The sequence below is a fragment of the Pseudophryne corroboree genome, chromosome 5 (genome assembly GCF_028390025.1).
Source record: "Pseudophryne corroboree isolate aPseCor3 chromosome 5, aPseCor3.hap2, whole genome shotgun sequence".
NCBI classification, from domain to species: Eukaryota; Metazoa; Chordata; class Amphibia; order Anura; family Myobatrachidae; genus Pseudophryne; species Pseudophryne corroboree.
The window spans coordinates 816,220,366-816,364,544 of NC_086448.1; the positions used below are offsets into that span (position 1 = coordinate 816,220,366).

A 144,179-nucleotide genomic window follows, 5' to 3' on the forward strand; every position below is an offset into this window, starting at 1 on the left:
CTGTGTGTATTCCGTACTCACAGCGCAGCGTGTGTACGTAACTTACGTACCACATGCGAGGTCTTTGTACGCAAATAGCGTACGAAGTGCGTAGCACGTGCACGAGGGACAGCGGCCATTACGGCTTCACGATATTAGTAAATAGCTTGTGTTCTAAGGTAAATCATCCGGCTTTATCAATTGGGGCCTCGTCCATCCTCCACATATCCGCACTAGCGAACACAGACTTTATCTACCAGCAAAGGGCGGGAAAGTAGTATCCCTTCGTATCCGTATTAGTGGTGAGGGATACAGTAGTGCTGGCTAGATAAGCGTCTTTCGCTACGCTGTAGGAGTGCTGGTGGAATCCGGAACCGAAAGGTAAGAACAGTACGCTATTATCTTTTATAACTGTTTATTTCTGTTTTGCGTACGCACACACGCACGCACGCACCTGCATTGTTGCATCTCACTCTCTTGTTGCCATTAGAATCGATTATTAGAGACGTGCTGAGGAAATCTGGTGCTATTTAGTTGAGATTATAAAGGATAATTTTTAAGGGAATAATTGTAAAGGACACGCACACAGCATAGCAAATACTGTGTGGTGTACGGTAAGCGATTACAGTTGAACATCATTTACATTTATAGAAGCGTGTAGTTGCGTTGCTGTGGGTATATCTGGACTTTGTGCATACGTGTCTCGGGCAACGTGCAAGATTACGTACGCAACACAAAGGCATACGCACGTGGCGTGTTTACGCAACGGAGTGTACGGATACGCCCACCGAAACTCAAATCACACGATAACATTGTTTTAGTGGGGCCGGTATAGTATAGCCACCTGATAATAGCACAGGTTTGTTCAGTTTCCAAAAAAGCTTAGTTAAAAGAGAACTTTTTTCTATTGCAAAACCCAGGGATTGGACTACTGCCTGTATGAAAGGAATTTCTGTACATAAAAATCAGTGTGCATATGAGTGAATAGGAGTGAGTGTGGAAATAAAGGTATTATTTTATGAACCCAGAAATCGGGATCCCGTCGGAGACCACATCAGGTGAGTGGACACTTGGTGGCGTGGGACTGGCTTGCCCGCGTTAACATTATACAAGGTAAAAGGAGCAAGTAGTATCCGCAGACAAAAGGACTGCGAAGGTTTAAGCACAGCCCGGGGGGTTTTGCGTAGTACCCATATAGTGAGCTCCGGCTGAAGGTTTCGCAGCCTAAACAACCGATTCCGTTGGTCGTACAGCGTATAAATATTAAGTTACTTATGCGCAGTGCGACTGGACCGCACGTAATTGTGTGCATTAGTTTGTTACCTTGATACCCATTAAAATTTACTGTGGGATCATAAACGCTATTTGTACATTCTAACGTGATTTGTGTAGGTTTTTGTTATTTTAAGGGAGTTTCGCTGTTCACTCAGGAAATCTCCAACAACCAATACTTACTGGGGAGGGTAGCATACTCCCACACGCCCCAGTAAATAGAGGTTACAAAAAGATCCCGCAAATTGGGTACGTCCAGTGGTGGGCACATTGCTGGAACTCGTATTGGCCAATTGGGGCGTAAAGTGAGTGAAGGCACTAGTTGAACTTTCACCGTCGCCTTACCGCGGGCAACTTGGTTTGTTTGTAAGAATTCGCTGAGACAGCAATATCTGCAAACAATGGGGGCCAGTTGTTCAAAGAAGGGACGTCCAACAAGGGTTCACGTTGGTATTTGTTGGCCCAAAGGGTCAGCACGGTATATAATGTGTGAAAAATACGGATCACACACACAGGTATTTTGCAAAGAATGGGAACGAATGACAGAGGATGATGGGGAGCAGTTTCCCCAGGTAGGCAGTTTGAACCCTGAGGTATTGCAGAATCTAAGAAAAAGGATAGGTCTAGTAAAATCTGCAAAGCAGAGGATTAGACATTATGATTGTTTACAGGTATGGCAACAGGAAAGTGAAATACAACAGGAATTAGCTCAGAAAGCAAATTCAAATCCTGGTAGGAGTCTGATAGCAACGGCACCACCACCGTATATAGTAGGGGAAAAAGTGGCTGCAGAGAATGACATGCGGGTGTACGATAAGGGTGCACTTAACCAATGTAGTAGTGATAAGAATAAAATGAAAGTTAATGCAAATGTTGATACTAACGCTAACCCATGCAAGTTGTATCCCATTTTAAACTTCCCCCAGGAATACGACCAGGAAGATGAGCCCACTACGATTTCAGCTCTCTCTCTAGCGGCCACCATGAACGATACTCCAGTGGGCACCGCCCAACCAGTAAGAGTGGTATCAAAGGCCCATAGTTCAGGGACAGGTGAGGTTGTATCTAGGGGTAAGTACGGCACTGTACAATATGCTGAAACTGTTGCACCACACACTGTAGAATCAACCCAGAGTGAAGTAATTAATCTTAATCCTCTTAGAGTGATAGCAGTCCCCAACGGGAAGACCGACACAAATGGGGTCACACCCATCAGGAATATTGCAATGCACTGTCCCTGGTCCCGAGCAGAATTAAGAACAATTTTGTCTGAATTTCCTGATCCCAGAAAAGATTTAGCCGCATGTCAGAGGTTCATTAAGGACCTGGGTAACTCCACTGAACCTAACAACAAAGATTGGCGGACACTACTGAGGGCATGTCTGCCCTCTAGTATTGACCCTGTGAAATTTATAGCTGACTGTAAATTAGACGAAGAGGTACCCCTTACGGATGAGTATAATCAAGATAATGTAACCAGAATCAATCTGCAGCTGGGAGTATACTTCCCAGCTGTGGTAAAATGGAACAAAATTTTCTCCATCAAACAAATGGAAGGAGAAACTGCCTCTGACTATTTCCACCGGGCACTGGAGGAAATGGCTAAATATACTGGGATCGTGGACATTGAGGCAAATATACACCATAGAGAGGTAGCGGTGTCCGTCTTGATGGACGGTTTAAAGGAGGTATTAAGGAATAGGGTACAAACCACTCAACCTAACTGGAGAGGTATGTCGGTGGCCGCCTTAAGAGAGACTGCTGTTGGGCACGACAGGAACATCACAAGACGCAGGGAGTCACAGGGTGATAAACTGATGGCAATAAGTATCCAAGCCCTTACAACAAGGCCGCCTCAGTCTAAATCTAAGATCCCCTGGTGGTAAGCCGCATATGGTAAAATGTTACAATTGTAACAGGGAAGGTAATTTTGCACGTAACTTCACCAGTAACCCACACAATGGATATAAAAACCCTAGACAACGACATGACATACAAGATTGGGATCAAGGACCGCAGAGACGGAGTTATGAGCCACACGCAGGGGAAACAAAAAGGTATCCCCCAAGAAGAGACTGGCAAGTCTATGATAGTTCCCATTTACCCCCTTCACAGGTAATAGCTGCCAGCGCAATACAGGGAGGTCACCACATACAATAGGGGTGTAATCTACAGCCAGTGAAATTAATTGCGAGCCTTGGAAGTGAACCCGAGGTCACAATTGATGTAGCTGGTAAATCTCTAAATTTCCTTGTAGATACGGGGGCGGCCAAGTCAGTGATAAATTCGACCGTGGGCATGAGAACCACTGGTAAAACAATTCAGCCATGGGAGTAACAGGAGTAGTACAGCACTACCCTTTAAGCAAACCTGCAGAGATTACGATAGGGCCTTTGCATACCAAGCATTATTTTCTGCTGGCTGCATCGGCTCCGACTAATCTCCTAGGGAGAGATTTACTGTGCAAGATGGGATGTGTCATATATTGTACTCCTGAAGGTGTGTTCTTGGACATACCCGAAAACCACGCTCAGGAAGCGCAGGATATGCTAGACTCCCCAACAAGATTAATGTCACACACTGTTGTTGTAAATAGGTGTCCGTCCAAGGTAGAAGAAATGACTTCCCAGATACCGGAGTCACTTTGGACCAAGGACGGACAAGACACTGGCAAACGTAGCCCCAGTAGTTGTGCAAGTAAAAGATGGTAGGATAGCTCCAAAAATCCCACAATACCCTCTGAAGCCAGAGGTGGAGTAAGGAGTTTACCCTGTAATAGAGCGCTTGCTACAACAGGGCATTCTTGTAAGGACGTCCAGCACTGCCAATAGTCCCATCTTCCCTGTTAAAAAGAGTGGGGGGAGGGGTTACAGATTAGTGCAGGATCTAAGGGGGATCAACAAAATAGTTGAGTCAATTCCCTGTAGTGCCAAATCCAGCTGTTATCCTTATGCAAATCCCTCCCACTGCCAAATTTTTCACTGTGATTGACCTCTGCTCCGCCTTCTTCTCGGTACCTCTGCACCCTGACAGTCAATACTTATTCGCATTTACATACAGAGGAGTTCAGTACACCTGGACTCGCTTACCACAAGGTTTCATTGACAGCCCAAGTATTTTCTCTCAGGCCTTGCATGATTGTTTACAGTCTTTCCAACTGAGAGTGGATCAATATTGATACAGTATGTGGATGATTTACTGCTGTGTTCAGATTCACTGGAAGCGTCCCTGAGAGATACGAAACAACTCCTGTTTCATCTTTCAGACACAGGACACAAGGTTTCCAAGGACAAGTTACAATTATGCCAGACCCGTGTGAGGTATTTGGGACACTGTTTAACACAAGGACTGAGACACCTCACCGCTGATAGAATTCAAGCAATTCGTGACATGACCCTGCCACAAACCCAGCAACAGATTAGAACGTTTTTAGGAATATGTGGGTATTGCCGTAACTGGATCCCAGGTTTTTCCATACTGGCCTTGCCTTTACAGGAGATGGTCTCATCAAGCAAACCTGATCGGATTTCGCACACAGACGAATCCGAGATGGCATTTGAGAGACTTAAACAGTGCCTAACGCATGCACCAGCATTAGGTATGCCAGACTATGGGAAAACCTTTGAGCTGTACGGAACAGAGAGTGCTGGGTGCGCGGCAGGTGTCTTAACCCAGAAACATGGTGATGCCAGCAGGCCGGTAGCCTACTATAGTGCTCAGCTAGATACGATAGCGCGATCCCTCCCTACATGCTTGTGAAGTGTTGCAGCAATAGCATTGCTAGTCACAAAGAGCGAAGATGTAGTGCTAGGACACAACCTCACAATTCATACGCCACATGCAGTGTCAGCCTTGCTGAATTCTGCCCAAACCAGACACGCCTCATCGGCATGGTTTACAAGGTGGGAATTGGCATTAATGGCCCCGGTAAACATTACAATAAAGAGATGCAGTACACTAAATCCTGCAACATATCTCCCAGGTGTGCCTGGACAGCCACAAAGGGTGGAGGATGAGAGTGATGGGGAAGGAGGATTTAGTAAGGACAGCGACCCACATGATTGTATGGAATACTTGACCCAAAATTTCACGGCAAGGCCTGACATCAGTGACAACCCACTGGAAGATGTAGATTTTACTTTCTACACTGACGGTAGTTGTCACAGACAGACGGACTCGGGAGACTTGTGTACTGGATACGCAGTCGTAGATGACCAAAGTACCATAGAAGCAGAACCGTTAGGCCCACCACACTCAGCACAAGTTGCTGAACTGGTTGCCCTAACCAGAGCATGCGAATTGGCTAAGGGCAAGTCAGCCAATATTTACACAGATTCTAGGTACGCCTTCGGAGTAGTCCATGATTTCGGGGCCCTATGGCGCCTCAGAAATTTCATGACGGCAGCTGGCACACCCGTAGCGCATGCAGCCCACATCAAAAGACTTCTAACAGCAATACAGGAACCCGACAGAGTGGCTGTTATCAAGTGTAAAGCTCACACATATAGCCAAGACCCGGTATCACTTGGTAAAAGCCGAGCAGACGAAGCTGCTAAATCAGCAGCCGGTAACCCCATACAAACAGACAGTACACAACTAATGGTATTTAATACTGTAAACACACAGAAATTATGTGAAATGCAAAACTTGTGTTCCCCACAGGAAAAGGCAGTTTGGAGGTCAAAAGGATATGGCCAGGAGTCCTCAGGACTCTGGACAGATGGACAGGGTAAGCCAGTGGCACCCAGAGCATACCTTCCAAGTCTAGCGGAAGCGGCACATGGGCTGACTCATCTAGGCAAAGAAGGAATGTGTAAGTTGGTAAGAGCTTATTGGTGCGCCCCAGGATTTTCTTCCCATGCGGGTAAAAGAGCGATGACATGTCTCACCTGCTTGAGGAAGAATATCGGAAAGGCAATACCAACAGAGCCAGGGCCGGTGCTAGGGTGTTCGGCGGCCCCCTGCAAACTATAAATTTGCGCCCTCCCTCTCATACCGTAGTTAATAAAATGAGAGCGTGCGTCGGAGGCCGCAAAAAAGGATTATGGTTTCCCACGGGGTGTGACCACACAACAGTACCCCCAATTCAAATTATGTCACACAGTAGCACAATCTTATTCACATTTTACCGCACATAGAATGAGACGAAATTCACATTATAACACACAGAATGAGCCGAAATTCACATTATAGCACACGGTAGGACCCGAAATTCACATTATACCACACGGTATGAGCTGAAATTCACATTATAGCACACAGAATGAGCCAAAATTCCCAGTATACCACACGGTATGAGACGAAATTCAAATAATAGCACATAGAATGAGCCTAAATTCACATTATAGCACACAGAATGAGCCGAAATTCAAATGATGCCATATAGAGACAAAATTCAGGGAGAGTGACAGCAGGGACAGGGAAAGAGAGAGGGAAAGTGACAGCAGGGACATAGGGACAGGAAGAGGGAAAGTGACAGCAGGGACATAGGGAAAGGGAGCATGACTGAGAGAGGGATAGTAAGGGCATACAATAGGGACTAGGGAGAGAGAAAGGCAGCAGGGTAAGATTACCTATTTAGCAGCGGCTGTGCTGAGGATGCTGTGGTCTGCGGTGCGGTGTATTAGGAGGCTGTGGTCGGCATGGTACTGAAGTGCAGAGAAGGACTGAGGGCGGCGGTGTAGCAGAGGAGGAGGCAGAGGGCTGTGCAAGGAGGAAGCTGTGGTTGGCGGCACTGCGGCTCCTATGACCACAGCACCACTATTTCAAATCCGCCGTGGACCTGCAGCCAATCCGGAGGGGGCAGGATAAGATCAGTGGTGAGGAGCAGGAGGGGACAGGATGGGAGCAGGAGGGGCATATTAGCAAATGCAGGTGAAAGATGACTATTATTATCTATCATGTCATCATCCATCTGTGTACTAACAGGCCACAGCAAAACCAGACATGATTCAACTATTTAGCCCAATTGGCAAACTGAGCCGAGTTTAGACAAGTGGCTGTATCAGCCGATGTGTGACATTGTAAGGTACATCTATACAGATTCTTCCCTCACTCTGCTTATGTTTACCAGTAACTGGTAAATACTGCATGAGTAAGGGATTGTAAGCGCTTGCAGCTTGATACCAACTTGTGGTGGAGGTGTCCTGCACCCTGTTCTCTGCATTATAAGCAGACTTTATACAGTAGGGATTTATTGATTTATACGAAGTTTGTTGTTTATACCACCTGGATGCTGGATAGGCCGAAAATAGAGGCGTTCATTCATCATGCAGTGAGTTTAGACATCAACTTGTTTATAGGGCGGAATCGGAGTTGTATGATAATCCTGCTGCAACTGCAACCCCATACTCAGGTAAAGTGCTAAAATGCTAGTTTAAGTTTCCCCCACATGTACAAGCGTGAAATGGACTGTGTAATACGTGAAACACGTACTTTACTTATCTGAGCTCTGTGCAGATCCCTCAGCTGGCCCATGCACTCCCCCAGGCTGCAGAAGTGAAACTTATACACACACACAAACACATATACATACATACACACATACATATACACATACATACACACATATACATATATACAGACAGTACATACACACACTTTCTCTCACCTTTTTTATATCCACTTACAGACAGTATCACAGGCTGGTTGGAGGGAAGGGATCTGCCTCAGCTTGGGGATCCCGTTTAGCCCCGCCCCTTTTCGTTCGTGTAACCCCGCCCCTTTAGTCCGTGTAGCTCCGCCCACCTTCCATCCGCTCATCATGCCTCTGTAGGGAAGGAGGGAGGGCTTTAAACGGACGGCGCTGCTGCCTGTCAGTTTGCATTTGCAGGCGGCAGCAGCAGGGGGTCAGGCCAGGCTCAGGGCAGCGCAGCACAGGAATGCAGAGCAGGAAGGCGCCTCTCCAATCAGGCGCCTACCTGCTTTGCGTCCCTTTGCTGAGCGGGTAGCGCCGGGCCTGAACAGAGCCATCCCATATCCCTCCGACAGATGGCCCTTTTCAGGTAATACAAATTGATTTCATACAATTGCCACCTTGTAGAAATTTAAAGTATGTATTGGTCTGTATTGATGTGTTCTCAAATTGGGTTGAAGCATTTCCCGCGGCCACAAATACCGCTGTGTTTACTGCAAAGAAAATTGTGCAGGAATGTGTGTGTAGGTACGGTATCCCTAGAATAATTGAAAGCGATAGGGGTACCCATTTTACAGGTGAAGTCTTTCAAACAATGTGTAAGTTGATGGGAATTAATAGTAAGCTGCACACTCCGTACCGCCCCCACGCGAGTGCGAAGGTGGAAAGAGTAAACAGCACTATTAAAAATAAATTGAGCAAGGTAATGACTGAAACAGGACTGTTATGGCCTGAAGCTTTGCCAATCGTATTATACAGCATCAGAACCACTCCCAGGTCCCCTCTTAATCTGTCTCCTTTTGAAATTCTGTTTGGTCGACAACCTCATGTTATGATTAACCCCCAGGATGATTTGAAATGTAACAATGAAGTAACCGTAAAGTACTTGGTTAAGATGAGTAAGCAATTGAGGAATCAGAATGATAATCTAAAGTTGGTGATTCCTGATTTGCCAGACAGTAATTGTCATGACATTGAACCTGGGGATTATGTAATGATACGGAATTTTCTACGCTCAGGTTGCCTTGTTGACAGATGGGAAGGACCATATCAAGTCTTATTGACCAGCACAACTGCATTGAAGGTTGCCGAGAGGGAGACTTGGGTCCATTCGTCTCATTGTAAAAAGGTTGCTGACCCAGAGAGGTCTCGTGATAAAGAACAGACGGTAGAGGTTGTATCACTAGAGTGTCTGTTCAGGGAGGATTGAGACGACACCTGAGCACTGAGAATAATAAGACCAGAGGCGGTTGTCAAGCCAGATTTCTTTTTCCCATTTGTTATTTTCTCCAGTTCCCATCTCCCTCCTATTTCCCTTCCCCCTTCTTATTTTTCTCCTTTTACTCCTCTAAGATGGACTTGCCCCAAGAGACTGTGATCCGGATTTTCCTGTTGACCCTGTTGTTGACCAGAGCAGTCTGTTTCGGTGAGAGTACCATGGAGGTCGAGAAAGGATCTGGAATGGGTTCTGATGACCAGGATGGAGGCGTAAATTTCCAAGAACAACATAATCACCGAGTAAAGGCGAGTATCAGAAAACGATCTGGTAGCATTGACAATAGAAGGAATTGTGAAGGATTGTTAGCTGAGGAGAACTGCATCAGTAGGCATTGTGACAGCATAGTTGAGGATGGGTGCATCAAGAAATGTCAGTCCAGTTCTAATATCCACATGGACCAGCATCCATTGAGTGACTATCACTCCTTAGTGGGTAAAGTGTTAAACCAGACAGACTGTTGGGTATGCTGTCAAGTACCTCAAGGTCATAGCAAATCAGGACTAGTACCATTCCCTTTAACTGTAGGAGAGGTACTTGAGCTAAGTGGTGGGAGGCCGGTGGACAAGAGGTTTAATATCTCTAGTCCTCCTAGTTTGAAGCTCCACCAATATCATGTGGATAGGTCCTTAGTATGCTTTAACATTTCCAATCCCCGAAAGCCAGGAAATTGGGAAGTGTCATGGAGTAATCAAACCATGACCTTTTCATACAGAGCCGACAGAATGCCCATAGACACAGAACTTATACGCCAGGCAGTGCCACTGGGGTATAGCCGATTCCAGATTGCCTGAACCCTGCACAGCTCCGTTTTATCCAGCCGCCAGATCCACGGACCGCCGCACACTGCCGTGACGTGACACCTGCTACCCAGCGCTCCATCAAAAATACAGAGACTTCATCTCTTACACGTATCCGATAGACTGCTCGACTCCGTGGACACATCACGGGAGACTGCCCGGCCCTGTGGACACATCGTGGTGCACAATCTCAGCACGCGCTGGACTCCATACTTTACACTTTACTCTGCCTGCTACCAGTGACTGAACATTTTCCTCATCCCGGGTAATATCCGTATAATCATATTTTATCTCTCACTGGCATCAACTCCTATGTCCATTATATATATATTGCCTCATAATATTGATTTACATTAAGTTTATCACTATAATAGTCCTTTTTGATTCTAAAATAGACTTGTCAATTTTAGGCTTTTGATATATAGCGGCTTGTTATCTTATGATATATAACATTGTGGAGCTAATAGAGTATCAGAGCCCTGGTCAGTTATAAAATCTGACATATTCATTCTTATATCGCAGAATCTCTTTTCTTCCCTCCCCCCCTCTTTCTGTTTCCCAATATCTATTAGGAGAGACTGGTTATAGTAGCATTGTCTGTTCCAGATATTTTACCCATGTTTGCAGCTTTGATATTATTGTAACAAGAAAGCAACCAACTTTATTTTGTTGCCATTAATTAGCTACCTTGTTACATCTCTCCACATAGGATATCTCTTTGGGAGACACATGATATCAATTTGCCAGGATGTTTCTAATGATCTAAAATTACATCTTTGTTTCATGTACAATGAGCCTCCTTTGGCACTCAGTATCAATACCATTATAGATACTTTATGTATCCATAATTTAAAGGTATATCCAATTACAGTCACTGTTTTGGAATATTATTCATTGTACCGTGAGCTTATTGACCTATAATAATTTCATCACAAATTAGCTTTTGTGTCCCCTACTCTTTTGTTGTCTCTGGCTTTCCCTATTTTCAGGACTCTCACCATTGATTCAGGGGTATTTATCCCTGTCTAACATTGGCAGCAGATCCCCTATTTTCCTCTTCAATCTACATCTACCTTTCCCTTCCCCATTCGTGAACTCTCATCAGTGATTCCAGAGCTTTTGATATTGAATATTCCTTCTACTTTCATACCACACTGGCAACGCCCGAATCCTTCCGATCTTGGAAGCTAAGCAGTGTTGGGCTGGGTTAGTACTCAAGTGGGTGACTCTTGAGGAATACTCAGTTCAGTAGAAGCCTTTGGACGGATATGCTCAGCGTCTAACACTGACAGCAGATTCATCTTGCTCATTCAGCCTTCTCTATTGTCACTTATTCCTTTCTCAAGTCTTTCTCATAAGAGATACATTATCTACCTTAATTAGGCAGTAATTGACATATATACCTATGTAGGACATATAGCGTGCTTTTCAGGCTTATAGTTGAATATATAGCATTTTCAAGCCTACAATTGATAATAATCGGCATTTTTAAACCCAGGCAGCCTAGAACTATCATTCAGTATTCATACTGTTAACATCTGTTCTATGTTCCCCCACCCTTCCCCCCATTCTTTCTTTCTTTCGATTGACAAAATATCCTACTACTATTTTATTGTTGTTGCAAATAAAAACTATATCTTTTAAACATTCTCGTTTCTTTTGAGACGGCCATACATACATATACAAGAGTGCGCCCACAAAAGAGTCTTCCTTTCTCTCCTTATTTGTGGTATGCTTTGTTGCTGACTCAGGGTGCACCACCAATCTTAAGATTACTAGAAAACATTGGTTTTCTTTTTTCATTTATCACATCTTGGTTAAGATACTATCTATATTATATATGCTAAATACTCTCCAGTGCGGTATAACCCCAATACATGAATGTATAGTCACAGCCCACCTGTTCAAACCAACCTATGACCTTTTGTTATAATGCGGAGAGACATTCCTGTGTCCAATGAACAATAAGATTGTAGGGCCCTTTGGAGTACACTGAATGTTGTGTATATAAGGGTCACTGTCCCCAGACCGGCCAGTACTCTCTCTCTTCAACATTTATCTCTGATAATTGGAGGACTGGATCTGGTTGCGCTAGCGAGTGTTCCCCCGTATGGTATGTTTCTCTGTGGCCACTTTGTTACCCGTTTAATGTAAGCCATTCATTCTTAGTCTATGTATTTGTGTTTGCGATCGTTCGCTGTTGTGTATATTTCTGTTTAGATATTCTGTTAGTTATTAATGTTAGCCTGTAGTGTATAAGCTGTTATTGTATCTTTTTTTCCTTTTACTTACTTACATCATTTTAGTAAAGGTGTTGGAACCTTAGCAAGGAGTGTGTTTCACCATTTGTTATTAAGGGTTGCTGAGCATCTCAATCGCTCAAACAGCTAGCTTACAGACCAAGGTTAAACAGTATTATATCATTGCAGTATCTCAACACTAGGAATTACAGTATAAGCATACTCTGTGTAAGGTTTAAAAGGTTATTATTTGTGTGTACGCTCGCTGTGTGTATTCCGTACTCACAGCGCAGCGTGTGTACGTAACTTGCGTACCACGTGCGAGGTCTTTGTATGCAAATAGCGTACGAAGTGCGTAGCACGTGCACGAGGGACAGCGGCCATTACGGCTTCACGATATTAGTAAATAGCTTGTGTTCTAAGGTAAATCATCCGGATTTATCAATTGGGGCCTCGTCCGTCCTACACATATCCGCACTAGCGAACACAGACTTTATCTACCAGCAAAGGGCGGGAAAGTAGTATCCCTTCGTATCCGTATTAGTGGTGAGGGATACAGTAGTGCTGGCTAGATAAGCGTCTGTTTCGCTACGCTGTAGGAGTGCTGGTGGAATCCGGAACCGGAAGGTAAGAACAGTACGCTATTATCTTTTATAACTTTATTTCTGTTTTGCGTACGCACACACGCACGCACACACCTGCATTGTTGCATCTCACTCTCTTGTTGCCATTAGAATCGATTATTAGAGACGTGCTGAGGAAATCTGGTGCTATTTAGTTGAGATTATAAAGGATAATTTTTAAGGGAATAATTGTAAAGGACACGCACACAGCATAGCAAATACTGTGTGGTGTACGGTAAGCGATTACAGTTGAACATCGTTTACATTTATAGAAGCGTGTTAGTTGCATTGCTGTGGGCATATCTGGACTTTGTGCATACGTGTCTCGGGCAACGTGCGAGATTACGTACGCAACACAAAGGCATACGCACGTGGCGTGTTTACGCAACGGAGCGTACGGATACGCCCACCGAAACTCAAATCACACGATAACATTGTTTTAGTGGGGCCGGTATAGTATAGCCACCTGATAATAGCACAGGTTTGTTCAGTTTCCAAAAAAGCTTAGTTAAAAGAGAACTTTTTTCTATTGCAAAACCCAGGGATTGGACTACTGCCTGTATGAAAGGAATTTCTGTACATAAAAATCAGTGTGCATATGAGTGAATAGGAGTGAGTGTGGAAATAAAGGTATTATTTTATGAACCCAGAAATCGGGATCCCGTCGGAGACCACATCAGGTGAGTGGACACTTGGTGGCGTGGGACTGGCTTGCCCGCGTTAACATTATACAAGGTAAAAGGAGCAAGTAGTATCCACAGACAAAAGGACTGCGAAGGTTTAAGCACAGCCCGGGGGGTTTTGCGTAGTACCCATATAGTGAGCTCCGGCTGAAGGTTTCGCAGCCTAAACAACCGATTCCGTTGGTCGTACAGCGTATAAATATTAAGTTACTTATGCGCAGTGCGACTGGACCGCACGTAATTGTGTGCATTAGTTTGTTACCTTGATACCCATTAAAATTTACTGTGGGATCATAAACGCTATTTGTACATTCTAACGTGATTTGTGTAGGTTTTTGTTATTTTAAGGGAGTTTCGCTGTTCACTCAGGAAATCTCCAACAACCAATACTTACTGGGGAGGGTAGCATACTCCCACATGCCCCAGTAAATAGAGGTTACAAAAAGATCCCGCAAATTGGGTACGTCCAGTGGTGGGCACATTGCTGGAACTCGTATTGGCCAATTGGGGCGTAAAGTGAGTGAAGGCACTAGTTGAACTTTCACCGTCGCCTTACCGTGGGCAACTTGGTTTGTTTGTAAGAATTCGCTGAGACAGCAATATCTGCAAATGATGGGGGCCAGTTGTTCAAAGAAGGGACGTCCAACAAGGGTTCACGTTGGTATTTGTTGGCCCAAAGGGTCAGCACGGTATATAATGTGTGAAAAATACGGATCACACACACAGGTATTTTGCAAAGAATGGGAACGAATGACAGAGGATGATGGGGAGCAGTTTCCCCAGGTAGGCAGTTTGAACCCTGAGGTATTGCAGAATCTAAGAAAAAGGATAGGTCTAGTAAAATCTGCAAAGCAGAGGATTAGACATTTTGATTGTTTACAGGTATGGCAACAGGAAAGTGAAATACAACAGGAATTAGCTCAGAAAGCAAATTCAAATCCTGGTAGGAGTCTGATAGCAACGGCACCACCACCGTATATAGTAGGGGAAAAAGTGGCTGCAGAGAATGACATGCGGGTGTACGATAAGGGTGCACTTAACCAATGTAGTAGAGATAAGAATAAAATGAAAGTTAATGCAAATGTTGATACTAACGCTAACCCATGCAAGTTGTATCCCATTTTAAACTTCCCCCAGGAATACGACCAGGAAGATGAGCCCACTACGATTTCAGCTCTCTCTCTAGCGGCCACCATAAACGATACTCCAGTGGGCACCGCCCAACCAGTAAGAGTGGTATCAAAGGCCCATAGTTCAGGGACAGGTGAGGTTGTATCTAGAGGTAAGTACGGCACTGTACAATATGCTGAAACTGTTGCACCACACACTGTAGAATCAACCCAGAGTGAAGTAATTAATCTTAATCCTGTTAGAGTGATAGCGGTCCCCAATGGGAAGACCGACACAAATGGGGTCACACCCATCAGGAATATTGCAATGCACTGTCCCTGGTCCCGAGCAGAATTAAGAACAATTTTGTCTGAATTTCCTGATCCCAGAAAAGATTTAGCCGCATGTCAGAGGTTCATTAAGGACCTGGGTAACTCCACTGAACCTAACAACAAAGATTGGCGGACACTACTGAGGGCATGTCTGCCCTCTAGTATTGACCCTGTGAAATTTATAGCTGACTGTAAATTAGACGAAGAGGTACCCCTTACGGATGAGTATAATCAAGATAATGTAACCAGAATCAATCTGCAGCTGGGAGTATACTTCCCAGCTGTGGTAAAATGGAACAAAATTTTCTCCATCAAACAAATGGAAGGAGAAACTGCCTCTGACTATTTCCACCGGGCACTGGAGGAAATGGCTAAATATACTGGGATCGTGGACATTGAGGCAAATATACACCATAGAGAGGTAGCGGTGTCCGTCTTGATGGACGGTTTAAAGGAGGTATTAAGGAATAGGGTACAAACCACTCAACCTAACTGGAGAGGTATGTCGGTGGCTGCCTTAAGAGAGACTGCTGTTGGGCACGACAGGAACATCACAAGACGCAGGGAGTCACAGGGTGATAAACTGATGGCGATAAGTATCCAAGCCCTTACAACAAGGCCGCCTCAGTCTAAATCTCAGACCCCTGGTGGTAAGCCGCATATGGTAAAATGTTACAATTGTAACAGGGAAGGACATTTTGCACGTAACTGCACCAGTAACCCACACAATGCATATAAAAACCCTAGACAACGACATGACATACGAGATTGGGATCAAGGACCGCAGAGACAAAGTTATGAGCCACACGCAGGGGAAACAAAAAGGTATCCCCCAAGAAGAGACTGGCAAGTCTCTGATAGTTCCCATTTACCCCCTTCACAGGTAATAGCTGCCAGCGCAATACAGGGAGGTCACCACATACAATAGGGGTGGGGCCACACCTGTAATCTGCAGCCAGTGAAATTAATTGCGAGCCTTGGAAGTGAACCCGAGGTCACAATTGATGTAGCTGGTAAATCTCTAAATTTCCTTGTAGATACGGGGGCGGCCAAGTCAGTGATAAATTCGACCGTGGGCATGAGAACCACTGGTAAAACAATTCCAGCCATGGTAGTAACAGGAGTAGTACAGCACTACCCTTTAAGCAAACCTGCAGAGATTACGATAGGGCCTTTGCATACCAAGCATTCTTTTCTGCTGGCTGCATCGGCTCCGACTAATCTCCTAGGGAGAGATTTACTGTGCAAAATGGGATGTGTCATATATTGTACTCCTGAAGGTGTGTACTTGGACATACCCGAAAACCACGCTCAGGAAGCGCAGGATATGCTAGACTCCCCAACAAGATTAATGTCACACACTGTTGTTGTAAATAGGTGTCCGTCCAAGGTAGAAGAAATGACTTCCCAGATACCGGAGTCACTTTGGACCAAGGATGGACAAGACACTGGATTAATGGCAAACGTAGCCCCAGTAGTTGTGCAAGTAAAAGATGGTAGGATAGATCCAAAAATCCCACAATACCCTCTGAAGCCAGAGGTGGAGTTAGGAGTTTACCCTGTAATAAAGCGCTTGCTACAACAGGGCATTCTGGTAAGGATGTCCAGCACTGCCAATAGTCCCATCTTCCCTGTTAAAAAGAGTGGGGGGAGGGGTTACAGATTAGTGCAGGATCTAAGGGGGGATCAACAAAATAGTTGAGAGTCAATTCCCTGTAGTGCCAAATCCAGCTGTTATCCTTATGCAAATCCCTCCCACTGCCAAATTTTTCACTGTGATTGACCTCTGCTCCGCTTTCTTCTCGGTACCTCTGCACCCTGACAGTCAATACTTATTCGCATTCACATACAGAGGAGTTCAGTACACCTGGACTCGCTTACCACAAGGTTTCATTGACAGCCCAAGTATTTTCTCTCAGGCCTTGCATGATTGTTTACAGTCTTTCCAACCTGAGAGTGGATCAATATTGATACAGTATGTGGATGATTTACTGCTGTGTTCAGATTCACTGGAAGCGTCCCTGAGAGATACGAAACAAATCCTGTTTCATCTTTCAGACACAGGACACAAGGTTTCCAAGGACAAGTTACAATTATGCCAGACCCGTGTGAGGTATTTGGGACACTGTTTAACACAAGGACAGAGACACCTCACCGCTGATAGAATTCAAGCAATTCGTGACATGACCCTGCCACAAACCCAGCAACAGATTAGAACGTTTTTAGGAATGTGTGGGTATTGCCGTAACTGGATCCCAGGTTTTTCCATACTGGCCTTGCCTTTACAGGAGATGGTCTCATCAAGCAAACCTGATCGGATTTCGCACACAGACGAATCCGAGATGGCATTTGAGAGACTTAAACAGTGCCTAACGCAGGCACCAGCATTAGGTATGCCAGACTATGGGAAACCCTTTGAGCTGTACGGAACAGAGAGTGCTGGGTGCGCGGCAGGTGTCTTAACCCAGAAACATGGTGATGCCAGCAGGCCGGTAGCCTACTATAGCACTCAGCTAGATACGGTAGCGCGATCCCTCCCCACATGCTTGCGAAGTGTTGCAGCAATAGCATTGCTAGTCACAAAGAGCGAAGATGTAGTGCTAGGACACAACCTCACAATTCATACGCCACATGCAGTGTCAGCCTTGCTGAATTCTGCCCAAACCAGACACGTCTCATCGGCACGGTTTACAAGGTGGGAATTGGCATTAATGGCCCCGGTAAACATTACAATAAAGAGATGCAGTACACTAAATCCTGCAACATATCTCCCAGGTGTGCCTGGACAGCCACAAAGGGTGGAGGATGAGAGTGATGGGGAAGGAGGATTTAGTAAGGACAGCGACACACATGATTGTATGGAATACTTGATCCAAAATTTCACGGCAAGGCCTGACATCAGTGACAACCCACTGGAAGATGTAGATTTTACTTTCTACACTGACGGTAGTTGTCACAGACAGATGGACTCGGGAGACTTGTGTACTGGATACGCAGTCGTAGATGACCAAAGTACCATAGAAGCAGAACCGTTAGGCCCACCACACTCAGCACAAGTTGCTGAACTGGTTGCCCTAACCAGAGCATGCGAATTGGCTAAGGGCAAGTCAGCCAATATTTACACAGATTCTAGGTACGCCTTCGGAGTAGTCCATGATTTCGGGGCCCTATGGCGCCTCAGAAATTTCATGACGGCAGCTGGCACACCCGTAGCGCATGCAGCCCACATCAAAAGACTTCTAACAGCAATACAGGAACCCGACAGAGTGGCTGTTATCAAGTGTAAAGCTCACACATATAGCCAAGACCCGATATCACTTGGTAACAGCCGAGCAGACGAAGCTGCTAAATCAGCAGCCGGTAACCCCATACAAACAGACAGTACACAACTAATGGTATTTAATACTGTAAACACACAGAAATTATGTGAAATGCAAAACTTGTGTTCCCCACAGGAAAAGGCAGTTTGGAGGTCAAAAGGATATGGCCAGGAGTCCTCAGGACTCTGGACAGATGGACAGGGTAAGCCAGTGGCACCCAGAGCATACCTTCCAAGTCTAGCGGAAGCGGCACATGGGCTGACTCATCTAGGCAAAGAAGGAATGTGTAAGTTGGTAAGAGCTTATTGGTGCGCCCCAGGATTTTCTTCCCATGCGGGTAAAAGAGCGATGACATGTCTCACCTGCTTGAGGAAGAATATCGGAAAGGCAATACCAACAGAGCCATCCCATATCCCTCCGACAGATGGCCCTTTTCAGGTAATACAAATTGATTTCATACAATTACCACCTTGTAGAAATTTAAAGTACGTATTGGTCTGTATTGATGTGTTCTCAAATTGGGTTGAAGCATTTCCCGCGGCCACAAATACCGCTGTGTTTACTGCAAAGAAAATTGTGCAGGAATTTGTGTGTAGGTACGGTATCCCTAGAATAATTGAAAGCGATAGGGGTACCCATTTTACAGGTGAAGTCTTTCAAACAATGTGTAAGTTGATGGGAATTAATAGTAAGCTGCACACTCCGTACCGCCCCCAGGCGAGTGCGAAGGTGGAAAGAGTAAACAGCACTATTAAAAATAAATTGAGCAAGGTAATGACTGAAACAGGACTGTTATGGCCTGAAGCTTTGCCAATCGTATTATGCAGCATCAGAACCACTCCCAGGTCCCCTCTTAATCTGTCTCCTTTTGAAATTCTGTTTGGTCGACAACCCCATGTTATGATTAACCCCCAGGATGATTTGAAATGTAACAATGAAGTAACCGTAAAGTACTTGGTTAAGATGAGTAAGCAATTGAGGAATCAGAATGATAATCTAAAGTTGGTGATTCCTGATTTGCCAGACAGTAATTGTCATGACATTGAGCCTGGGGATTATGTAATGATACGGAATTTTCTACGCTCAGGTTGCCTTGTTGACAGATGGGAAGGACCATATCAAGTCTTATTGACCAGCACAACTGCATTGAAGGTTGCCGAGAGGGAGACTTGGGTCCATTCGTCTCATTGTAAAAAGGTTGCTGACCCAGAGAGGTCTCGTGATAAAGAACAGACGGTAGAGGTTGTATCACTAGAGTGTCTGTTCAGGGAGGATTGAGACGACACCTGAGCACTGAGAATAATAAGACCAGAGGCAGTTGTCGAGCCAGATTTCTTTTTCCCATTTGTTATTTTCTCCAGTTCCCATCTCCCTCCTATTTCCCTTCCCCCTTCTTATTTTTCTCCTTTTACTCCTCTAAGATGGACTTGCCCCAAGAGACTGTGATCCGGATTTTCCTGTTGACCCTGTTGTTGACCAGAGCAGTCTGTTTCGGTGAGAGTACCATGGAGGTCGAGAAAGGATCTGGAATGGTTTCTAATGACCAGGATGGAGGCGTAAATTTCCAAGAACAACATAATCACCGAGTAAAGGCGAGTATCAGAAAACGATCTGGTAGCATTGACAATAGAAGGAATTGTGAAGGATTGTTAGCTGAGGAGAACTGCATCTGTAGGCATTGTGACAGCATAGTTGAGGATGGGTGCATCAAGAAATGTCAGTCCAGTTCTAATATCCACATGGACCGGCATCCATTGAGTGACTATCACTCCTTAGTGGGTAAAGTGTTAAACCAGACAGACTGTTGGGTATGCTCTCAAGTACCTCAAGGTCATAGCAAATCAGGACTAGTACCATTCCCTTTAACTGTAGGAGAGGTACTTGAGCTAAGTGGTGGGAGGCCGGTGGACAAGAGGTTTAATATCTCTAGTCCTCCTAGTTTGAAGCTCCACCAATATCATGTGGATAGGTCCTTAGTATGCTTTAACATTTCCAATCCCCGAAAGCCAGGAAATTGGGAAGTGTCATGGAGTAATCAAACCATGACCTTTTCATACAGAGCCGACAGAATGCCCATAGACACAGAACTTATACGCCAGATAGCCGACCATGGAAGATTTTTCCAGTATAGGTACACTCTAGGAAGTAGGACCATGCGAGTTGGAGAAGTATCACCAGGATACTGTGCACATATCGTACAAACAGATACGTGTACTAAACAGATGGGAGAATTAGGGTTAGGAGATTTCACATGGAAAATTTGTAACATGGTTATGTCATACTCCGTCCCATATGTTCTCCCCGATGATGCATATTTCATATGCGGGAGGAAGGCGTATAAGTGGCTTGCCCCAAACTCAGAGGGATTGTGTTATATTGGAAAAGTACTGCCTGAAGTAATGACTGTATCCCATAACAAAATGAAAGATATTCACCGCAGTGCCCAAGCTCCTTATACTCACACTCATTACGAGCAAGTCGTTAAACGGCACCTGATAGAGAGGACAGAGCATCCAGCCTCTGATCTGATCCATGAATCCACCGGGATTCAATTCCTACTCGCGTTAGATATCACTCGTACCGCTTGCAAATTTATTAGACAATATCACCGAAATGTATGACGACACATTCAGGTATACTGGGAAAGAGTTACAAGCCTACAAAACAGAACTTTGTTCAGCATAGGATGATTCTCAATTACCTCACAGCTGTGACAGGTGGGTATTGTGTTACCCTAGCAACTCAATATTGAATAAAGTGCTGCACGTACATTACAAACAGCACAGAGGACCCAGCCGAGGTCATAGATCAAAAGATGGATGACATTTTACAATTAAAATGGGAGTTCCGAAGGAAACACATTCTCACACTCGCTGCTGTGGGTAATGAGCTGACCAGTTGGGTGTCATGGTTGAACCCACGAAATTGGTTCTCGGGCTTAGGAGAATGGGCCCAAGGTATTATTATGGATGTAGGGAAATTTCTTTTGTGTATTCTGGGAGTCGTCATATTGGTTGGCCTGATATTTAGATGCGTTCGGACTTTAACGAAGTGTAAAGGTAATACCAGAGTGATGAGTCTGAGGAGCGAGGACACTGTAATAACAACAACTAATTTGATTTATGACCCAACGATAGAGACAATGTTGTGATGAAAATGTGATTCCACGGTCCGTTTCTTTCACCCGTTTCTCCTTTGTTTTCCTCCAAGGTACAAAGACATCCGCTTGGAAGAAGAATTTGACAACCTCTTTTATACAGACCATTGATGAACTATGCTACAAGCCCCCAATTTCCCTAGTGACTTTAACTTTTACGATAGCCCAATACTTTAGAGACTGCAACTTTATGGACAATGGAAAAGCTCTTGCTCGCTATTTATAGCAAAAGCACCGAGAGACATCAGACAACATGTACATCAAGACAAGACATCAGACAAGACCTCAATCGGCGACTGTTTATTTAAACTCACATAGTTTATGACTGCATTTATAATAATTGCTTCTTATCTTCACCTCTACAACCTTTAGGTAATGACACACATAGTCGATAGGGAATATAGACACATATATCAGCACTCACATATCCCCCCATTCATGTATCAACTAAATGTGCTCCCCCATTTGTTGCAACCAAAAGCCGAAAAGAGCTCGGTAAAGTTTGACAGCCCATCCACAGACCCGTAATACGGGATAAGAAGGATTCAAATGTATACTTCGCAATACCTCGAAGCTTGATTTAAAACACGTACGGCACGATGATACATGACCCCTCAAACATGGATTCATACACACATGCTTCTACTATCTCACTAGGTCATACCTTTTTCCCACCTGCTCCTCTCCTCCCTTTTCCCAATCATAAAATGGTATTTACATGATGACATATATTTTTCTTTCTTTTTAATTGTTTTAGGAAGTGGCAGTTATTGATGACTGCCAAAGGGTGGACTGTCAAAGTCGAAAAAATATCATACTACACGTTGCCATATTCACCCCATACGCTTGCCCGCTGCACGTGCACATTCTCTCCCGTGCGTGCGGATACTCGCAGCTGCGTGATGGCGCCTCCTCGGCCATGCGCTCGAGCGCATGGTATGTGCATTTACGGTAGAGTTTGTGTGCGTCTAGCGGGCGACTCAATCGTTACATAGTAAAACCAAATAGTATGTTTTATAGGTAATGTTCCCCTTAATAATAACTGTAAGTCTGTTTATTGTAACTGGTCGCTGGACAGAGGAATTCCTCTTTGCATGATACGAAGGGTCAGACAGGGTTTGAGCAGTGGTGTTTGGTACCTAACTAAAGAACATTTTATTAGAAACAATCCGGTGCTGGTTAGGTAAAGATTAATCGCTCCTGCGTATAGTTATGTCTATTAGTAGTTTCTGGACATTTACTATATTTGCGGTTCATTATCCATGCGGCGGGAATCTTGAGATTCCCTCCCACCTGAGCAGTTTGATATAGTCACAGCCCACCTGTTCAAACCAACCTATGACCTTTTGTTATAATGCGGAGAGACATTCCTGTGTCCAATGAACAATAAGATTGTAGGGCCCTTTGTAGTACACTGAATGTTGTGTATATAAGGGTCACTGTCCCCAGACCGGCCAGTACTCTCTCTCTTCAACATTTATCTCTGATAATTGGAGGACTGGATCCGGTTGCGCTAGCGAGTGTTCCCCCGTATGGTATGTTTCTCTGTGGCCACTTTGTTACCCGTTTAATGTAAGCCATTCATTCTTAGTCTATGTATTTGTGTTTGCGATCGTTCGCTGTTGTGTATATTTCTGTTTAAATATTCTGTTAGTTATTAATGTTAGCCTGTAGTGTATAAGCTGTTATTGTATCTTTTTTTCCTTTTACTTACTTACATCATTTTAGTAAAGGTGTTGTGTCACAACTGAGGGCCTGAGCTGACGGGAGGCAGCCTCAGTTGTAGGGGCTGAGATGTACCGGAACCTGGGAGGTTGTATCAGACCCCTGGACATGTAAGTAACATAAATAATAACTGCCCGAAGGCGTGACCACGACAACTTGGATAAAAGTCAATGATGTTTATTATGACAACTCCGCAACACAGCAGCAGTAAAAGAAAACGTAAAAGTCAGCAAAGAATAAATACAGTTCCTGGGTACTACAGGATGGCAGGAGCCACAGGGCACTGGTAGTGTGAGATAGTTCTTATAATCTTCTAGATGGAAAGTCCTTACCAGGCCCAACTGTAGCAACGGAGATAACCCAGGATTGTACCAGCTGGTGTTCCAGGAAAAGCTGGGTTGCTGAAGATAAAACGGCTGCTGTGGATACTGGCTGGAACCAGACTGTTGTTAGCACGGAGTGGATACTGGCTGGAACCAGTTAAATAATAAATGAACTTGGGAGCGATGAAATATGAGCTGAAATGTAGAACTTGAGAGCGGAGAAATAATAATACCGGTGGAGAGTGGTAAAGTGTAGAAAGGACACCGGCCCTTTAAGAGAAGCTGTATTCTGCTGGTAGCTGGGCTGGAAGCAGGTGATGTTGTAGCTGGAAACAGATGAATCCACAATGGATTGGAGAGTCAGGCTACACCGCAGGTGGAATGCTGGTGCGGGTCTCTATGGTGGAAGTCTTGAGATAGGAGCTGGAACCTGGAAGACAATCACAGGAGAGAGACAAACAGGAACTAGGTTTGACAACCAAAGCACTGACGCCTTCCTTGCTCAGGCACAGTGTATTTATACCTGCAGCAAGGAAGGGATTGGCTAGGCAATTATGCAGATTAACAATACTGACAACAGTTTGGAGGAAATGATCAGCTGACAGAATCCAAGATGGCTGCGCCCATGCAGACACTTGGAGGGAAGTTTGGTTTGTAATCCATGTGGTAATGAAAACAGTAATGGCGGCGCCGGCCACTGGAGACAGGAGACGCCAGGCTGACAAGTGCACATCCAACCACGCGGACACAGCGGAGGCCGCGGCTGACGTAATCGCCACTCTGACACTCTGCATGCAGAAGCTCAGGGACGGCGGCGGAGGCCGCGGGAGACGCCATGCCAGATGTAATAAGGCGTTACTGTGACAGCGTCTCAGAGAGACAGGAGAGGATGCAGGAATGTGAACATTAGGATAACAGATGGGATCCGGTCCTGGAGCGCTGAGCCAGCCTTAGGAGGCATCTGATGGGTAAGAAATGGCGTCCAGATACCCGGATCGTGACAGCACCCCCCCCTTTAGGAGTGGCCCCAGGACACTTCTTTGGCTTTTGAGGAAACTTGGAATGGAATCTCCGGACCAAGGCAGGAGCATGGACATCAGAAGCATTGGTCCATGAACGTTCCTCAGGGCCGTAACCCTTCCAGTCAATAAGATACTGTAGTTGACCGTAACGGTGACGTGAGTCCAGGATCTTGGCCACTTCATACTCAACGCCTCGTTGAGTTTGGACTTTCGGAGTTGGAGGAAGTGAGGAATGAAACCGATTCAAGATCAGCGGTTTCAACAGGGAAACATGGAATGTCCTGGGTATTTTTAAGAAGGGAGGCAACTGAAGTCTGTAAGCAACAGGATTGATGACTTGTTCAATCTTGAAAGGACCGATATAGCGAGGTGCAAACTTCATACTGGGAACTCTTAACCTCAAATTCTTCGTGGATAACCATACCCGATCACCCACCTTGAGAGCAGGAACTGCTCGTCGCTTCTTATCCGCAAACTTCTTGTACCTGAACGATGCCTTGAGCAGAGCTGATCGTACGCTCTTCCAGATATTGGCAAACTGATGCAAGGTGATATCCACTGCGGGAACAGAAGTTGCTGGAAGCGGTTGGAACTCAGGGACTTTAGGGTGGAATCCAAAGTTAGTGAAGAATGGTGTTGAAGCAGATGAAGAATGATACTGGTTGTTATGACAGAACTCGGCCCAGGGAAGTAATTGAACCCAGTCATCTTGAGAGGAGGACACATAGATGCGGAGGAAGGCCTCCAAGTCCTGATTCACCCTCTCGGTTTGACCATTGGTCTGAGGATGGTAAGCCGTGGAAAACTTTAGCTTGACTTGAAGGACTTGACATAAACTTCGCCAGAATTTGGCTGTGAATTGAACTCCTCGATCTGAGATAATTTCTTCAGGAAGACCGTGGAGTCGGAAGATCTCTTGTATGAATACTTGAGCCAACTTGGAAGCTGACGGAAGACCGGTGAGAGGAATGAAGTGTGCCATCTTGGTGAACCGGTCAACTACCACCCAGATGGTATTGAACTTGTTGGACATGGGTAAATCTGTAATAAAATCCATCGACAAATGGGTCCAAGGTCGACGGGGAACAGATAGTGGAACCAGTTGCCCCGCAGGCGACTGGCGGGATACCTTATGTTGAGCACACTTTGGGCAAGATGCAATAAACTCCAAGACGTCCTTTTTCAGAGTTGGTCACCAATAGGACCTAGAGATAAACTCCAGGGTTTTTTGGATACCTGTATGTCCGGCAAAACGGGAAGCATGGGCCCAATGCATGAGCTTCTTCCTTAGCATCGGTTTCACAAAACCCTGATGGGGGCGTAGAGTCCATCCCTACCGTGGAGAATGCCAACGGATTTATAATAGGATGCTTATCTGAAGACTCTGACTCATTTTCTTGCTCCCATGAGCGGGAAAGGGCATCGGCCTTGCGATTCTGAGAGCCCGGACAGAACTGGAGTTTAAAGTCGAACCTGGAAAAGAAAAGTGCCCATCTGGCCTGACGAGGGTTGAGACATTGTGCGCCTTTCAGATATAAAAGGTTCTTGTGGTCTGTAAGTATGGTGATTGAATGAGAAGCTCCCTCCAACAGATACCTCCACTCTTCTAGAGCGAGCTTGATGGCTAGCAACTCCTGGTCGCCAATGGCATAGTTGCGCTCAGCTGGGGAGAACTTCCGGGAGAAGAAACTGCAAGGGTGTAAATGGCCATCTTTAGCCCTCTGAGATAACACCGCTCCTACTCCAACGGAGGAGGCATCCACCTCTAAGATGAAAGGAGAGTCGATGTCAGGCTGTTTCAGAACAGGCGCAGAGATGAACCTTTGTTTTATAAGATGAAATGCTTGCATGGCTTCTTCAGACCACTTGGACGGGTTAGCACCCTTCTTAGTGAAAGCAGTAATAGGCACCACAATGGTGGAAAAGTCTCGTATAAACTTTCGGTAATAGTTGGCGAACCCCAAGAACCTCTGGACCCCTTTGAGGGTTAAGGGTATCGGCCAATTTTGGATTGCTTGTAGTTTCTCAGGATCCATCTCTAGTCCGGAACCGGACACAATGTACCCTAGAAACGGAATGGACTTGACTTCAAAGACGCATTTCTCTAATTTGCAATAGAGATGATTGACACGGAGACGGGACAGAACCTCTTTAACCCAAAAACGATGTTCCTCTAAATCGTTGGCAAAAATGAGGATATCGTCTAGATAGACCACGACATGACGGTATAGAATGTCTCTGAAGATCTCATTGACAAAATGCTGGAAGACAGCTGGAGCATTACTCAATCCGAAGGGCATGATGAGGTACTCATAATGTCCGTCACGGGTGTTAAAGGCGGTCTTCCACTCGTCACCCTCACGGATCCGGATGAGATTGTATGCACCTCTCAAGTCCAGCTTTGTAAAGATGGTAGCTCCGCTAACTCTGTCAAAGAGCTCAGTAATCAGGGGTAAAGGATAACGGTTCTTGATGGTAATGTCGTTCAAACCTCTGTAGTCGATGCACGGCCGCAGGCCACCATCTTTCTTTTTTACAAAAAAGAAGCCTGCGCCGGCTGGGGAAGAAGAAGGTCGAATGAACCCCTTTGCTAGGTTCTCTTTAATGTATTCCTCCATAGAATGCGTCTCAGGCATGTCACGATCCGGGTATCTGGACGCCATTTCTTACCCATCAGATGCCTCCTAAGGCTGGCTCAGCGCTCCAAGACCGGATCCCATCTGTTATCCTGATGTGTACATTCCTGTATCCTCTCCTGTCTCTCTGAGACGCTGTCACAGTAACGCCATATTACATCTGGCATGGCGTCTCCCGCGGCCTCCGCCGCCGTCCCTGAGCTTCTGCAAGCAGAGTGTCAGAGTGGCGATTACGTCAGCCGCGGCCTCCGCTGTGTCCGCGTGGTTGGATGTGCACTTGTCAGCCTGGCGTCTCCTGTCTCCAGTGGCCGGCGCCGCCATTACTGTTTTCATTACCACATGGATTACAAACCAAACTTCCCTCCAAGTGTCTGCATGGGCGCAGCCATCTTGGATTCTGTCAGCTGATCATTTCCTCCAATCTGTTGTCAGTATTGTTAATCTGCATAATTGCCTAGCCAATCCCTTCCTTGCTGCAGGTATAAATACACTGTGCCTGAGCAAGGAAGGCGTCAGTGCTTTGGTTGTCAAACCTAGTTCCTGTTTGTCTCTCTCCTGTGATTGTCTTCCAGGTTCCAGCTCCTGTCTCAAGACTTCCACCATAGAGACCCGCACCAGCATTCCACCTGCGGTGTAGCCTGACTCTCCAATCCATTGTGGATTCACCTGTTTCCAGCTACAACATTACCTGCTTCCAGCTCAGCTTTCAGCAGAGTACAGCTTCCCTTAAAGGGCCGGTGTCCTTTCTACACTTTACCACTCTCCACCGGTATTATTATTTCTCCGCTCTCAAGTTCTACATTTCAGTTCATATTTCATCGCTCCCAAGTTCATTTATTATTTAACTGGTTCCAGCCAGTATCCACTCCGTGCTAACAACAGTCTGGTTCCAGCCAGTATCCACAGCAGCTGTTTTACCTTCAGCAACCCAGCTTTTCCTGGAACACCAGCTGGCACAATCCTGGGTTATCTCCATTGCTACAGTCGGGCCTGGTAAGGACTTTCCATCTAGAAGATCATAAGAACTATCTCACACTACCAGTGCCCTGTGGCTCCTGCCATCCTGTAGTACCCAGGAACTGTATTTATTATTTGCTGACTTTTACGTTTTCTTTTACTGCTGCTGTGTTGCGGAGTTGTCATAATAAACATCATTGACTTTTATCCAAGTTGTCGTGGTCACGCCTTCGGGCAGTTATTATTCATGTTACTTACATGTCCAGGGGTCTGATACAACCTCCCAGGTTCCGGTACATCTCAGCCCCTACAACTGAGGCTGCCTCCCGCCAGCTCAGGCCCTCAGTTGTGACAAGGCAGAGACAACGGATAAGTTCGGCCTCGAGGTGGAACCTTCCCTGGAACGAGATCAATCGGGCAGTCCCATTCTCTATGAGGAGGAAGGATATCAGCAGAAGCTTTACTGAACACATCCGTGAAATCTTGATATGGAGGAGGTGGAACATCAGACGACCTGGGGGAGGAAGAACAGACAGGCAATACTTTAAACAAACATGTCTCAGCACAGGAGGAACCCCATGCCAGGATTTGCGTAGTCGTCCAATCAATTGTAGGATTGTGAAGACGGAGCCATGGAAGGCCCAGGACCACAGGATGTGTGGCTCTTGGAATCACTAAAAAAGAAATAAGTTCGGAATAAAGAACTCCCACTCTCAGACGAACTGGTAGAGTCCTTAAAGAAATAACTGCATCAAAAATTTTGCTGCCATCCACGGCAGTTAAAGAAATGGACGAAGGAAGTCTCTCGGTGGGTAGGGACCACCGTTTAACATAGGCTTCGGTAATAAAGTTCCCAGCTGCTCCGGAATCAAGGAGGGCAATGACGTTCCGATAACGTTGAGCAACTTGAAGCGAGACTGGCAGATTACAATCTTGAGGAGATGGAGAGGAGATCATTACTCCTAGCCGGCCCTCTCCTTGGCGAGCTAGGATTTGGAGTTTCCCGGACGTTTGGGACAGGCATTAATGGTGTGAGACGGAGCTGCACAATAGAGACAGAGAGACTCGGAGAGACGTCTTCGGCGCTCAGCAGGAGTTAAACGGGAACGGCCAAGTTGCATGGGCTCATCTTTAGATGGTGACAGTTGACGAGGAGGAGGAGCAGAAGATTTTGGAGCAGATGATCTTCCACGCTCAGTTGCTCTCTCTCTGAAACGTAAATCAACTTTCGTGCACAGTGAGATTAGCTCATCTAACTTAGAAGGTAAGTCTCTGGTAGCTAACTCATCTTTAATACGCTCAGATAAGCCATTGCAGAATGCAGCATACAGGGCCTCGTCGTTCCATGCCAGTTCGGATGCCAGGATCTGGAACTGTATCAGATATTGTCCTACAGTACGTGACCCCTGGCGTAAACGGAGAATCTCGGATGAAGCTGAGGTTACCCGGCCTGGCTCGTCGAAGATGCGCCTGAATGTTGACACGAAGGCAGTGTAGGAAGATAGCAGGGTGTCGGACCTCTCCCATAACGGTGATGCCCAATCAAGGGCTGAGCCACTGAGAAGAGAAATAATGTAGGCAATTTTTGTACGGTCACTGGGAAAATTGCCAGGTTGTAGCTCAAACTGAATCTCACACTGGTTGAGAAATCCCCTGCAGAATCTTGGAGATCCGTCAAATTTTGCTGGCGTTGGAAGATGAAGACGTGGAGCAGAAATGGGTAAGGTGGGTGGGGTTATAGCTGGAGTCACTGTGGTTGACGCACCAGACGCGCCTGATCCACGGAGAGTTGTCTGAATCCCATCCAGCCGAGTAGAGAAATCCTGGAGACAGCGGATGATGTGGCCCTGTGCAGCCTCCTGATGTTCTAGTCGGGCTGCCAGTTCTTGCATCGGCCTGGCCGCTTGATCCTGGTCTCCGGCTGGATTCATTAGGTCAGTGCTTACTGTCACAACTGAGGGCCTGAGCTGACGGGAGGCAGCCTCAGTTGTAGGGGCTGAGATGTACCGGAACCTGGGAGGTTGTATCAGACCCCTGGACATGTAAGTAACATAAATAATAACTGCCCGAAGGCGTGACCACGACAACTTGGATAAAAGTCAATGATGTTTATTATGACAACTCCGCAACACAGCAGCAGTAAAAGAAAACGTAAAAGTCAGCAAAGAATAAATACAGTTCCTGGGTACTACAGGATGGCAGGAGCCACAGGGCACTGGTAGTGTGAGATAGTTCTTATAATCTTCTAGATGGAAAGTCCTTACCAGGCCCAACTGTAGCAACGGAGATAACCCAGGATTGTACCAGCTGGTGTTCCAGGAAAAGCTGGGGTGCTGAAGATAAAACGGCTGCTGTGGATACTGGCTGGAACCAGACTGTTGTTAGCACGGAGTGGATACTGGCTGGAACCAGTTAAATAATAAATGAACTTGGGAGCGATGAAATATGAGCTGAAATGTAGAACTTGAGAACGGAGAAATAATAATACCGGTGGAGAGTGGTAAAGTGTAGAAAGGACACCGGCCCTTTAAGAGAAGCTGTACTCTGCTGGAAGCTGGGCTGGAAGCAGGTGATGTTGTAGCTGGAAACAGATGAATCCACAATGGATTGGAGAGTCAGGCTACACCGCAGGTGGAATGCTGGTGCGGGTCTCTATGGTGGAAGTCTTGAGACAGGAGCTGGAACCTGGAAGACAATCACAGGAGAGAGACAAACAGGAACTAGGTTTGACAACCAAAGCACTGACGCCTTCCTTGCTCAGGCACAGTGTATTTATACCTGCAGCAAGGAAGGGATTGGCTAGGCAATTATGCAGATTAACAATACTGACAACAGTTTGGAGGAAATGATCAGCTGACAGAATCCAAGATGGCTGCGCCCATGCAGACACTTGGAGGGAAGTTTGGTTTGTAATCCATGTGGTAATGAAAACAGTAATGGCGGCGCTGGCCACTGGAGACAGGAGACGCCAGGCTGACAAGTGCACATCCAACCACGCGGACACAGCGGAGGCCGCGGCTGACGTAATCGCCACTCTGACACTCTGCATGCTCAGGGACGGCGGCGGAGGCCGTGGGAGACGCCATGCCAGATGTAATAAGGCGTTACTGTGACAGCGTCTCAGAGAGACAGGAGAGGATGCAGGAATGTGAACATTAGGATAACAGATGGGATCCGGTCCTGGAGCGCTGAGCCAGCCTTAGGAGGCATCTGATGGGTAAGAAATGGCGTCCAGATACCCGGATCATGACATGTTGGAACCTTAGCAAGGAGTGTGTTTCACCATTTGTTATTAAGGGTTGCTGAGCATCTCAATCGCTCAAACAGCTAGCTTACAGACCAAGGTTAAACAGTATTATATCATTGCAGTATCTCAACACTAGGAATTACAGTATAAGCATACTCTGTGTAAGGTTTAAAAGGTTATTATCTGTGTGTACGCTCGCTGTGTGTATTCCGTACTCACAGCGCAGCGTGTGTACGTAACTTGCGTACCACGTGCGAGGTTTTTGTAGGCAAATAGCGTACGAAGTGCGTAGCACGTGCACGAGGGACAGCGGCCATTACGGCTTCACGATATTAGTAAATAGCTTGTGTTCTAAGGTAAATCATCCGGCTTTATCAATCCCCATGGTACTAAGTGGAACCCCAGTATCCTCTAGGACGCAAGAGAAAATAGAGTTTTAATTACCTACCAGTAAATCCTTTTCTCGTAGTCCGTAGAGAATACTGGGCGCCCGTCCGGGGCTTCGTTCTTCCTGCACTGTTACTTGGTTAAGTATTGTTGGTTCAGCTGTTGCTGTTCCTGTTTAAAGTTGGGTTTCCTCTTCTTGTGTGTGCTGGTTCGGAATCTCACCACTATCTTTATCTACCCTTCTTTCAAAGTATGTCAGTCTCCTCGGGCACAGTTTCCTAGACTGAGTCTGGTAGGAGGGGCATAGATGGAGGAGCCAGTCCACACTAACAAATTCTTAAAGTGCCCATGGCTCCTAGTGGACCCGTCTATACTCCACGGTACTAAATGGAACCCCAGTATCCTCTACGGACTACGAGAAAAGGATTTACCGGTAGGTAATTCAAATCCTATTTCTTTAATACTTCACCATGTTTTGGAAATATTATTAATACATACCAATAAAAGTTAAATATTTTAACATTATATTAAGGTTCCAGTGTGCACCCCAAAATATGTTTCCCTATCTTCTTTCATGATACACTTATGCTCTGGTGTATATACCTAGACTGGGCCAAGGATTAAAAAGTACTGTACATTATACTGTGAGAAACTAGTAATGAATTAAAAGGTTTTCAGTCCAGGACCATCTAATTTCGTCACAACATGTGTATATACTCACTCACCTATCTTAATACTGTCCCCAGTATGTCGGACATCTTGAAGTCAGCCATCTTGGATGCAACTTTTTTAACTGGGAAGGTAGTCATGTGACATTAAACAGATGCAGAATATGGTAAGTAAAACACAAATCCTGTACTGTGTTACAGCGGCAGCGGCCCCTACACCTGTATCCTGTATTATGGGGTAATTCAGACCTGATCGCTCGCTAGAGTTTTTTGCAGCGCTGCGATCAGGTCAGAGTTGCGCATACATATGCACCACAATACGCAGGCGCATTGCACAGGTACAAAGAGGATCGCTGCTCAGCGATGGGTTTGTGCGAAGAATCCATTCACACGGGCGATCGCAAGGAGATTGAAAGGAAGAAGCCGTTTGTGGGTGGTAACTGACCATTTTCTGGGAGTGGTTGGAAAAACGCAGGCGTGTCCAAGCATTTGCATTTGCAGGGAGGGTTCCTGACGTCAATTCCGGCCCTGGGCAGGATGAAGTGTTTGCAGTGGCTGAGTAAGTTTTGAGACTGCCAAGATCCGTTTGTACAGCTCTGCTATACATGTGTTCACAGACTTGCAAACCGAAAATACACTTCCCTATGAGTGGCGACTATCTGTTCGCAGCAGTGCAAAAAACCTCTAGCGAGTGATCAGGTCTGAATTAGGCCCTATGTTACAGCGGCCGCGTCCCCTGCACCCCGTATCCTGTACTATGTTACAGCGGCCGCGTCCATTGCACCCCGTATCCTGTACTATGTTACAGCAGCCATATTTCCCGTACCCTGTATGCTGTACTATGTTACAGTGGCCGAGTTCCCCGCACTCCGTATCCTGTACTATGTTACAGCAGCTGTATTTCCCGCACGCCGTATCCTGTACTGTGTTACAGCAGACGCATCCCCAGCACTCTGTATCCTGTACTATGTTACAGCGGCCGCATCCCCTGCACCCCGTATCCTGTACTATGTTACATCTGCCACGTCCCCTGCGCCCCGTATCCTGAACTGTGTTACAGTGGCCGCATCCCCTGCACCCCGTATCCTGTACTATGTTACAGCAGCCATGTTTCCCGTACCCTGTATGCTGTACTATGTTACAGTGGCCGAGTTCCCCGCACTCCGTATTCTGTACTATATTACAGAGGCCGCGTTCCCCGCACTCCCTGTACTATGTTACAGCAGCTGTGTTTCCCGCACCCCGTATCCTGTACTGTGTTACAGCAGACGCATCCCCAGCACCCTGTATCCTGTACTATGTTACAGCGGCCGCATCCCCTGCACCCCGTATCCTGTACTATGTTACATCTGCCACGTCCCCTGCGCCCCGTATCCTGAACTGTGTTACAGTGGCCGCATCCCCTGCACCCTGTACTATGTTACAGCAACCACTTCCCCAGCGCCCCGGATCCTGAACTATGTTACAGCGGCCGCGGCCCCAGCTCCCCGTATCCTGTATTGTGTTACAGCAGCTGCGTTCCCCGCACCCTGTATCCTGTACTATGTTACAGCAGCCGCATTCCCCGCACCCCGTATCCTGTACTATGTTACAGCAGCCGCATTCCCCGCACCCCGTATCCTGTACTATGTTACAGCAGCCATGTTCCCCGCACCCCGTATCCTGTACTATGTTACAGCAGCCGCATTCCCCGCACCCCGTATCCTGTACTATGTTACAGCAGCCATGTTCCCCGCACCCCGTATCCTGTACTATGTTACAGCAGCCGCATTCCCCGCACCCCGTATCCTGTACTATGTTACAGCAGCCGCATTCCCCGCACCCCGTATCCTGTACTGTGTTACAGCAGCCATGTTCCCCGCACCCCGTATCCTGTACTGTGTTACAGCAGCCATGTTCCCCGCACCCCGTATCCTGTACTGTGTTACAGCAGACGCATCCCCAGCACCCCGTATCCTGTACTATGTTACAGCAGCCATGTTCCCCGCACCCCATATCCTGTACTGTGTTACAGCAGACGCATCCCCAGCACCCCGTATCCTGTACTATGTTACAGCAGCCATGTTCCCCGCACCCCGTATCCTGTACTGTTACAGCAGCCGTGTTCCCCGCACCCCGTATCCTGTACTGTGAAACAGCAGCCGTGGCCCCCGCGCCCCGTATCCTGTACTATGTTACAGCAGCCGCATTCCCCGCACCCCGTATCCTGTACTGTGTTACAGCAGCCATGTTCCCCGCACCCCGTATCCTGTACTATGTTACAGCAGCCGCATTCCCCGCACCCCGTATCCTGTACTGTGAAACAGCAGCCGTGGCCCCCGCGCCCCGTATCCTGTACTATGTTACAGCAGCCGCATTCCCCGCACCCCGTATCCTGTACTGTGTTACAGCAGCCATGTTCCCCGCACCCCGTATCCTGTACTGTGTTACAGCAGCCGCATTCCCCGCACCCCGTATCCTGTACTGTGTTACAGCAGCCGCATTCCCCGCACCCCGTATCCTGTACTGTGTTACAGCAGCCATGTTCCCCGCACCCCGTATCCTGTACTATGTTACAGCAGACGCATCCCCAGCACCCCGTATCCTGTACTATGTTACAGCAGACGCATCCCCAGCACCCCGTATCCTGTACTATGTTACAGCAGCCATGTTCCCCGCACCCCGTATCCTGTACTATGTTACAGCAGACGCATCCCCAGCACCCCGTATCCTGTACTATGTTACAGCAGACGCATCCCCAGCACCCCGTATCCTGTACTATGTTACAGCAGCCATGTTCCCCGCACCCCGTATCCTGTACTATGTTACAGCAGCCGCATTCCCCGCACCCCGTATCCTGTACTGTGTTACAGCAGCCATGTTCCCCGCACCCCGTATCCTGTACTGTGTTACAGCAGCCGCATTCCCCGCACCCCGTATCCTGTACTGTGTTACAGCAGCCGCATTCCCCGCACCCCGTATCCTGTACTGTGTTACAGCAGCCATGTTCCCCGCACCCCGTATCCTGTACTATGTTACAGCAGACGCATCCCCAGCACCCCGTATCCTGTACTATGTTACAGCAGACGCATCCCCAGCACCCCGTATCCTGTACTATGTTACAGCAGCCATGTTCCCCGCACCCCGTATCCTGTACTATGTTACAGCAGACGCATCCCCAGCACCCCGTATCCTGTACTATGTTACAGCAGACGCATCCCCAGCACCCCGTATCCTGTACTATGTTACAGCAGCCATGTTCCCCGCACCCCGTATCCTGTACTATGTTACAGCAGACGCATCCCCAGCACCCCGTATCCTGTACTGTGTTACAGTAGCCGCGTTCCCCACACCCTGTACTGTTACAGCGTCTGCGACCCCGCGACCCGTATCCTGTACTATGTTAGTGTTTGCGTGCCCCGTATCCTGTACTGTGTTACAGCAGCCGCGTTCCCCGTATCCTGTACTGTGAAACAGCAGCCGCGTTCCCCGTATCCTGTACTGTGTTACAGCAGCCGCGTCCTTCACACCCCGTATCCTGTACTGTGTTACAGCAGCCGTGTCTCCAGCACCCCGTATCCTGTACTGTTACAGCTGCCGCGTTCCCCGCACCCCGTATTATGTTACATCTGCCACGTCCCCTGCACCCCGTATCCTGTACTGTATTACAGCAGCCGCATCCCATGTGCACTGTATCATGTACTATGTAACAGCGGCCGCGTCCCCTGCACCCCATAACCTGTACTGTTACAGCAGCCCTGTCCCATGCACCACGCACGTATCCTGTACTATGTTATAGCGGCAGCGGCCCCTGACCCTCGTATCATGTCCTCTGTTACAGCGGCCGCGTCCCCTGCACCCCATAACCTGTACTGTTACAGCAGCCCCGTCCCATGCACCACGCACGTATCCTGTACTATGTTATAGCGGCAGCGGCCCCTGACCCTCGTATCATGTCCTCTGTTACAGCGGCAGCAGCCCCTGCGCTCTGTATCCTGTATTGTTACAGCAGCCATATCCATACCTCCCAACATGACCCTCTCCAGGAGGGACACAATGCTCTGCTTCTGGACTTTTTTCTTAATATATGATTGTCTGCACCTGTGTTGAACAGGTTAATGGATAAGAAAGGAGTTTCACCACAGGTGATGTCTCTCATAAATTAAGAGGGAAGTCCAGGAGCAGTGCATTCTGTCCCTCCTGGAGAGGGTCATGTTGGGAGGTATGGATATCCACACTCCCCATATCCTGGACTGTTACAGCGGCCGGGTTCATGGCGCCCTGTATCCTGTACTGCATACCCTCCAACACTGCCCAGCTGAAAACCGGTACAAAATTGGAAAAGAGGCGTGGTCATGGGTAATGGGGACGTGGATAAGCGGCGCTCCCATAGGCTTCCATTGGAATGGAAGACACTGAAAACAGGTTCTGTGGCTGATTAAAACCAGGTGATATGGAGTCTTGAAATAAGCCAGTCACAGAACCTGTGTAATTAATATGTGTCCAGAATTAAAGGGATGAGGTGGTAACCCTAGCTGTGTCCCCTGCACCCCGTCTTCTGTACTGTTACAGCAGCCATGTCCCCCACACCCTGTATCCTGTACTGTGTTACAGCGGCTGCGTCCCCCGCACCCTGTACTGTGTTACAGCGGCTGCGTTCCCCGCACCCCGTACTGTGCTACAGCCGCCGTGTCCCCTACACCCCGTACTATGCTACAGCAGCCGTGTCCCCTGCACCCTGTATCCTGTACTGTGTTACAGCGGCTGCGTCCCCCGCACCCTGTATCCTGTACTGTGTTACAGCGGCTGCGTCCCCCGCACCCCGTATCCTGTACTATGTTACAGCGGCCGCGTTCCCCGCACCCCGTACTATGCTACAGCAGCCGTGTCCCCTGCACCCTGTACTGTGTTACAGCGGCTGCGTCCCCTGCACCCTGTGTCCTGTACTGTGTTACAGCGGCTGCGTCCCCCGCACCCCGTATCCTGTACTATGTTACAGCGGCCGCGTTCCCCGCACCCCGTACTATGCTACAGCAGCCGTGTCCCCTGCACCCTGTACTGTGTTACAGCGGCTGCGTCCCCTGCACCCTGTGTCCTGTACTGTGTTACAGTGGCTGCATCCCCCGCACCCCATATCCTGTACTGTTACAGAAGCCGTGTCCCCTGCACCCCGTATACTGTACTGTGCTACAGCAGCCGTGTCACCTGCATCCCGTATCCTGTACTATGCTACAGTGGCTGCGTCCCCTGCACCCTGTATCTTGTACTGTGTTACAGCAGCCGTGTTCCCTGCACCCTGTACTGTGCTACAGCAGCCTGGTCCCCTGCACCCCGTATCCTGTACTGTGCTACAGCAGCCTGGTCCCCTGCACCCTGTATTATGTTACAGCAGCCGTGTCCCCTGCACCCCGTATCCTGTACTGTGCTACAGCAGCCTGGTCCCCTGCACCCTGTATTATGTTACAGCAGCCGTGTCCCCTGCACCCCGTATCCTGTACTGTGCTACAGCAGCCGTGTCCCCTGCACCCCGTATCCTGTACTGTGTTACAGCAGCCGTGTCCCCTGCACCCTGTACTGTGCTACAGCAGCCTGGTCCCCTGCACCCCGTATCCTGTACTGTGCTACAGCAGCCTGGTCCCCTGCACCCTGTACCACAGCAGCCATGACCCCTGCACCCCGTATCCTGTACTGTGCTACAGCAGCCGTGTCCCCTGCACCCTGTATTATGTTACAGCAGCGATGTCCCCTGCACCCCGTATCCTGTACTGTGCTACAGCAGCCGTGTCCCCTGCACCCTGTATTATGTTACAGCAGCCGTGTCCCCTGCACCCCTTACCCTGTACTGTGCTACAGCAGCCGTGTCCCCTGCACCCTGTACTGTGCTACAGCAGCCGTGTCCCCTGCACCCCGTATCCTGTACTGTGCTACAGCAGCCGTGTCCCCTGCACCCCGTATCCTGTACTGTGCTACAGCAGCCGTGTCCCCTGCACCCTGTATTATGTTACAGCAGCCGTGTCCCCTGCACCCCGTACCCTGTACTGTGCTACAGCAGCCGTGTCCCCTGCACCCTGTACTACAGCAGCCGTGTCCCCTGCACCCTGTATTATGTTACAGCAGCCGTGTCCCCTGCACCCCGTATCCTGTACTGTGCTACAGCAGCCGTGTCCCCTGCACCCCGTATCCTGTACTGTGTTACAGCAGCCGTGTCCCCTGCACCCTGTACTGTGCTACAGCAGCCTGGTCCCCTGCACCCTGTACTACAGCAGCCGTGTCCCCTGCACCCCGTATCCTGTACTGTGCTACAGCAGCCTGGTCCCCTGCACTACAGCAGCCATGACCCCTGCACCCCGTATCCTGTACTGTGCTACAGCAGCCGTGTCCCCTGCACCCTGTATTATGTTACAGCAGCCATGTCCCCTGCACCCCGTACCCTGTACTGTGCTACAGCAGCCGTGTCCCCTGCACCCTGTATTATGTTACAGCAGCCGTGTCCCCTGCACCCCGTACCCTGTACTGTGCTACAGCAGCCGTGTCCCCTGCACCCTGTACTGTGCTACAGCAGCCGTGTCCCCTGCACCCCGTATCCTGTACTGTGCTACAGCAGCCGTGTCCCCTGCACCCCGTATCCTGTACTGTGCTACAGCAGCCGTGTCCCCTGCACCCTGTATTATGTTACAGCAGCCATGTCCCCTGCACCCTGTACTGTGCTACAGCAGCCGTGTCCCCTGCACCCTGTATTATGTTACAGCAGCCGTGTCCCCTGCACCCCGTACCCTGTACTGTGCTACAGCAGCCGTGTCCCCTGCACCCTGTACTGTGCTACAGCAGCCGTGTCCCCTGCACCCCGTATCCTGTACTGTGCTACAGCAGCCGTGTCCCCTGCACCCCGTATCCTGTACTGTGCAACAGCAGCCGTGTCCCCTGCACCCTGTATTATGTTACAGCAGCCGTGTCCCCTGCACCCCGTACTGTGCTACAGCAGCCGTGTCCCCTGCACCCTGTACTGTGCTACAGCAGCCGTGTCCCCTGCACCCTGTATTATGTTACCGCAGCAATGTCCCCTGCACCCCGTATCCTGTACTGTGCTACAGCAGCCGTGTACCCTGCACCCTGTATTATGTTACAGCAGCCGTGTTCCCTGCACCCCGTATCCTGTACTGTGCTACAGCAGCCGTGTCCCCTGCACCCTGTACTACAGCAGCCGTGTCTTCTGCACCCCGTATCCTGTACTGTGCTACAGCAGCCGTGTCCCCTGCACCCTGTATTATGTTACAGCAGCCATGTCCCCTGCACCCCGTATCCTGTACTGTGCTACAGCAGCCGTGTCCCCTGCACCCTGTATTATGTTACAGCAGCCGTGTCCCCTGCACCCCGTATCCTGTACTGTGCTACAGCAGCCGTGTCCCCTGCACCCTGTACTACAGCAGCCGTGTCTTCTGCACCCCGTATCCTGTACTGTGCTACAGCAGCCGTGTCCCCTGCACCCTGTATTATGTTACAGCAGCCGTGTTCCCTGCACCCCGTATCCTGTACTGTGCTACAGCAGCCGTGTCCCCTGCACCCTGTACTACAGCAGCCGTGTCTTCTGCACCCCGTATCCTGTACTGTGCTACAGCAGCCGTGTCCCCTGCACCCTGTATTATGTTACAGCAGCCATGTCCCCTGCACCCCGTATCCTGTACTGTGCTACAGCAGCCGTGTCCCCTGCACCCTGTATTGTTACAGCAGCCATGTCCCCTGCACCCCGTATCCTGTACTGTGCTGTGCTACAGCAGCCGTGTCCCCTGCACCCTGTATTATGTTACAGCAGCCATGTCCCCTGCACCCCGTATCCTGTACTGTGCTGTGCTACAGCAGCCTGCTAGGGAGGGAACAGCCCCCAGGACAGACACCTGCACAATACATGGCTGCAGCTGCTGAGGACACACACGTGTTAAACTTTAGGGGTAAATTTACTAAAGCTTCTAAAACAGAGAATTGGTGATGTTGCCCATAGCAACCAATCAGGTGCTGTCTATCATGTCTCTATTACCTGTTAGAAAATGATAGCCAGCATCTGATCGGTTGCTATGGGCAATATCTCTAATTCTCTGTTTTAGAAGCTTTAGTAACTTTGCTCCTAAAGTGAAACACGTGTGTGTCCTCAGCTGCAGCCATGTATTGTGCAGGTGTCTGTTCTGGGGGCTGTTCCCTCCCTAGCAGGCGGCTGCTGTAGCACAGGGTGCAGGGGACGTTACATACAGTCTCACTCCCACCAGTCACTAAAACACCCGGAACCTTCGTGCGGTGTCTACTGTACCCGAGGGGAAGACAATTCACGTACTTACCGATGACTAGAGCACGCCGGGAAATGTAGTCATTACCTTTAATGTGTTCCTGGCGGCTGTGCGCGGCGGTGAGGAGGAGCCGCGGTGACTGAGGCCGGATATATGCCGGGACAGCGCCCCTTAATGGCGACAAAAGCCGGGGTAGAGGCGGTCAGCTGCTGTGATCACCACTAGGGGCGGTTTGATGACGTAAAGCTGTAACAGCCCCTATCCGTCACCGCCTTCTATGTGGTTGCTAGGCAACAGGGGGACTTCCGGTTTCGGGCCAGCGCGTTGTCTACCGGTGAGTAGTGGCCTGTAGCTGCACAGTCTGTGTATATACTGTAATATACATCTATTTACCTCATTATATATCTGCACAGTCTGTGTATATACTGTAATATACATCTATCTCATTATATATCTACATAGTCTGTGTATATACCCTCATGTACATCTATTTATCGCATTATATATCTACATAGTCTGTGTATATACTGTAATATACATCTATCTCATTATATATCTGCATAGTCTGTGTATATACTGTAATATACATCTATTTATCTCACTATATATCTGCACAGTCTATGTATATACTGTAATATGCATCTATCTCATTAAATATCTACATAGTCTGTGTATATACCCTCATGTACATCTATTTATCGCATTATATTTCTCTGACGTCCTAGTGGATGCTGGGAACTCCGTAAGGACCATGGGGAATAGACGGGCTCCTCAGGAGACTGGGCACTCTAAGAAAGAATTAGGACTACTGATGTGCACTGGCTCCTCCCTCTATGCCCCTCCTCCAGACCTCAGTTAGAATCTGTGCCCGGCTCGAGCTGGTTGCAGACTAGGGGCTCTCCTGAGCTCTTAGTAAAGAAAGTATTTATTAGGTTTTTTATTTTCAGTGAGATCTGCGGGCAACAGACTCACTGCTACGAGGGACTTAGGGGAGAGAAGCGAACCTACCTGCTTGCAGCTAGCTTGGGCTTCTAGGCTACTGGACACCATTAGCTCCAGAGGGATCGAACACAGGCCCAGCCTCGGTCGTCCGGTCCTGGAGCCGCGCCGCCGTCCCCCTTGCAGAGCCAGAAGACGGAAGATTCCGAGGAGAAAATCGGCGGCTGAAGACTCCGGTCTTCATTAAGGTAGCGCACAGCACTGCAGCTGTGCGCCATTGCTCCCCATGCACACCACATACTCCGGTCACTGATGGGTGAAGGGCGCTGGGGGGGCGCCCTGGGCTGCAATTAGATTACCTTAAAAATGGCAAAAAACACATAATATAGTCTAATAAACTATATATGTGTAAAAATCCCCTGCCATAATAATATAAAGAGCGGGAGAAGCCCGCCGAAAAAGGGGGGGGCTATCTCCCTCAGCACACTGGCGCCATTTCCTCTTCACAGCTCCGCTGGAAGGACGCTCCCCAGGCTCTCCCCTGCAGTTTCCAGGCTCAATAGGGTAAAAAAGAGAGGGGGGGGGACTAAATTTAGGCGCAATACTGTGTATTATATCTGCTATAGGGAAAATCACTTTGTGTAGTGTAAATCCCTGTGTTATATAGCGCTGTGGTGTGTGCTGGCATACTCTCTCTCTGTCTCCCCAAAGGACTTGGTGGGGTCCTGTCCTCAGTCAGAGCATTCCCTGTGTGTGTGCGGTGTGTCGGTACGGCTGTGTCGACATGTTTGATGAGGAGGCTTATGTGGAGGCGGAGCAGGTGCCCTGCGGGGTCGACACCAGAGTGGATGGATATGTGGAAGGTATTAACCGACAGTGTCAACTCCTTACATAAAAGGTTTGATGACATAACAGCTGTGGGACAGCCGGCTTCTCAGCCAGTGCCTGCCCAGGCGTCTCAAAGGCCATCAGGGGCTCAAAAACGCCCGCTACCTCAGATGGCAGACACAGATGTCGACACGGAGTCTGACTCCAGTGTCGACGACGACGAGACTAATGTACATTCCACTAAGGCTATCCGTTGTATGATTACGGCAATGAAAAATGTGTTGCACATTTCTGACATTAACCCAGGTACCACTAAAAAGGGTATTATGTTTGGGGAGAAAAAGCAACCAGTGGTTTTTTCCCCCTTCAGATGAGTTAAATGAAGTGTGTGAAGAAGCGTGGGCATCCCCTGATAAAAAATTAGTGATTTCTAAAAAGTTACTAATGGCGTACCCTTTCCCGCCAGAGGACAGGGTACGTTGGGAGACATCCCCGAGGGTGGATAAAGCACTCACACGCTTGTCAAAAAAGGTGGCACTACCGTCTCAGGATACGGCCGCCTTAAAGGAGCCTGCGGATAGAAAGCAGGAGGCTATCCTGAAGTCTGTGTATACACACTCAGGTACTATACTGAGACCTGCTATTGCTTCAGCATGGATGTGCAGTGCTGCAGCAGCGTGGTCTGATTCCCTGTCTGATAATATTGATTCCCTTGACAGGGACACTATATTGCTAACCATAGAGCATATTAAAGATGTAGTCTTATACATGAGAGATGCACAGAGGGATATTTGCCGGCTGGCATCTAGAATAAATGCAATGTCCATTTCTGCCAGGAGAGTATTATGGACTCTGCAGTGGACAGGTGATGCGGATTCTAAAAGGCACATGGAGGTTTTGCCTTACAAGGGTGAGTAATTGTTTGGGGATGGTCTCTCGGACCTCGTTTCCACAGCGACAGCTGGGAAGTCGACATTTTTACCCCAGGTTCCCTCACAGCCAAAGAAAGCAGTCCTTTCGGCCCCAGAAAGGCAAGCGGGTTAAAGGCGCGTCCTTTCTGCCCAGAGGCAGGGGTAGAGGGAAAAAGCTGCACCATACAGCCAGTTCCCAAGAACAGAAGTCCTCCCCTGCTTCCACTAAATCCACCGCATGACGCTGGGGCTCCACTGGTGGAGCCAGGTGCGGTGGGGGCCCGTCTCCGGAACTTCAGCGACCGGTGGGTTCGCTCACAGGTGGATCACTGGGTTCTACAAGTGGTATCTCAGGGATACAAGCTGGAATTCGAGACGTCTCCCCCTCGCCGTTACCTCAAATCAGCCTTACCAGCTACTCCCCCGGACAGGGAGGTAGTGCTGGCGGCAATTCACAAGCTGTACCTCCAGCAGGTGATAATAAAAGTTCCCCTCCTTCAACAGGGACGGGGGTACTATTCCACAATGTTTGTGGTACCGAAACCAGACGGTTCGGTGAGACCCATTCTAAATTTGAAATCCTTGAACACTTATATAAGAAGGTTCAAGTTCAAAATGGAATCGCTCCGGGCGGTTATTGCAAGCCTGGAAGAAGGGGATTACATGGTATCACTGGACATCAAGGATGCTTACCTGCATGTCCCCATTTACCCACCTCACCAGGTGTACCTCCGTTTTGTGGTACAAGACTGCCATTACCAATTCCAGACGTTGCCGTTTGGTCTGTCCACGGCATCGAGGGTATTTACCAAGGTAATGGCCGAAATGATGATACTCCTTCGAAAAAAGGGAGTTTTTAATTATCTCGGGAAGTGCTACAACAGCACGGCTGGATTCTGAATATTCCAAAGTCGCAGCTGGTTCCTACGACGCGTCTACTGTTCCTGGGTATGATTCTGGACACAGAACAGAAGAAGGTGTTTCTCCCGGAGGAGAAGGCCAAGGAGTTGTCATCTCTGGTCAGAGACCTCCTGAAACCAAACCAGGTGTCGGTGCATCACTGCACGCGAGTCCTGGGAAAGATGGTAGCTTCTTACGAAGCAATTCCAATCGGCAGGTTCCATGCAAGGATCTTTCAGTGGGATCTGTTAGACAAGTGGTCCGGATCGCATCTTCAGATGCATCGGCTGATCACCCTGTCCCCGAGGGCCAGGGTGTCTCTGCTGTGGTGGCTGCAGAGTGCTCATCTTCTAGAGGGCCGCAGATTCGGCATACAGGACTTGGTCCTGGTGACCACGGATGCAAGCCTCCGAGGTTGGGGGGCAGTCACGCAGGGAAGAAACTTCCAAGGACAATGGTCGAGTCAGGAGGCTTCCCTACACATAAATATTCTGGAACTGAGGGCCATTTACAATGCCCTAAGTCAGGCAAGACCCCTGCTTCAAAACCAGCCGGTGCTGATTCAGTCAGACAACATCACGGCGGTCGCCCATGTAAACCGACAGGGTGGCACAAGAAGCAGGATGGCGATGGCAGAAGCCACAAGGATTCTCCGATGGGCGGAAAATCACGTGATAGCACTGTCAGCAGTGTTCATTCCGGGAGTGGACAACTGGGAAGCAGACTTCCTCAGCAGGCACGACCTCCACCCGGGAGAGTGGGGACTTCATCCAGAAGTCTTCCAACTGATTGTAAACCGTTGGGAAAGGCCACAGGTGGACATGATGGCGTCCCGCCTAAACAAAAAGCTAAAAAGATATTGCGCCAGGTCAAGGGACCCTCAGGCGATAGCTGTGGACGCTCTAGTGACACCGTGGGTGTACCAGTCGGTTTATGTGTTCCCTCCTCTTCCTCTCATATCAAAGGTGCTGAGGATAATAAGAAAGAGAGGAGTAAGAACTATACTCATCGTTCCGGATTGGCCAAGAAGGACTTGGTACCCGGAACTACAAGAAATGATCTCAGAGGACCCTTGGCCTCTGCCTCTCAGACTGGACCTGCTACAGCAGGGGCCCTGTCTGTTCCAAGACTTACCGCGGCTGCGTTTGACGGCATGGCGGTTGAACGCCGGATCCTGATGGAAAAGGGCATTCCGGTGGAAGTCATTCCTACGCTGATAAAAGCTAGGAAAGATGTGACGGCAAAGCATTATCACCGCATATGGCGAAAATATGTTGCTTGGTGTGAGGCTATGAAGGCCCCCACAGAAGAATTTCAGCTGGGTCGATTTCTGCACTTCCTACAGTCAGGAGTGACTATGGGCCTAAAATTGGGATCCATTAAAGTCCAGATTTCAGCCCTGTCTATTTTCTTTCAAAAAGAACTGGCTTCACTGCCTGAAGTTCAGACTTTTGTTAAGGGAGTGCTGCATATTCAGCCCCCTTTTGTGCCCCCAGTGGCACCTTGGGATCTCAACATTGTGTTGGCTTTCCTAAAATCACATTGGTTTGAGCCACTTCAGACCGTGGAATTAAAATATCTCACATGGAAAGTGGTCATGCTTTTGGCCTTGGCTTCGGCTAGGCGGGTGTCAGAATTGGCGGCTTTGTCCTGTAAAAGCCCCTATCTGATCGTCCATATGGACAGAGCAGAATTGAGGACGCGTCCCCAATTCCTCCCTAAGGTGGTATCAGAGTTTCATTTGAACCAACCTATTGTGGTGCCTGCGGCTACTCGGGACTTGGAGGCTTCCAAGTTGCTGGACGTAGTCCGTGCCCTGAAAATCTATGTTTCCAGGACGGCTAGAGTCAGAAAGACTGACTCGCTGTTTATCCTGCATGCACCCAACAAGTTGGGTGCTCCTGCTTCTAAGCAGACTATTGCTCGCTGGATCTGCTCCACGATTCAACTTGCACATTCTGCGGCTGGACTGCCGCATCCTAAATCGGTCAAAGCCCATTCCACGAGGAAGGTGGGCTCTTCTTGGGCGGCTGCCCGAGGGGTCTCGGCTTTACAACTTTGCCGAGCTGCTACCTGGTCGGGATCAAACACGTTTGCAAAATTCTACAAGTTTGATACCCTGGCTGAGGAGGACCTTGAGTTTGCTCATTCGGTGCTGCAGAGTCATCCGCACTCTCCCGCCCGTTTGGGAGCTTTGGTATAATCCCCATGGTCCTTACGGAGTTCCCAGCATCCACTAGGACGTCAGAGAAAATAAGAATTTACTCACCGGTAATTCTATTTCTCGTAGTCCGTAGTGGATGCTGTGCGCCCATCCCAAGTGCGGATTGTCTGCAATACTTGTATATAGTTATTGCCTAACTAAAGGGTTATTGTTATGAGCCATCTGTTCGTGAGGCTCAGTTGTTATTCATACTGTTAACTGGGTATAGTATCACGAGTTGTACGGTGTGATTGGTGTGGCTGGTATGAGTCTTACCCGGGATTCCAAATCCTTTCCTTATTGTGTCAGCTCTTCCGGGCACAGTTTCCCTAACTGAGGTCTGGAGGAGGGGCATAGAGGGAGGAGCCAGTGCACACCAGTAGTCCTAATTCTTTCTTAGAGTGCCCAGTCTCCTGCGGAGCCCGTCTATTCCCCATCGTCCTTACCGAGTTCCCAGCATCCACTACGGACTACGAGAAATAGAATTACCGGTGAGTAAATTCTTATTTTCTACATAGTCTGTGTATATACTGTAATATACATCTATCTCATTATATATCTACATAGTCTGTGTATATACCCTCATGTACATCTATTTATCTCATTATATATCTACATAGTCTGTGTATATACTGTAATATGCATCTATCTCATTATATATCGAACGTTCTCTGAAAACTCATCTCTTCAGACAAGCCTACCAAATTTCAGACCCACACACATAACCTTCACAGCTTCCCTATCAAGTTACATCCCCTCTGTACAGTCCACATAAACTCACATTTTGTCTTCCAACATTGCTGGGTGATCATATCATATACAACCCATTAAGAACCTAGCAACCTGGGGAACCATTATGTGACAGGTAGCATCTATCCTTGTGTATCAATGCCTATTTCCCTATAGATTGTAAGCTTGCGAGCAGGGCCTTCCTACCTCTGTCTGTCTTTGCCCAGTTTTGTTCTATAATTGTTGTTCTAATTGTAAAGCGCAACGGAATATGCTGCGCTATATAAGAAACTGCTAATAATAAATAATAAATCTACATAGTCTGTATATACTGTAATATACATCTATTTATCTCATTATATATCTTCATAGTCTGTGTATATACTGTGGTGTGTGTGTGTGTGTGTGTGTATATAGATAGATTTTTATATATATATATCTATATATCTATATATATATATATATCTATATATATATATATATATATATATATATATATATATATATATATATATATATATATATTACATTCTGTGTGTATACTCTAATATGTAAACTTACCATACTATCCCTTTTTTATTATTATTATTATTATTATTATTATTACATTTTATTTATAAGGCGCTACATGTGTTTCGCAGCGTCGTACAAAGGACAGTACGGGGGACAAAACATTGCATTACAGTAAATAAATAACAAATAGAGTACAGGTAACAGAGCACCACACATTCTCAAGACATAATACAGCTAAGATGTAAGTATTGAGGGAGTGATCATCGTACTACTAGAGGCTGGTGGCCATAGATGGAGATGAGCCTTTACTAGCAGGATAAAGATGGTCATTGAGTAGGGGAGAGCTGTGAGTGAAATGTGTTGAGACGAGGGCTTAGATAACAAGAGGAAAGAAGGCCCTGCTCTGAAGAGCTAACAATCTATTGGGGAGGGGCAACAGACAGATGACAAGAGGTGCAGGCAAGTGGGAGGTAGCCTGATGGCAGTATGCAAGCAAAGCTGAGATGTTCACGGCATGAGGCAGGGGGGTGGAGGCGCGGCTAAAGCACTGGGTTATGCATCGGGAGGGTATGCTTTGATGAATAGGTGGGTTTTTAGTGCCCGTTTGAAGCTTTGCAAGGTTGGGGAGAGTCTAATGGAGCGGGGGAGTGCGTTCCACTGAAGGGGTGCAGCACGGGCAAAATCCTGAACTCGTGCATGGGAAGCAGTGACCAGGGCGGTGGAGAGGCGACGGTCATTAGTCGACCGCAGGGGGCGGGAGGGAGTATGAAGGGAAAGGAGGTTGGAGATGTAGGGAGCAGTGGAATTAGAGATGGCCTTGTATGTGAGGATGAGGAGTTTGAAGAGGATTCTGTAGGGGAATGGGAGCCAGTGTAGATTTTGTTGAAGGGGAGTGGCAGATGTGGTGCGGCGGGAGAGGAAGATAAGCCTAGCTGCGGAGTTCAGGACAGATTGGAGGGGAGCAAGATGGGAGCAAGCAAGGCCAGTGAGGAGGACATTGCAGTAGTCAAGTCGTGAGATGACCAGTGAGTGGATGATGAGTTTAGTTGCACTCTGGGAGAGATATGGCCTGATACGAGCAATGTTGCGTAGCTGGAAACGACAGGATTGTGCCAGAGCTTGGATGTGGGGTGCAAAGGAGAGGGAGGAGTCAAGAGTGACGCCCAGGCAGCGGAGTTGGGGAACGGGGGAGATGGTGGTGTTGTCAACAATGATGGAGATATTGGTCGGGGGTGATGCTCTGGATGGGGGGAAGATGATGAGTTCCGTTTTGTCTATGTTGTGCTTTAGAGAGCGTTCAGACATCCAGGAGGAGATTGCAGAGAGGCAGCTGGAAACCTGAGAGAGGACAGAGGGGGACAGATCAGGAGATGAGAGGTAGAGTTGTGTGTCATCAGCATAGAGGTGGTATTGAAGGCCAAATGAGTTAATGAGCGCACCCAGGGAAGAGGTATACAGGGAGAACAGAAGGGGTCCAAGGACAGAACCCTGAGGGACACCAACAGGAAGGATGGAAGGGTGTGAGGTGGTGCTTGAGGCAGACACAGAGAAGGAGCGGTTAGTGAGGTAAGAAGAAAACCAGTCAAGGACAGTGCTAGAGAGGCCAGCGTTTTGGAGTGTGCCGAGGAGGAGAGGATGATCTACGGTGTCAAAGGCAGCAGAGAGGTCCAGAAGGATGAGCAGGGAGAAGTGGCCCCTGGATTTGGCCGAAAGCAGGTCATTGGTGACTTTCACCAGGGCAGTCTCAGTTGAGTGGAGTGGGCGAAAGCCAGATTGTAGTGGATCGAGGATGGAGTTGTCAGAGAGGTAGCTTGTGAGACGGCTGTAGACTAGTCGTTCAAGTAATTTGGAGGCGAAAGGGAGAAGAGAGATGGGGCGGTAGTTATTGGGTGATGAGGGGTCGAGGTTGGGTTTTTTGAGAATAGGCGAGACCAGAGCATGTTTGAATGGTGAGGGGAAGATGCCGGTGGAGAGGGACAGGTTAAAGAGGTGAGCAAGGTGGGAGCAGGCAGTGGGGGAGAGGGAGCGGAGAAGACGGGAGGGAAGGGGGTCCAGGGGGCAGGTGGTGGGGGGGGGGATAAGATGAGGGAGTGGACTTCCTTTTCTGAAGTGGGATGGAAGGAGGACAGGGTGGGATAAAGGGGGCAGGGGGGTAGCAGAGGGGTGACGGCGGGAGATGTCGTGTCGGATATCCTCAATTTTGGAGATGAAGAAGGAGGCAAAGTCAGTGGCAGTGAGGGAGGATGGGAGGGGAGGAGGAGGGGGGCGAAGGAGAGTGTTGAAAGTTTCAAAGAGACGGCGTGGACAGGAGGACTGAGAAGAGATGAGTGCTTGGAAAAAGGATTGCTTGGCGAGGGAAAGAGCAGAGCTGTAGGAGGAGAGAATAAACTTGAAATGGAGGAAGTCCGCCAGAGTGTGAGATTTCCTCCAGGAGCGTTCAGCAGAGCGTGAGCATTTTTGTAAGAAACGTGTTAGTTTGGTGTGCCAGGGTTGGGGTTTGGAGCGGCGGAGGGGGACAGAGGAGAGGGGGGCCACAGAGTCGAGAGCAGCGGTTAGGGAAGAGTTATAGAAGGTGGCTGCCTGGTTGGGACAAGTCATAGTGGAAAGAGGAGAGAGGAAAGTCTCGAGGGAGGACATGAAAGTGGGGTTGAGAGACCCGAGATTGTGTCTGGTGGTGGTGGGTCTGGGTGTGGAGAGGAGGAGGGAGGATGAGAGGGTGAAAGAAAGCAGATGGTGGTCAGAGAGAGGGAAGGGAGAGTTTGAGAAATCAGAGAGATCACATCGGTGGGTGAAGACAAGGTCGAGGGAGTGGCCGAGATTGTGAGTAGCGGTGGAGGTCCATTGAGAAAGTCCAAAGGAGGTGGAAAGGGCGAGAAGATTAGTGGAAGCGGCATTAGTGATGTCAATAGGGATGTTAAAGTCTCCGAGGATGACAGAGGGGAGGTCGGAGGAGAGAAAGTGGGGAAGCCAGGCAGCAAAGTTGTCAAGGAAAGGTGAACAGTGGCCAGGGGGGCGGTAGATCACTGCCACAAGAAGGTGAATGGGGTAGAAGAGGCGGATAGTGTGGACCTCAAAGGTGGAGAAGGTGAGAGAGGGCTCAGGTGGGATGACACGAAAGGTGCAGTTAGGGGAAAGAAGGACGCCCACGCCTCCACTCTGGCGACCATCAGTTCTGACTGTGTGGGTGAAGGAGAGGCCTCCGTAGGAGAGGGCAGCAGGGGAGGTGGTGTCAGAGGAGGAGAGCCAGGTTTCAGTGATGGCGAGAAGGTGAAAAGAGTGGGAGATGAAGAGGTCATGGATAGTTGGCAGCTTGTTGCAGATTGATCTAGCATTCCAGAGTGCACAGGAGAAAGGAAGGGAGGGGACAGGGGAGATCGGGATAAGGTTGGCTGGGTTCTGAGTGTTTGTGGGTGATTTTGAATTTGGGGGATGAGACCTGGCAGTGAGGATTGGTATGTGACAGGATCGAGGAGCCATAATTTGGTACAGTAGTGTTCAGGGGAATAGAATGGTGTGGGTGTAATAAAGAATGAACAAGGAGAATGTGGGGTGTAATGTAAGCAAAAGACAGTGCAAACTGTATTTTAAGAAATAATGTTCGGAATGGAAAGGCTGAGATGGATACACATTGGTTGTAGAATGTGTAAATGAGAGTGTGAGCAATGTGTGAAAGCAGTAGGGCTGCTACTTAATCAGACAGGTTGTTCAGTATCCAGGCTGTGCAGGCTGCAGTCGTTGCTGGTAGTGGCATAGGTAACTCACTGTAGTCTGTTGGTTGCAGTTCTTTTGTGGAGGTGGGGGAGATAGTCTGCTGTCCCTCTGTTTCTCTCCTGTTCATCTCCGTATATCTCCAAATATTATATCATACTTTACACTAACATACTTAGCAACTAAAATGCTTGCAGCCTAAGATGCTTGCAGCATTGATCTATACTAGTTAAATAACCATGCAGACATGGGTACAGGGTTAATTGATAGCAGCCCCCACCCTCTGAAAACTCCACCCACAACAAAAGGCTGCTTCATTCAAGGTGTGAACAAATCACTATACCCCCACTAATACACAGTGAGAACAGACTATAGTCTGGCCTAGAAATAACTAGTTAAAGATAAAATTATCAATACCTAGCATAGTACAAAAAGCATGTAATGGCTGGATGTCCCTTTATACTGGGACGCATGAATTACACAGGTCCTGTGGCTGATTAAAACCAGGTTACATACAGGCTTGAAATCAGCCAGCCACAGAGACTGTGTAATTCACAAGTGTCCCGGTCTAAAGCTATAGTACGGTGAGTATGTGCGTGTAGATGTATTATATATATATATATATATATATATATTTCTCTTACGTCCTAGAGGATGCTGGGGACTCCGTAAGGACCATGGGGATAGAGGGGCTCCGCAGGAGACATGGGCACTTTAAGAAAGACTTTAGATCCTGGGTGTTCACTGGCTTCTCCCTCTATGCCCCTCCTCCATACCTCAGTTTGATACTGTGCCCAGAGGAGCTGGGTTCTTTTCAGTGAGCTCTCCTGAGTTTGCTGATAGAAAGTATTTTGTTAGGTTTTTTTATTTTCAGGGAGCACTGCTGGCAACAGACTCCCTGCATCGAGGGACTGAGGGGAGAGAAGCAGCCCTACTCTCTGAGTGCAAGGTCCTGCTTCTTAGGCTACTGGACACCATTAGCTCCAGAGGGATTGGTACGCAGGATCTCACCCTAACCGTCCGTCCCAGAGCCGCGCCGCCGTCCCCCTCGCAGAGCCGGAAGATAGAAGCCGGGTGAGTGTGAGAAGAACAGAAGACTTCAGAGGCGGCAGAAGACTTCATGATCTTCACTGAGGTAACGCACAGCACTGCAGCTGTGCGCCATTGCTCCCATACACCTCACATTCTCCGGTCACTGTAAGGGTGCAGGGCGCAGGGGGGTGCGCCCTGGGCAGCAATATAAACCTCTTATTTGGCAAAAGAGAGCATATATACAGCTGGACACTGTATATCTGCATGAGCCCCCGCCAATTTTACACTTTTAGCGGGACAGAAGCCCGCCGTCGAGGGGGCGGGGCTTCTCCCTCACCACTCACCAGCGCCATGTTTTTCTCCACAGCACCGCTGAGAGGAAGCTCCCCGGACTCTCCCCTGCTTATACCACGGTAGAAGAGAGGGTTTTAAAGAAGAGGGGGGGCACATAATTCAGCGCAGATAATAACAGCGCTACTGGGTAAACATTAAATTGCTGTGTTTTTTCCTGGGTCATATAGCGCTGGGGTGTGTGCTGGCATACTCTCTCTCTGTCTCTCCAAAGGGCCTTGTGGGGGAATTATCTTCAGATGAGCATTCCCTGAGTGTGTGGTGTGTCGACATGTCTGAGGTAAAAGGCTCTCCCAAGGAGGAGAAGGAGCAAATGTGTGTGTGTGTGTGTGTGTGTGTGTGTGTGAGTGGTGTCTCCGTCGACAAAGCCGACACCTGTTTGGATATGTGTAATTAAGTGCTAAGGTAAATTTACTGCACAAAAGATTAGAGAACAGACAGGGAATCTACACATGTCTGTCCCTATGTCACAGAGACCTTCAGAGTCTCACAACGCTCACTATCCAAAATAATAGACACTGATATCGAATCGGAGTCTGACTCCAGTGTCGACTACGGTAATGCAAAGTACAGCCAAAACTGGCGGAAAAGTATTCAATATATGATTATTGTAATAAAAGATGTTTTGCATATCACTGATGACTCATCTGTCCCTGACACGAGGGTACACATGTTTAAGGGGAAGAAAGCTGAGGTAAATTTCCCTCCTCTCATGAAGAAAAAGAGCGGGAATCTCCAGACAAGAAACTGCAGATTCCCAAAAAGAATTCTCAGGGAGTATCCTTTCCCTACTAGGGCCAGGATACAATGGGAATCTTCCCCTATGGTGGACAAAGCTTGTCACGTTTGCCCAAAAGGTAGCGCTGACTTAACAGCTATCCTCAGGGATCCTGCAGATAGCATGCAGTAAAAGTACTTTGAAGACCATTTACACACATTCTGGTACACTACTCAGACCAGCGATTGTGTCGGCATGGGTTTATAGCGCTGTAGCAGCGTGGACAGATACCTTATATAAGACATGCCCAAAGAGACATTAGTCTACTGGGTTCTAGAGTCAACGCTATGTCGATTTCTGCTAGACGTGTCCTGTGGAACATGCAATGGACAGGTGATGCCGACTAAGAGAGGCATATGGATGGTTTACCTTACAAGGCTGAGGAATTGTGTGGAGAAGGGCTCTCGGACCTGGTCTCCACAGCTATAGCTGGTAATTCTGATCTTTTGCCTTATATTCCCTTACAGCCTAAGAAAGCACGACATTATCAAATGCAGTCCTTTCGGTCGCAGAATAACAAGAAAGTACGAGGAGCGTCCTTTCTTACCAGAGGTAAGGGCACAGGGCACAGCTAGTTCCCAAGAACAGAAGTCCTCCCCGGCCTCTACTACATCCACCGCATGACGCTGGAGCTCCGCTAAGGGAGTCCGTCCCATGGGGAGCACGTCTTCGACTCTTCAGCCACATCTGAGTTCACTCACAGGTGGATCCCGGGGCAATAAAAATTGTTTCTCAGGGTTACAAGCTGGAATTCGAAAGGTGCCTCCTCGCCGGTTTTTCCTTATCGGACCTACCAGCTTCTCCCCCAGAAAGGGAGATAATATTAAATACAATTCACACATTGTATCTCCAACAGGTGGTGCTCAAGGTTCCCCTCCTGCAACAAGGAAGGGGATATGACTCAACCTTGGCTGTAGTCCCGAAACCGTACGGTTCGGTCAGACCTATTTTAAAATTAAAATCTCTGAACCTATACGGGAAAAGGTTCAAATTTAAAGTGGAATCGCCCAGAGCGATCATCGCCAGCCTGGAAGGGGGGGATTTGATGGTGTATCTAGACATAAAGGCTGCATACCTTCATGTTCACATTTATCCACCCCATCAGGCGTACCTGACAATTGCGGTACAGTATTGTCATTACCAATTTCAGGGTAATTGGCGGAAATAATGGTGCTCCTACGCAAGCAAGGAGTCAGTTATCCCATACTTGGACGATCAAAAGAGCAGTTGTTGAACAGCGTGTCACTTTCGCTGAAGGTGTCACAGCAACACGGCTGGATTCTCAATATCCCGAAGTCACAGTTGGTTCCTATGACTCGTCTGCCCTTCTTGGGTATGATTCTGGGTACGGACCAGAAATGGGTATACCTTCAGATAGAGAAGGCCCAGGAACTCATGACTCTAGTCAGGGACCTATTGAAACCAAGACAGGTGTCAGTGCATCACTGCACTCGAGTCCTGGGAAAAACATTCCCTTCGGCAGGTTCCATGCGAGGACTTCAAATGGGACCTACTGGACAAGTGGTCCGGGTCACATGTACAGATTCATCAGTTGATCACCCTATCCCACATGGCCAGGGTATCTCTCCTGTGGTGGCTGCAGAGTGCTCAACTTCTATAGGGCCGCAGGTTCGGCATTCAGGACTGGATCCTGGTGACCACGGACGCGAGCCTCCGAGGTTGGGGAGCAGTCGCACAGGGAAGAAATTTCCAAGGTCTTTGGTCAAGTCAAGAGACTTGTCTTCACATCAACATCTTGGAACTAAGGGCCATATACAACGCCCTACGTCAAGCGGAGACCTTACTTCGCGACCAACCGGTTCTGATCCAGTCAGACAACGTCACCGCAGTAGCTCATGTAAACCGCCAAGGTGGCACAAGGAGCAGAGTGGCGATGGCGGAAGCCACCAGAATTCTTCGCTGGGCGGAGAATTATGTAAGAGCACTGTCAACAGTGTTCATTCCGGAAGTGAACAACTGGGAAGCAGACTTCCTCAGCAGACACGACCTACGTCCTGGAGAGTGTGGACTTCATCAGGAATTCTTCGCACAGATTGCAGTTTGGTGGGGAATGCCACAGATAGACATGATGGCGTCCCGCCTCAACAAAAAGCTGCAGAGTTATTGCGCCTGGTCAAGAGACCCTCAGGCAGTAGCGGTAGACGCCCTAGTGACACCGTGGGTGTTCCAGTCAGTCTATGTATTTCCTCCTCTTCCTCTCATACCCAAGGGTTGAGAATAATAAGAAAAAGAGGAGTGAGAACAATCCTCATTGTTCCAGATTGGCCACGAAGGACCTGGTATTCGGATCTGCAGGAAATGCTTACAGAAGATCCGTGGCCTCTTCCTCTAAGGCAGGACCTGTTGCAACAGGGCCCATGTCTGTTCCAAGACTTACCGCGGCTGCGTTTGACGGCATGGCGGTTGAACGCCGGATCCTAGCGAAAAAAGAGCATTCCGGATGAGGTCATTCCTACGCTGATAAAGGCTAGGAAGGACGTGACATCTAAACATTATCACTGTATATGGCGAAAATATGTTTCTTGGTAGGAGGCCAGGAATGCTCCTACGGAAGAATTCCATCTGGGCCGTTTCCTTCACTTCCTACAAACTGGAGTGAATTTGGGCCTAAAATTAGGGTCCATTAAGGTTCAGATTTCGGCCCTATCCATTTTCAAAAAGAATTGGCTTCACTCCCTGAAGTTCAGACTTTTTTGAAGGGAGTGCTGCATATTCAGCCTCCTTTTGTACCTCCGGTGGAGCCTTGGGACCTTAACGTGGTGTTAAGTTCCTTAAGTCACACTGGTTTGTACCACTTAAAACGGTGGAGTTGAAATATCTCACTTGGAAGGTGGTCATGTTATTAGCCTTGGCTTCGGCTAGGCGAGCGTCGGAATTAGCGGCTTTGTCACATAAAAGCCCCTATCTGATTTTCCATATGGATAGAACGGAATTGCGGACCCGTCCTCAATTCCTGCCAAAAGTGGTTTCATCCTTACATATGAACCAACCTATTGGGGTGCCTGCGTGACTTGGGGGATTCCGAGTCACTTGATGTGGTTAGGGCTTTGAAAATTTACGTGGCCAGAACGGCTAGAGTCAGAAAAACAGAAGCACTGTTTATCCTGTATGCGACCAACAAGATTGGTGCCCCTGCTTCAAAGCAGACTATTGCTCGCTGGATCTGTAGCACGATTCAGCAAGCGCATTCTACGGCTGGTTTGCCGTTGCCTAAATCAGTCAAGGCCCAGTCCACTAGGAAAGTGGGCTTTTCTTGGGCGGCTGCCCGAGGGGTCTCGGCGCTACAGCTGTGCCGAGCTGCTACTTGGTCAGGTTCAAACACCTTTGCAAAGTTCTATAAGTTTGATACCCTGGCTGAGGGGGACCTCCTGTTTGCTCAATCGGTGCTGCAGAGTCATCCGCACTCTCCCGCCCGTTTGGGAGCTTTGGTATAATCCCCGTGGTCCTTACGGAGTCCACAGCATCCTCTAGGACGTAAGAGAAAATAAGATTTAAACCTACCGGTAAATCTTTTTCTCGTAGTCCGTAGAGGATGCTGGGCGCCCGTCCCAAGTGCGGACTACTTCTGCAATACTTGTATATAGTTATTGCTTGAATAAGGGTTATGTTATAGTTGCATCGGTCTTGAACTGATGCTATGTTGTTTTCATACTGATAACTGGGTAATTTATCACAATTTATACGGTGTGATTGGTGTGGCTGGTATGAATCTTGCCCTTGGATTAACAAAAATCCTTTCCTCGTACTGTCCGTCTCCTCTGGGCACAGTTTCTCTAACTGAGGTCTGGAGGAGGGGCATAGAGGGAGGGGCCAGTGCACACCCAGGATCTAAAGCCTTTCTTAAAGTGCTAATGTCTCCTGTGGAGCCCGTCTATCCCCATGGTCCTTACAGAGTCCCCAGCATCCTCTACGGACTACGAGAAAAAGATTTACAGGTAGGTTTAAAACATATATATATATATATATATATATATATATATATATATATATTCCCACAAACCCTATGTGAAACAGACGTCTTCTTTCCATCTACACACTGCAAATGAGCGTAGAACTGCAAATGAGCGTAGACATCCCCTTACATACCCACCCTACTCCCATGAGACAGCTGAGTCTCAAGCGTTTGTGTGGTTATCGCCCAGAGTGCGCTCCATAGGGGTATTGATCAATCTGTAAGCGCCAGCCAAGTAATCCATTGTTTTATGATTAGGTGCATACTGTATATCTACTTTTATGTGTAAAAGGCCCCAAGTTACTGTAGGCATGGTAGGAAGGTGAAATAGGGGACGTCTATAAGAAAGCACATCTGTGTACTTCAGCGAGGAGGGTAATATCTGTGTGTAACATCCTCCTGTTATTATTGCACAGGCCGGCACCATGAATAAAGATGCTCAGATGAGAGCTGCTATTAACCAGAAACTCATAGAAACGGGGGAGAGAGAACGGTGAGTAATAAATACTAGTTCTTACAGCTCGTAGCTGGTGGAATGTGAATATAGAAAATGCGCCTATGCCACTGAGAAATAATGTTTGGGGCTCATCATGCAATGTTCCGAGTTTATGGCCCAGGTGGTTTTTGGCCAGTTTTGCCTTATAGCTAACTGGTGCTTCAATATAGCAGCGAACTCGCCAAAAATGCGCTGGTCCCTTAATCTCGCAGACCATTACATGATGCTCTTAGTTTAAGTCTCACTGTATGATGCTAGTTATTTATTGTACAAATGTCTGTATTTCTAACTCTTTCTCTTTGGGCGTTTCTGGGCAGTGACAGTGCGGGATCTTAGCTCCTGTACGGGGATGGTCCGTCTTAATTGCCGTTTGAAGTATGTGTCACAGGCATACTGGTGAAAGTGGTTGCGTACACAGAGACTCGACCACTCACACAGGAGGCCATACTCGGATGGAGAAACTGCACCTGCCGTGCCGATCAATATTGCAGAGGGTACAGATGCAGACTGTGGGCACATTCGGATACACGGATGTACACCAGGGAAGGACGTTTTAGCACCATTTGCATAAAGCTGCAGACGGTTGACGCTAATAGATGCAGCCGCTAGTGCATCGACCTTTGAATCGGCCCTTGGAGAGCATTATAGTAATAGCTCTACACCCCCGAACATCTCCTGTTTAGTAATTGCAGCACTCTGAGCCTTCTGCTCTACCCTGACATGTTTCTCTGTGCATCCCATGTGCTCCATCCCTGGGCTCCACCGCTTGTCTCCTATCTTTACCTTCTATCCATCTAACCAAATGCTGTTACACTGCTAGGGGTCCTGTGCAGCTTCAGGCAGCAGGTTCTATTCCCACTCTACAGGGGTCATGGACACCCACTTAACCCTCACTTAGCGGTCGGGATACCGGCATCTGTATTCTGACCGCCGGGACCCCGACCGACGGGATATTAACTACATCCCGCTGCAGGACTTACTGTCTGCTCCTGGGTGAAGTGCCCAGAGTTATGCATTTATCCTGCGGTAAAGCATAAATTCCGGATTAAGTGCCTGTAGCTATGCAATTGTTGCAGTCATTCCTGAGGGTGCACGTAATGCGGATTTCTGTTCACACCTCAGGTGGGTCCACATTAAGTGCACACTAGGGGTTTAAGTGTGATATAATTGGATAACTCCGGTCTTTGTTAACTCTGGAGTTACAAGCCTCCGGTACATACTGCAGCTAATTGTATTTCACTCATATCTAATTACATCCCCTCTGTACAGTCCACACATAACCTCACATATTTTGTCTTTCTACACTTTCACATCCTCCAGACCCTTGGCCAACATTGCTGTGTGACCAGATCATACAGCCCAATAAGAACCTTTGCAGTCTGGTGGACCATTATGCAATAGATAGCACCTATCCTTGTGTGTCCATGCCCATTTCCCTATAGAGTGTAAACTTGCGAGCAGGGCCCTCCTACCTCCATACCTGTTATTACCCAGTTTTCTTCTTTTATTATTGTTCCAGTTGTAAAGCGCAGTGGAATATGCTGTGCTATACAAGGACCTGTTAAATAAAATACTGATCACCCCACATTGTCCGTCTAGTAGCGCTGTACAATTAGTGATCCAGTATGAGCAGTCCCCATCTTATTGGATAAAATGGTACTTTCACTGCAGTCAGAGATCTCATTGCTGTATTCCTCTGGTTTCTTTCTCATACCTATGTTCTAGTCCAGCCAGTGCCTTCAGTGAAAAGGGCAGGATTGTGAGACTTTTAATTTTTTTTTTTTTAGTCTTCCAATTAATGTGTATTAGGCAACTACTGGAGAATTATGGTTTTGTTTCCGTGTCTGACAAGTGACCATGTCTGCCATACGCCGGTGCCTTGTAATGTGTACCCTGCTTGATTCAATCTCCCACTCCTGTTTAATGTATACTCGTTGCAGGAATTCAGTTAGCTGCAGGTTTCCACAGTTTGTGTGCGTTTGCCAATCAAGCCCCGATGCTTAATCAGTTACTCCAGTTGCAGTTAAAGACCACAACCTAAAACTAGGCTGTTTCAGTGTGTTGCAAGCAGAAATGACTGAGGCCGAGTCTTCCGTGTTTGCCATGTTAGGCTCCCATGCAGACTAACCAGCTAAATACACCCCCCGCTCCTTCCCCCATGCAGTCTGTCTCCAAGTTTGATGATCTGTTGTGGAGCATCAGCAGAATTTATCACAGCTGTACTGGAGATGGATTTGTCGGAACCCTCCATACCCTTACCCCTGAAGCCTGCAATGCATCGGAACACCAGACTGCCTGACCCATGTGAAATAAGGGACTGTGCATATTTCTAATTGCAGCTGCCTTGTAGTGAACATTAACCCCTTCTTGGCCAGAAGCACCTGTAAAGTTGTGGATTGGGGATTCTTTAAATATCGTTCACCCCTGGAACTAGTTTTACAAATATCAACAGAAGTGTATAGTAGAGGGTATATAGCAGCAGAAATGAGTTATGGACGCAGCGAATGCCCCATTTGTCACTAGTTGTGTCAGTCTCCCAGGTGTACGCCACACTCCCAAGAGGATAATCGTCCGATGATAAAATGGGAAGCAGATTAGGCGATCATTGGTCGGCAGTAATGGCCTTCAGGGGGATTCAGCATGCTTAGAGACAGGAACCCCTTAAAAATACATATTTACTAGGTGTGCAATAAATTTCCAAATGTGCAATGCATAGGTAGACAAGACACAATCTGACTGTGTGGTTGTGACCTGTAACCTCTGACTAAAGTTCCTGTGAAATGTCAGGGCACAGAGCCGTATATTAGCAGCACTGCACACACAAGAAGTCTGCGTGTTCCCTTCCTTCACAAACCCATTATGGAGCTCAACAGAGGCCACTGGAGAGCCATGATCTTCTACAACTACTAGAGTGGTCTGCAACCGCTGGACAGTTTTGACCGACTTCAAGCTGCTTTTGGGAAGGAAGCACTGTGTCTGAGTGGTTTACAGAATTTTGGCATGGGAGACGGTCCCTGGAGAACGAGGAGCACTGAGGCTAACCTTTGTCACAATCAACGAGAACGTTGCTGCCGTTTGGCCGATAGTTGAGGTGGAAACCAGAGTGACCGTGGCCCAGTTAGGGAAGGAGCTAGGCATCTCATCGGGATCCAGCCGCTTGATACTCCACGAAAAGCTAGGCATGAGCAAGGTTTCTGCAAGCTGGGTGCCCCATTAGCTGACTCAAGAGCAGAAGGAGGCTTGGGTGACTTGGTACCGCAACATGCTGGCCAGGTTTGGTGGCAGTCGCTAAAACTCTATCCTGGAGATCACCCGTGGCGATGAATCATGGATCTACGGTTTTGACCCCAAGACAGTTGGCCCAGTAGACCCCAGCTAGGGGTGCGCCGCCACATAAGTTCTGACATGAGCGTAGCGTGGCCACGCAAACGGTTGCTGTTTTTGTGGCCAAGACTGGACTTGTAGCTACCGTACCACTCGTGTAGTAGCGCACCATAACTGGGGACAGGTACGCCAACCATGGTCTCCCATAAGTGCTGGAAGCAGTTATCTAGGTGCCCTCCAAGAACTGATGCTCGTGGTGCCCTTTTCCATCATGGCAATCCACCTGACCACAAGCCCAGGAAAGTGTTGGATTTTCTGGCCCATGTACGCATCTAGGAGCTTGGTCATCCCCCGTACAGTCCAGACCTGGCCCCTGCAACTTCTTTGTGTTCCCACACATCAAGCGCAAGATGGTGGCACCCGGGGTCTTTAAATATGATTTCATAGCTCATGCTGCGTGACAGTACACAAGATGGAGTCTTCAAAACAATGATAAGCAAACTACGAGTGCCACCCAAATTACAGGTCACAATAAGATTTTAGATTTACTGCTTGAGGAAGGAATATATGGTCTGTAGGGCATTAATATAAGCTGAATTTGTATATTTAGCTATTTTCTAGGTAAAGGCTGTATGTGCAATTTTCATGTTTTTTGCTTCTTTAAATCGGGTGCATATTATAGATTATAGCTAATTTGCTGAGAGCGGCATTTAGTACGTGCCGAATCCTAGTGTCCCCGTTACTGTGCATTTCTCTGACGTCCTAAGTGGATGCTGGGACTCCGTAAGGACCATGGGGAATAGCGGCTCCGCAGGAGACTGGGCACAACTAAACAAAGCTTTAGGACTACCTGGTGTGCACTGGCTCCTCCCTCTATGACCCTCCTCCAGACTTCAGTTAGAATTTTGTGCCCGGCTGAGCTGGATGCACACTAGGGGCTCTCCTGAGCTCCTAAAAAAAGCTGGGCCGTTTTCTGCACTTTCTACAGTCAGGGGTGACTATGGGCCTAAACTTGGGTTCCATTAAGGTCCAGATTTCGGCTCTATCGATTTTTTTCCAGAGAGAACTTACTTCACTACCTGAAGTTCAGACTTTTGTTAAGGGAGTGCTGCATATTCAGCCCCCTTTTGTGCCTCCAGTGGCACCTTGGGATCTCAACGTGGTGTTGGATTTCCTAAAGTCACATTGGTTTGAGCCACTTAAAACCGTGGAATTAAAATATCTCACGTGGAAAGTGGTCATGCTGTTGGCCTTGGCTTCGGCCAGGCGTGTGTCAGAATTGGCGGCTTTGTCATGTAAAAGCCCTTATCTGATTTTCCATATGGATAGGGCAGAATTGAGGACTCGTCCCCAGTTTCTCCCTAAGGTGGTATCAGCCTTTCATTTGAACCAACCTATCGTGGTGCCCGCGGCTAATAAAGACTTGGAGGCTTCTAAGTTGTTGGACGTAGTCAGGGCCCTGAAAATGTATGTTTCCAGGACAGCTAGTGTCAGGAAAACTGACTCGTTGTTTATCCTGTATGCACCCAACAAGCTGGGTGCTCCTGCTTCAAAGCAGACTATTGCTCGCTGGATCTGTAGTACGATTCAGCTTGCACATTCTGCGGCTGGACTGCCGCATCCTAAATCAGTGAAAGCCCATTCCACGAGGAAGGTGGGCTCTTCTTGGGCGGCTGCCCGAGGGGTCTCGGCTCTACAACTTTGCCGAGCAGCTACTTGGTCGGGGTCAAACACATTTACTAAATTCCTCAAGTTTGACACCCTGGCTGAGGAGGACCTAGAGTTTGCCCATTCGGTGCTGCAGAGTCATCCGCACTCTCCCGCCCGTTTGGGAGCTTTGGTATAATCCCCATGGTCCTTACGGAGTCCCAGCATCCACTTAGGACGTCAGAGAAATTAAGATTTTACTCACCGGTAATTCTATTTCTCGTAGTCCGTAGTGGATGCTGGGCGCCCATCCCAAGTGCGGATTGTCTGCAATACTTGTATATAGTTATTGTTTAACTAAAGGGTTATTGTTGAGCCATCTGTTGAGAGGCTCAGTTATTGTTCATACTGTTAACTGGGTATTGTATCACGAGTTATACGGTGTGATTGGTGTGGCTGGTATGAGTCTTACCCGGGATTCAAAATCCTTCCTTATTGTGTCAGCTCTTCCAGGCACAGTATCCTAACTGAGGTCTGGAGGAGGGTCATAGAGGGAGGAGCCAGTGCACACCAGGTAGTCCTAAAGCTTTCTTTAGTTGTGCCCAGTCTCCTGCGGAGCCGCTATTCCCCATGGTCCTTACGGAGTTCCCAGCATCCACTACGGACTACGAGAAATAGATTTACCGGTGAGTAAAATCTTATTATTTCACATGGATTCCTTCTGACGTCAGGAAGACTTGGCGTCAGAGATTGGCATACGTGAAGTGTAAGTGGCCTTTTGTCAGGCATGTGAAATATGGGGTTTCTGTTATCTGTCTCTGCATCAACCAGAAATGATAACAAACTCCTCCGGCTAAAAATAACAACATTTTCTAATAATTTCCACAATACAGATCAAAATCGTAGTGTTCTGCTGCGTGCAAAAATGACCTATTTTAAGAACATCTGTACTTTTCTGTTAAACGAAAAACAAATGTACTGCAATATCTGGTACAGGCTTTGTTATGGTGTGTTATTGCAGATATTTACTTCCAGAGACGTGTATAGTACAGGACTGAGGAACTGATGACGGGACAGCTAGTGTGACGGATTCTTACCCCCTAAATTCTGCACTGTGATGTTACAGCCACTTTCTAGAAGCCTCTATCCCCCCCCGCCCCACCCCCAACCCCACATCCTCCTGTATTGCTTGGTGTCAGCCATTGTGCCGCTTACATACTTGCAGATCATGTGAGTGCGTGTAGAGCTGGATACAAGAGATAAATGTTGGTTTCAGGTGATATTATTCTGCTCGCAGATAAACCACAGTGGGAAAGTTGTATATTGAGTTTAGAATGTGAATTGGATGCTAATTAGTGTTTCTTTTTCCTCTTCTAGCCTTAAAGAACTATTGAGAGCAAAACTAATTGAGTGCGGATGGAGAGACCAGCTGAAGGCACATTGCAAAGGTATTGTGATTTGTGTGGATTGGATGGCCCTCATTCCGAGTTGATCGCTCGCTAGCTACTTTTAGCAGCCGTGCAAATGCATAGTGGCCGTCCACGGGGGAGTGTATTTTCGCTTTGCAAGAGTGCGAACGCCTGTGCAGCCGAGCGGGTACAAACACATTTTGTGCAGAACAAGACCAGCCCTGTAGTTACTTATTCTGTGCGATGATTGCAGCGACGAAGGTCCCGGAATTGACGTCAGATACCCGCCCTGCTAACGCCAGGACACACCTGCGTTTTTCCAAACACTCCCTGAAAACGGTCAGTTGACACCCAGAAACTCCCACTTCCTGTCAATCTCCTTGCAATTGGCTGTGCGAATGGAATCGTCGCTATAAGCAGTGCAAAACAACGATGCACTTTGTACCCGTACGCCGCACGTGCACATTGCGCCCCATACACATGCGTAGTTTTGCCATTTTCTCTTTCATCCACTAGGGCAGGCATTCCCAACCACGGTCCTCAAGGCACACTAACCGTGCAGGCTTTAGTGATATCCAGGCTTCAGCACAGATGGTTAAATCAAAATAACTGAGGTGCTAATTAAGTCACCTGTGCTCAAGCCTGGATAGCACTAAAACCTGCACGGTTAGTGTGCCTTGAGGACCGTGGTTGGGAATGCCTGCACTAGGGGACACTGGAACATCCATTTACATTAGGGGGTGTGAAGCTTGTAACCGGAGGTGTGGCAAATCTAAAATTAGCATTGTGTGCACAGCCGGCTCCTCCCCCTTCACATCCCTCCTCCCTCAGTTTGGAACATTGTGCCAGGAGGAAAGAAGCACAATATGGGAGCTCTGCTCCATGAAGACTATTTATTTTATTTATTTATATTTTTATTGTTTTATAGTGGCCCAATCCCTCCTAACTAAAAGGAGGGTGCAGGCTTTAGCACAGAAAAAAAGACGATGCCCAATCCCACCTAAATGGAAGGAGGGTGCAGGCTTAACTAACAGAAGAAAGGACTCCGTCCACATAGTAAAAGGAGGACAAGTGTCTGCTGTGTAGAGAGACAAGGATCCCAGCTAAAGGGATCTAGATCTCTCAACTGGAGGAGGACGCAGAGGTTGTCGTGAGTACTGGTAGTAACAGAAGCCCCAGTTTCTTAGCCCCACACCACGCTGCTGCCATCTGACTATTTAATACTCCGCACAATAACAGCGCCGCATCCCTCGCTCTCCCTCTCCCCACAGCTTTATCAAGTACCTCCCGAGGCTTGCAGACGCGGCATCCAGCACCCCTCTTCAGTGAGCGCTGCGTTATTGGTTTTTTTTTTGTTTGTTTTTGCACACTGATCTTCCCTGTTAAGAGCGGTGGGGAGATCAGTGTAGCCGTAGCAGGGGTGAGCGGATGTACTTCAGCAGTTCTGCGTTAACAGGCTTCCAGCGTAGGTAGAACGCGGCACAGAGTTAGGGCAGCACGCGATTATCCCCCTCCCGCAGCCGCCTCACGGAGTCACTGTCAAGGCCAGCTGCAGCCGTCACTTCCCGCTTCTCCGCTGCACACGCGGCGAGGTAACTCCGCGGTGCCGCATATGGAGGAGATCCGGAGGACGGTGTTGTGTGGGGGGGGGGTGACTCATGCGGCAGAGGCATCTAGCTGTGGGACGCGTGCGACAGGCGGCCACGGCAGACTAGGGGCTCCATCGTTTCCTAACGTGGAGCAGGTCAACCAACCAGCGCTGGGACATTAGGAGCTCCGGCGGCCACAGGGTACCCGTGTAAATGTAAGTGATGTGTCACAAAATTTTCAAATGCGCCCATTTTTCGGGAACTAAAAGGCGCCAAACGTCACTGTTAACAGAACACGCCCCTCTTAGTGGGGACATGATGTCTAGCCAGTCAGAATAGGGGGTGGGGTCTTATATTAAAATATGAGTGCTCCCTCTACTTATGAGAAATCTGGCCTGTTAAAAGTACAGAGGATTTGGCTCCCTCTTCTGGTGAACAGTGCTCGCTGCTGCAAAGGATCCTCCTGTATATTAATCATAGATCTTTATGCTTTATATTTTCAAGGACTTCTATTTAAAAGATCCTGTGAAAATAAAGGGATGCAACTGAACAAAAACCCCGCTCATAAAAGCTGATTCACAGTTGGAGGTGCAAGGGTTGTAAGACGGCTGGTATATAGAAAATAATAATAATTTAATTTTGAAGATACAGCCGGCCAGGTAAAGGTTTTCTTTTGCTGCCATCATCCCTACGGTCTTTCTCTACCTAATTAAAAGGGTGAAAGTACCGCTGAATGTTCGATATGTGTGTGTCTGCTGCTCCAGTCAAAAGCACTAGCCAAGAACGCTAGACTAGATTGCGTTTGCAGAACACGCTCAACTTTGCAAATAGAATAAAACTAAGATCGGTGGAGGAATTTCTCATCAGGTTAACGCCACCCACACATACAGAAACGAATGTGCGTAAGGCAGTTAAGAGACCTCTTCCTTTTATACCGGAAGGAGGAAGAGGGTCTTCTCATTGATACAGAGGAAGGTGAGTTCATTGAATCTAACCTAAGCGCCGATTTTCCAGAAAAGGACACGGCGATCTCAGATCTTGGGTCTTTACTTGAAGCGGTAATGGAGATCCTACAGGGCCAGAAGAATTTGAATTGTTCGAATCCCAAAAGCCGCGTTCAGTAGTGTTTCCCATTCCTAAATCCCTCCAATCTCAAATGGAGGAGGCTTGGGAACCCCCTGACAAACATTTTCAATTTACAAAAAAAATAAAAAAAAAGGGGTCTCAAGTAACTTATCCCCTGCCTATGGGTGTAATGGTTCAGTGGGAGAATCCACCAGTAGTGGATCCTTCCCTAGGAAGGTTGTCGAAGAAGACAATCTTACCAATACTTAATGTGACTATTTTACAGACGCTTCGGATCGTGAGGTTGACACGGCTTTAAAGGCAAATTTTGGTAGCAGCAGGTGCGGCACAGAGACCTGCGATCGTCTGAACTTGGGTCTACAGGGCCATGGGAGCAGGGTCTGGACGTATTGTACAGGCTATTGAGGAGGAAAATAGCTTAGAAAAGATTACCCAACTGGCGGAACACAGTCGTGAATCTGCTTCATACTTGTGTCAAGCCTCAAAGGATATTAGCACGGATTTTATGGCTCAGAGAATGGCAGGGAGACTCTGACACCATGAAGGCGGTAGAATCCACCCCCTTTGGGGGTGAGATGGTTTTCGGTCTAGAGTTGGACAAGTGGATTTCGCAGGCTACTGCAGGGAAGTCCACCTTTATGCCTACGCCTTATACAAGAACCACTCCACAGGTTCGGAGAGGTTATTTGGGACCAGTTTTTCATTCATTTAGATCACGGTCCTTTTTGAGCCCGGTGAAGTGGTTTCGGTACACTAGTACGTGGGGGCAGAAGGCCGCTCACAGGCAGCAACCAGAAAGCAGGATAAACCTGCTGACAAAACCGTGGCATGACAGCCTAACAGCTCACCTGGGGTCCCCGTTGGTGGGCTCACGTCTGGAAGGTTTTAGGGACATCTGGGCCAAAACCTCACCAGACCTTTGCATAAACATCATAATCTCCCAAAAATCTGGATTTTCACAGAGACCTCACAGTCAGTTTGTTTACAACGGGATTGCCTCACTGCCCTCAGAAAGCATACAGGAGACATGTGTGCATATCCAAATCTGGGCTCCTCACCAGGCTGAGGTAGGGTTTGCACTGGTGACGGATCACTACCAATTCTGGGCCTTGCCATTAGGTCTATCATCACAAATCTTTACGAAGACCATGGCATTAATGGTTGCAGGATTGAGTTTGTTGAGTGTCACGATTGTACCTTCTCCTAGACAAGGATGTTCAGACATCTCATCTATTTCTCATGCAACATGGGTTGATTGTAAATTTACAGAAATCCAACCTCATGCCAACTCAACAGATTTAATTCCTCAGTCTCCTCTTGGACACGGTAGAATTTGGAGTGTTCCTACCAGAGAGCGAGGTCCAGGTCCTGCAGAGCTTAGTGGCTCAGGAACTGCGGACACACATGGTTTCGCTACACCTCTGTGTGCATCTTCTCGGGACAATGGTGGCATCGTTCGAGGCTCTCCAATACGGCAGACTTCATTTTCGACAATTCCAGATAAACCTCATTGCTTAGGGAGCAGGTTCACACTGGTTTATACATCGAAGAATCCGGTTTCCACCGCGCATACGAACCTCCTTAATTTGGTGGTCATTACATAGGAATCTAGCAGCTGGCAAGAGATTCGGCAATTGGGATTGGAGGATCCTGACAACGGACGCCAGTCTCAGAGGTTTGGGTGTCGTCTTAGAGAAACATCAGTTTCAGGGCAGATGGACGTTATTGGAGAGCAGCCTGCCCATAAACATTCTCGAACTGAGAGCGGTGTACAATGAGGTTATCTTAGCCGAAGACCTAGTCATGGGTCAACACGTCAAGATACGGTCGGACAATGTCATGACGACGGCTTACTTAAACCGTCAAGGAGGAACAAAGAGCAGGAAGGCGCCAAAGGCTGACACAAGGATCTTGTTGTTGGCAAAAAGGTGACGCATCATCCTCTCGGCAGTGTTCATTCCAGGGGATGAATACTGGGAAAGCAGATTCTCTCATGTCGCCAGGACATGCAGCCGGGAGAGTGGTGCCTACATCCACGGATGTTCGACAGGGTGGTATGGAGATGGGGTCTACCTCACGTGGATCTAATGGCGTCTTGACAAAACCATCAGCTGCCCAGATATGTGTCCAGGACAAGGGATACAGCAGCAGACGGAGTGGACGCATTAACACTTCCTTGGTGTTACAGGAGGATTTACATTTTTCCTCCTTTCCCACTCATACCCAGGTTTCTGAAAGGGTTGAAAAGAGAACGAATGTGGGCGATTCTGTTCGCACCACACTGGTCCCACAGGAGTTGTTACTCAGACCTGCAAGGGTTACTAGCGGAAGATCCTTGGCGGTTGCCTCGGAGGGAGGACCTGTTATCTCAGGGACCGTTCCAACACCCAGTCCTGCACAAGTCGCGTTTAACGGCGTGGCTCTTGAAACCCGGATCTTAAGAGAAAGAGGGATACCAAGAACGGACATTTCTACAATGTTTGTCGCTAGGTAGCTGGTCACAATCATGCACTACTACATAGATTGGAAGAGATATATGGACTGGTGTCAAGAACGTGGGTGGAATTCGACGAACTTCCACTTATCCAGACTTCTAATTTTCCTTCAGGCCGGTCTAGAGGTAGAACTGAGACTGGGCGTTCTGAAGGTTCAAGTTTCGGTTCTCTCCATCCTATTTCTACGGCGGTTGGCATCCTTGCCAGAGGTCAAACCTTTTTACTGGGGGTTCTGGGCATACGTCTTGGTTTCGGCCAGGCGGGTTTGGGAGCCTTATCGGGTATACGTCCCTTTTTCATTTTTTCATGAGGATAGGACGGAATTCCGTACAAGAACAGATTGCCTTCCTAAGTTTGTTTCGGGGGTTCACGTAAACCAGCCATGCATGGTCCCCTCTTCCTAGGGTCTCGCAGATGGGAACGTGTCTTTGGATGTTGTCCGAGCTTTTAGGGGTATACGTGCAGGTTACATAGTCTTTTCAGAAGGTCGGACCATTTGTTTTGTTTTTAGATGGGCCAAGGAAGTTTTGGCCTGCACCTATGCAGTATTTGTCTAGACGGATTTGACTTGCCGTTCGGCAAGCTTATATTTCCTGTAACACACAGGTTTCGGTTTTCAGGCGGGTGCTCCTACCACCCGATCAGTGGGGGCCTCATGGGCGGATGCCAGAGGTGCTTCCACTACTCAACTTTGCAGAGTGGCAACGTGGTCTTTAGCCCACACGTTCACGAAATATTACAGGTTTGATAACTTTGCGTCCGGAGACTCTAAGTTCGGACGTTTAGTTTTGCAGGCCACCGACAGCACTCCCTCCCTTGGGGATAACTTTGGGACATCCCCTAATGTAAATGGATGTTCCAGTGTCCCCTAGTGGATGAAAGAGAAAAGAGGATTTTGGTACTTACCGATAAATCCATTTCTCTGAATCCTCTAGGGGACACTGGACGCCCGCCTCGGTGCTGTCAGCCTGCTTTGTTCTTGTTTAAACAGTTCGTACAAACAGCGTTTGTTTCTTGGATACTGTTTGATATGTTGTACGGTTCGGTTCCTCGCCAGGTGCTATAGTATCATGTCCTATTCTCTCAGTCAAATTTTCCAAACTGAGGGAGGAGGGATGTGAAGGGGGAGGAGCCAGCTGTGCACACAATGCTAATTTTAGATTGTGCCACACCTCCGGTTACAAGCTTCACACTCCCTAATCTAAATGGATGTTCCAGTGTCTCCTAGAGGATTCAGAGAAATGGATTTATCGGTAAGTACCAAAATCCTCTTTTTTAAATGATCGCTACGCAGCAAACATCGGCAGCTAGCGATCAACTCTGAATGACCCCCCCCCCGATGTACAAATGTCTCATGCGCCAGGTTCTGTGCAACTCTGCTTGCGCTAAGCACCTTTCGCCTGAATTAACATCTTTGTCACCACAAGATGTGACAAAACCACTTCATGAGACTGCACTTGTACGTCTGTGTGCGACTGAGTCTGTATACTCACACCAAGTTCCGTCTGCTTCGTATACAGATTCAGACTGTCACACGTAGATATACAAGTGTCGCACATCAAATTAGACAGTGCAGTCGCGTTATGACCAGGACAGAAAATGGATCGAAAAAGATGCTACACCGCTTGGAGCGGCTCGCTTACACCAGGCGGCTCATGCTGCGTGACGTATTGAGGCTAAGTGTATGAGGACACATCTGTATGCTTCTATATACTGGATGTCTTTCTGTTCAGCACTGATGACACATCAGCAGCTAGATGAGCTGTATCGCTAATCTCTCTCTATGTATTATACTTGTTGCTTGAAGTAGATTCTCTTTTTTTTTTTTTTTGCAGCAGCAATGAAATTGTTAATAGGTATTTCTCTGACGTCCTAGTGGATGCTGGGAACTCCGTAAGGACCATGGGGAATAGCGGCTCCGCAGGAGACTGGGCACAAAAAGTAAAAGCTTTAGACTAGCTGGTGTGCACTGGCTCCTCCCCCTATGACCCTCCTCCAAGCCTCAGTTAGATTTTTGTGCCCGAACGAGAAGGGTGCAAGCTAGGTGGCTCTCCTGAGCTACTTAGAAGTAAAAGTTTAAATAGGTTTTTTATTTTCAGTGAGTCCTGCTGGCAACAGGCTCACTGCATCGTGGGACTAAGGGGAGAAGAAGCGAACTCACCTGACTGCAGAGTGGATTGGGCTTCTTGGCTACTGGACATTAGCTCCAGAGGGACGATCACAGGTTCAGCCTGGATGGGTCCCGGAGCCGCGCCGCCGGCCCCCTTACAGAGCCAGAAGAGCGAAGAGGTCCGGAGAAAGCGGCGGCAGAAGACGTTCCTGTCTTCAAATAAGGTAGCGCACAGCACTGCAGCTGTGCGCCATTGCTCTCAGCACACTTCACACTCCGGTCACTGAGGGTGCAGGGCGCTGGGGGGGAGCGCCCTGAGACGCAATAAAAACGATATAAAAACCTTATATGGCTAAAAAAAAATGCATCACATATAGCTCCTGGGCTATATGGATGCATTTATCCCCTGCCAGTTTCCTGAAAAAAGCGGGAGAAAAGGCCGCCGTGAAGGGGTCGGAGCCTTTCTCCTCAGCACACAAGCGCCATTTTCTTTCACAGCTCCGCTGGAAGGACGGCTCCCTGACTCTCCCCTGCAGTCCTGCACTACAGAAACGGGGTAAAACAGAGAGGGGGGCACTATTGGCAGCTAATATATAAATACAGCAGCTATAACAGGGAGTAACACTTATATAAGGTTATCCCTGTATATATATATAGCGCTCTGGTGTGTGCTGGCAAACTCTCCCTCTGTCTCCCCAAAGGGCTAGTGGGGTCCTGTCCTCTATCAGAGCATTCCCTGTGTGTGTGCTGGGTGTCGGTACGATTGTGTCGACATGTATGAGGAGGAAAATGATGTGGAAGCAGAGCAATTGCCTGTGTTAGTGATGTCACCCCCTAGGGAGTCGACACCTGACTGGATGGTAGTAATTAAAGAATTACGTGACAATGTCAGCACTTTACAAAAAACTGTTGACGACATGAGACAGCCGACAAATCAATTAGTGCCTGTTCAGGCGTCTCAGACACCGTCAGGGGCGCTAAAACGCCCGTTACCTCAGATGGTCGACACAGACCCTGACACGGATACTGAATCCAGTGTCGACGGTGACGAGACAAACGTAATGTCCAGTAGGGCCACACGTTACATGATCACGGCAATGAAGGAGGCATTGAACATTTCTGACACTACAAGTACCACAAAAAAGGGTATTATGTGGGGTGTGAAAAAACTACCAGTGGTTTTTCCTGAGTCAGATGAATTAAATGAGGTGTGTGATGAAGCGTGGGTTTCCCCCGATAAAAAACTGCTGATTTCTGACTTCCGGGGGCGGAGCCAGCAAGCATGGCTGCTTTTTAACACAGCTCCTTTGAGCTACTGCACTATCTCCTGCAATCCTCAATTTTCAGCGCTCATTTCAGTGTCTAAACAACTCACTGTTGCTGAGGATACTGTAGGGAACAAATAGAGGTGAAGGCTGCAGGGAAAAAATAAGAAAAAAAAACGTTTGTTTTTGCCCCGGAGTCCGGCCATTGGTATAGATGGCTTATATGACCGCCAGCATGGAGTTGGCGCGAAATGGTGTCTGACGGGGAACTGGGACACTCTCAACCCCGAGACACTGAAGACTACCAAGCGGTTGCTGAGGACAACAACAACACACCCTACAGCCTCACTGGATTGAAGGGAACAGCTGAGCCGAGCGACTGGGTCGAGCGCGACAGTGGAGAGAGACTTCCCGACTGGCCGGGTGAGAGCGGGTGAACACACGGCTCTCAGACCCGAGGACGTCCCTGCGGGGGGGGGGGGGTGTATATCTAACCGCCACAATAACGGAGCCTGCCTGCTGGCCGGAAAGAATCGGCGGATGAAGATTTGCCTGCGGGGGGTGGATGTGCGGCCCGCCTGGAGCGGGTGAATGAGCGCCTCCTCGACCTGACCTGACCCAGATGGTGTGAAATCCGGAGGAGCCCTATCCACACTGCGGAGGCTTGGTGACGGCTTCTATCAGCATCACCCAGCGACAGGATCGAGCAGCACCTCACGGACCGCTGGGAATAGAGGAGTGCTCGTTCCCCTCTTGATGGTCGGCGGGAGGATGGCAAGTAGAGGACAGCCTGGACTCGGCTAATCAGCCCTGCTACGACACAGCCCCGGATTTCCTCAACCCCAGCACACTGCCCGCAGTGACAAAGAGCTCTCCCCACTGGACATTAACATTTTCCTTTCCATTAACACCTCTTGCACAAACTCCCTAATACTTTGTTCCATTCCCCCCTAGTGTGTGTCCCCCCCCTGCCCCCCCCCCCCCCCTTATTCTCTCCCTGCCAAGTCCATGTTCCCTCTTGATATCCCTCCTCTGCTGCTTTTCCTATATCCACAGCGTCAAAAGGTTTGCCATCTCCTATTTAGCGCCCGGCTGGGAGTTACAAAGTGTATTACACCTGGCTGTTACACTGGCTGACCCTGACTCTGAGACGGTTCTGACCCTCTCCCATATGTAGGAATACGACTGATATATGAGGAGACGAGGTAGATGGCACAAATCTAAATGACTTACCCCTGAGCTGTTTCTACTTGGTATTGGGGGAAAATTGCCCTATAGTTCTCAGGGGGTCGTTTGGAGTTAAATCATACAAGGACTGCCTACTTAATTAATTGTCCCAGCACGCCTCTCTTTTGGGACAAATTTGATTGTATCGTCAATATTTTGTTTTTCCTTTATTAATTTATCCCCCTATCTCTTGATATCTAAAAACCATATTGAGAATCAAAAGCTCTATATAGAGGGTTATACTGCCACCTTGTGGTTAAATTGTATATATTCTATATTACCTCATATATTCTTATAACTACTTCAATTTTAGCCCAGTGTTTAAACGGTTTATGAGCTACTGAGTTATAATTGATATTTTATTGATTTGCCCGAGATTCTACGGGGATTCCGATGAGTAGTACGTAGTTTCTCATCTAATTTGCTATATTGAGAGATTTCGTCCACTACTAATTTGGTTATTTAAGCGAAATGTAGACAATTGTGTGTAGTAACAAGGTCTATTCTGCACATTGTGATACGACTATAACACATTCCCTAGGGCTTTTCCACATAACTGACCGTGTGGGCCTGCCCTACGACCTCTTTTTGTTTGAGTCCATAGTGTTATGGACAAATTTCTAGAAAAACATCAAAAATCAACAGACATGCCTGCGTCTAATGCGAAATCAACCTATAAACGCCAAAATACTCAGAAGGGGGGCACTTCCAATATGCCTAACCCCCCCTCTCCAGTATCTGGGGGAGAGGATGGTATCCCTCAATCATACCCCCACAATATTACCTATCCATCACCGGCTGAGAATGCTAAGGAGGTTATTAACATGCTAATGCCCCTTATGGATAAAAAATTTGAAGATTTACATGCTAGACTAGACACTTCTTTGGCTAAGATAGAAGCAAACACAGCTAGGATTGACACTCTAGAACAGAGAACTAGTGACACAGAGGACTCGGTGCATGCTCTGCAACAGGAGCTTGCCACTAAGTCTCAGGCTTTACATGTTCTGACGGAAAAGCTTGATGATTTAGAAAATAGAAATAGAAGATGTAACCTACGTTTTATAGGTATCCCGGAGTCGGTATCAGATACACAGCTGCAGGCTTATATCAGCACTCTCATCCCGGTGGCGCTGGGGTTTCCAAATGCGGACCCTCCGATACCGGTAGAGAGAGCACACAGACTAGGTGCACAACGCAGAGACAGAGATGCACAACCCAGACCGACTATTGCTAAATTCCTCGACTATAGGGACAAGGAACGACTGCTCCAGGCATATCGAGCGACCTCGGAACTTAGGGTAGAGGGTAAAAAAATCTTGGTATTCCAGGATTTTTCAGTCCTAGTCTCTCAAAAACGCAAAGCCTTCTCGGAGGTTTGCAAGTTCTTAGTGAACAAAAAGATTAAATTCGCCTTACTATACCCAGCCAAACTGAGGGTTGTTGAAAACGGCCGTACTCAGCTGTTCACTGACCCCCAACAAGCGAAATCGCACTTCTTCAGGGACGGCCCGCCTTCTCCGGCTCGTTCTGACGTTAGTGCTGACAACTGATTACATGGGTTTTCCATGACATACGGGAATGTTACCGCTAGACGGAGGGGTGGGTGTATTGGGACCAGCTTCCCGGGGCGACGTGCCCTTGTAGTTACATCTAGTTCTGACCTAACGATCCCTCTAAAGGGGCCCCGGAGGGGTTTCCTAGTGCATCCTCAGACCCCTATGCTTGATTCTTATCATACAACTAAATTTTAATATATGACCTTGAATGCTTATGCTTTCTAACTCGTTTTTACTTTTCATTATCATTCTAATTTGATGCTATATTATAACGTCCTAAAAATGTTGACACAGTTTTTCTCACTTGTATTAAAGTTATTGACAGACCGGAGCATCCCCTCCAATGGAGTTGGGGATCCTCAGTGGTTTACCCTGGGCCTGTTGGTTGACCCAGTTTCAGATGTTTATTCAAAAAAAGTTAACGCATTGCTTCACTTTCATTGTGGAATTGTATTTACCTGCCTTCTTTCTGCACTAGTGAATCGAGGATGTGAGGTGGGGAGGGGCTGGGGCCCGTGCCCCCTAGCACTTCAAAGTTCCCCGATGCCCCCCTTGGGAATGGGGTGGTATTTTTCTTTTTCTCTTCTCGCAACTGCGGGAGGGTGGTTGGATCGTAGCAATTTTTCTACCTCATTTGATACAGATGGCAGATGACACATCTGGCATCCCTAATGTTAGGGATAGCTCTCATTGTTCCATATTATCCTGGAATGTGGGAGGATTGAATACCCCGATTAAAAGAAAAAAGATCCTTACTCACCTCCGTAGGAAACGCCCCTCTATAACCTTCTTACAGGAAACACATTGGAGATCGGGGGATGAATGTACGTTACGTGCCCCGTGGATAGCGGAATGTGTGCAGGCCTCTTATTCTTCTAAATCCAGAGGGGTAGCAATTGTATTTCATAAACATCTAAGATATGAAATCCTACACTCCATAGAGGATCCTGAGGGCCGCTACTTAATACTAGACACACTAATAGAGGGCAACAAATTTACACTAGTAAACCTATACGCACCCAATGTTGCAACTGGAGAATTTCTACGACATCTCACTCAGGTCTTGGCTAGCAGAGATAACTTTACCCTGGTGGTGGGTGGGGATTTTAATGCAGTGGATGATCCTGTACTGGATAAATCATCTCCCATCTCGAGACCATCCTCCCCATGCTGGCAATACATACGGGAGATGAGAGAGGCTCTACATTTGAGTGATCCGTGGCGCCTATTACATCAGACAGACAGATCCTATAGCCATTTGTCCAGAGTACATGGTTCATTGTCAAGGATAGACTATATTCTCCTGGCAGACCATTTTTTAAATCAGATCAAAGATACTACTTTAGATGATATAATCATCTCGGATCATGCGCCAGTGAGATTGGAGATGTATGCTGGTTCTCGAGCGGATGTGGACTGCCTTTGACGTTTCCCTGACTACCTGTGCACTTCGGAGGAATTCAAGAAATTTCTCTTGCACTCTTGGAATAATTTCGTGGATGGCAATATAGAGCACTGGGACAACTCTGTGCTGTTCTGGGAAACGTCGAAGGCGGTGCTACGAGGCCATATAATCGGCTACATGGCGAAAAAAAGGAAAGAAAGTTCCAAGCAGTATCATGCATTATATGCAGCTATGTCCCATAGCTTTACCACCTACAAAACTAACCCCTCTGAGACTCTCTTAGAGATATACCTACGGGATAGAAAATTACTGGATGCCTTCTTAACAGCTCAGGCACAACAGCGTCTAGACTTTACTAAGTTTCATTATTATAAATGGGGAAATAAAACTGGAAAATTGCTGGCCACTATGTCAAAAGCTAAGAGGAAGCGCTCCTTTATTACGGCCCTTAAAGATAACACTAGGAATATAACCCACACTAAGACTTCTGATATCTTGGCACACCTCAGTGACTTTTACACCGAATTATATAATCCTATCGCCCCACGGGAGGAAATGCAGAGGGATTTATTGGCACAGGCAAATTTACCGACACTTAGCTCAGAACAGAAAGAAGCATTAGAGGGAGACATTCGGGAAGACGAAATTAAAGCGGTTATAAAGACACTACAACCAAACAAATCACCGGGACCCGATGGGTTTACTGGGTCTTATTATAAACTAATGCAGCAAGAACTTATGCCGACATTATTGGAACTCTATAATAAAATCTATAGGGAACACCCAGTGTATCCAACATTCTCTCAGGCATACACTACCCTTATTCTTAAACCAGACAAAGATCCTATGCTAGCGGATTCCTATAGACCCATTTCCCTTCTAAATTCTGATTTCAAAATTTTCACAAAGATCATAGCAAATAGATTGCAAATAATCCTCCCGGATTTACTGACGGAACACCAATATGGTTTTGTACGTGGCCGTCAGTCAGTCAAGGCAATTCGTACGGCCATTGCGGCAACGGTGGCGTCCAGAAATGCCCCTGATTCGGACTACATGCTCTTAAGCCTAGACACACACAAGGCCTTTGACACTGTGTCATGGCATCACCTCTTTGCCGTGTTGCATTACAGAGGGTTCACAGAGAATTTTGTAAATATTATTAGATATCTCTATGCCGCTCCAACGACCACTTTGTTGGTTAACGGCAAACGGGGTCCACAGATTACGATGCAGAGGGGCACAAGACAGGGGTGTCCCCTATCACCCCTTTTATTTAACTTATCCATAGACCCCCTATTCCGAATTCTACAGAACTCGATGACCTATAAAGGTATTCCAATTGGGGTTAAAGAAATTAAATTGTCGGCATTCGCGGATGATGTGTTGGTTTATGTTGGGAACCCTAAAGACTCTTTACAGAATATTTTAACTTTATTAGAAAACTTTGGACAAATATCAGGCTTTAAGGTAAATTTTTCAAAATCCATAGGGCTGTACCTAAAACTAGAGATGAGCGGGTTCGGTTTCTCTGAATCCGAACCCGCCAGAACTTCATGTTTTTTTTCACGGGTCCGAGCGACTCGGATCTTCCCGCCTTGCTCGGTTAACCCGAGCGCGCCCGAACGTCATCATGACGCTGTCGGATTCTCGCGAGGCTCGGATTCTATCGCGAGACTCGGATTCTATATAAGGAGCCGCGCGTCGCCGCCATTTTCACACGTGCATTGAGATTGATAGGGAGAGGACGTGGCTGGCGTCCTCTCCGTTTAGAATAGATTAGAGAGACACTTGATTTACTAATTTTGGGGAGCATTAGGAGTACTCAGTACAGTGCAGAGTTTTGCTGATAGTGACCAGTGACCACCAGTTTTATTTATAATCCGTTCTCTGCCTGAAAAAAGCGATACACAGCACACAGTGACTCAGTCACATACCATATCTGTGTGCACTGCTCAGGCTCAGGCCAGTGTGCTGCATCATCTATTATCTATATATAATATTATATATATCTGTCTGACTGCTCAGCTCACACAGCTTATAATTGTGGGGGAGACTGGGGAGCACTACTGCAGTGCCAGTTATAGGTTATAGCAGGAGCCAGGAGTACATAATATATTATATAGTGAGTGACCACCAGACACACAGTGCAGTTTATTTAATATATCCGTTCTCTGCCTGAAAAAAGCGATACACACAGTGACTCAGTCAGTCACATACCATATCTGTGTGCACTGCTCAGGCTCAGGCCAGTGTGCTGCATCATCTATATAATATATTATATATCTGTCTGACTGCTCAGCTCACACAGCTTATAATTGTGGGGGAGACTGGGGAGCACTACTGCAGTGCCAGTTATAGGTTATAGCAGGAGCCAGGAGTACATAATATTATATTAAAATTAAACAGTGCACACTTTTGCTGCAGGAGTGCCACTGCCAGTGTGACTAGTGACCAGTGACCTGACCACCAGTATATATAATATTAGTAGTATACTATCTCTTTATCAACCAGTCTATATATTAGCAGCAGACACAGTACAGTGCGGTAGTTCACGGCTGTGGCTACCTCTGTGTCGGCACTCGGCAGCCCGTCCATAATTGTATATACCACCTAACCGTGGTTTTTTTTTCTTTCTTTATACATACATACTAGTTACGAGTATACTATCTCTTTATCAACCAGTCTATATTAGCAGCAGACACAGTACAGTGCGGTAGTTCACGGCTGTGGCTACCTCTGTGTCGGCACTCGGCAGCCCGTCCATAATTGTATATACCACCTAACCGTGGTTTTTTTTTCTTTCTTTATACATACATACTAGTTACGAGTATACTATCTCTTTTTCTCTATCGTCCTAGTGGATGCTGGGGTTCCTGAAAGGACCATGGGGAATAGCGGCTCCGCAGGAGACAGGGCACAAAAAGTAAAGCTTTACGATCAGGTGGTGTGTACTGGCTCCTCCCCCTATGACCCTCCTCCAAGCCTCAGTTAGATTTTTGTGCCCGGCCGAGAAGGGTGCAATCTAGGTGGCTCTCCTAAAGAGCTGCTTAGAAAAGTTTAGCTTAGGTTTTTTATTTTACAGTGAGTCCTGCTGGCAACAGGATCACTGCAACGAGGGACTTAGGGGAGAAGAAGTGAACTCACCTGCGTGCAGGATGGATTGGCTTCTTTGGCTACTGGACATTAGCTCCAGAGGGACGATCACGGGTACAGCCTGGATGGTCACCGGAGCCTCGCCGCCGGCCCCCTTGCAGATGCTGAAACGAGAAGAGGTCCAGAATCGGCGGCAGAAGACTCCTCAGTCTTCTTAAGGTAGCGCACAGCACTGCAGCTGTGCGCCATTTCCTCTCAGCACACTTCACACGGCAGTCACTGAGGGTGCAGGGCGCTGGGAGGGGGGCGCCCTGGGAGGCAAATGTAAACCTATTTTTGGCAAAAAATACCTCACATATAGCCTCCGGGGGCTATATGGAGATATTTAACCCCTGCCAGAATCCGTTAAAGAGCGGGAGACGAGCCCGCCGAAAAAGGGGCGGGGCCTATCTCCTCAGCACACAGCGCCATTTTCCCTCACAGAAAGGCTGGAGGGAAGGCTCCCAGGCTCTCCCCTGCACTGCACTACAGAAACAGGGTTAAAACAGAGAGGGGGGGCACTAATTTGGCGTTAGAAATATATAAAAAAGATGCTATAAGGGAAAACACTTATAAGGTTGTCCCTATATAATTATAGCGTTTTTGGTGTGTGCTGGCAAACTCTCCCTCTGTCTCTCCAAAGGGCTAGTGGGTCCTGTCCTCTATCAGAGCATTCCCTGTGTGTGTGCTGTGTGTCGGTACGTGTGTGTCGACATGTATGAGGACGATGTTGGTGAGGAGGCGGAGCAATTGCCTGTAATGGTGATGTCACTCTCTAGGGAGTCGACACCGGAATGGATGGCTTATTTAGGGAATTACGTGATAATGTCAACACGCTGCAAGGTCGGTTGACGACATGAGACGGCCGACAAACAATTAGTACCGGTCCAGACGTCTCAAAAACACCGTCAGGGGTTTTTAAAACGCCCGTTTACTTTAGTCGGTCGACACAGACACGGACACTGAATCCAGTGTCGACGGTGAATAAACAAACGTATTCCTTATTAGGGCCACACGTTAAGGGCAATGAAGGAGGTGTTACATATTTCTGATACTACAAGTACCACAAAAGAGGGTATTATGTGGGATGTGAAAAAACTACCGTAGTTTTTCCTGAATCAGATAAATTAAATGAAGTGTGTGATGATGCGTGGGATCCCCCCGATAGAAAATTATTGGCGGTATACCCTTTCCCGCCAGAAGTTAGGGCGCGTTGGGAAACACCCCTTAGGGTGGATAAGGCGCTCACACGCTTATCAAAACAAGTGGCGGTACCGTCTATAGATAGGGCCGTCCTCAAGGAGCCAGCTGACAGGAGGCTGGAAAATATCATAAAAAGTATATACACACATACTGGTGTTATACTACGACCAGCGATCGCCTCAGCCTGGATGTGCAGAGCTGGGGTGGCTTGGTCGGATTCCCTGACTAAAAATATTGATACCCTTGACAGGGACAGTATTTTATTGACTATAGAGCATTTAAAGGATGCATTTCTATATATGCGAGATGCACAGAGGGATATTTGCACTCTGGCATCAAGAGTAAGTGCGATGTCCATATCTGCCAGAAGATGTTTATGGACACGACAGTGGTCAGGTGATGCAGATTCCAAACGACACATGGAAGTATTGCCGTATAAAGGGGAGGAGTTATTTGGGGTCGGTCCATCGGACCTGGTGGCCACGGCAACTGCTGGAAAATCCACCGTTTTTACCCTAAGTCACATCCCTGCAGAAAAAGACACCGTCTTTTCAGCCTCAGTCCTTTCGTCCCTATAAGAGTCATATTTGCCCAGGGATAGAGGAAAGGGAAGAAGACTGCAGCAGGCAGCCCATTCCCAGGAACAGAAGCCTTCCACCGCTTCTGCCAAGCTCTCAGCATGACGCTGGGACCGTACAGGACCCCTGGATCCTACAAGTAGTATCCCAGGGGTACAGATTGGAATGTCGAAACGTTTCCCCCTCGCAGGCTCCTGAAGTCTGCTTTACCAAGGTCTCCCTCCGACAAGGAGGCAGTATGGGAAAAAAATTCACAAGCTGTATTCCCAGCAGGTGATAATCAAATTACCCCTCCTACAACAAGGAAAGGGGTATTATTCCACACTATATTGTGGTACTGAAGCCAGAAGGCTAGGTGAGACCTATTCTAAATCTAAAAAATTTGAACACTTAACAAAGGTTCAAATCAAGATGGAGTCACTCAGAGCAGTGATAACGAACCAGGAAGAAGGGGACTATATAGTGTCCCGGGACATCAGGGATGCTTACCTCCATGTCCCAAATTTGCCCTTCTCACTAAGGGTACCTCAGGTTCGTGGTATAGAACTGTCTCTATCAGTTTCAGACGCTGCCGTTTGGATTGTCCACGGCACCCCGGGTCTTTACCAAGGTAATGGCCGAAATGATGATTCTTCTTCGATGAAAAGGCGTCTTAATTACCCCTTACTTGGACGATCTCCTGATAAGGGCAAAGTCCAGGGAACAGTTGGAGGTCGGAGTAGCACTATCTCGGATACTGCTACAACAGCACGGGTGGATTCTAAATATTCCAAAATCGCAGCTGATCCTGACGACACATCTGCTGTGCCTAGGGATGATTCTGGACACAGTCCAGAAAAAGGTGTTTCTCCCGGAAGAGAAAGCCAGGGAGTTATCCGAGCTAGTCAAGAACCTCCTAAAACCAGGAAAAGTGTCAGTGCATCATTGCACAAGGGTCCTGGTAAAAATGGTGGCTTCCTACGAAGCAATTCCATTCGGCAGATTTCACGCAAGAACTTTTCAGTGGGATCTGCTGGACAAATGGTCCGGATCGCATCTTCAGATGCATCAGCGGATAACCCTATATCCAAGGACAAGGGCGTCTCTCCTGTGGTGGTTACAGAGTGCTCATCTTCTAGAGGGCCGCAGATTCGGCATTCAGGATTGGATGCTGGTGACCACGGAGGCCAGCCCGAGAGGCTGGGGAGCAGTCACACAAGGGAAAAATTTCCAGGGAGTGTGATCAAGTCTGGAGACTTTTCTCCACATAAATATACTGGAGCTAAGGGTAAATTTATAATGCTCTAAGCTTAGCAAGACCTCTGCTTCAAAGTCAGCCGGTATTGATCCAGTGGGGAAAACATCACGGCAGTCGCCCACGTAAATAGACAGGGCGGCACAAGAAGCAGGAGGGCAATGGCAAAAACTGCAAGGACTTTTCGCTGGGCGGAAAATCATGTGATAGCACTGTCAGCAGTGTTTCATTCCGGGAATGGAAACTGGGAAGCAGACTTCCTCAGCAGGCACGACCTCCACCCGGCAGAGTGGAAACTTCATCGGGAAGTTTTCCACATGATTGTAAACCGTTGGGAAATACCAAAGGTGGACATGATGGCGTCCCGTCTGAACAAAAAACGGGACAGGTATTGCGCCAGGTTAAGAGACCCTCAGGCAATAGCTGTGGACGTTCTGGTAACACCGTGGGTGTACCAGTCGGTGTATGTGTTCCATCCTCTGCTTCTCATACCTTAGGTACTGAGAATTATAAGACGTAGAGGAGTAAGAACTATACTCATGGCTCCGGATTGTCCAAGAAGTACTTGGTACCCGGAACTTAAAGAGATGCTCACAGAGGATTTATGGCCTCTGCCGCTAAGAAGGGACTTGTTTCAGCAAGTACCATGTCTGTTCCAAGACTTACCGCAGCTGCGTTTGACGGCATGGCGGTGGAACGCCGGATCCTAAGGGAAAAAGGCATTCAGGAAGAGGTCATTCCTACCCTGGTCAAAGCCAGAAAGGAGGTGACCGCACAACATTATCACCACATGTGGCAAAAATATGTTGCGTGGTGTGAGGCCAGAAAGGCCCCACGAAGAAATTTCAACTCGGTCGATTCCTGCATTTCCTGCAAACAGGAGTGTCTATGGGCCTCAAATTGGGGTCCATTAAGGTTCAAATTTCGGCCCTGTCGATTTTCTTCCAGAAAGAATTGGCTTCAGTTCCTGAAGTCCAGAAGTTTGTCAAGGGAGTATTGCATATACAACCCCCTTTGGTGCCTCCAGTGGCACTGTGGGATCTCAACGTAGTTCTGGGATTCCTCAAATCACATTGGTTTAAAACCAGTCAAATCTGTGGATTTGAAGCATCTCACATGAAAAGTGACCATGCTCTTGGCCCTGGCCTGGACCAGGCGAGTGTCAAATTGGTGGGTTTTTTCTCAAAAAAGCCATATCTGTTTGTCCATTTGGACAGGGCAGAGCTGCGGACTCGTCCCCAGTTCTCTCCCTAAGGTGGTGTCAGTGTTTCACCTGAACCAGCTTATTGTGGTGCCTTGCGCCTACTGGGGACTTGGAGGACTCCAAGTTGCTGGATGTTGTCAGGGCCCTGAAAATATAGGTTCCAGGACGGCTGGAGTCAGGAAAACTGACTTGCTGTTATCCTGTATGCACCCAACAAACTGGGTGCTCTTGCTTCTAAGCAGACTATTGCTAGTTGGATGTGTAATACAATTCAGCTTGCACATTCTGTGGCAGGCCTGCCACAGCCAAAATATGTAAATGCCCATTCCACAAGGAAGGTGGGCTCATCTTGGGCGGCTGCCCGAGGGGTCTCGGCTTTACAACTTTGCCGAGCGGCTATTTAGTCAGGGGCAAACACGTTTGTAAAATCCTACAAATTTGATACCCTGGCTAAGGAGGACCTGGAGTTCTCTCATTCGGTGCTGCAGAGTCATCCGCACTCTCCCGCCCGTTTGGGAGCTTTGGTATAATCCCCATGGTCCTTTCAGGAACCCCAGCATCCACTAGGACGATAGAGAAAATAAGAATTTACTTACCGATAATTCTATTTCTCGGAGTCCGTAGTGGATGCTGGGCGCCCATCCCAAGTGCGGATTATCTGCATTACTTGTACATAGTTACAAAAATCGGGTTATTATTGTTGTGAGCCATCTTTTCAGAGGCTCCGCTGTTATCATGCTGTTAACTGGGTTCAGATCACAGGTTGTACAGTGTGATTGGTGTGGCTGGTATGAGTCTTACCCGGGATTCAAAATCCTTCCTTATTGTGTACGCTCGTCCGGGCACAGTATCCTAACTGAGGCTTGGAGGAGGGTCATAGGGGGAGGAGCCAGTACACACCACCTGATCGTAAAGCTTTACTTTTTGTGCCCTGTCTCCTGCGGAGCCGCTATTCCCCATGGTCCTTTCAGGAACCCCAGCATCCACTACGGACTCCGAGAAATAGAATTATCGGTAAGTAAATTCTTATTATCAACCAGTCTATATATTAGCAGCAGACACAGTACAGTGCGGTAGTTCACGGCTGTGGCTACCTCTGTGTCGGCACTCGGCAGCCCGTCCATAATTGTATATACCACCTAACCGTGGTTTTTTTTTCTTTCTTTATACATACATACTAGTTACGAGTATACTATCTCTTTATCAACCAGTCTATATTAGCAGCAGACACAGTACAGTGCGGTAGTTCACGGCTGTGGCTACCTCTGTGTCGGCACTCGGCAGCCCGTCCATAATTGTATATACCACCTAACCGTGTTTTTTTTTTTCTTTCTTTATACATACATACTAGTTACGAGTATACTATCTCTTTATCAACCAGTCTATATTAGCAGCAGACACAGTACAGTGCGGTAGTTCACGGCTGTGGCTACCTCTGTGTCGGCACTCGGAAGCCCGTCCATAATTGTATATACCACCTAACCGTGTTTTTTTTTTCTTTCTTTATACATACATACTAGTTACGAGTATACTATCTCTTTATCAACCAGTCTATATATTAGCAGCAGACACAGTACAGTGCGGTAGTTCACGGCTGTGGCTACCTCTGTGTCGGCACTCGGCAGCCCGTCCATAATTGTATACTAGTATCCAATCCATCCATCTCCATTGTTTACCTGAGGTGCCTTTTAGTTGTGCCTATTAAAATATGGAGAACAAAAATGTTGAGGTTCCAAAATTAGGGAAAGATCAAGATCCACTTCCACCTCGTGCTGAAGCTGCTGCCACTAGTCATGGCCGAGACGATGAAATGCCAGCAACGTCGTCTGCCAAGGCCAATGCCCAATGTCATAGTACAGAGCATGTCAAATCCAAAACACCAAATATCAGTAAAAAAAGGACTCCAAAACCTAAAATAAAATTGTCGGAGGAGAAGCGTTAACTTGCCAATATGCCATTTACCACACGGAGTGGCAAGGAACGGCTGAGGCCCTGGCCTATGTTCATGGCTAGTGGTTCAGCTTCACATGAGGATGGAAGCACTCAGCCTCTCGCTAGAAAAATGAAAAGACTCAAGCTGGCAAAAGCAGCACAGCAAAGAACTGTGCATTCTTCGAAATCCCAAATCCACAAGGAGAGTCCAATTGTGTCGGTTGCGATGCCTTACCTTCCCAACACTGGACGTGAAGAGCATGCGCCTTCCACCATTTGCACGCCCCCTGCAAGTGCTGGAAGGAGCACCCGCAGTCCAGTTCCTGATAGTCAGATTGAAGATGTCAGTGTTGAAGTACACCAGGATGAGGAGGATATGGGTGTTGCTGGCGCTGGGGAGGAAATTGACCAGGAGGATTCTGATGGTGAGGTGGTTTGTTTAAGTCAGGCACCCGGGGAGACACCTGTTGTCCGTGGGAGGAATATGGCCGTTGACATGCCAGGTGAAAATACCAAAAAAATCAGCTCTTCGGTGTGGAGGTATTTCACCAGAAATGCGGACAACAGGTGTCAAGCCGTGTGTTCCCTTTGTCAAGCTGTAATAAGTAGGGGTAAGGACGTTAACCACCTCGGAACATCCTCCCTTATACGTCACCTGCAGCGCATTCATAATAAGTCAGTGACAAGTTCAAAAACTTTGGGTGACAGCGGAAGCAGTCCACTGACCAGTAAATCCCTTCCTCTTGTAACCAAGCTCACGCAAACCACCCCACCAACTCCCTCAGTGTCAATTTCCTCCTTCCCCAGGAATGCCAATAGTCCTGCAGGCCATGTCACTGGCAATTCTGACGAGTCCTCTCCTGCCTGGGATTCCTCCGATGCATCCTTGCGTGTAACGCCTACTGCTGCTGGCGCTGCTGTTGTTGCCGCTGGGAGTCGATGGTCATCCCAGAGGGGAAGTCGTAAGCCCACTTGTACTACTTCCAGTAAGCAATTGACTGTTCAACAGTCCTTTGCGAGGAAGATGAAATATCACAGCAGTCATCCTACTGCAAAGCGGATAACTGAGTCCTTGACAACTATGTTGGTGTTAGACGTGCGTCCGGTATCCGCCGTTAGTTCACAGGGAACTAGACAATTTATTGAGGCAGTGTGCCCCCGTTACCAAATACCATCTAGGTTCCACTTCTCTAGGCAGGCGATACCGAGAATGTACACGGACGTCAGAAAAAGACTCACCAGTGTCCTAAAAAATGCAGTTGTACCCAATGTCCACTTAACCACGGACATGTGGACAAGTGGAGCAGGGCAGGGTCAGGACTATATGACTGTGACAGCCCACTGGGTAGATGTATGGACTCCCGCCGCAAGAACAGCAGCGGCGGCACCAGTAGCAGCATCTCGCAAACGCCAACTCTTTCCTAGGCAGGCTACGCTTTGTATCACCGCTTTCCAGAATACGCACACAGCTGAAAACCTCTTACGGCAACTGAGGAAGATCATCGCGGAATGGCTTACCCCAATTGGACTCTCCTGTGGATTTGTGGCATCGGACAACGCCAGCAATATTCTGTGTGCATTAAATATGGGCAAATTCCAGCACGTCCCATGTTTTGCACATACCTTGAATTTGGTGGTGCAGAATTTTTTTAAAAACGACAGGGGCGTGCAAGAGATGCTGTCGGTGGCCAGAAAAATTGCGGGACACTTTCGGCGTACAGGCACCACGTACAGAAGACTGGAGCACCACCAAAAACTACTGAACCTGCCCTGCCATCATCTGAAGCAAGAAGTGGTAACGAGGTGGAATTCAACCCTCTATATGCTTCAGAGGTTGGAGGAGCAGCAAAAGGCCATTCAAGCCTATACAATTGAGCACGATATAGTAGGTGGAATGCACCTGTCTCAAGTGCAGTGGAGAATGATTTCAACGTTGTGCAAGGTTCTGATGCCCTTTGAACTTGCCACACGTGAAGTCAGTTCAGACACTGCCAGCCTGAGTCAGGTCATTCCCCTCATCAGGCTTTTGCAGAAGAAGCTGGAGGCATTGAAGAAGGAGCTAAAAGGGAGCGATTCCGCTAGGCATACATAGTAACATAGTATCTGAGGTTGAAAAAAGACAATTGTCCATCGAGTTCAACCTATTTGTGGTGTCCTCTGCATGATGATTTGACTAAATAGTAACTATAATGCATGACTATGCACCATACCCCTGGATATCCTTATCCAATAGGAATTTATCTAACCCATTCTTAAAGGTGTTGACAGATTCCGCCATTACAACTCCCTCGGGCAGGGAATTCCAAACACGTATTGTCCTTACCGTGAAAAAGCCTTTACGCCGTATTGTGCGGAATCTCCTCTCCTCTAACCTGAGCGAGTGTCCACGAGTCCTCTGTGTTGATCTAACCAAAAACAGGTCCCGCGCAAGCTCTGAGTATTGTCCCCTTATATATTTGTAGATGTTGATCATATCCCCTCTTAGTCTCCGCTTTTCCAATGTAAACATGCCTAGTCTTTCAAGCCTTTCCTTGTATTCCATCGTCTCCATGCCCTTAATTAGTTTGGTCGCCCTCCTTTGTACCTTTTCAAGCTCCAGGATATCCTTTTTGTAGTACGGTGCCCAGAACTGTACACAGTATTCAAGGTGTGGCCTCACTAGTGATTTATATAATGGGAGTATAATACTCTCGCCCCTAGCATCAATACCCCGTTTTATGCATGCTAATATCTTATTAGCCTTCTTTGCTGCAGTCCTACTTTGGGTACTACTGCTTAGCTTGCTATCTATGAGGACACCTAAGTCCTTTTCCAGTACAGAATCCCCTAGTTTTACCCCATTTAGTAGGTAGGTGTACTTTTTGTTCTTGTTACCACAGTGCATTACCTTACACTTGTCTGTGTTGAAGCGCATTCTCCATTTGGCTGCCCATGCTTCTAATTTAACTAAGTCGTTCTGAAGAGACTCGGCATCCTCCTCTGTATTTATAACCTTACACAATTTGGTATCATCTGCAAAAATTGACACCATGCTCTCTAGACCTTCTGTTAGGTCGTTAATGAAAATATTGAACAATAGCGGTCCTAATACTGAGCCTTGCGGCACACCACTTAGCACTTCAGTCCAAGTTGAAAAATATCCATTAACCACAACGCGCTGCTTCCTATTATCTAACCAGTTTTTGACCCAAGTGCATATTGTGCTTCCTATCCCTGATTCTTGTAGCTTGTATATAAGTCTCATGTGTGGTACAGTATCAAACGCTTTGGCAAAGTCTAAAAAGATTACATCCACGTCTTTACCCTGATCTAGGTTTGCGCTTACTGTTTCATAAAAGCCAAGTAAGTTGGTTTGACAGGATCTGTCTTTCATAAACCCATGTTGATTCCTTTTAATGACCTTATTGGTTTCAAGGAACTTCTGAATACTATCTCTTAGAATACCTTCCAATACTTTCCCCACTATAGATGTAAGACTAACTGGTCTATAATTACCTGGTTCAGCTTTACTTCCCTTTTTGAATATAGGCATGTGGGACTTGTGGATGCAGCCCTTAATTCGCTTAACAAGGATTCACGGGTGGTCAATCTGTTGAAATCAGAGCACTACATTTTGGCCACCGTGCTCGATCCTAGATTTAAAGCCTACCTTGGATCTCTCTTTCCGGCAGACACAGGTCTGCTGGGGTTGAAAGACCTGCTGGTGACAAAATTGTCAAGTCAAGCGGAACGCGACCTGTCAACATCTCCTCCTTCACATTCTCCCGCAACTGGGGGTGCGAGGAAAAGGCTCAGAATTCCGAGCCCACCCGCTGGCGGTGATGCAGGGCAGTCTGGAGCGACTGCTGATGCTGACATCTGGTCCGGACTGAAGGACCTGACAACGATTACGGACATGTCGTCTACTGTCACTGCATATGATTCTCTCAACATTGATAGAATGGTGGAGGATTATATGAGTGACCGCATCCAAGTAGGCACGTCACACAGTCCGTACTTATACTGGCAGGAAAAAGAGGCAATTTGGAGGCCCTTGCACAAACTGGCTTTATTCTACCTAAGTTGCCCTCCCACAAGTGTGTACTCCGAAAGAGTGTTTAGTGCCGCCGCTCACCTTGTCAGCAATCGGCGTACGAGGTTACATCCAGAAAATGTGGAGAAGATGATGTTCATTAAAATGAATTATAATCAATTCCTCCGCGGAGACATTGACCAGCAGCAATTGCCTCCACAAAGTACACAGGGAGCTGAGATGGTGGATTCCAGTGGGGACGAATTGATAATCTGTGAGGAGGGGGATGTACACGGTGATATATCGGAGGGTGAAGATGAGGTGGACATCTTGCCTCTGTAGAGCCAGTTTGTGCAAGGAGAGATTAATTGCTTCTTTTTTGGGGGGGGTCCAAACCAACCCGTCATATCAGTCACAGTCGTGTGGCAGACCCTGTCACTGAAATGATGGGTTGGTTAAAGTGTGCATGTCCTGTTTTGTTTATACAACATAAGGGTGGGTGGGAGGGCCCAAGGACAATTCCATCTTGCACCTCTTTTTTCTTTTCTTTTTCTTTGCATCATGTGCTGATTGGGGAGGGTTTTTTTGGAAGGGACATCCTGCGTGACACTGCAGTGCCACTCCTAGATGGGCCCGGTGTTTGTGTCGGCCACTAGGGTCGCTAATCTTACTCACACAGTCAGCTACCTCATTGCGCCTCTTTTTTTCTTTGCGTCATGTGCTGTTTGGGGAGGGTTTTTTGGAAGGGACATCCTGCGTGACACTGCAGTGCCACTCCTAGATGGGCCCGGTGTTTGTGTCGGCCACTAGGGTCGCTAATCTTACTCACACAGCTACCTCATTGCGCCTCTTTTTTTCTTTGCGTCATGTGCTGTTTGGGGAGGGTTTTTTGGAAGGGACATCCTGCGTGACACTGCAGTGCCACTCCTAGATGGGCCCGGTGTTTGTGTCGGCCACTAGGGTCGCTTATCTTACTCACACAGCGACCTCGGTGCAAATTTTAGGACTAAAAATAATATTGTGAGGTGTGAGGTATTCAGAATAGACTGAAAATGAGTGTAAATTATGGTTTTTGAGGTTAATAATACTTTGGGATCAAAATGACCCCCAAATTCTATGATTTAAGCTGTTTTTTAGTGTTTTTTGAAAAAAACACCCGAATCCAAAACACACCCGAATCCGACAAAAAAAATTCGGTGAGGTTTTGCCAAAACGCGTTCGAACCCAAAACACGGCCGCGGAACCGAACCCAAAACCAAAACACAAAACCCGAAAAATTTCAGGCGCTCATCTCTACCTAAAACATGGGATAAGGTGCCCGGGATGGGGGAAACAGATCCCTATAAAATGGGCTAACACTTCCATAACATATCTAGGCATTAGCCTTCCGAAATACCCCTCGGAACTGTATAGGCTGAATGTTAAGACGACAATAACTCTCATTACGAAGGAACTTGATAGTTGGAACCATTTAATGCTTTCATATTTAGGGAGAGCAGCCTTGATAAAAATGTGTACATTTCCACGATTATTATACATTATACAGTCCTTACCAATATTGCTTAGTAGATCAGACCTATCCCACATAACTAGATTGTTCAGACAGTTTATTTGGAAAGGCAAAAGAGCTCGTATTGCCATGCATAAGTTACAACAACCAAAATCTAATGGCGGAATTAACTTCCCTAACGTTTTGCTTTATAACCACGCATCTCTATTGAGGTTTTTGAGAGATTGGTTAAACGACACAGACACGTATGCAAACACACAACTTGAGACACAGTTCCTAAAATCTAAAAACTTAACAAACTTCCTCCATTGTCTGGAGGGGGATTGTGATCGGGATATACAAGATAATCCCCTTTTATGGTCGGTTTATCGCCTTTGGCACTCCTTAAGAAGTTCAGGAAATTTAGGGAGACACAACTCCTTGTTTCTACGGTTTCTAGGTAATCCTGATTTCCAGCATGGGGAGGCGGGGTTCCCCTTTAAGATGTTCCACGATGAGGGTCTGCAAGACATAGGACAATTAGTCAACACGGACACAGGGAAACCTCTTACGTTTACTCAAGCGCGGGAAAAATTCCCATTCCTACGAGATTATCCGTTGGCCTTTCTCCAGTTGCAGCATTATACATGCTCGGTTCTTAGGACACTGTCAAAAGAGGACCTGAATAACACACTAGATGCCCTATTGCGCACACCTCCAGCAACGAAGAGAGCCCTCTCACTACACTATAAACGTTTAAGCACTCAGCTGGATTACTCTCACTCGGGCTCGGGAATGTGCAAATGGTTATTAGACTTTCCTAACCTGACATGTGACATACTACTAAAGAACTTACTACACTCCTGCAAACTTTTGCCTTCAGCACAATATCAAGAGATGTTTTATAATATAACACATAGAACTTACTTCTGCCCTTATAAACAACACAGGGCGGGCATGACGGAATCGGACAATTGTCTGAAATGTAGCGCCCCCAAAGCAGACCTATTGCATTGTTTCTGGTTGTGCCCACTTCTTCGTCGCTTTTGGCTCCTAATACGCCAATATGCTATGGAGCACCTAGTAAACTTTATCCCTTTTACAGCAGAGTGGGCCCTGTTTGGAATAATCCCGGCTGGGCAAAGAGTAACGAAGGGGGGTAGACGATTATTGTTGGCAATTAGTGCAGCGGCACGTAAAGCAATTCTGCAATCTCGGATAGACAAGAATCCTCCTACTCTGTCACTATTCAAAGGAAAGCTGCATCATATATTCCAGATGCACTGGATATAAACATCTTTGCAGAAAGACAAACTAGCAGAGCAATTTTTTGAATCCTGGGAAAGCTATGTGGCTACTCTTCCAGTAGATTTCCAAACCAGAATTCAAACATCACTAAAACACACTGAATGGTTTGAAACAAGAATGGCAGTTGGTGATCCTCCCATATTGTTGATGGATTAGGGTTGGGGGTGTCGCGGGGCCTCAGCCTCCTCATATCTCCACTATACTTAGAATGGCAGGTCTGTAGTGCAAACTCTTAAGCCGCATTTCTTTCACATGATGTTTTTTTGTGTTCTTTATCCATGAAGTGCCGCTACTCATGTGTACTTGCTCAATGTAAATGCAAACGAATTTGTAACAATGAAGCAATGTTTTAATAAAAATGTTATACTTTAAAAAAAAAAAAAAAACTGCTGATTTCTAATAAATTATTGGCACTATACCCTTTCCCGCCAGAGGTTAGGGCACGTTGGGAAACACCCCCTAGGGTAGATAAGGCGCTCACACGCTTATCAAAACAAGTGGCGTTACCGTCTCCTGATACGGCCGCTCTCAAGGAACCAGCTGATAGAAGGCTGGAAAATATCTTAAAAGGTATATACACACATACCAGTGTTATACTGCGACCAGCGATCGCCTCAGCCTGGATGTGCAGCGCTGGAGTGGCTTGGTCGGATTCCTTGACTGAAAATATTGATACCCTGGATAGGGACAGTATATTATTAACTATAGAGCATTTAAAGGATGCATTACTATATATGCGAGATGCACAGAGGGATATTTGCACCCTGGCATCTAGAGTAAGTGCGATGTCCATTTCTGCCAGAAGAACGTTATGGACGCGACAGTGATCAGGTGATGCGGATTCCAAACGACATATGGAAGTATTGCCGTATAAAGGGGAGGAGTTATTTGGGGTCGGTCTATCGGACCTGGTGGCCACAGCAACGGCTGGAAAATCCACCTTTTTACCCCAGGTCACCTCTCAGCAGAAAAAGACACCGTCTTTTCAAACCCAGTCCTTTCGTCCCTATAAGGGCAAGAGGGAAAAAGGCCGCTCGTTCCTGCCCCGGGGCAGAGGAAGGGGAAAAAGACTGCACCATGCAGCCTCTTCCCAGGAGCAGAAGCCCTCCCCCGCTTCTGCCAAGTCCTCAGCATGACGCTGGGGCTCTGCAAGCAGACTCGGGCACGGTGGGGGGCCGTCTCAAGAATTTCAGCGCGCAGTGGGCTCACTCGCAAGTGGACCCCTGGATCCTGCAGGTAGTATCACAGGGGTACAAATTGGAATTCGAGACGTCTCCCCCTCGCCGGTTCCTGAAGTCTGCTCTACCAACGTCTCCCTCCGACAGGGAGGCAGTATTGGAAGCTATTCACAAGCTGTATTCCCAGCAGGTGATAATCAAGGTACCCCTCCTACAACAGGGAAAGGGGTATTATTCCACGCTGTTTGTGGTACCGAAGCCGGACGGCTCGGTGAGACCAATTTTAAATCTAAAATCTTTGAACACTTACATAAAAAGGTTCAAATTCAAGATGGAGTCACTCAGAGCAGTGATAGCGAACCTGGAAGAAGGGGACTATATGGTATCTCTAGACATCAAGGATGCTTATCTCCATGTCCCAATCTACCCTTCTCACCAAGGGTACCTCAGGTTTGTGATACAAAACTGTCATTATCAGTTTCAGACGCTGCCGTTTGGATTGTCCACGGCATCACGGGTCTTTACCAAGGTAATGGCCGAAATGATGATTCTTCTTCGAAGAAAAGGCGTATTAATTATCCCTTACTTGGACGATCTCCTGATAAGGGCAAGGTCCAGGGAACAGTTAGAGGTCGGAGTAGCACTATCTCAGGTAGTGCTACGTCAGCACGGGTGGATTCTAAATATCCCAAAATCACAGCTGATTCCAACAACACGTCTACTGTTCCTAGGGATGATTCTGGACACAGTCCAGAAAAAGGTGTTTCTCCCGGAGGAGAAGGCCAGGGAGTTATCCGAGCTAGTCAGGAACCTCCTAAAACCAGGACAAGTGTCAGTGCATCAGTGCACGAGAGTCCTGGGAAAAATGGTGGCTTCTTACGAAGCGATTCCATTCGGAAGATTCCATGCAAGAACTTTTCAGTGGGATCTGCTGGACAAATGGTCCGGATCGCATCTTCAGATGCATCAGCGGATAACCCTATCTCCAAGGACAAGGGTATCTCTCCTGTGGTGGTTACAGAAGGCTCATCTTCTAGAGGGCCGCAGATTCGGCATTCAGGATTGGATGCTGGTAACCACGGATGCCAGCCTGAGAGGCTGGGGAGCAGTCACACAGGGAAAAAATTTCCAGGGCTTGTGGTCAAGCATGGAAACGTCTCTTCACATAAATATCCTAGAGCTAAGGGCCATTTACAATGCCCTAAGTCAAGCAAGGCCTCTGCTTCAGGGTCAACCGGTATTGATCCAGTCGGACAACATCACGGCTGTCGCCCACGTAAACAGACAGGGCGGCACAAGAAGCAGGAGGGCAATGGCAGAAGCTGCAAGGATTCTCCGCTGGGCGGAAAATCATGTGATAGCACTGTCAGCAGTGTTCATTCCGGGAGTGGACAACTGGGAAGCAGACTTCCTCAGCAGACACGACCTCCACCCGGGGGAGTGGGGACTTCATCCAGAAGTCTTCCAAGTGATTGTAAACCGTTGGGAAAAACCAAAGGTGGACATGATGGCGTCCCGTCTCAACAAGAAACTGGACAGATATTGCGCCAGGTCAAGGGACCCTCAGGCAATAGCGGTGGACGCTCTGGTAACTCCGTGGGTGTTCCAGTCGGTATATGTGTTCCCTCCTCTTCCTCTCATACCAAAAGTACTGAGAATCATAAGAAGGAGAGGAGTAAGAACGATACTCGTGGCTCCGGATTGGCCAAGAAGAACTTGGTACCCGGAGCTGCAAGAGATGCTCACGGAGGACCCGTGGCCTCTACCTCTAAGGAAGGACCTGCTCCAGCAGGGACCTTGTCTGTTCCAAGACTTACCGCGGCTGCGTTTGACGGCATGGCGGTTGAACGCCGGATCCTGAAGGAAAAAGGCATTCCAGATGAAGTCATCCCTACCCTGATCAAGGCCAGGAAGGATGTAACTGCAAAACATTATCATCGCATTTGGCGAAAATATGTTGCGTGGTGTGAGTCCAAGAAGGCCCCTACGGAGGAATTTCAACTGGGTCGTTTCCTACATTTCCTGCAAGCAGGATTGTCTATGGGCCTAAAATTAGGATCCATTAAGGTTCAAATTTCGGCCCTGTCGATCTTCTTCCAGAAAGAACTGGCTTCAGTGCCTGAAGTTCAGACGTTTGTCAAAGGGGTACTGCATATACAGCCTCCTTTTGTGCCTCCAGTGGCACCTTGGGATCTCAATGTAGTTTTAGGGTTCCTAAAATCACATTGGTTTGAACCACTTGCCACAGTGGATTTGAAATATCTCACATGGAAAGTGGTAATGCTGTTGGCCCTGGCTTCAGCCAGGCGCGTATCAGAATTGGCGGCTTTATCCTATAAAAGCCCTTACCTGATATTTCATTCGGATAGGGCGGAATTGAGGACTCGTCCTCAATTTCTCCCTAAGGTGGTTTCAGCGTTTCACATGAATCAACCTATTGTGGTACCTGTGGCTACTAGGGACTTGGAGGACTCCAAGTTGCTGGACGTAGTCAGGGCCCTGAAACTATATGTTTCCAGGACGGCTGGAGTCAGAAAATCTGACTCTCTGTTTATACTGTATGCACCCAACAAGCTGGGTGCTCCTGCTTCTAAGCAGACGATTGCTCGTTGGATTTGTAGTACAATTCAACTTGCACATTCTGTGGCAGGCCTGCCACAACCAAAATCTGTAAAAGCCCATTCCACAAGGAAGGTGGGCTCATCTTGGGCGGCTGCCCGAGGGGTCTCGGCTTTACAACTTTGCCGAGCAGCTACTTGGTCAGGGGCAAACACGTTTGCTAAATTCTACAAATTTGATACCCTGGCTGAGGAGGACCTGGAGTTCTCTCATTCGGTGCTGCAGAGTCATCCGCACTCTCCCGCCCGTTTGGGAGCTTTAGTATAATCCCCATGGTCCTTACGGAGTTCCCAGCATCCACTAGGACGTCAGAGAAAATAAGAATTTACTTACCGATAATTCTATTTCTCATAGTCCGTAGTGGATGCTGGGCGCCCATCCCAAGTGCGGATTGTCTGCAATACTTGTATATAGTTATTGTTGCAAACAAATCGGGTTGTTTATTGTTGGAAGCCATCTTTTCAGAGGCTCCTACGGTTATCATACTGTTAACTGGGTTCAGATCACGAGTTGTACGGTGTGATTGGTGTGGCTGGTATGAGTCTTACCCGGGATTCAAAATCCTTCCTTATTATGTTCGCTCGTCCGGGCACAGTATCCTAACTGAGGCTTGGAGGAGGGTCATAGGGGGAGGAGCCAGTGCACACCAGCTAGTCTAAAGCTTTTACTTTTTGTGCCCAGTCTCCTGCGGAGCCGCTATTCCCCATGGTCCTTACGGAGTTCCCAGCATCCACTACGGACTATGAGAAATAGAATTATCGGTAAGTAAATTCTTATTTTTCTGAACCGGTTTTATTAAAGAATATAGCACAGATTCTTTTAGCTTTATCAGAAGCAAAGCAAAAAATAAAACAAGTAACTTTATATCTGGAACAAAGTATGCTGCAATGCAGGGGGTGCAGCTATATTATGTTTGCATGCAGGGTAAATACTGTCTGCTTTTGCATGTAGCTCACACATGCTGGTCAGCTGTATTCCTACACTGCAATTTATACTTGAATTTGGACACTCCCAAATCTAAAGCTGGCCGTACACCTCAAGATAACGGAGGGGGTGGGAGGGGGAGATTCAATTGTTTCATCAAGCTCCTTACCTAATGGGTATCCGACTGAGCTATTCACTTCTTGCTCCGATCGGCACCCGTTAGCCGTGGGAGGCACATTGCGTCTCGCAGCCTCCTAAGGTGGCCAGAAATAATGTGCGAAAACTCTGGTTTGGGCACGATAACCGGAAATTTAGATGGGTTTATCTGCTTTGCCAGGCTTAGCCCTGTGCTTTTGGGCATGTCATCGGTAAAGGACCCGATCAGATCAATACTTGCATTGTTTCAACGGGCACCCATTACTTCGGGCACCCAATGAATCAATTGAAATGCCCCCCATATGTCCAACCAGGAAACTAGTTGGCTGGTTTGGACGAAAGTCTGGTAATGTATGGGAGAAAATGATAAACCAATTGGACAAAAACCGGTCGTGGGCATAGCAGTGCTTGCTGAACACAACTTACAGGGCATGCTGAAACTTGCAGTGTGTTCAGAAGAAATTTGGGGGTCTATTTACTAAGCCTTGGATGGAGAAAAAAAATAGCTGGAGATAAAGTGCCAGCCAATCAGCTCATAACTGTCACTTTTCAAACACAGCCTGTGACATGGCAGTTAGGAGCTGATTGGCTGGTACCTTATCTCCAGCGACTTTATCTCCATCCAAGACTTAGTAAATAGACCCCTAAGTGTAAAAAAAAATAAAAAAAAAATCAACCTATTAGAAAATAAAATCTTCATGCTGATAAATCAATTCTTAGTCATCACTTCTGTGTATACAGTGGAGTAACCTTCAGTCTAAGGTCAGATCAGGGGGAATACCCACTTCTTTCTATTGAACTGATAATGGGGGTCATTCCGAGTTGTTCGCTCGTTATTTTTTTCTCGCAACGGAGCGATTAGTCGCTAATGCGCATGCGCAATGTCCGCAGTGCGTCTGCGCCAAGTAAATTTGCTATGCAGTTTGGTATTTTACTCACGGCATTACGAGGTTTTTTCTTCGTTCTGGTGATCGGAGTGTGATTGACAGGAAGTGGGTGTTTCTGGGCGGAAACTGGCCGTTTTATGGGTGTGTGCGAAAAAACGCTACAGTTTCTGGGAAAAACGCGGGAGTGGCTGGAGAAACGGAGGAGTGTCTGGGCGAACGCTGGGTGTGTTTGTGACGTCAAACCAGGAACGACAAGCACTGAACTGATCGCACTGGCAGAGTAAGTATCGAGCTACTCAGAAACTGCACAGAGATGTATTTTCGCAATATTGCGAATCTTTCGTTCGCAATTTTGATAAGCTAAGATTCACTCCCAGTAGGCGGCGGCTTAGCGTGTGCAAAGCTGCTAAAAGCAGCTTGCGAGCGAACAACTCTGAATGACCCCCTATATATGTTAAGAAAAATATGCATTTTTTTGCTTAATACGCACAGTCTAAGATACCTCCAGCTCTTCTTATTACGCAGATTGTCCTTGGCGTAAGTTTCGTTAAGCACTAATGAGCCCCAGATAACATTAACCAACTTAGTCAATGTCAGTAACATTCACTCATCACTGGGCTGTTTAAAACAATAGTGCCGCACAAATCTGAGAATGTAACAGATGTGTAGTTCCTCGAAGTTGAGAATAGTTTTGTAAAGGAGATATCCAAGGTCTTTCCATAGCTGGGATGGGGACCAATTTATCTTTTCTGATCACCGTTCATGCTCTACGTATTCGTTCACGTTTATTCCATTCATTCAAAAGAACATTTTCTTCCTGCAGATGTGATTAATGAGAAAGGATTAGAACATGTTACAGTGGATGACCTGGTGGCTGAGATCACTCCCAAAGGCAGAGGTGGGTCGTAGCATTGTGCTGTACTATACGGTGTGAGATGTATTTATGGCGTGCGTGTGTGTCACAGCTAATGGCTACAGGAATCCGATTTATTTTATTCTTATATGGAAAAGAATGGTAAAAAGTATCCCAGAATAAAAATAAGAACTTCTGTAATTGAAAATCTCCATGAATGACCAGATGACTGAGCAGTGTGGACGAACGATGTAAGCATGTCACCCAGCCGGCCTATTTCTGCAGCTCTCCCCATAGCTCATATATGTGCTATTCTCAAGAGCCTGCGCCAGCAAATGCTAAAAAGCAAAGTCAACGGCCCCACTGCACTTGCACAGGCAGCTGGATGCATGCGTGTGATCGGAAGAGACATCTGAAGTATTTCCAAAAACGAACGCGAGAAAATAGGCTATAATGTTTGAACACCATTTAATAATGGTATTCGCTAACGAGGCTTAACTCTAAACAGACATTTGCAGGAGTAAAGAGGGAATCTGCAGCAGATGTCTCACTTCTATCTGTGCTTCTCATTCCTTCATGCAACTGCTGCTCCCCTCTGTTCCTTCACATGGTTACTGCAGCACCCCCACCCCCGTTCCTTCACACGATTACTGCTGCTCCCTTCTCCTTCACACGGTTACTGCTGCTCCCTTCTGTTCCTTCACACGCTTACTGCAGCTCCCCTCTGTTCCTTCACACAGTTACTGCTAATCCCCTCTGTTACTTCACATGGTTACTGCTAATCCCCTCTGTTACTTCACACGGTTACTGCTGATCCCTTCTGTTCCTTTACATGCTTACTGCTGCTCCCTTCTGTTCCTTCACACGCTTACTGCCGCTCCCCTCTGTTCCTTTACACAGTTACTGCTGCTCCCCTCTGTTCCTTTACACGGTTACTGCTGCTCCCTTCTGTTCCTTCACACGCTTACTGCTGCTCCCCTCTGTTCCTTCACACGCTTACTGCTGCTCCCCTCTGTTCCTTCACACGCTTACTGCTGCTCCCCTCTGTTCCTTCACACGCTTACTGCTGCTCCCCTCTGTTCCTTCACACGCTTACTGCTGCTCCCCTCTGTTCCTTCACACGCTTACTGCCGCTCCCCTCTGTTCCTTTACACGGTTACTGCTGCTCCCCTCTGTTCCTTTACACGCTTACTGCTGCTCCCCTCTGTTCCTTCACACGCTTACTGCTGCTCCCCTCTGTTCCTTCACACGGTTACTGCTGCTCCCCTCTGTTCCTTCACACGCTTACTGCTGCTCCCCTCTGTTCCTTCACACGCTTACTGCTGCTCCCCTCTGTTCCTTCACACGCTTACTGCTGCTCCCCTCTGTTCCTTCACACGCTTACTGCTGCTCCCCTCTGTTCCTTCACACGCTTACTGCTGCTCCCTTTTGTTCCTTCACACGCTTACTGCTGCTCCCTTCTGTTCCTTTACACGCTTACTGCTGCTCCCTTCTGTACCTACACACGCTTACTGCTGCTCCCCTCTGTTCCTTCACACGCTTACTGCTGCTCCCCTCTGTTCCTTCACACGGTTACTGCTGCTCCTCTGTTCCTTCTTACGCTTACTGCTGCTCCCCTCTGTTCCTTCACACAGTTACTGCTAATCCCCTCTGTTACTTCACATGGTTACTGCTAATCCCCTCTGTTCCTTCACACGCTTACTGCTGCTCCCCTCTGTTCCTTCACACGGTTACTGCTGCTCCCCTCTGTTCCTTCACACGCTTACTGCTGCTCCCCTGTTCCTTCACACGCTTACTGCTGCTCCCCTCTGTTCCTTCACACGCTTACTGCTGCTCCCTTCTGTTCCTTCACACGCTTACTGCTGCTCCCTTCTGTACCTTCACACGCTTACTGCTGCTCCCTTCTGTTCCTTTACACGCTTACTGCTGCTCCCTTCTGTACCTTCACACGCTTACTGCTGCTCCCCTCTGTACCTTCACACGCTTACTGCTGCTCCCCTCTGTTCCTTCACACGCTTACTGCTGCTCCCCTCTGTTCCTTCACACAGTTACTGCTGCTCCCTTCTGTTCCTTTACACGCCGACTGCTGCTCCCTTCTGTTCCTTCACACGCTTACTGCTGCTCCCCTCTGTTCCTTCACACTGTTACTGCTGCTCCCTTTTGTTCCTTCACACGCTTACTGCTGCTCCTCTCTGTTCCTTCACACGCTTACTGCTGCTCCCCTCTGTTCCTTCACACGGTTACTGCTGCTCCCTTCTGTTCCTTCACACAGTTACTGCTAATCCCCTCTGTTAATTCACATGGTTACTGCTAATCCCCTCTGTTACTTCACATGGTTACTGCTGTTCCCTTCTGTTCCTTCACACGCTTACTGCTGCTCCCCTCTGTTCCTTCACACGGTTACTGCTGCTCCCCTCTGTTCCTTCACACGCTTACTGCTGCTCCCCTGTTCCTTCACACGCTTACTGCTGCTCCCCTCTGTTCCTTCACACGCTTACTGCTGCTCCCTTCTGTTCCTTCACACGCTTACTGCTGCTCCCTTCTGTTCCTTTACACGCTTACTGCTGCTCCCTTCTGTACCTTCACACGCTTACTGCTGCTCCCCTCTGTACCTTCACACGCTTACTGCTGCTCCCCTCTGTTCCTTCACACGCTTACTGCTGCTCCCCTCTGTTCCTTCACACAGTTACTGCTGCTCCCTTCTGTTCCTTTACACGCCGACTGCTGCTCCCTTCTGTTCCTTCACACGCTTACTGCTGCTCCCCTCTGTTCCTTCACACGGTTACTGCTGCTCCCTTTTGTTCCTTCACACGCTTACTGCTGCTCCTCTCTGTTCCTTCACACGCTTACTGCTGCTCCCCTCTGTTCCTTTACACGCTTACTGCTGCTCCCTTCTGTTCCTTCACACGCTTACTGCTGCTCCTCTCTGTTCCTTCACACAGTTACTGCTGCTCCCTTCTGTTCCTTTACACGCTTACTGCTGCTCCCTTCTGTTCCTTTACACGCTTACTGCTGCTCCCTTCTGTTCCTTTACACGCTTACTGCTGCTCCCTTCTGTTCCTTCACACGCTTACTGCTGCTCCCTTCTGTTCCTTCACACGGTTACTGCTGCTCCTCTCTGTTCCTTCACACGCTTGCTGCTGCTCCCCTCTGTTCCTTCACACAGTTACTGCTGCTCCCTTCTGTTCCTTTACACGCTTACTGCTGCTCCCTTCTGTTCCTTTACACGCTTACTGCTGCTCCCTTCTGTTCCTTCACACGCTTACTGCTGCTCCTCTCTGTTCCTTCACACGGTTACTGCTGCTCCCTTCTGTTCCTTCACACAGTTACTGCTGATCCCTTCTGTTCCTTCACACAGTTACTGCTGATCCCTTCTGTTCCTTCACACGCTTACTGCTGCTCCCTTCTGTTCCTTTACACGCTTACTGCTGTACCCCTCTGTTCCTTCACACGGTTACTGCTGCTCCCCTGTGTTCCTTCACACGCTTACTGCTGCTCCCCTCTGTTCCTTCACACGGTTACTGCTGCTCCCTTCTGTTCCTTCACACAGTTACTGCTAATCCCCTCTGTTAATTCACATGGTTACTGCTAATCCCCTCTGTTACTTCACATGGTTACTGCTGTTCCCTTCTGTTCCTTCACACGCTTACTGCTGCTCCCCTCTGTTCCTTCACACAGTTACTGCTGCTCCCTTCTGTTCCTTCACACGCTTACTGCTGCTCCCTTCTGTTCCTTCACACGCTTACTGCTGCTCCCTTCTGTTCCTTCACACGCTTACTGCTGCTCCCCTCTGTTCCTTCACACGCTTACTGCTGCTCCCTTCTGTTCCTTCACACGGTTACTGCTGCTCCTCTCTGTTCCTTCACACGCTTACTGCTGCTCCCCTCTGTTCCTTCACACAGTTACTGCTGCTCCCTTCTGTTCCTTTACACGCTTACTGCTGCTCCCTTCTGTTCCTTTACACGCTTACTGCTGCTCCCTTCTGTTCCTTCACACGCTTACTGCTGCTCCTCTCTGTTCCTTCACACGGTTACTGCTGCTCCCTTCTGTTCCTTCACACAGTTACTGCTGATCCCTTCTGTTCCTTCACACAGTTACTGCTGATCCCTTCTGTTCCTTCACACGCTTACTGCTGCTCCCTTCTGTTCCTTTACACGCTTACTGCTGTACCCCTCTGTTCCTTCACACGGTTACTGCTGCTCCCCTGTGTTCCTTCACACGCTTACTGCTGCTCCCTTCTGTTCCTTCACACGGTTACTGCCGCTCCCCTCTGTTCCTTTACACGGTTACTGCTGCTCCCCTCTGTTCCTTCACACGGTTACTGCTGCTCCCCTCTGTTCCTTCACACGGTTACTGCTTCTCCCCTCTGTTACTTCACACGGTTACTGCTTCTCCCCTCTGTTCCTTCACACGGTCACTGCTGCTCCCTTCTGTTCCTTCACACGCTTACTGCTGCTCCCTTCTGTTCCTTTACACGCTTACTGCTGTACCCCTCTGTTCCTTCACACGGTTACTGCTGCTCCTCTCTGTTCTTTCACACGGTTACTGCTGCTCCTCTCTGTTCCTTCACACAGTTACTGCTGCTCCCCTCTGTTCCTTCACACGGTTACTGCTGCTCCCCTCTGTTCCTTCACACGGTTACTGCTGCTCCCCTCTGTTCCTTCACACGGTTACTGCTGCTCCCCTCTGTTCCTTCACACGGTTACTGCTGCTCCCCTTCTGTTCCTTGCACAAGGTGGCTGGCAATGTGTCTTAAGACATTCCACACAGCATTGAACGGGTTTAACACCATTGCTGTGTAACAACGTCTGCTTTTCATGTTTTGATGTTTGACTATCCATCTAAAAAGTCATGGCACACTTGTCCAGAGTTCTGCATGGTCTCATTTCTGAATGTGATTCTTTTGAACCTAAAACCGACCAATTGTTACATATAATTATTTTAGACATTCATTAGCCTGTCCGTCCATCACATGCCATTCCCTGTTAATCCCGCTTTTTAACACTGAGTACCATCCCCGTGATTGTCTGGTTTGTTTTCTCTTTCAGCCTTGGTGCCGGACAGTGTGAAGAAAGAGCTGCTGCAGCGGATACGGGCGTTCTTGGCCCAGCACGCCAGTCTCTAACCCGTTTCCCTCTTTTTGTATATGAAAAATGTCTCTTGTTTTTGCTATTTGTTTTCCATTTCCAACTTGTTTTTTTTATGGCATAATTTGTACCAGGTATTACCAAAATAAAATCATCATGCCAAATGAACGCCCTCCCAGTGGATGCTGCAGACTGTATTGTACCCAGTCAGATAATAACCCTAGCAATATTTTATTCTGAGCGCGAGTTGTGTTCTGCACTGAAGTCTTATGTCCAGGATGCCGTAGCTCAGACTCAATATCTTTTTATTTTCCATTTATATTTGTTTCGTGTTAATATTAAAGGTTGTATGTATAAGACTATTTTTGTGCTAGGACTGTACTTAGTTGCTGTGATGCTACTAGAACCTCCTTTTGTACCATTGCCGTCAGAGCCATGTCACATGGAGGTATGGTCTGGTCACATATGCATGACATCATCCAGGGTGAGGTACAGTGTCATTAGTTGGGCGTCTGGCCCGGAAAGGGGCAAATAGACATCTAAGTGAGGCGAAGAGTTAGTTTTCTCTCTGCGCTATTTTACACACCTTTCTCTCTGCTGGACACTGTAACAGGGGATGCGCTCAGTTTGCCGGCTGTTGGGATCACGGCGTTCAGGATACCGATGCTGAAATCCTGACAGCCGACAATGCCGCCAGACGGAATCCTTGCGCTCGCCCCGCTGCCGGCATTCTGGCGTGCGGGATGCCGCTGTCGGAATTTTGACAGCCGGGATACCGTCCGCCGGTAAAGCATATGTAATCCATGTACAGTACTGTGCAAAAGTTTTAGGCAAAAATATCTTGCAAAGTAAGTAAGAATGCTTTCAAAAATAAGGTTAATAGTTTATTTCTCTTACGTCCTAGAGGGTACTGGGGTTCCATTTAGTACCATGGGGTCCACTAGGAGCCATGGGCATTTTAAGAATTTGATAGTGTGGGCTGGCTCCTCCCTCTATGCCCCTCCTACCAGACTCAGTTTAGAAAATGTGCCCGGAGGAGCCGGTCACGCTGAAGGAAGCTCCTGAAGAGTTTTCTGCATTTATTTTATGTGTTATTTTCAGGCAGGCTGGATGGCACCAGCCTGCCTGCTTTGTGGGACTTGGGGGTGGGGGTTTAATGGTCCCGGTCCCTGCTGACGGGACACTGAGCTCCTGAGGGAACTATTCGCAAGCCCCACCACGGTGAGCGTACATTCCCGCAGCACACCGCCACCCGAAACAGAGCCAGAAGAATGAAGAGTGGTGAGTACTGAGCCGGCGTCCCGGTTAGCGGAGCGCCGGCTATTATGGCGGCACGAGGGTACGTAGACGCACGGCTTCTCAACGGGGCGGAATGAGTCTATGTACACAACTGCATCTATGTACACAGTACCCAAACTGGCAAACACAGCCTTAAAATGGTTCTGCTCCATTTTAAGCACAAAAATTACCTCAGCCAGGATTTTTTTAAAAAGCGAGAAGACCGTGCGCCATTGAAGGGGTGGGGCTTCAGTATGAGAGGATCCCGCAGCTCACCAGCGCCATTTCCCCTCTGCAGTGGACACAGACGCTGACTGACAGGGAGGCACAGCTCCTCCGGTGTGACTCCAAATTACCTCAGTGGTACCAGGGGGTCATAGCAGGGGGAAGGGGTGTCTATTAGTGTACTAAGTCCCCTTTCAGGGTATTTGGTCTGTGACCCGGCTAAGCTTGCATTAGCAGTGGGGGCTGGCTCCAAACAACTCTGTGTCTCCCTGAAGGGCTCTTTGTGGGTTAATTGTGCTTAACCTTTTCGTGTGTGTGTGTGTGTGTGTGTGTGTGTGCGTGTGCTGTCACATTTACATTATGTCAGGTAAAGAGTGTGTTTCATGTACAGTGGAGTATTCCTCTTCACAAGGGGGGCTCACTACTGGGTACTCAGGGCAGTGCACCTTCCCAGAATAGCGGGGCTGAACCGGAGTGGGTTAATTCTCTTAAATGATCTCCACTCTTTCTACAACATTGTCCCGCAATGAGAAGGAGACGCAATACTTAAAACAGAGTGTGGATGAGTTTATGAACAGAGACTCTGTCCCCAAAACAGCGTCTCAATCCCCTCCCATTTGTCCGCAAAAGCGATCTCTGGCCCATATCCTCTAGTCTGACGCTGACAGGTAACACATGGAGCAGGGGGAAGTGGACTCAGAGTGGGGGGGATACAGCTCTTTCAGGGAATAGAGGCTCTTATAGATGCTATCAGAGATGTTTTGCATATTCCTGATAAGGTGTCAGAGGAGTGTGAGGAATCTTATTTTAATGTAAAAAAAACTCCTCAGTCACTTTTCCTGCGTCAAAGGAATTGAATACCCTGTTTGACGAACCATGGGTTAATCCTGATAAGAAATTTCAAATCCCTGAAAGGTTGCTCCCATCTTTTCCTTTGGAAGATAGGAAAAAATGGGAAAATCCGCCCATAGTGGATGCATCAGTCTCTAGGCTGTCACGAAAGATTGTATTGCCTGTCCCTGGTGCAGCCTCCCTAAAAGACACGGCTGATCGTAAAATTGAGACTACACTCGAATCATTGTACACAGCTGCTTGGGTGGCCCAAAGACCCATTATTGCATGTGCGTGGATCACAAAAGCCATTGCTAAATGGTCAGGTAACCTAATTGAGTGGTTAGATTCCTTGCCTAGGGGGGATGTTGTTTTACTCCAGCATATACAGGACTCTGCAAACTTTATGGTGGAGCCCATAAAAGAAATAGGTTAGCTTAACGCACGCACCACCGCGGCAGTGTCAGCACGCTGAGGCTTGTGGCTACGCCAGTGGACTGCTGACCCGGACTCCAGGAAAGGCGTGGAAGGCCTACCATTCACAGGAGAGGCCTTGTTTGGCGATGAACTAGACAAATGGATCTCCAAAGCTACTGCGGGTAAGTCTACGTATCTTCCTTCCGCAGCCCCCCCAACCAAGAAGACTTATTCAGCATCTAAGTTTGCAGTCCTTTCGGACAGCCAAGTTCAAGGGCAAATCCAGAGGTGCTTCTACGTCCTCCAGTGGCGCAAGAGGTAAACCACGCAAACCAGCAACTGCAGGTGCTCAGGAACAGAGCGCAGGCTCTGCTTCCTCAAAGCCTTCAGCATGACGGTGGACCACAATGCCTGGAAGGCTGTCAGGTGGGAGCCCGACTACGATTCTTCAGTCAGATCTGGTCAAGTTCGTGCCAGGATCCCTAGGTCATAGATCTTGTTTGCATGGGCTACAGACTGGAGTTCCAAGAGCTCCCACCTCACAGATTCTTCAAATCAGGCTTACCAGTTTCACAAGAGGCAAGTATAACTTTACAGCATGCCATCCAAAAACTGGTACAGACTCAAGTCATTTGTTCCAGTTCCACCTCATCTGCAAAACAAGGGCTTCAACCTGTTTGTACTACCGAAGCCGGACGGTTTGGTAAGGCCGATTCTGAACCTCAAGTCGTTGAACCCGTACTTAAGAGTGTTCAAATTCAAGATGGAGTCTCTCAGAGCAGTAATCTCAGGTCTGGAGGAGGGGGAATTCCTAGTGTCTCTGGATAAAAAGGATGCATACCTTCACTTTCCAATCTGGCCGCCTCATTAGGCTTACCTACGGTTTGCACCGCAGGACTGTCACTACCAGTACCAGGCCCTGCCATTTGGTCTCTCCACGGCACCGAGGGTGTTCACCAAGGTGGTGACAGAAATTATGTTTCTGCTCCGCGAACAGGGAGTGAACATAATTCCGTACCTGGACGATCTCCTGATAAAAGCACCGTCAAGGGAAAGGTTGCTGGACAGCATTGGTCTCCCAACCAAACTCCTCCAGGATCACTGGTGAATTCTGAACCTTCTGAAATCTCACTTGGAGCCAACACGGAGGCTTCCATTCCTGGGAATGATACTGGACACAGAGTCGCAGAAAGTGTTCCTTCCGGTTGGAAAAGGCATTGGTAATCCAGTCGATGGTTCGGGATGTCCTGAAGCCAACCCGGATATCGGTGCATCTGTGCATTCGCCTTCTGGGGAAAATGGTGGCCGCTTACGAGGCGCTTCAGAACGGAAGGTTTCACGCAAGACCCTTCCAGCTCGATCTGTTGGACAAATAGTCCGGATTGCATATTCACATGCACCAGAGGATCCGTCTGTCGCCAAAAGCCAGGATCTCCCTTCTGTGGTGGCTACAGACTTCTCACCGCGTTAAGGGTCGCAGGTTCGGAATTCAGAACTGGATTCTGTTAACCACAGACACAAGCCTCAGAAGTTGGGGAACATTCACCCAGGGGGTGCAATTACAAGGAAGATGGTCAAGTCAGGAAGTCATCCTTCCAATCAACATTCTGGAACTCAGGGCAATATACAACGCCCTTCTGCAGGCCTCATATCTTCTTCAAGATCGGGCCATTCAGGTCCAGTCAGGCACTGTGTCGGCGGTGACGTACATAAACTGACCGGGCTGAACGAAAAGCAGAGCAGCAATGTCGGAGGTGTCAAGAATTCTCCTCTGGGCAGCGGTCTTCATTCCGGGAGAAGACAACTGGGAAGCAATTTTCCTCAGCAGACACGACCTGCACCCGGGAAAGTGGGACCTTCACCCGGAAGTGTTCAGGTGCTTGACACATCAATGGGGATATCCACAGATGGACATGATGCCCTCTCGTCTCAACAAGAAGCTCAGGCGGTATTGTTCCAGGTCGAGAGACCCCCAGGCAGTGGCGGTAGACGCCCTGATGACCTCATGGGTCTATCAGATGGTGTATGTGCTTCCTCCACTTCCTCTGATCCCAAGAATTCGTGGCCTCTACCTCTTCGCGAGGAACTTCTGCAACATTCCTCTATCAGGACTTACCGCGGCTACGTTTGACGGCATGGAAGTTGAAAGGCTGATTCTAGTCAGGAAAGGGATCCCTAACAAGGTTATCCCGACTATGATCCAAGCAAGGAAGGGGGTAACGTCTAAGTAATTACCATCGTATTTGAAATAAATACGTCTCTTGGTGTGGGAGCAGAAATTATTCTGCAGTGGAATTTTATCTGGGACGTTGCCTGCTTTTTCTGCAGGCAGGTGTGGATGTGGGCCTACGTCTGGGCTCCATAAAAGTCCAGATTTCAGCCTTGTCCATTTTCTTTCAAAGACAATTGGCTTGTCTCCCTGAGGTCCAGACTTTCTTGAAAGGTGTTCTCCACATCCAACCTCCCTTTGTGCCTCCCACGGCACCTTGGGATCTCAATGTGATGCTGTAGTTCCTCCAATCCGACTGGTTTGAAACATTACAGGAGGTGGATGTAAAATATCTTACGTGGAAGACCATCACACTGTTGGACTTGGCTTCAGCAAGACGTGTGTCGGAGCTGGGGGCTTTGTCTCACAAAAGTCCCTTTTTAATTTCCCGTGAGGACAGAACTGAACTCAGAACTCGTCAGCAATGTCTTCCTAAAGTGGTGTCTGCGTTTCACATCAACCAACCTATTGTGGTTCCGGTTGTTACCGACACCTCTGCTACTTCATAGTCTTTGGATGTTGTGAGGGCTTTGAAGGTGTATGTAAAACGAATAGCTCGTCTCAGAAAATCGGACTCGCTGTTTGTTCTTTATGATTCCAATAAAATTGGATGTCCTGCTTCAAAGCAGACAATTGCACGCTGGATCAGGCTTACTATCTAACATGCTTATTCGTCATGTCCGAAATCTGTACAGGCCCACTCTACTAGGTCAGTGGGTTCTTCTTGGGCGGCTGCCCGGGGTGTTTCTGCTTTACAGCTCCGCCGAGCAGCTACTTGGTCAGGTTCGAACACGTTTGCTAAGTTCTACAAGTTTGATACTTTGACCAAACTGTAGGTCCTCAGAGGCCAAACAGTTCTGCAGGAACCTCAGCACTCTCCCACCCGGTTTGGAAGCTTTGGTACATCCCCATGGTACTAAATGGAACCCCAGTATCCTCTAGGACGTAAGAGAAAATAGGATTTAAATTACCTACCGGTAAATCCTTTTCTCGTAGTCCGTAGAGGATACTGGGCGCGCGGCCGGTGCTTCGTTTTTCCTGCAGTGTTACTCAGTTAAGTAACGTTGGTTCAGCTGTTGTTGTTCCTGTTTCAAGTTTGGTTAGTTTGGCTTTCCGTGTGTGTGTGATGGGGGGGGGGGGGGGGGGGGCGGGGGTTCGGAATCTCACCACTATTCTTATCTATCCTTCTCTCAAAGTATGTCCGTCTCCTCGGGTACAGTTTCCTAGACTGAGTCTGGTAGGAGGGGCATAGAGGGAGGAGCCAGCCCACACTATCAAATTCTTAAAGTGCCCATGGCTCCTAGTGAACCTGTCTATACCCCATGGCACTAAATGAAACCCCAGTTTTCTCTACGGATTACGAGAAAAGGATTTACCGGTAGGTAATTAAAATCCTATTTTTTTCATCAATTAACAAAATGCAAAGTGAATGAACAGAAGGGAAATCTAAATCCCATTAATATCTGGGGTGACCACACTTTGCCTTCAAAACAGCATCAATTCTTCTAGGTACAGTTGCACACAGTTTTTGAAGGAACTCTGCAGGGAGATTGTGGCATACATCTTGCAGAACTAACCACAGATCTTTTGTGGACGTAGGCTTGCTCATATCCTTCTCTCTTCATGTAATCCCAGACAGACTCAATGTTGATATGGCACCCACCGAGCCCTGATATTATCACTTCCAGGACTCAATAGTTTGGCAGACCTCCAGTATAGAACGGTAAATCATGTTCCTTTCCTTAAACATGGTGGGGATAAATCCTGCTGACTCAAGCTATTGGGGTTACAGTGGATTTTTTGATTGGATATTTTGTCCACCAAAAGGACAACCATTATGGGATAGCTTAGGTATTCATGTTTAAATGTTATCTAGTAAACAAGGAAATAAGGTTTTTATTGTACCCTCTTGATATATACTTGACCTTAAATGCTCTGCAGTAAGAGAAAAGTTAGCACATATCGCATCGTGTGTACAACATCCGATACCAATGTGCGCTCCTGTGGGGTCGTTATAGCAAGAAAAAATAGACTGCAGGCAAGGCAATTTTGACTATATTGTGTACAATCTAGTAAAAATTGCCGCATAGTCAAAATCTCAAGTAAATATAGTCAATATCAGTGGTTCTGGGCTCAGGGTAGTTCAAAAGAAATCGCAAAGTCAAAACCTGCACTTAGGGGGTAATTCAGACCTGATTGCAGCAGCAAATCTGTTAGCAGTTGGGCAAAACCATATGCACTGCAGGTGGGGCAGATATAACATTTGCAGGGAGTTAGATTTGGGTGGGTTATGTTGTTTCTGTGCAGGGTAAATACAGGCTGCTTTATTTTTACACTGCAATTTAGATTTCAGTTTGAACACACCCCACCCAAATCTAACCCTCTGCACATGTTACATCTGCCCCACACCCCTGCACTGCACATGGTTTTGCCCAGCTGCTAATAAATTTGCTGCTGCAATCAACTCTGAATTAGGCCTCATGTCAGTATTTCACCGTGTGTATGCACCTTTTCACCGCAATCTAGGATTTGTTACACAATGCGTGCAAAGAGTGAGCGTTTATCTGCAATAGAAAAATGGAACCTTTCCTCTGGTCACCGTAGTTACACCGTCTGTGCAGAAATACACTTATAGTGAAAATTGCATTAATGAGTAGTACACAGAAATAACCTTAATGATTGTAGGGTAAAAGCACACTGCAAACAAGGTGTATCACAGAAACAATGATGTGTGTCATCAATTTACACAACAAGTCTCTGCTGTTGCATACTTGATTATATTGACCACATTGTTCTTGTTTACGGTGTATGCTGGTTATCCTTCATAATTATACATTGCTTTGTTCTATAACTTCCCCTATAGCCTTCTCCTAGAGCAACTTTTGTTTATTGTTAGAGAGTATCTTGTATGTTCCAGGCAATGGATCGGAGTACTGAATGTGACGATGAACTCAATATCCTTTACCCTCGTAATGCTATAGCAACCCATTTGTCACAGGTGTCTGTACAGGGAGGAAGGTTCAGGTGAGGGAGAATAATGGCAGTAAGTAGCAGGTCTGACCGGCAAGGTATCCTAATCACCAAACAATGGGTGCTTGCGGGTAGATTTCCGAAAGCTTCTAAAAACGTAAAGTGGTGAAGTCATCTATAGCCAGGCCCTACCAAGGGGGGGAGGAGGGGGATTGTGAAATTTCCCCAGGCCTGCAACTGCCAAGTAGCCTCAAAAATTATAATGCAATGTCATAATTGATGTACTGGAAGTCTTTCATAGGTCATTCATAGCAATAAACCCAAATGGGAAAATTGGCTGGTTGCACGATCACACAAATATGGATGAGAGAGTCCCAAAGAACGGACTGAATTCAAGGAATAATTTTGAACAGTGTAAAAGTATCCTCCAAACAAGAAACTTTCATTGCACGTGTAGAACAGACCTATGTTTGGAGGGCACTTTCACACTCTTCAATATTACTTCTGAATACAGACCATTTTTTGTGAACCCCTTAGCCACTGGATGTGAACTCCCATTCCCGGTGCATGCGTTTATTGTGCTCTTTGTGAAGCATCTATCGAGAAAGTCACTTGCCCTTGAGATTTGCCGGGATGAGTGACTCGCAACTTCGCAAGGGAATAATTTGTTTATGATTAGGAAACTGGACTGGAATGCTTATGTTCAACGTTTACTCAAGGAATTGCTGCGTTGGCGTGTTAGGTAAATTAATTTTTTATTACAATGCTTATGCTTGTATAGATTCAACAGGTTGTTTTTATTAATACATACGTCAACTTTGTGCTTTTAAAGGTAAATATCATAAATTGGGTAACAGGGCTGTATTTATGACGGGGCATGGAAGTCAGCCTTCATAGCAATATAATCTGAAACTTCAATTGACAGTTTACTCTTCTCCAAAGTCACTACGGAAGCTAATTATTGGAAACAAAGTTCTTGAGCACATTCTGCATGTTGTTCTTTATATTTCTCAGTGGGAATTAGCTTTCTTTGGTTCCAGCTCTCACATTGGTGACTAATAACAGATACTTTCTAGGTATAATCGAGCTAATCAGCATTTATGACTGGATTTTATCTAGGCATGTTAAACGTGAATCGCAAGAGAACTAAAAACGCCTGCAAGTTCATTACCTATCAACGCACATGCAAAACAAATTTATTGAGCGTTCAAACAAGGAACAGACCATTTTGGTGCTTCGTTATGTAAAGATTGTAAAATGCTCAAAATGTTCATGTCATGTTTGATCATTTCACAAGATAAAAATAGAAAATAAATTTCGGATCGAGTATTAGAAAATTTGGTAGGATTAAAGTTGGATTTTCAAACATGCGTTAGCCAATCTTACGACAATGGTTCTAACATGTCTAGGAAAAACAATGGAGTACAAGCAATTCTGACTGAGCACAACTCAAACTATTTCTCTAACGTCCTAAGTGGATGCTGGGGACTCCGTAAGGACCATGGGGAATAGCGGCTCCGCAGGAGACTGGGCACATCTAAAGAAAGCTTTAGGACTATCTGGTGTGCACTGGCTCCTCCCCCTATGACCCTCCTCCAAGCCCCAGTTAGATCTCTGTGCCCGAACGAGAAGGGTGCACACTAGGGGCTCTCCTGAGCTTCTTAGTGAAAGTTTTAGTTTAGGTTTTTTATTTTCAGTGAGACCTGCTGGCAACAGGCTCACTGCATCGAGGGACTAAGGGGAGAAGAAGCGAACTCACCTGCGTGCAGAGTGGATTGGGCTTCTTAGGCTACTGGACATTAGCTCCAGAGGGACGATCACAGGCCCAGCTTGGATGGGTCCCAGAGCCGCGCCGCCGGCCCCCTTACAGAGCCAGAAGGCAGAAGAGGTCCGGAAAATCGGCGGCAGAAGACGTCCTGTCTTCAACAAGGTAGCGCACAGCACTGCAGCTGTGCGCCATTGCTCTCAGCACACTTCACACTTCGGTCACTGAGGGTGCAGGGCGCTGGGGGGGGCGCCCTGAGACGCAATAAAAACACCTTGGATGGCAAAAAAATGCATCACATATAGCTCCTGGGCTATATGGATGCATTTAACCCCTGCCAGAATCCATAAAAAAGCAGGAGAAAAGTCCGCGAAAAAGGGGCGGAGCCTATCTCCTCAGCACACTGGCGCCATTTTCCCTCACAGCTCCGTTGGAGGGAAGCTCCCTGGCTCTCCCCTGCAGTCACTACACTACAGAAAGGGTTAAAAAAAAAACTATACAGCAGCTATAAGGGGAAAAACACTTATATAAGGTTATCCCTGTATATATATAGCGCTCTGGTGTGTGCTGGCAAACTCTCCCTCTGTCTCCCCAAAGGGCTAGTGGGGTCCTGTCCTCTATCAGAGCATTCCCTGTGTGTGTGCTGTATGTCGGTACTTTTGTGTCGACATGTATGAGGAGAAAAATGATGTGGAGATGGAACAGATTGCCTGTAATAGTGATGTCACCCCCTAGGGGGTCGACACCTGAGTGGATGAACTGTTGGAAGGAACAGCTCTGTATAAAAGACAGTGGTTGACATGAGACAGCCGGCTACTCAGCTTGTGCCTGTCCAGACGTCTCATAGGCCGTCAGGGGCTCTAAAGCGCCCGTTACCTCAGATGGCAGATATAGACGCCGACACGGATACTGACTCCAGTGTCGACGGTGAAGAGACGAATGTGACTTCCAGTAGGGCCACACGTTACATGATTGAGGCAATGAAAAATGTTTTACACATTCCTGATAATACGAGTACCACCAAAAAAGGGGTATTATGTTCGGTGAGGAAAAACTACCTGTAGTTTTCCTGAATCTGAGAAATTAAATGAGGTGTGTGATGATGCGTGGGTTTCCCCCGATAACAACGGATAATTTCTAAAATGTTATTGGCATTATATCCTTTCCCGCCAGAGGTTAGGGTGCGTTGGGAAACACCCCCTAGGGTGGATAAAGCGCTCAAACGCTTGTAAGGGCTCTACCTTCGCCTGAGATGGCCGCCCTTAAGGATCCTGCTGATAGAAAGCAGGAGGGTATCCTAAAAGGTATTTACACACATACTGGTGTTATACTGCGACCAGCAATCGCCTCAGCCTGGATGTGCAGTGCTGGGTTGGCGTGGTCGGATTCCCTGACTGAAAATATTGATACCCTAGATAGGGACAGTATATTTTTGCCTATAGAGCATTTAAAAGATGCATTTCTATATATGCGTGATGCACAGCGGAATATTTGCCGACTGGCATCAAGTCTAAGCACGTTGTCCATTTCTACCAGTAGAGGGTTATGGACACGTCAGTGGTCAGGTGATGCGTATTCCAAACGGCATTTGGAAGTATTGCTTTATTAAGGGAGGAGTTATTTGGGGTCGGTCTTTCAGACCTGGTGGCCACGGCAACAGCTGGGAATTCCACGTTTGTACCCCAGGTCGCCTCTCAACATGAGAAGACGCCGTATTATCAGGCGCAGTCTTTTCGTGGACAAGCGGGCAAAAGGTTCCTCATTTCTGCCCCGTGACAGAGGGAGAGGAAAAAAGGCTGCTGAAATCAGCCAGTTCCCAGGAACAGAAACCCTCTCCCGCCTCTGCCAAGCCCTCAGTATACGCTGGGGCTTTACAAGCAGAATCAGGCACGGTGGGGGGCCCGTCTCATTGAATTTCAGCGCGCAGTGGGCTCACTCGCAAGTAGACCCCTGGATCCTTCAGGTGATATCTCAGGGGTACAAATTAGAATTCGAGACGTCTCCCCCTCGCCGTTTCCTAAAGTCGGCTTTACCGATGTCTCCTTCTGATAGGGAGACAGTTTTGGAAGCCATTCACAAGCTGTATTCCCAGCAGGTGATAATCAAGATACCCCTCCTGCAACAGGGAACGGGGTATTATTCCACACTGTTGTGGTACCGAAGCCGGACGGCTCGGTGAGACCGATTCTAAATCTAAAATCTTTGAACACTTACATACAGAGGTTCAAATTCAAGATTGAGTCACTCAGAGCAGTGATTGCGAACCTGGAAGAAGGGGACTACATGATGTCTCGGGACATCAAGGATGCTTACCTTCATGTCAAAATTTACCCTTCTCACCAAGGGTACCTCAGGTTTATGGTACAGAACTGTCACTATCAGTTCAGACGCTGCCGTATGGATGGTCCACGGCACCCCGGGTCTTTACCAAGGTAATGGCCGAAATGATGATATTCCTTCGAAGGAAGGGAATTTTAGTTATCCCTTACTTGGACAATTCCCTGATAAGGGTAAGATCCAGGGAACAGTTGGAGGTCGGTGTAGCACTATCTCAGGTAGTGTTGCGGCAGCACGATTGGATTCTCAATATTCCAAAATCGCAGCTGGTTCCGACGACGTGTCTTCTGTTCCTAGGGATGATCCTGGACACAGTCCAGAAAAAGGTGTTTCTCCCGGAGGAGAAAGCCAGGGAGTTATCCGAGCTAGTCAGGAACCTCCTAAAACCGAGCCAAGTCTCAGTGCATCAATGCACAAGGGTTCTGGGTAAAATGGTGGCTTCCTACGAAGCAATCCCATTCGGCAGATTCCACGCAAGAACTTTCCAGTGGGACCTGCTGGACAAATGGTCCGGGTCGCATCTTCAGATGCATCAGCGGATAACCCTGTCACCAAGGACAAGGGTGTCCCTCCTGTGGTGGTTGCAGAGTGCTCATCTTCTAGAGGGCCGCAGATTAGGCATTCAGGACTGGGTCCTGGTGACCACGGATGCCAGCCTGCAAGGCTGGGGAGCAGTCACACAGGGAAGGAATATCCAGGGCTTATGGTCAAGCCTGGAGACATCACTTCACATAAATATCCTGAAGCTAAGGGACATTTACAATGCTCTAAGCTTAGCAAGACCTCTGCTTCAAGGTCAGCCGGTGTTGATCCAGCCGGACAACATCACGGCAGTCACCCACGTAAACAGACAGGGTGGCACAAGAAGCAGGAGGGCAATGGCAGAAGCTGCAAGGATTCTTCGCTGGGCAGAAAATCATGTGATAGCACTGTCAGCAGTATTCATTCCGGGAGTGGACAACTGGGAAGCAGACTTCCTCAGCACGACCTCCACCCGGGAGAGTGGGGACTTCACCCAGAAGTCTTCCACATGATTAAAAACTCGACAGGTATTGCGCCAGGTCCAGGGACCCTCAGGCAATAAGCTGTAGACGCTCTGGTAACACCGTGGGTGTACCAGTCAGGGTATGTGTTCCCTCCTCTGCCTCTCATACCCAAGGTACTGAGATTGATAAGATGGAGAGGAGTAAGCACTATATTCGTGGTTCCGGATTGGCCAAGAAGGACTTGGTAACCGGAACTTCAAGAGATGCTCACGAAGGATCCGTGGCCTCTACCTCTAAGAAGGGACCTGCTCCAGCAAGGACCCTGTCTGTTCCAAGACTTACCGCGGCTGCGTTTGACGGCATGGCGGTTGAACGCCGGATCCTGAAGGAAAAAAGGCATTCCGGATGAAGTCATCCCTATCCTGATCAAAGCCAGGAAGGATGTAACCGCAAAAACATTATCACCGCAATTGGCGAAAATATGTTGCGTGGTGCGAGGCCAGTAAGGCCCGACGGAGGAAATTCAACTGGGTCGATTCCTACATTTCCTGCAAACAGGAGTGTCTATGGGCCTGAAATTGGGGTCCATTAAGGTTCAAATTTCGGCCCTGTCAATTTTCTTCCAAAAAGAACTAGCTTCAGTCCCTGAAGTTCAGACGTTTGTAAAAAGGGTACTGCATATACAGCCTCCTTTTGTGCCTCCAGTGGCACTTTGGGATCTCAATGTAGTTTTGGGTTCCAAAAGTCACATTGGTTTGAACCACTTAAATCTGTGGAGTTAAAATATCTCACATGGAAAGTGGTCATGCTGTTGGCCCTGACCTGGGCCAGGCGCGTGTCAGAATTGGCGGCTTTATCCTGAAAAAGCCCTTATCTGATTTTCCATTCGGACAGGGCGGAATTGAGGACTCGTCCTCAGTTTCTCCCCAAGGTGGTTTCAGCGTTTCACCTGAACCAACCTATTGGTGGTGCCTGCGGCTACTAGGGACTTGGAGGCCTCCAAGTTGCTAGACGTTGTCAGTGCCCTGAAAATATATGTTTCCAGGACGGCTGGAGTCAGGAAATCTGACTCGCTGTTTATCCTGTATGCACCCAACAAGCTGGGTGCTCCTGCTTCTAAGCAGACTATTGCTCGTTGGATTTGTAGTACAATTCAGCTTGCACATTCTGTGGCAGGCCTGCCACAGCCAAAAATCTGTAAATGCCCACTCCACAAGGAAGGTGGGCTCATCTTGGGCGGCTGCCCGAGGGGTCTCGGCTTTACAACTTTGCCGAGCAGCTACTTGGTCAGGAGCAAATACGTTTGTAAAATTCTACAAAATTGATATCCTGGCTGAGGAGGACCTGGAGTTCTCTCATTTGGTGCTGCAGAGTCATCCGCACTCTCCCGCCCGTTTGGGAGCTTTGGTATAATCCCCATGGTCCTTACGGAGTCCCCAGCATCCACTTAGGACGTTAGAGAAAATAAGAATTTACTTACCGATAATTCTATTTCTCATAGTCCGTAGTGGATGCTGGGCGCCCATCCCAAGTGCGGATTGTCTGCAATACTGGTACATAGTTATTGTTACAAAAATCGGGTTATTATTGTTGTGAGCCATCTTTCAGAGGCTCCTCTGTTATCATGCTGTTAACTGGGTTCAGATCACAGGTTATACGGTGTGATTGGTGTGGCTGGTATGAGTCTTACCCGGGATTCAAAATCCTTCCTTATTGTGTACGCTCGTCCGGGCACAGTATCCTAACTGGGGCTTGGAGGAGGGTCATAGGGGGAGGAGCCAGTGCACACCAGATAGTCCTAAAGCTTTCTTTAGATGTGCCCAGTCTCCTGCGGAGCCGCTATTCCCCATGGTCCTTACGGAGTCCCCAGCATCCACTACGGACTATGAGAAATAGAATTATCGGTAAGTAAATTCTTATTTTTCTCCAGTTGTGGAAACCACACACTAAACCTTATGGGTATTTACTGATCTGAATCCTGTAAGGAGACAATTACTTACGTTGGAACTGTGCACAAAGGTGGGAAATTCAGAAAGAGCTTCTCCCTGCTTCACTGATACACCTTTCAGACAGAAAGTGAAATTACCGGGTGAAGCAGTTCCACCCGGTAATTTCATGAAACACGCTGGTCCTTTTTCTGTGTGAAAGGGTCAACCCGTGTTATAATTCCCGGGACTTCGACCCAGGAATTTACCAGGGTCGGAGACACGGGAATTATGACACGGGTTGACCCTTTCACACAGACAAAATACCTGTGTTGATCTGCAAATTACCGGGTCGAAATTTATGACCCAGTAATTTGCATGTCTGTGTGAAAGGGGGGTCAGGCAGGTCCCGGCAAAACGACCCGGCACTGAAATGCCGGGTAATTGCCGGGACTTTCAGACTTTTCTGTCTGAAAAGGGTATAAACAATATATCCACAACTAGATGGTCTGCACACTTTGATTCTGTTAAATCAGTTGCACAACATGTGCATTCTTTGGGAACGGCTTTATCAAATATTAAAATGATCAATATCACTGCACAAACTCAAACAGAAATTTAGTCCTTTAAGAAGTACTTGTCGAAAATTTTAATTTGTTTTAATGTCATCTTTGTGGATGAAGCTACTGTACTTACAATGATCGGCCAAACTACCCTCCTTATTGAAACATGCAATACTACATTGGACGTTGAGCTGGACAACATCAAATGTCATATTGAACACATACATGATAAATGGAAAATTGTAGCTAAAAAAATTGAGATTCCAATCAAGTTCTCCACCAGTCACCACTTACTGTACCTACTCCTTCTGATGCCCTAAAGCACTATAGTGTCAACATTTCTGTGTAGTCGTGGAATCCATTCTGTCTGGTCTTCATCGTCAGTTTATTTCATTGAAAGTGATTTGTAACTTTTTTAAGTTTCTTTGGAAGTTCAACAAAATGAGTAATGAAGGTTTGTGCTCCGCAGCTGAAAACTTTTTCAACAATCCAAGAAAGATACTGTCCAAGAATTCAGTGACAAACTAATTTGTCTAAAGCAAATTTATAGTACAAAGTTGGAAAGCCAAAGGAACTTCTTACAGAAATCCTAGAAGTAGGACTTTCTGGGGTGTTTCCCAACATCACAACTGCTTTGCACATTTTCCCCAGTTTGCCAGCAACTGTCATCTCTCAACTATGGAGTAAGAGCGATTGAATGGGCTGGCCATGCTCAATATTAACTGTGATGTGGCACGAAACTTGGACATTTCCAAAGTGATTGCTACTTTTGCAGAAAAAAAAGTAGAAAACCACTTCTAATTTGAAATCACCAATCATCCAGTACATCAGTATATGTATCCAGAATATTATTTGTACATTTAAAAAAAAAAGTTGAGCATTAAAATCAATTTAAAATACATTTATTATTATTTTTTAAGAATGAGTGGGTTGGTGTCCTTCTAACTTGATTTTCCATGGGCTTCTATGAACCGTATTATTATTTATAGGGAGAATAAATGCAGATGCATACTCCATTGAACTATGCAATCTAACATAGAGCAAAATTGAGGTGCTTGGCATACTTTTTGGCCAAAAAATATGGGCCCACCAACCAGGTAACCTCATCTAGTGGGTCCCTAAATCTAAGGTTCAACTCCAAGGCATGGGACCCCACTAAGTCAGTAAAGGCCAGCCACACCAACACACCACACTAGTGAAAAACGAAAGTGTTAATAAGTAACAAGCATAGTCTATGGGGTATGATTACTAAAAGTTGATTTTGGTTTACAGATTATTTTGTGTGACAGGTATTTACTAAAGTCAAAATTGACTGAAATAGAACTTAACACGTAAATAGAACTACAAAAGAACCTTCAATACTTTAACATAGGGCCTGATGTAAGTGGGAGACGGCCGAAGCTCCGAGACTCCGGCCGAACTCGTACATTTTTTATAAAGCAGCAAACATTTACAATGCAAAACCAACCTGGTTTTGCCTTGTAAACATTTGCTGCTTTAAAAAAACATGTGAGCTGGGCCGGAGTCTCCGAGCTCTGGCCGTCTTGCACTCTATTACATCGGCCTATAGAGTTCAATTCCTAACCCATATTTATTAATAGTTGATTCGACCACAAATTACTATTTTCAATAGAACCATCAGAGACGGTTCTATTTGATTTTAAATCATGTGGAGTTATCTGAAATCTCAATATGTTGGAAAAAAAACAGTGCATGTGACCAATAGGAATGCTTTGTATAATTTTGTCTATTTTGGGTTGATTTTTGGATTGATTTTTTTATCGATTTATATCAATTTTTAGTTGATTTTTGGTCAATAGAACATATTTAGAACTCCAAATAGAACTCACATCACCCAGTTATTTTAGAATGGAACTCAAAATCGACCTTTAGTAAATGAGCTATTTGGAATAGAAACACTGTAGTTGATTTTGTAGGATGTTGGTTCTATTCTGGTCGATTTTAAATAGAACCAAAATTGACTTTCAGTAAATATATCCCCATGTGTTAAGTAGAACGCAAAGTTGAAAGGTATTAATTAGAATACTAAAAGTGTTATATTGGTAGAAAAAAATAGTAAAGGTGCTAAAAAAGTGCTAAATTAAGTGTTACAATGTGATGTCCAAAGCAGCCAGGGTACACCAACTAAGGGGGTCCTGCTTTTCGAACTCATTCCTAAAACTGACAAATTTTACATCCAGGACTTACCATCATAGTGCCTTTTCCAATATGCAGTCTATAAATGGCAGAGATCCATCCTAATTAAAAACTATATTTTCGCTTATATACCTATCTTTGCCTAAATCTGTATTTTACATCTAAATTGATGTATATGTATGTCTGTTCCTTATCTTTTCAAGTGTGATCATAATAAAAGTTAAATTCTAATAAATATTTTCAATTACAATCAAAAGTGTGCCCAAGAAAAGACGCTTCTGTTTTTTGCCTCTGCAAAATTAACTCTGTATAGCGTTAGTATGATTCCAGATAACTTGAAAATGAATTAAGCTATCCAACTTTAAATGGCAGCGTGGGACAAGGCATGGTTGGACTGGCCCACAGGGGTACAGGGCAAACCACCTGTGGGCCCCACTGCCTAGGGGCCCCACCACCTCCTCTAGGGAATCAGGTTCCAGACTGTGCACTTGAATGATAGATTATACATATATTACCTTATATTGCACAGGACTATGGTGTATTCTGTACAATACATTTCTGTTATTAATCTGGTACATTATAATGCATGCACTAGCAGTCCATGCACTCTTGGTTATCCAAGACTCTGAAGTTTGGTCACACCCCTAAACATGGGCCCCTAAAAAAATGCATTCCCCCAGTAATGTGACAGCGCATAAATTCCAAAAGAAGATTCCGTGTCTGAAACTTGTCCATGTAGTGAGAAGCGAGTTATGGTGTTGAAATAACTGTAGTAAGGTCATTTAGTGAACGCAGCTTATCAGCAAATACATCAATCACTAAGAAGAAACGTGTAAAACTAGTCACCTGCTTGTTGTGTATCATTCCTGATGGTTGTAACAGACTGTGGGGTCTAATTAGTAAATATGCGCAAGCTGCTTCATCAGCTTTTCTCACATAGGGTAGATGTATAAAAGCTAGGAAAGAGATTAAGTGGTGAGAGATAAAGTACCAAGCAATCAGCCAGGGGCGGATTAAGAGATGAGAGGGCCCGTGTGCAGGCTCCAAGCAGACCCACTCCTCTCTGGCAGGGGCTGCTTTGGTTTGGTGCCAGAGTCTACTGTGCATTGCGCAGGTCTCCGGTAATATGGTGCTTGCGCCATGTTCCTGGGGACGTGCCTACTTGACATGCGCAACCGCTGCACCATTGTTCTGGTGATTTCTGTCAGCAAAGTCAGATGCCGTGGGAATCTGGAGGGTAAGCATAATAAGGTGGGTGGGTGTGGTGTGGGCCCCCCTGGACCTAGGGGGCCGTGTTCACAACACACTTTGCACCCATTATAGATACGCCAATGCAATCAGCCTCTAACAGTCATGGTACAGGCTGCGTTTTAAAAATACAGCAACTGATTGTTTGGTACTTTAGCTCCCTCCAAGGTTTGATACATATCCCCTATATTTTACTTTGCTGCATTTATATGCAAACTGCCGTGACAGACCATGTGACAAAGGCCCTGTCCTGGTGAGGAGAAAAGAGGAAACTGGGCCGCATGACTTTCTATTCCCATTTTCCACAATTGCAAAAGATGGCAACAAAAGTCTGAAGTTACACAGCGCACGCACAGATAGTGTCGTCTGTTCCCGATGCAGGAACTGAGGGGGTCCCAATGGAAAAGGCATTGGAACTGCTCTTCCCTGCTTTTCTCCAGAGACAGGAGACATAACACCATCCAGGCATGGAATTATGTTTTTAAATTGAGTATTTTTATTTACATTTCATTTTAAAAAAATGGAAATCATCCACAGTACAGTAAACACTGGTGTATCTATAATGGGTGTCCAGGGGCCCTCACACCGCACACCCTGCACCTATTTAATTATACTTATCGATCTGTTGGCCCGCCAATGTCTGCAGAGCTGTAGAAATAACTGTGAAAATGCCCACCGGGGCCATTTTCGGGTGATTAGCACATGTGCAATAGAGATGTCCCCTAGAATGCCTTGTGGGTGCCATGTTCTTGGAGACCTCCACATGCATAACAGACTCTGGTGCAATGCCAGAGTCTACCGCACCGCCGGAGAGGAGGGGGCCCAATCAGAGCCTGCACACGGGCCCCCTCTTCTCTTAAAGCGCCTTTGGCAGCACAATACATTTTTAAAGTATTGTGAGTAGATCAGGGTCGGGATGTTGTCTCCTGGGGTAGACGGGTGTACTTTTCTTCAGCAGCCCAAATATGAATACTCCAGTCCAGGGTATTTGGTACAAATAGCCTTAGCTATTTTAATTTGCAGCAAACGTAAAAACAAAACATAAACATAAATCCTAGCCTTTCCGGTTCTAACTATAAAAAAAGGTTTCTCTTACGTCCTAGAGGATGCTGGGGTCCACATTAGTACCATGGGGTATAGACAGGTCCACTAGGAGCCACTGGCACTTTAATAGTTTAATAGTGTGGGCTGGCTCCTCCCTCTATGTCCCTCCTACCAGACTCAGTTTAGAAAATGTGCCCGGAGGAGCCGGTCACAGCTAGGAGAGCTCCTAGAGCTTCTTTAGTTTTATTTTTTTTTCTAATAGTTAGTTAGGCACAGGGAGGCTGCTGGCAACAGCCTCCCTGCTTCGTGGGACTTAGGGGGGGGGAGTAGTGTCCACCCTGCGGGGTTCGAGCCACTATCTCCACTGACAGGACATTGAGCTCCTGAGGGTGATGATCGTTAGCCGCCCCAGGCGACCGCTCACTCCCGCAGCATGCCGCCACCCCCTAACAGAGCCAGAAGATTCCGGTGGCGAGTGAGTCACCGGCCCCCCTGGCAAGCAGGAAGCCGGTGTGAAGATGGCAGCAACAGGGTGGGAGCGCAGTACTAACTGCGCTCCGTAGTCTCAGCCGTACACAGTGCGGCGCATTGAGGGGCGCCCTGAGCCAGCGTCTATACCCTACACTGGTCACCAAGGCTGTCAGGGACCTCGGTAACGCTGCCAGCACCATATCTCAGGCCAGTATAAAGAAGTGAAGAGCGGGAAGCAGCGCCATGTTCAGGGGGCAGAGCTTCTCCTCAGAGGGGACCCAGCAGCGTTCAGCACCATTTTCTTGCCTGCAGAATCCTGTACAGAGATGCTGACAGGGAGAGTTGTCCCTCCACGCAACTCCAGCTATCCTGTGCGGTACCAGGGGGTTGTAGAAGGGGGGGGAGGCGGTGAATTTACTGTGTAGTCTATTAAGGTACAAAGTCAGTGCTAGGTAGTTATATTATATCTACCTAGGGAAGCGCTGTGTGGGTGCTGGCTCCAAGCTCTGTATTTCTCTGTGGCATACTTGGGGGGGAAACTGTGTTTGACATTTTCCTGTGTGTGTGGGTGTATGTTTTCTCACATAGCCAAGCCTAGGGACTCTGTGTCTTATGCTGCTGAGGACATTTCTTCTCCAGAGGAATCCATTCCATGTACACAGGAATGTAATTATCTTGTCTCAGATCCCTATTAATGAGCCTGAGTGGTTGATCTCTATTAAGGGTATGATCTCTCAGATCTCTACTGGGGTAGCTCATACTGAGACTGAAACTCAGATTTTAAAGAAGTTTATGGCAGTTTGGTCAGGTTCTGTTCCTATTCCTTCAAAATCCCCTAGCATATACCCACAGAAACGTGCACTTGCCCAGATTATGCAAGCCGACACGGATACCGACTCTGACTCGGCAGACGGTGATGGGGATGTGCTGAGGGGGGCGGCATCCCTTGCACAGGGGGTGCAGCTCCTGATTGAGGCCATTAGAGATGTGTTAAACATTACTGACACACCACCTGAGCAGGTTGAGGTGGCTTACTTCACAGACAATAAGAAAGCCTCGCTAACCTACCCTGCATCTAAAGAATTAAATGCTTTATTTGAAAAATCCTGGGAAGCCCCGCAGACGAAATTCCAGATCCCCAAAAGGGTTCTGGTTGCTTTTCCTTTCCCTGAGGAGGATAGAAAAAAATGGTAAAACCTACCCATAGTTGACGCATCTGTTTCCAGACTGTCAAAGAAGGTGGTTTTACCTGTTTCTGGATCTACCGCGTTAAAAGAACTGGCTGAACGTAAGATTGACACTACACTCAAATCCATATACACTGCTTCAGGGGTGGCGTTGAGGCCCACTATTGCCTGTGCATGGATTTCTAAAGCTATAGTAAAGTGGTCAGGCACATTACTGGAGGAGGGAGAGTTTCTGGTATCTCTGGATATCAAGGATGCATACCTCCACATTCCGATTTGGCCGCTGCACCAGGCTTATCTCAGATTTGCACTGTTGGACTGTCACTATCAGTTCCAGGCACTGCAAATGCGGCCTCTCCACGGCACCGAGGGTGTTCACCAAGGTGATGGCAGAGATGATGGTTCTCCTCCGCAGACAAGGGGTGAACATAATCCCATATATGGACGATCTGCTGATAAAGGCATCGACCAGGGAAAAGTTGTTGCAGTCTGCTCAGGGACCATGGTTGGATCCTGAACCTTCCAAAGTCACATTTGGAGCCGACAAGGAGATTGTCTTTCCTGGGGATGATCCTCGACACGGAAGTGCAGAGGGTGTTTCTACCGGTGGAGAAAGCGTTGGTGATTCAAACAAGGGTCCTGAAGCCAGCCCGGGTATCGGTTCATCAGTGCATTCGCCTTCTGGGGAAGATGGTTGCCTCCTATGAGGCTCTACAGTATGGAAGATTTCATGCTCGATCCTTCCAACTGGATCTCCTGGACAAGTGGTCGGGGTCTCATCTACATTTGCACCTGAGGATTCGTCTGTCGCCGAAAGCAAGGATTTCACTCCTCTGGTGGCTGCAAATGTCTCACCTTCTGGAGGGCCGCAGGTTCGGGATTCAGGACTGGATCCTTTTAACCACGGATGCAAGCCACCGGGGATGGGGCACAGTCACTCAAGGGGAAACCTTCCAAGGTGGAGTTTCAACTGGGACGGTTTCTCCTCTTCCTGCAAGCAGGTGTGGATATGGGCCTGAGGTTGGGATCCGTAAAGGTCCAGATTTCGGCCTTATCCATTTTCTTCCAGAAGCAATTGGCTGCCCTCCCTGAGGTTCAGACTTTTTTGAAAGGGGTTCTGCACATCCAGCCTCCCTTTGTGCCGCCTACGGCGCCCTGGAATCTTAACGTGGTGTTGCAGTTCCTCCAATCTGATTGGTTTGAGCCTCTACAGGAGGTTGAGGTCAAATTTCTCTCGTGGAAGGCTGTCACTTTGTTGGCCTTACCTTCTGCTAGACGTGAAGATAGGGCTGAGCTCCGGACACGTCAGCAGTTCCTTCCACAATCTCTCGCTGGATCAGGTTCACTATCCAGCATGCGTATTCTACGGCAGGATTGCAGTGTCCAAGATCTGTTAAGGCCCACTCTACTCATAAGGTGTGTTCTTCCTGGGTGGCTGCCCGGGGTCTCTCGGCTTTACAGCTTTGCCGAGTGGCTACTTGATCTGGGTCGAACACGTTTGGAAAGTTCTACAGGTTCGATACTTTGGCCTCTGAGGACCTAAAATTTGGTCAATTAGTTCTGCAGGAGCCTCCGCGCTCTCCCTCGCGTTCTGGGAGCTTTGGTACATCCCCATGGTACTAATGTGGACCCCAGCATCCTCTAGGACGTAAGAGAAAATAGGATTTTAATTACCTACCAGTAAATCCTTTTCTTGTAGTCCGTAGAGCAGTGATTTTCAACCTTTTTCAGTTCGCGGCACACCAAAAAGATTTAAAAATTGCCAAGGCACACCATCGGTACCCCACGGAAAAATAAAACACACACAGGGAAATTAAACAAACATATTTGTCCCCAAGGCTAAAAACACACACACATTGTCCCCAACAGTTATTAAAATAATGCACAGTACTTGAACACATTGTCTGCCACAGTAATTCCACACATTGACCCTCATAGCAATGCCATCACACTGTCCCCCATAGTAATTGCACACATTGCCCCCCATAGTAATACAACCACACACACCGACCCCCACAGTAATGCCACCAGACACACTGACCCCCATAGTAATGCCACCAAATATACTGACCCCCATAGTAATGCCACCAAATACACTGACCCCCATAGTAATGCCACGAAACACACTGACACCCACAGTAATGCCACCAGAGACACTGACCCCCATAGTAATGCCACCAAACACACTGACACCCACAGTAATGCCACCAGAGACACTGACCCCCATAGTAATGCCACCAAACACACTGACACCCACAGTAATGCCACCAGAGACACTGACCCCCATAGTAATGCCACCAAACACACTGACACCCACAGTAATGCCACCAAATACACTGACCCCCATAGTAATGCCACCAAACACACTGACACCCACAGTAATGCCACCAGAGACACTGACCCCATAGTAATGCCACCAAACACACTGACACCCACAGTAATGCCACCAAATACACTGACCCCCATAGTAATGCCACCAAACACACTGACACCCACAGTAATGCCACCAGAGACACTGACCCCCATAGTAATGCCACCAAACACACTGACACCCACAGTAATGCCACCACACACACACTGACCCCCATAGTAATGCCACCACACACATAGTAATGGCACTGCACACACATCATAAAGCACTGGCCCAAACCTTTTTTGTTTTCCCCCTTAGCGGCAGGAGCATTGAGGAGCAGAACACAGCAGCACGGGCCACGAAGGGAAACTAGTCGCTGCCTAGGCGGGATGGTGATGTGTACGTGACCTATGAGTCACACCACGTCGTAGGGGTCACGGGCGGGCCCGCAGGAGAGCTGCCGTCTTCACTATACAGTGACCGCAGAAGAGCTGCCTGTGCTGCCCGATAGTGATGCTGTAAATCAGTATCACTATCGGGCAGCGCAGGCAGCTCTTACGCGGTCATTGTATAGTGAAGACGGCAGCAGACGGGGACTGGCAGCAGGGATCTCTAGCTGCGGCACATTTGACAACCGCTGGCGGCACACCAGTGTGCCGCGGCACAGCGGTTGAAAATCACTACCGTAGAGGATGCTGGGCCCAGCACTTCGTTATCCTGCAGTGGTTACTTGGTCAGAACTGCTTTGTTCTTAGTTAAGTACTGCGTTATTACTTGGTTCAGTAATGTTATTCAGCTGTTGCTGAGTTTTCAGGCTAGTTAGCTTGGTTTTGCCTTGTTTGTATGAGCTGGTATGAATCTCGCCACTATCTGTGTTAAATCCTTCTCTCGAAGTTGTCTGTCTCCTCGGGCACAGTTTCTAGACTGAGTCTGGTAGGAGGGGCATAGAGGGAGGAGCCAGCCCACACTATTAAACTCTTAAAGTGCCAGTGGCTCCTAGTGGCCCCATCTATACACCATGGTACTAATGTGGGCCCCAGCATCCTCTACGGACTACGAGAGAAGGATTTACCGGTAGGTAATTAAAATCCTATTTTCCCTCTCTATGGCTGAGAAGGACCTACTGTCCAACTCACCAAAACAGCAGGACAACACAGCACTCAATTCAGGCAGTAATGGTGTCTCTCTCTCTCTCTCTCTCTCTCCCTCCCTCTCTATCTAACTAAGGGGATCATTCCGAGTTGATCGCACGTAGCAACTTTTTGCTGCTCGTGCGATCAACCTGACGCCACCTATGGGGGAGTGTATTTTAGAATAGCAGGGCTGCGAACGCTTGTGCAGCCGTGCTATGCTAAAAAAAAGTTTTAAGTAAAACAAGACCAGGGCTGCAGTTACTCCCCCAGTGTGTCGGATCCAGCGGTGAAGGTCCCGGTCCTGACGTCAGACATCCGCCCTACAAACGCCTGGATCCGCCTGCGTTGTACTCACCACGCCTGGAAAATGGTTAGTATCCGCCCGGAATGCCTCCTGCCTGTCCGATCACATTTCTCGCCAGGCAATGATGCGCGTGCGCAATGCGTCCACCGCGCATGCGCATTTCCGACCCATTCACACTGCAGCGAAGAACCGCTGCGTGCAAACGGGTCGGAATGACCCCCTTACTTCCCAGGCAATGAGAAAATTATTGTCTAGGTTGACAGGCTTTTAACACACCCAGGCAGGTGTTAACACTGATTAGCCTTCTCTAAGGCTACAGACCCTTAAAACCTGGATTGGGCCTACTGGATGGAGCCTCCCTCACTATCCATCCATAATCCCAGGAACCCTTTATCTGGCTTTTACAGAAGCTGATAAAGCTCTTACCAAGCCATTTACAAACACTTTCCTGGGGTTTTGAACTCATACGACATAGATCTTGGACATACTATATATAACTGCCCTCACCACTGCTTTTTATCACAGTATAAATATAATGCGCTTTTAAAAAGGACATAAATAAAGGCTTGCGGAGGAGATATAATGTTGACATTGACACTCATATTACAAAGTTTACTATAAACCCAGTCAGTAATTGTGCATTAAAACTTTACTTAGTTATCAGAAGTCATAGAGTTCTCCATGCCAATCCCAAATATGAGGAGGAGGAATATGTCTACCACTAAATATGAAAATTTGGAAATTTCAGCACAGGCCCATAACAAATGCAAAAAATCTACCGCAGGAGTTTCACACTTAGGACAATTAGTACTTGCTCCTTTCCCTAGCTTATCCAGCCTAACCAGAGTCCAGTTAACCCTATGGAGAATAAACATCTGAATTTGTTGGAATCTCTGATGCATTGGCTTTGAGTGTGGTATAGAAGATCTACATTCATTGGGTCTACCGTCATATGATTGACAGGCACAAACTCAACATGGACAAATGGTCGACACTGGAAAAGGTTGTCAGGGTCAAAAGGTCAATATGATAATGGTCAACACAAAAATGGTTGACATACTTTGTAGAAACATTTCTCCTTGTGGGCTCACTTCGCTCACCACGCTCAGGCATGGTGTGCGCTTTCGCTCGCGACAAGGTTTCTAAAGGTTATGTTTTGTGACATGGATAGTCAAGGAAGGAGAAGTTCCAAAAACATGAAAAAAAATCCCAAAAACCATTGTCATGTCAACCATATGAACCTGTTGACCTTTTCAACCTTTTGACCTTTCCGGTGTCAACCATTCATACGTTGACTTTTGTCCATGTTGAGCTTGTGTCTGTTGACCATATGGGTTCGAGTATGTCGACCTATATTTCGGATCCCATTGGCTTTACAGGGTGAACCCAAAATAGTACACCAATCTTCATCCCTCAATTTACCCATATTACATTCCCATTTCTCATGGAGGCTTTGCAAAGGGTCACTAGACTCTCCACTCAACAAATATGAGTATACATTAGAGACAAATTTACAGGCACTCAGAGTGGAGCAGCAACTGCAAACTATTTTCTCGGTGCATGCCACAGTTGAAGAAAGTGAGGAAAAAATAATAATTTGGTAGACCATAAGTCGATTGAGGGCTTTTTAAAATGGACAAAAACACCTGCTTCATACAATTGTTCCACAGCCACTACCCCATAATGTCTCCATAAGATTCCACTTTCCAGCAACAATAATTTATGAAAGCCAGAATTGTTCAAGAGGGTTGAGTGAGAAACAAATTATGTGATGAGCCACAGCTTCCTAGCCTGAAGCAGTAATGTATCCATGAACTGAGCCAGTGTCAAGCAAAAATTTAAGAGGGGTATAATGAAACCTTGCTTGTTCGATTAAAGCCTCTGCTAATTTGCCACCATCTCTATCTGATAGCCAGTCTCTGAGATGTGCCAATTGAGCAGCTACAGTAACATAGAAACATAGAATTTGACGGCAGATAAGAACCACTTGGCCCATATAGTCTGCCCCTTTTTTTTATCCTTTAGGTAATCTCAACACTTTTTGAACCTTAATTCTTTGTAAGGATATTCATATGCCTATCCCAAGCATGTTTAAATTGCTCTAGTCTTAGCCTCTGCTACCTCTGATGGGAGGCTATTCCACTTATCCACTACCCTTTCCGTAAAGTAATTTTTCCTTAAATTTCCCACGAACCTACCTCCCTCCAGTCTCAGTGTATGTCCTTGAGTTCTAATACTTCTCTTCCTTTGAAGAATGTTTCCCTCTTGAACTTTGTTAAAACCCTTGGTATATTTGAAAGTTTCTATCATGTCCCCCCTTTCCCTTCTCTCCTCCAAACTAGTAGGTAGTGTACCAGTAGGTAATATAAATGTAAATGGGGCAGTACCATGCCTCTGTTATTTCCTGAATATCGTCTCAAAACTTATACGTTCTTGTTTAACACCGCACAACAAGGAAATAATATATTTATTTGGGTTTTTTTTAACGATATGGGTGTGTAAAAATATCGGGGACTGTTGGAACACGTATCGAAACTTTGGCTGGATTACCATTTTTACAAGGTTCACACCACACATACTGTAGTTGACAATGGCTTTAAGCTAGTCAATCTGGGGTTGTATGTGCAATTGAAATAATTTGCCATGTTTTAAGAAATTTCAATACTGAAATATGTTGAAAGCGAGTAATCCATCTCAGAGGAGAGTGCAAAGGATCAGGGAGTACATGTTCGCTTCTAAAGGGAAACATACTGTACTAGATTTGTTCCAGATTATTCTTAGACCGGAAAAGGAACAAAATTGTTTCAACAGAGATAATAGGGCTGGAAAGGAAAATTGCGGGTCTGCCAAAAATATAAACTTAGCTGTAATGGATTCCGTGATCGCCGGAGGTGCAGGTTGCTAGCCGACCGCGGATGATTTTTTAAAGAGACAATCACTGACAAGACATGGTTTTACCTTGTAAGTGATTGTCCCTTTAAAAAAAATTACCGAGTTCGGCCGGCCTCCCGCACGGCCGCCGAACTCGGACTTCATTACATCTCGCCTTATATTTACCAAATGGATAGTGGAAATACTGAAGCAACTGCTGGTATAAGACAATTTATAACTCATATAAATGGTAGTAATGTGCTAACACAAAAAATTATCAATGAATCAGTGTAATAACGTCCATATAATATTGAGAAACTTATAAAGAGAAGTAAAATACAACTATATGTACATAAACAAACACAGAGACATACCAGAATGAGCTGATAATGTACAACTACCAGTATGCCAAACATCAGAGAAATGGTTAAGAATAACCATATAACAAAGCACAAAAAGGGTGAAGGCAAAATACGTAGACTAACAGCTCTGAGGTCAGGGCATGCAGCAAACAACTAGGTTTAAATACAAGCAGAGGTCAACACAGGTGCACAGATCAATACAAACCTATCCTGGAGCAAGGAAGAACAACTGGAGTTGATGCTGTCACCAGCAGTGAGGCCGAGTATTGCCCAGGTAAACCACAGTAACACAATGAGAGACTCACCGCGAAGGACTGTGCACTGAGAATCTAAAACGGCTGCAGGATGGCTTTTCCCAAACCTTTATGTTCTAACAGTTATATGTACATGGTGATATTGTACATAATTAGGTAAGGCTGTATTGATTACATGTCTGTGTTGTTATAAGGTATTATCCTACATTTATTTAAGTCAACAACAACACAAAATGAAATAAGGAAACATTACATGATTATTAAAGTGGTTGAACCTGGACTATTTTTATAAATAATAATTTTTCTTCTCGCGGCCATTTTTTCTAGTTTTTTTCACAATGCTGATAGGGTTTCTGTAAGTTCCTATAAGTTCCTAGAATTCAGGGGTAGATGTGTTAAGTGCAGTTATGAGGGAGAAGTGGTATCAGCTTTGGTACTGCTTCTCCCCCAAGTATTGATATGCCAGAGTGTGCTAAAGGGCATTTGGTATATATGATGAACATGTTAGGGGTATGTAGTTGTTGGAAGAGGAGGGCACTACTGTGCTATCTCTAGTCTTCTTGTTCTCCAGGGAGGCTTCATGCTCTATCCCAAGATGGCCACTGAGATCTCTACTGAGCATTTGCGGGAAACATCTTGAGACTATGGGGCAACCAATCAGATTCCAGTTATTATCTTCTAGAAAGTGTTAGATAAATGAGAAGTAGAATCTGATTGGTTGCTATGGGCAACATCCCATCTTAAATAGAACTTCCATCTTAGTAAATGTACCCCTATGTGAGAGACTGTGTAGATTGATATGATGGGAAACAGAAGTCTCCTGTTTAACTCCTATAAGAAACCCGATTATTACCTGCATATCACCAGTGTACATGTAACAGTGAGTACGGCTGTATCTGCTATCAATAAACCAACACCACTGGTTAAGTAAGTGGGCTGTTCATAATTTGATTCATCCGCTGGTGTATACCTATATAACTCTGCAATATCATCATCTGCACACACATCATTCCCAACAGTATTGAGGTCTGACAGTATGTAAGGTGCATATGGGGATGTCTGCTGACATTTAGGGAGGTACTGTATGATGGCCAGTTAAGGGGTCTGATGGACATGTATGTAGATGAAACACTGGTAAGAACTGTGCTGATGACTTTTGTGATCATATTATTATGTGGGGAGGTCTGATCATATTTGGGGAGGTGTGAAGAGGTCTGGGGGCATGTAAGGAGCATGTGTAGGGGTCTGATGGCATGTGGGGACATCTGCCCAATCTTTTACCCTGAAGAACATATGTGTTCGGGGTGGGGGTAAGGGGGTATTTTTTCCTGGGGTAAAAAAAAGCCAAGCTACATTTAGTCATTAATCAGTAGATCTAGGTAGAAATTGGAAAACTTATTACAACACGGAAGCTGAATGAGCTGCCTTTTCTTTTCTTTTTACTTTGCTCAATGACAAATAAAGCTTATGAGTAAAATAAAAAAAAAATGTGATTAGTGTGCGTTTTAAAAGCACGTATTCACAAAAAACATTGGGGGAAATTTACTAAGCTCACGATTTTGACCGAGATGGTGTTTTTTCTTCAAAGTGTCATCTCGGGAATTTACTAAACTCAAATCACGGCAGTGATGAGGGCATTCGTATTTTTTTGGAACTCAAAGAAAAAAATTACGAATGAATACACCATCGGTCAAATACGCCTGTTATTTGCTAGAACTCGGTAATTTACTAAAAAGTGTAATTCACAAACACTGCCGGCAATAGCCAAACATTGCCGTGAAAAAATACAAATCGTAAAAAAATGCTAAAATAAAACAGACCTGCTTTTTTTTACCGTGTTCTGATAGGCATGCACGGATCCATGAGATCCGTGCATGTTTATCAGTGGGAAGGGGTGGGAAAGTGTTAAATTTGCTGGAAAAAAATGTGTGGGGTCCCCCCTCCTAAGCAAAACCAGCCTCGGGCTCTTTGAGCTGGTCCTGGTTGAAAAAATATGGGGGGAAAAATGACAGGGGTTCCCCCATATTTAATCAACCAGCACCGGGCTCTGCGCCTGGTCCTGGTTCCGAAAATATGGGGGACAAAAAGCGTAGGGGTCCCCCGTATTTTTGAAACCAGCACCGGGCTCCACTAGCCATGTACATAATGCCACAGCCGGGGGACACTTTTATATTGGTCCCTGCGGCCCTAGCATTACATACCCAACTAGTCACACCTGGCCGGGGTTCCCTGGAGGAGTGGGAACCCCTTAAATCAAGGAGTCCCCCCCTCCAGCCACCCAAGGGCCAGGGGTGAAGCCCAAGGCTGTCCCCCCCATCCAAGGGCGGCGGATGGGGGGCTGATAGCCTTTTTGTAAAAATGTGACTATTGTTTTTAGTAGCAGTACTACAAGTCCCAGCAAGCCTCCCCCGCAAGCTGGTACTTGGAGAACCACAAGTACCAGCATGCGGTGGAAAACCGGGCCCGCTGGTACCTGTTGTACTACTACTAAAAAAATACCCCAATAAAAACAGGAGACACACACCTTGAAAGTATAAGTTTATTACATACATGCACACCTCCATACATACATACTTACCTATGTTCACACGAGGGTCGGTCCTCTTCTCCATGTAGAATCCATGGGGTACCTGTGGAAAAAATTATACTCACATAATTCAGTGTAGATCGGTCCTCTTCTGTTCTTTGTATAATCCACGTACTTTGCAAAATAAAAAAGCGGACACCCGACCACGCACTGAAAGGGGCCCCATGTTTTCACATGGGACCCCTTTCCCCGACTGCCAGGACCCCCCCCTGACTCCTGTCTAAGAGGGTTCCTTCAGCCAATCATGGAGCGCCACGTCGCGGCACCCTCCTGATTGGCTGTGTGCTCCTGTAGTGTCTGTCAGGCAGCACACGGCAGTGATACAATGTAGCGCCTATGCGCTCCATTGTAACCAATGGTGGGAACTTTGCGGTCAGCGGTGAGGTTACTTTCGTTCAACCGCTGACCACAAAGTTCCCACCATTAGTTACAATGGAGTGCATAGGCGCTACATTGTAATACTGCCGTGTGCTGCCTGACAGACACTACAGGAGCACACAGCCAATCAGGAGGGTGCCACGACGTGGCGCTCCCTGATTGGCTGAAGGAACCCTCTTAGACAGGAGTCAGGGAGGGGTCCTGGCAGTCGGGGAAAGCGGTCCCATGTGAAAACATGGGGCCCCTTTCAGTGCGTGGTCGGGTGTCCGTTTTTTTATTTTGCAAAGTACGTGGATTATACAAAGAACAGAAGAGGACCGATCTACACTGGATTATGTGAGTATAATTTTTTCCACAGGTACCCCATGGATTCTACATGGAGAAGAGGACCGACCCTCGTGTGAACATAGGTAAGTATGTATGTATGGAGGTGTGCATGTATGTAATAAACTTATACTTTCAAGGTGTGTGTCTCCTGTTTTTATTGGGGTATTTTTTTAGTAGTAGTACAACAGGTACCAGCGGGCCCGGTTTTCCACCGCATGCTGGTACTTGTGGTTCTCCAAGTACCAGCTTGCGGGGGAGGCTTGCTGGGACTTGTAGTACTGCTACTAAAAACAATATTCACATTTTTTCAAAAAGGCTATCAGCCCTCCATCCGCTGCCCTTGGAAGGGGGGGACAGCCTCGGGCTTCACCCCTGGCCCTTGGGTGGCTGGAGGGGGGGGGACCCCTTGATTTAAGGGGTTCCCACTCCTCCAGGGTACCCCGGCCAGGGGTGACTAGTTGGGTATGTAATGTCAGGGCCGCAGGGACCAATATAAAAATGTCCCCCGGCTGTGGCATTATGTACCTGGCTAGTGGAGCCCGGTGCTGGTTTCAAAAATACGGGGGACCCCTACGCTTTTTGTCCCCCGTATTTTTGGAACCAGGACCAGGCGCAGAGCCCGGTGCTGGTTGATTAAATATGGGGGAACCCCTGACATTTTTTCCCCCATATTTTTTCTACCAGGACTGACTCAAAGAGCCCGAGGCTGGTTTTGCTTAGGAGGGGGGACCCCACGCATTTTTATTTTTTATTTTTAACAATGTTCTTTTTTTTACGAAAGGTGCACAATGAAGCCCAGCACGGATCTCACAGATCCGGCCGAGATGCATTGTGTTAATGTCGGCAGTGTTTTACAATTCCCTCCCGTAAAACACTGCCAAAAAATACGAATGACATCGACATCGGAAAATACGAACATGCACAATACGACAGGTTAGTAAATTAGTCGAAAAAAATTCAAAAAGTTGCAATTTTACACTTTCGATGTCATTCGTGTTTGAACTTTAACCTCATTCGGAAAAATACGAATTTTAGTAAATATACCCCAGTGGGGTAAATTTACTAAGATTCGTATTTTTCCGTTTGAGGTCAAAGTTTAATCACGAATGACATCGAAAGTGTAAATATGCAACTTTTTGAATTTAGTACGACTAATTTACTAAGCTGCCGTATTCTGCATTTTCGGTTTTACCGATGTCGATGTCATTCGTTTTTTTAAGCAGTGTTTTACGTGAGTGACTTGTAAAACACTGCCGACTTTAATACAATGAATCTCAGCCGGATCTGAGAGATCCGTGCTGGGCTTCATTGTGCACTTTTTTAAAATAAAAAATCAGTGTTAAATTAAAAAAAAAATGCGTGGGGTCCCTCCTCCTCTTTGAGCCGGTCCTGGTTGCAAAAATATGGGGGGAAAAATGATAGAGGTTCCCCCATATTTCAACAACCAGCACCGGGCTCTGCGCCTGGTCCTGGTTCCAAAAATACGGGGGACAAAAAGCGTAGGGGTCCCCCGTATTTCTGAAACCAGCACCGGGCTCCACTAGCCAGATACATAATGCCACAGCCGGGGGACACTTTTATATAGCTCCCGGCGGCCCTGGCATTACATAACCAACTAGTCACCCCTGGCCGGGGTACCCTGGAGGAGTGGGGACCCCTTCAATCAAGGGGTCCCCCCCTCCAGCCACCCAAGGACCAGGGGTGAAGCCCGAGGCTGTCCCCCCCATCCATGGGCTGCGGATGGGAGGCTGATAGCCATTGTGTAAAAAAATGAATATTGTTTTTAGCAGCAGTACTACAAGTCCCAGCAAGCCTCCCCCGCAAGCTGGTACTTGGAGAACCACAAGTACCAGCATGCGGAGGAAAACCGGGCCCGCTGGTACCTGTAGTACTACTACTAAAAAAATACCCCAATAAAAACAGAAGACACACACCTTGAAAGTATAACTTTAATACATACATACACACCTCCATATACACATACTTACCTTATGTTCACACGAGGGTCGGTCCTCTTCTCCATGTAGAATCCATGGTGTACCTGTGGAAAAAATTATACTCACATACTCCAGTGTAGAAGCCTCTTCTTCTTGTAATCCATTTGTAATCCATGTACTTGTCAACAAAAAAAAAACGGACACCCGACCTCGCACTGAAAGGGGCCCCATGTTTTCACATGGGACCCCTTTCCCCGAATGCCAGGAACCCCCTCTGACTTATGTCTAAGTGGGTTCCATCAGCCAATCAGGGAACGCCACGTTGTGGCATCCTCCTGATCGGCTGTGTGCTCCTGTACTGTATGATAGGCAGCACACGGCAGTGTTACAATGTAGCGCCTATGCGCTCCATTATAACCAATGGTGGGAACTTTGTGGTCAGCGGTTGACCGAAAGTAACCTCACCGCTGACCACAAAGTTCCCACCATTGGTTACAATGGAGCTCATAGGCGCTACATTGTAACACTGCCGTGTGCCGCCTGTCATTTTTTATGCACTTTTTCACGAATTGTATTTCTGCACGGCAGTGTTTGGCAATTGTCGGCAGTGTTTGTGATTTGCACTTTTTAGTAAATTACCGATTTCTACCAAATTGCAGGCGTATTTGACCGATGGTGTATTGATTCGTGATTTTTTTCCTAGGAATCCAAAATATTACGAATGCCCTCATCACTGCCGAGATTTTTGCTTAGTAAATTACCGAAATGACACTTTGAAGAAAAAACGGCATCTCGGTCAAAATCGGGACCTTAGTAAATATACCCCATTGTCTGCAAAGTCAGAAAGGGTGAGATTGCACCTTATTTTATTTTTGTATGAAATATTTCAAACAATACACAAGCCAAGAGTCCTGTGAATCTGTGCGTACGGTATTCATATATATATGTGTAAATAGAAACATTTGCGCGGCTATCTAACAAACACATCACATGGGGGAATGTGCTGGTGCATGGGAGTAAAGGTGTTTTTGGAACAGTGCACAAATATGACAACGATAATACAAAAATGTAAATACCCTCATCTGCTGAATACACTGTAACGTAAACAGAAACATTATATTAGCAACGGGAAAAGTCAGTGCAGCCGGTCAAGCTGCAAACACGTTACATGGGAGAATGGCAGGAATGAAGGGGGAAGTAACAAGGTATAAGACAAGCACATGCAGAAAGCAGGCGTCAATGCAACAACAGCATCGCAACAAAAATACTGTGAAAAACACTCCTATTTGTTCCAATACAATAATACAGGAAAAGCCATATGCATGGGAGATCGCAGGGAGATTGACAGGAAGAGGGCGGTTGTGGGTGTCAACTAACCGTCTTCAGGGAGTGTTTGGAAAAATGCAGATGGGACAAGCGTTTGAACGGCGGGTGTCTGGCGTCAAATCCGGTCCTGAACAGGCTGATGTGATCGCAGCGGCTGAGTAAGTCCTGGGCTGCACAGAGACTGAACAAAATCAGTTTGTACATCTCTGCTACACATGACTTCGCACACATACAAAGCTAAATCACACTTCCCCTGTAGGCGGCGACTATCTGATCGCAGGACAGCAAAAATCGCTGCGTAGCGATCAGATCTGAATTACCCCCGCAGTTTTGAAGTCTGGTTATTATCAATCTCTGAAAACTATTGCAATATGTATTAGGGACAGAAATCTGGCAGAGCTTTGAACATACATCAGGGTCTTAGTTGAGCTTTGTTGCAATGGAATAGCGTCACTTCCAACGGGAAAGCCATCCTGGAAGACCCCAAATGTAATATCTCTATAAAGTTATGGACTTGACTATTACAATTAGATCTGAAAAAGACATTATAAAAATAACGCATCAGGGAGATTTTTTTAATATTTACTGGTCAGTGTCTTGATGGCTTCTCGCACTTCCTCCCCGAGGAAGAACAAGGTGTGCCGGTCAGTCTGCAGCAGATTTAAAGGATTTTTAGAGGTTTATTTACTGAGCCCTGGATGGAGATAAAAGTAGCAGTCAATCAGCTTCTAACTGTCATTTTTCAAACCCATAGTGTGACATGGCAGCTTTACACTGATTGGCTGGTACATTATCTTCGTCTACTTTATCTCATCCAAGGCTTAGTAAATAGACCCCTAAGGGAGCAGTCACACTGTCCTACGGTGTGATGGTGCCTAGACTCATCCTGGGATACATATGAAATCTGGCTGTCACTATACCCTTGTGGGTTCACTGCACTTGCCATGCATCAGGCCCGGTTGCTCGCCACTGGTCTCTTCCCACTCGGTTGGTGGCATGGAGACACCAACCGAATGAGAATTCCCTTGGGATTCCGGCAGTCGGCATATCACCAGGTGTCAGGATTCCAGCGTCGGTCTCCTGTACATTGGGATCCCAACAACCGGCAAATTGACTGCATCCAGGGCCGGTGCAAGGTCTCTCTGCACCCTAGGCAAAGCATTAACATGGTGCCCCCTAACCTGCAACCCTCCTGCAGAAGGTGCATTATGGCTATGAAGAGCCACCATGGGGGCGCCTCTCGGGAGCCATAGTTACATCCGTCTCCTATGTGCCTTCACATGACTTGATGTCACACGTGTCGGCAAAGTGAAAGCGCTGAGGCACTATGTGGTACAGCCTGATAGTGGTGGCTGCACCTGGTTAGACCTGCAAGAGCAGGCAGCATAGTGTAAAAAGAGGAGGCCACATACAGAGACATCTTTCAGTTTTTTGCTAGATGAAATGAATTCAGTGGCGCCCTCCATGGGCTGGCGCCCCTAGGCAGCCGCCTAAAGCTGCCTAATGGTAGAGCCGGCCCTGACTGCATCCCCTCATTCTTACTGGGATTCTATAGAAATCAGCGAGAAGAACACTTGCTATTGTAATGGGATAAGTGTCTATACCTCCTGACTTGTAGATAATAGAAGCCGATGACACAGCAAGAACATGTTTAAGCTTGTTGTCAGCATTTTGTCAGCTTTATTGTCTCTACTGTATTTCTGCATCACAGCAACAATATTAGTGCAGAACATTCCTAAGGAAATTCAGTAGTTCAGTTGTGTTAGATTTAATTAGGAGACATCTAGGGGTATACAGTATTTACTAAAGGTCAATTTTCAGTTTCATTCCGTTGTGAGGTGATTGGGTGGTGTATTCGACAATCAGGTATGTACTAAAGGCAAAACCGACTCAAAATCCCCAGAAATTTGAGTTCACACACAAACAGAACTACAAATAGACCATAGAAATCAATAGGAAAAGCTCATTTACCAACAGTCGATTTGAAAATAGACCCTTAATAGAACCAAAAATGGACCCAAAATCACCATTTTCAATAGAACTATCAGAAACAGTTGTATTTGATTTCAATTCATGTGGAATTGTCTGAAACCTCAAACTGCAATTCAATCCAGGAATGAAGGTGTTTGTGGGTAATATGATGTATGTGACCTGTTTTGGCCAATAGGAATGCTATTGTATAATTTTGTCGATTTTTGTTTTTATGGTTCTATTGAGGGTGAATAGAACTCATTTAGAACTTCTCCTGTACATCTGCTAGGTAACCTGGAAAAACGTGAACAATTTTGAGTACAACTGATCTAATCTAATCCTGCATGATCTGTAGTTGTGACAGTGACAAGAAAGTCTGACCACCGGTTATGGGTATGGTTCATTAGGTTGAAGGTAAAAAGGTAACCAGTGTATAGGTCGACTTGCACAAGGTCAACATGAGAAAAAGGAAAAGGTCGAAATGAAAATGGTTGACCCATGAAAAGGTTGACATGAGTTTTTTTTAGGTTTTTGGTGTGTCAATTTCTAACTTTTAGCCCATGGACCCCAAATTATTGTATTGCTTCCCCTCGCATGGCTCACTTTGCTCGCCATGCTTTGGGCAAGATGCCATGAATCATAGTCCATATGGATGGTAAAGTATGAAAAATTTATAAAAATGAAAGATCATGAAATAAAGAGGTATATCATTAATTGGAGAGCATTTGGCATTGCCTAGAATGGACTTTTTGGGACCACCGAACATTTAGCTTCTGCAGGTTTCCATAGAGAGGCCTAGTGGGAATGCTTTGGCATCCCGGCAGTTGTGATTCTGGCGGTCATGTGACCAACGCCGGAATCCCAACACCACTCAGACCACCACCGGTGCCGGAACACCGACAGCCAGAATCCCAACACCACTCAGACCACCACAGATGCCGGAACTCCGACAGCCGACATCTTGAACGTGAGTATCAGGATACAAGTTAAGGCCGGGGGGGGAAGGGAAGGGGAGATGGTTAGACACTGGGGGGGTATAGAGTTAGGTACTAAGAAGGTGGTTAACCATAGCTGACACTCCTCGAGGGTTAGCCGTAGCTGCCAACCCCGAGAGTTAGCCTTAGCCGCCACCCCTGGAGGGTTAGGGTAGGGTACGAATACTTACCACAACCACATCATCAGTGTCAAGATGCTGCTGTTGGTTATTTGACGGGATTACATACCGAACCCACCTAGGGACCACCTGTGAGTGCAGTTCTCCCTGGAGAGATAAATCAGGTTCCGCTGTCATTATGTTTAATGTGTAATTACCGATGAACCTTATGCATTTTATGTTTGTCCTGTGCCAAATGGGTACAGGAGATGGATTTACCATACAGTTGAATGATCTCTAAAATGACCGGCCTTCTATATGCTTGCAGTCTTGGTGTATTAGTGACATTTTTGTTTCTTTTTAATTAATTGATTTTTTATGTATTAGATTTTGAAAGGGTTTTTTCAGGCTTGAATCTAATACAGTGCCTTGCTAAAGTATCCACCCACCTTGGCTTTTTACCTATTTTGTTACACTACAACTTGTAATTTAAAAAAAATAATTTATCTGAATTTTACGTGATGGATCTGCACAAAATTGTCTAAGTTGGTGAAGTGAAATGAGAAAATTGTTATAAAAATAATTTTTACAAATAAAAATCTGAAAATTGGCATGTGCTCATGCCCTTTGCTATGAAGCCCCTCAAAAGTTCTGGTGCAACCAATTACTTTCAGAAGTCACATAATTA

The 144,179-nt window shown here is 47.2% G+C and overlaps 1 protein-coding gene and 1 pseudogene across 1 annotated transcript; both read left to right on the plus strand.

Moving 5' to 3' along the window:
- The first annotated feature begins 11,097 nt into the window (after positions 1-11,097).
- On the plus strand, positions 11,098-11,216 carry LOC134930424 (5S ribosomal RNA; annotated as a pseudogene).
- Positions 11,217-40,753: 29,537 nt separating this feature from the next.
- On the plus strand, positions 40,754-105,284 carry ENY2 (ENY2 transcription and export complex 2 subunit). The gene is made up of 5 exons (XM_063925102.1): positions 40,754-40,980; positions 57,928-58,004; positions 64,356-64,426; positions 99,806-99,880; positions 104,884-105,284. The coding sequence occupies exons 1-5, from the start codon at positions 40,924-40,926 to the stop codon at positions 104,958-104,960; spliced, it is 357 nt and encodes a 118-aa protein (XP_063781172.1). The 5' UTR covers positions 40,754-40,923; the 3' UTR covers positions 104,961-105,284.
- Positions 105,285-144,179: the final 38,895 nt, after the last annotated feature.

Bases quoted from the DNA above. Each gene is read 5' to 3' on its own strand.
- ENY2 (XM_063925102.1), top strand. From the start codon at position 40,924: ATGTGGTTGCTAGGCAACAGGGGGACTTCCGGTTTCGGGCCAGCGCGT. The intron at 40,981-57,927 runs GTGAGTAGTGGC...ATTATTGCACAG, and splicing joins GGCCAGCGCGTTGTCTACCG to GCCGGCACCATGAATAAAGA. The intron at 64,427-99,805 runs GTATTGTGATTT...TTCTTCCTGCAG, and splicing joins GCTGAAGGCACATTGCAAAG to ATGTGATTAATGAGAAAGGA.